This window comes from Chroicocephalus ridibundus, chromosome 12, assembly GCF_963924245.1.
Source record: "Chroicocephalus ridibundus chromosome 12, bChrRid1.1, whole genome shotgun sequence".
Lineage (NCBI taxonomy): Eukaryota > Metazoa > Chordata > Aves > Charadriiformes > Laridae > Chroicocephalus > Chroicocephalus ridibundus.
In genome coordinates, this window is record NC_086295.1 from 17,574,071 (window position 1) to 17,711,781 (window position 137,711).

The 137,711-nt window shown below is 58.1% G+C and overlaps 2 protein-coding genes across 18 annotated transcripts; both read left to right on the forward strand.

The window, feature by feature from the left end:
* Positions 1-16,117: 16,117 nt before the first annotated feature.
* EPB41L1 (erythrocyte membrane protein band 4.1 like 1) lies at positions 16,118-87,060 on the forward strand. Of its 17 annotated transcripts, XM_063350392.1 has the most exons (27): positions 16,118-16,266; positions 25,343-25,392; positions 43,399-43,474; positions 54,523-54,700; positions 55,344-55,508; positions 58,089-58,193; positions 58,275-58,317; positions 59,004-59,079; positions 59,335-59,553; positions 59,659-59,746; positions 60,059-60,211; positions 60,997-61,094; positions 61,233-61,408; positions 61,825-61,973; positions 62,548-62,583; positions 64,451-64,642; positions 65,994-66,092; positions 71,011-73,695; positions 74,274-74,381; positions 75,692-76,090; positions 77,491-77,601; positions 78,012-78,089; positions 78,281-78,343; positions 79,373-79,468; positions 80,399-80,479; positions 82,598-82,714; positions 83,912-87,060. In XM_063350392.1, exons 4-27 carry the CDS (start codon positions 54,542-54,544, stop codon positions 83,918-83,920), a joined length of 5,505 nt encoding a protein of 1,834 aa, XP_063206462.1. In that variant the 5' UTR covers positions 16,118-16,266; positions 25,343-25,392; positions 43,399-43,474; positions 54,523-54,541; the 3' UTR covers positions 83,921-87,060. The 17 variants fall into 17 exon arrangements, with proteins under 17 accessions (XP_063206462.1, XP_063206460.1, XP_063206467.1 ...); XM_063350390.1 differs by lacking the exon at positions 43,399-43,474; XM_063350397.1 differs by lacking the exon at positions 43,399-43,474 and having other exon boundaries at positions 77,491-77,577.
* A 1,141-nt stretch (positions 87,061-88,201) lies between these two features.
* AAR2 (AAR2 splicing factor) lies at positions 88,202-95,558 on the forward strand. The gene is made up of 3 exons (XM_063349704.1): positions 88,202-89,025; positions 90,997-91,226; positions 94,363-95,558. The coding sequence occupies exons 1-3, from the start codon at positions 88,275-88,277 to the stop codon at positions 94,528-94,530; spliced, it is 1,149 nt and encodes a 382-aa protein (XP_063205774.1). The 5' UTR covers positions 88,202-88,274; the 3' UTR covers positions 94,531-95,558.
* The last annotated feature ends 42,153 nt before the right edge of the window (positions 95,559-137,711 follow it).

Here is a 137,711-nt window from a genome sequence, read left to right on the forward strand (position 1 = left end):
GGGTCACCGTGCGGGCACTGCTCCCCTCGGTGTGCGGAGAGGCAGCGGCCGTGAGTCTCGCCTGGAGACAGCCTGAGCACTCCCCATTGGCATCCCCCGAGGAGGAAAAGGGGACTCGGCAGCCACCCATTTTCCGGGGATCTGCTGGGTCTGCAGGCTGCTGTTCTGAGGGTACGAGGCACGCACGTCTGCGCCATCTCTAGGGGCAGGGGAGGTCCATGGTGAGGGTGGTGATGGGCTGCAGCGATGTGCTCCTGTGAACCAGAGGTGTCTCTGGCCCTCAACGGGGCTGCTCCTTACTTTTTATGAGCTTCAGTGGTGCTACAAGAAGCGCTGTCTTTGTCCCCCTGTATGCAGCACTGGTGAGGCCCCTCACTACAGGAAAGACATCGAGGTGCTGGAGCGTGTCCAGAGAAGGGCAACGGAGCTGGTGAGGGGTCTGGAGCGCAAGTCTCATGAGGAGCGGCTGAGGGAGCTGGGGGTGTTCAGCCTGGAGAAGAGGAGGCTGAGGGGAGACCTTCTCGCTCCCCACAACTCCCTGAAAGGAGGGTGTAAAGACGTGGAGTCAGCCTCTTGTCCCAGGTAACAGGCGATAGGACAAGAGGAAATGGCCTCAAGTTGCGCCAGGGGAGGTTTAGATTGAATATTAGGAAAAAATTTTACACTGACAGGGTTATTAAGCATTGGAACAGGCTGCCCGGGGAAGTGGTTGAGTCGCCATCCCTGGAAGTATTTAAAAGATGGGTAGACATAGTGCTGCGGGACATGGTTTAGTGGTGGTTTTTGTCAGAGTTGGGTTGATGGTTGGACTCGATGATCTGAAAGGTCCCTTCCAACCTAAGCAATTCTGTGATTCTATGATCTCTGCCCATCAGTCCTTGTGGCCAGCCTGGGAATCCCCCTGCTAATCAGGCACCTCAATGGCAAAGGCAAGAGCTGAGTGTGGTGAGAAGGGTCATCTGGAAGAGGGTGGATGTCTGTAAGATCTGCTGGCTGGGCAGAGCCATCAGACGGCCTTTCTAGCAGGCAGCAGGTTTGCTAGGAGCGAAGGTTGGGGTGGGGGCACATGGCTGCCCACCCTCCACACCTCCTCCTCTCTTCTTTTGAGGGTCATTTGGGTGCTCAACCTTGCAGAGCTCTACCTCTCTCCCTTGTAATCTTGCAGTCCACCCAGGCTAAATAAGATTTATTATCTCCCCGGTACCAGGTGGACACACAGGCAAATAGCTTCCAGCCTCACAGGGTGTTTCTTTCCTTCTCTACCAGCTGCTGGTTAATGGTTAACTTTCAGGAGTTTTCCTCCTGGCAAACAGGGAGCCCTTCAACATTTTCTTTAACCTCTTGGTTAAAGAAAAACCAAGAGCTGGTTGGAATCTGGTGAACTTCTCTCCATGCCAGGTGGAACCGGTGCCCACCTTGCAGATGCCTCCGTGCGGGTGCAATGGCAGAAGGACAGGACAACACTTCCAGGCCAGTGCAGGCTGGGGTGGCCGGCCACAGCTGCTAGCGGTGTGAAGCAGGGGAACGTCCAGGGAGGGTTCACTTTCACCTGGAGGGTGTAGAAGCTCGGGCTGATGGAGTGCTGCAGATGCAGCTGAGGGTGTGGGGGGCATGCAGTGACTGGCGGTTTGCCGTCGGGAAAAGGGCTACAGTCCCCATTGGGCTGTAAATCAAAATTCCGCCCATCTCCTCCAGGGGAAGTGGGTGGGAAGGGGGATGTACGCAGGGGAGCCTCAAGCCCTTTACCAGTAAGCGCACAAGACACCCTCCGGGTGCAGGCGGTTGGTGCCAAGGCATCAGGTGCTGGCAGCTCCCTGAGAGCTGTGGCCCTCGGCTCCCTCATCGCGGCATTAGAACGGGTGCACGGGCTTCTGCTCACTGTCTCTAAAAGCAGAGCTGCGTCGTGGTTTTGGCCAAATTGGCCAACTGCCGGCGACAGATGCTCCCCCCCAGACTCTCGTACATGGAGGGGAGGAGGAGAGATAAAGGGATTTTTACGAGTTTAGAAGAAACTAAACTACTTTAATGAAATATTAATAATAAAATAAAAAGGAAAATAATGAAATAGATACAGTATATACAAAACCATATTAAGCTCCCGGGATGACGTCACCGGCAGGCACTGGGGAAGTCCCAGGCTGGACTGAGCGACGGGTGGGAACTGGGTTCCAGGGCTGGAGTCAGGAACACACGGATGGGGATCAAAGGCAGATGAACAGGCAGGGTCCTCCTTGGACGCCGGCCATGAAGGAAGAGGGCTGAGCCTTTGATCCCTCAGCTTTCGTACTGAGCACGGGGCAGACGGGATGGAATACCCTGTTGGTCAGGTTTGGGTCACCTGTCCTGTCCGCTCCTCCCTGCAGCTGAGACCCCTCTACGCCTTTCCGCTTCCAACCCTCCAACGGGGCAAATAACAAAATTAGCTGACCGTGGTTGTTACAGCAATAAGTATAAGCAAGAGCCTCTCCACATACCATTCCTTGGCATGAATTATAAACATCGGGTCTCATCACTCTGAGAACGAACCGTTTTCGACACCACATGCTGTTAATTTCAGAGAGTTAGAAGAGGCCTAGCAAAGAAGTAAAATTACTGAACAGAAAGTTGGTTCTGTTTTGCCTCAAACCAGGACAAGCTGTCACCCCAGAACTTCATATGTTTGAAAGAGGGTCAGATTCTGCCGGTAACACTGCAGAGGGGCAGAATATTTTGCAGTCTTGTTTGTGCTCCGCTGATGGCCGTTCACAAACCGTCGCCACGCGGTGACCCTCGGACCGTACGAGCAGAGCGACCGGGGCTGCCCTTGGGTGGCAGCAGCGTGGCATGGTGCCGCGTCCCTTCGGTCTTGACCGGTGCGTTAAAATATCACTTGATTTCCATTCTCTCTGCCGCGGTGGAAAAAACAAACAGGCAAAGAGGCTTTGCGCTTGGGTTGTTAAATTTTCATGGCAATTTAGCAAGGCTGGTTGAGAGCCATTTTCCAGCTAATTTCAGTTCCTTCGCGCCGCTCCTGGGCTGGAGGGCCTGGGCTGCAAGTGTGACAGCGGGGAGCTGCTCGTTTGCTGCTCAGAGCCTTGTCACGGAATAAAGCTGACCCGGGAAATGTTGTTATCGGCATTTGATAAGAGATGATAATGTTAATTTTTGCTCCTAAAATCTTTTCCTTAATAGAAATGAGCAGCTCATATTTATGCCAGCAATTACAGCTGCAAAGAGCTCACACAGTTAGAGAATATCCATCTTCTGCAGCTGAGAGAGAGGAGAGGTTTACATGGATCACGAGGACTAATGCTAACATGGCTTTTTGAAGGAAATTCTCCATTTGGAGGATAAATCGGCACCTGGCTGTTAGAAATCGGGCCCCGTTCTCCCATGGGACGTGCTGTCCCACAGCTGCGTGAGGGACGGGCGTCTGCCAGTCCCTTGGATGCCTCTGGCTTTGGTTCTTTGCAGGATGCAGGAGGCAGGACCCGGCTCAGCTCCAGCGCCCAGCGTGGGCTTGGGCTCAAGGTCTGGCATTGGGAGTGCTATTTTTGAGGACGCCTGCAAGGGGCTTTTGCCAGAAAATGTCTCTTCCAGGGCATCGGGTCTAGGTGGGCAAATGCATCCCAGCCTCCGCTGGACCCCTGAATCCTGCTGAAGTATGGAGCTGCGTGACCTGCTGAGGCGCCACCGCGCGTGTCCCAGGGTGCCGTCAGTGCTTGCAGATATCAGCCCACATTTCTCATCGAGCACGTGTGGCCTGGAGGCTCAGCGGGACCCAAGGCAGAGCACGTATGGCTCCACAGTGGGATGCTGGGGCTGCTGCCAGGGAGCTTGTGTTCCAGGGGCACGGGCAGACCTGCAGAGCTTTTGCAGGGCCTATTCTTATTTTCGCAGCAATGAGGAAAGAGTTTTCCAGCCTGCTCCGGCCCTTGCAGCACTGCAAAGCGCAGTCCTTGACTGCACGCAGCTCGCTGACTGCTTTCCGTAGCGCCAGCCATTAACCTTTCTCCTCTGCCCAAATAAATTGATGTGTCCGCAGGGCCTTTGGAGCTGGCGAGCGATGCCAGCGCCGGCGGGGGGACGGGGGAAGCGAGGAGCCAGGTGATGCTGGGGAAGACCGTGCCAGCCTGGTTTGTCTGGGTCCCATCTGGCCGCCGGGTGACCTGTCAGCCAGGAGGATCGGTGCCCGCCATGGTGGTGCCCCGACAGCCGGCCCCATGGTGCACCGGCAGCGCCAGCACTGGTGCTTCTGCCAAAGGGCAAGGGCTGAAAAATACGTCTTATGTTCAAAGCACCGATGCCGAGGACAGAGGTGAATCCCCCAGTGCTCCCACAAGCCAGCCCAACTGGTTTATGCAAAGGGGAAATCGCTGGCATTTCTGCGTCGGTGCTTACGTCTGGTCCAGGTCTCACGTAGAACAGCCTCAATTTTAGCATGCCAGGACTTTCAGAAATTAGACTCTGACTGACTCCAGTGATTGGGCTTGTCCACGTGAGCACCTTCAGGGCAAAGCCTGCCAGCGCTGCCCGCTCTCCAGGGCCGTTGACCATCATCTTCCTGTGCCCAGTCCTGAAGGGAGGAATCTGGCACCCTCCCTGGTCCCCTCCAGGACAGGGAAAGTGCAGCACACGTGTCGAGGATCACAAGGAGATATGCAAGGGGTGGAGTAGGTCCTCCTGGACCCAGATGACCATTGACCCAGCCCTTCTTCTTGTGAAAGACAAGAGTGTGTCCCCAAAAGCACCCAGCTGTCAGCGTCGGCTGGTGGCCCCTGTGCCACCCAGTTGCAGCAGGAGCTCTGCCACCCGTCTGGTCTCCTCCCCAGGCTCCAGCATCTCACAACAACGATCAGCGAGGGCTTGATCCAGCCGAGTGCCAACTACCCACATCTGTCCCTCAAACTGGCTAACTGGAGCGTGTCACTGAGCCCAGGGCCTCTGTAGCCACCACCAGAACTGGGGTCCCCAGCCCCTCACCCAGGGCATTTCAGGCAGGACCAGGGATCAGGAGAGGTTCCTCCTGCACCTTCTCGCCCTGACCAGCGTACCTGCCACCACGGCCACGTGGACTCTGCTCCTGCCAGCAGTGAGCTTTGGAGGGGGACCAGCCAGGGGTGTAGACCCTCCATGGCTGTGGTCCCTCCTCTGCACCCCCCTGCTTTCCTCCCTGAGCCCATGCTCAGCCCCCAGCCCATGGAGCCGGAGCTGGGGGAGCCTCGGGCAAGCCCTGCACTGTCTGCGAGGGGTTGAGCAAGACCACGGCAATCACGAGAGCCCTGGCCAGGCAGCAGAGCTGGCCGCTGGGCAAGCTGGCCCCACAGGCCCCTTCCCTTCTTCTCGCTGATGGTTCAGCATCAGCTGAACACGGCAGAGTGCTGGAAGCCTCGGCAACGCAAATAAATACCCTAAAACGAGGACCACACCTTCAAGCCTGATCCTGCGCTGCTGGAAGAGGCTCCAGCCGGGTGCTGGACACCCCTGGCAGGGACTGCCTGTGCGCGGATCTTTATTTTCCAAATATTATGCGTGACCCTGAATGTGATGAGGAATAATAAGGCTGGGATCTCACTCTGTGCTGCTGCCAGGGTGCCTGGGCCAGGGAAATTGGCCGTGGAGGCGTTTGAAGTGCTTTCGCAGCAGGTGTCGGGGGGAGGGGGCTGAGCCCTGGCAGCCCCGCGGCTGCTCGCTGCTCTCCGTGCCCTCGGCCATGGGGTCGGGGGCAGCTCGTGCCAGAAGCTGCGGTGGAAGTTGCTCGGAGTCCAGGGAGGCAGGAATCTGGGACAAAACAGGGTTTGTTTCCCCAGCCGTGACTTCTCTCATCAGCTCAGCTGCGGGCTTGTGTTCCCACATCTCAGTGGGGCGGCATCCCCCAGGAGGATGCTCCTCTCATCCCGTGGCATTTCTGGGGTGGAGGCCAAAGCTCCTGTGTCCTCGCTGGAGCCTCGCTGGGGACATGACGACCCCCTTCTCGTGCAGCTTGTGGGACTGGGTCCCGCGGGGAGGGCTACCGCTGGCCAGGGCTGCAGAGGAGGAGAGCCCAGCGAGACCCTGGGGCACTGGTCGCGTCCTGCAAGGGGCTGGGGTGGACGGACGTGGGGAGAGGGTGAGCCAGTGCCTTTCTGCTGAGGGGCCACCCCCAGGCCAGGCTCGGGGACGCCCAGGGGAGGTACAACAGTGGGGAGGCGATGGCGTGGGGTCTGGGTCTCCCCCAGGGAGTGCACAGCTCCCCGCATCATCCTGCCCACGCGCCATTCCCAGGAGTTCTGATGCTCCCAGCCGGGGGCTTGTTGGTCTGAGGCTGTGGGGAGGGAGCGAGGCACGGCCAGTCTCCCTTGTGGCACGGGAAGGAGAGGAGAGCTGGTCCCCGGGGTTTGGCAGCCGTTTGGCCCCAGCTGGGGCTGGGCTCTTCTCCGGTCCCTGCGCTGCCCTCCCGGCCATGGGCACGGCCAGCGCTGGGGGTACAGCCACAAGCCTATCACTGGGGATTTGGCCACTAATCCGCTCTGGAAGAGATGGCTGTAATCTAGCAATATTGGCTCAGGCTTTTCTTATTAACTTCTCCCAGGCTGCCAGATGCTTCTGGCCAGTACACCCAGTGGCGAGGGACTGCCTTCTCTCCGCACCTTCCCGGGCGTTTGGAGTGAAGAAATGGGGTGAACTGCGCAGCACCGTGTAGGTGTCAGGTTAGTGGGGCGATGCTGGGGCTCGGTTCACAGGACACCCCCCCGCCGCCATCAGGGGCATTAAACCATTTGGGAGCAAGCCCTGCGCTCCAGGCCAAGTATGAGACAGAGCCACGTGGAGAGGGCAGCGGGGAGGCAGGTCCGTCCCCGGTTTGGGAGGCTGGAGAGGGCCACCATGGCGTCTGACCCTGCGTCACCACCTAAAACAGCGACGCTGGCCCAGCTTTCGCCCTGGGTCTCCATGGAAATTTGCCGGCTGGCTGGGGGGGCCTGATTAGGGGCAGGACACTTGCCACGCTGCAACGGGCCAGGGCTGTCGGGCAGGCAGGAGAGCGGGCATGGGGCCCCCCCTCGCCTTTGGGGCAGCCGCCCGTGTGGGTCCAGCAGCCATCAAGGGCCGCCCTGCTGTGGCTGGCGTGTGGACGGAGGGAACAGGCAAAGCTCCTGCTTCCAGCACCAGCAGTGCCAGTCAAACCTGTGATCCAACCAGGCTTGGATCCGGCTGCTCGCGGGCTCCCTGGTGTCCCTGACTCTCTCTCCTGCTGGCCTGGGAGAGGCTCTCCTGTCCCAGGAGCTGCAGAGCTCCAGTTTCCGTCAGAGATGGACCAAAGGCTGATATTCCTGAGGGATGGGACAAAGCTGTAGGAACTCAGAATCTTGGAGACCGCCTGGGATGCAGTGGGGGGTGAGTTAGGTGCCTGCCAAGGGGAGAGCCTGCCCTGCCTGCCTGCTACCGACCCCCTGCCCTGACAAGACCTGGGTCACATACGCCACCTGGGCAAAGCCTAGCTCCATCCAAACTCTTGCTTGCGGAGCAAACTAAACCCTTTTCTTGCTCTGACGGATCCCCTGTCAGAACGGTAAACAGCAGAGGCTGGGCACTAACAAGCAAAGGATGCTCCAGCTGCAGCAGCCACCCCTCCATCACAGGTGGGAGAGCAGGCTCTGGTCTGGGCAGGACCACCTCTCCTGCCTGGTGGAAACTTCTCCAAGCACTCATTTTGCAATTGGTGCTGCCTAGGGCTAGGCAATCGAGTCCATCCTAGTTGCTCCCTGCCTGCAAGATGTGCTGTGGACTAGTGGCCCTGCTCTCCTAGAGGTGGTCCCCAGGGGTGGTCACGCAGGGTCTCTCCTCACCAAGCCCCGGAGACGCTGGTTCTTCCCCATTCCCCAAGCACGTCTGGTCTCGCCCAGCTTCCCACTGGCCATGCCAGGACCCGGCAGCGTCCATCCTGCCCACTCTGTGCTCCAGGTTCAGGACGAGGAAGTTTGCAAGATACCGCTGGAGCAGTCAGGACAGGGGTAGATCAATTGGAAATAAATCCCCTCCTTCCCAAAAGAAACTTGGGCTGTAGCTGATCCAATCCCACCTAAGTTATCTCGCCATGCTTTGCCAGCCTCCGCAGCAGGGAGGCTGTAAGCAGTTTAGTGCCTCTCCTGGAAAAGAAGATGAGTCTCAGGGCTTCTCCATAGGGTCAAAGTAAGTCGAAAGGCCAAGAGCCCCAGTAGAGTGCGTGCTGGTGAGGAGTCTCCTACTCCAACAGGCTGCCAATGCCAACCACATCACTGTTCTGCCCAGAGAACTCCTCCCAGGTGCCCTGCAGGGGCTTCCCCGGTGCCTGCTGCCCCGCTGATGACTACCAGCATGATTGCGGCTGTTGGGAAAATGTGGGGGACCGGTCTCTTTTTATTCAGGGAAGGTTGGAGCACCCTCCAGCGCTGGGATCTGCTTCTCATCAGTGCAATGTCTCCAAGTAAACTTCTGGCACGTACTCTGGGATCTTTGGCGGGAGATGGGAACCATGTGTATCCTGCATCCAAACCCATGAGCACCTTGCCAACATCCAGACCTCAGTCTGGCCAACATCCAGACCTCAGTCCAGAGTGCTTAGGACCAAACGTGGCTTTAGCAGAGGTTTTGCAAGCTGTTCAGCCCTCCCTACATGCTGATCCCAGGACTAGAGTCCTTTTTCATTGTCCCTGGCAAGTCCGTGCAGCACAGCCCTCACAATAACGTCCCTCAGCCCAGGTGGTTTCGTGTCGTTGTATCCAGGGGAAAGGTTTTCATGGATTCCCTCCATTCAGAGACATCCCAGGAAGACGCTGACAGTAACCATGGGGTGCACTAATTGCTTTGAAGATACTGGAGGGAAGCCTCTGCTCCTTGTCACCCACGTCCCTACAACAACTTCTTCGCCTCTCTTCATCGGCAGGGAAGGGGGTTGTGCCCACCTCTTCCTTAGCTTCAGCCCAGGTACGGAGCACAGTCTCCTGGGGACCCTTGGCAGACAAAGTGTTGTTCTTCCTGCACCCGTCCCAAATCCTTCCTGTACGAAACTGAGTCTCAAATGTGTCTTAAACCCACAGACATTCACTGGCATCACGTATGAAGCTGAAAGAGATCCAAAGAGGGTTGCAAGCCCAGCTAGGGTCAGAAGAACCTGCCTGGCAGCAGCAGACCGAAGAACTTCAGCTTGTTGGGTTTTCTCCAGGAGAATGCCCAGAGGTGCATGTGGGAGCCGCAGGCACCAGAGTGGGGACAGGCTTGCGTGTGACAGAGCACTCTGTAACCAACGCCACATGCAGCAAGACCTAGTGGCTGGGAACCGGAGATCCTTAAATTGCGGCTGAGATGCTGCTCATGCAGCAGAGGTCATGAACTTCCTTAGGACTGTGGTCAGTTCACCATCACTCTTCAGCTGCTTGTCCTTCCCACGGACACGTGCCTGACCAGCCACCAGTCCTGGACCTCCAGTCCATGGCTTGGTGCCTTTTCCACCTAAACAGATCTTTAGATGGTTCTTGACCCTCTCTGGATTTGTTTTCTGCCATCCCAGCCTTTAGGTTTCACATTTATTATAATTCACTGTAATTAATGTTGCACCCTCCACTGGGTGGTGAGCAGAGCGATTTAGGACAGTCAGTGTTAAGGAGCATCCTTCTGACAAGGGATGAGGGATACAGGAGCCACGTGAGAGGACGAGACACTTCATTGCGGGGTTGGGGGGGGGCTGCAACATCAACCTCATCTTTCCCGCCTCGGAGCGGCGACGTGAGCAGAGGGGTTAGCAGAACGCTCCCCACTTTGCACCTTGTTCTTCGTCTTTCCCCCTTTTCTCTCTCTTTGGTGCCACGAGTTTCCGCTGGGGGTCTCAGCTGTTCTCCGTGGGGCAGGCGGGGGTCAGACTCACCTTTGTTCAATCCCTGCCGTCATCAAGCTGGTGGTTGATTGAGCTGTCAGAGCCTTCCCTTTAATCAGAGCACGTCAGACCTGTGCCAGGGGCTCCCCTCAGGAGAACCGCACTTCCCTGGCAGTGCCGGGATGGAAAGGCACGGGATATCCCATTGCTCTGCCTGTCGCGCAGAGCCTCAGCCTCTCTACGTTCCTAAACAGGATGGGACCGATGCTCTCCAGGGACCCGCAGCCCAGGATTGCGTCCAGCCGGTCCCTGCAGAAAGCCCAGCTGAGGAAGGAGAGGCTCCCGTGGGGCTCTCTCCTGTGTGGGGCAGGACATGCCCTTCCTCCTTCCCCTGGCCGCTCACGGGACAGGAGTCACCTGTGGACAGTATCATCGCTCTCTTTGCTGGTGGCTCCTCACCCCACTTGCGGACTCGCTGGGGACCCCATCTGCCCCCCAGGCCTGCTGAGGTGGCCGTACCACAAGTGCTTTCTGTGGTTACTGTGCTCCTTGTCACAGCTCTGTTGGGTGGCATCAGGCAACCCACATCCCGCCCCGGGTCTCGGGCTCCCTGCCTGTAAATTGGGCAAAAAAAATCCTTCCTCCCCGTCTCCCGGGGCTACCGCAATTCTGTCCCCCGCAATCCTCCTACCTCTGCAAGGTGTCAAGGTGGGAGGTGTCATAACTGTTACTGGGGTCATTAATCTCTTTGAGTTAAATTAAAAAAACCAAAACAAAACCCATTTCCTGCCTCTTTTGTTCCTAGTTCTCCATCACATGCAAAACTATCCAAAGTCATGCCCGACTGTCTGAAGGCCCGTGGGCATTGACAGCCTTTGAGCGCTAGGTCCTGCTCCTTGGGAAGCAGAGGATGAAGGCAGTGGGAAGCCCGCTCGTCCCCCAAGACTTCAGTCCTCCAGACACCCAGGGATAGTAAGGGCTTGATGTGACGTCTCTGATGACATCTCAGTCCCAGGGACTTCTTTGAGCTTTGGATCCCGCTCAAACAGCCTGGAGGAAGATGGCACCAAGAGCTGGAAATGTTTTCTTTGGATGGAAACCTTTACCTGGAGATGCTGGAAGGGAAGCAGCCTGAGCTCACCATTGTGTTCCCATCATCCAAAACGCGTGAAGGGCAGAAGGTGCCCAGGAGCTCTGCGCCAGCAGCTGTGGTCCCTCTCCTGGGGGGTGGCCATTTCCATGAGCCCTCCTCAGCCCGCGGGCACCCCCAGGCCTCCCTGCGGGCACAACTTTGCCGAGGGGGATGGAGCCGAGGAGCACACAGGGAGCGTCTCACTAATCCCAGCTGGCAGCCAGCTCCCCGAGCTGCACAAAGGGCCTTTTCATGCCCTGCATAAACAAGCGAGAGGCATGAAAGGTTGTTATCGCAGAGCATCAGCACTAGCAGTAGCTCAGGCGGGGATTCCCAAAATAGCCTCCTCCCAAAAGCGCATAGACATGTACACCCCTTTTTCCCTGCTGCTGGGCTTTATGGAATAAAGGTTTCGGGTGCACCCAGCTCCTGGGCTGAACGCTGTAGCCCGAGAGCTGGCTCAGCCCTGGGCCACCAGTGCCTCCTGCCAGGGAAGGCAGAGCTGGCGGGGCACCAGCACACACGTGTGTCTGCGTGTGCCCGCGCACACGTGCACGGCCGCGAGCGTTGGAACTGAGGAAGAACACTTCAACCACGCTTCAACTTCTGCTGGGTCCTTGCGCTTTTAAGTCTGATGAAGAATACTCTGCGAGGATTACTGATAACTGGCGGTGTCCTTCCCTAACACTGGTGTTGCGAGGGCTAATTGCCAGTTTGCTCCGTGCTCGGAAGGTGGAGCTCCAAGGTGTTCTTTCTTGGAGGAGGTTTCATCTTCATAGCTGCACCTGTGAAGCCGGATCCCTAGCTGCACCCCTATCTCACCTGTCTTCTCCAAAGAAGAGCAGGTTTCCATGTAGAAATACACCCAAGGGTCACTACTGGAGGATGTGCTGATCCTCTTTGCTTTCCGTCCCGTAAAGCCAGGCCAGAGTCGCTACAGGGTTAAATTGTAAGGGGAAAACTCGCTGGAATAAAAGAGCTTGGACGCTCTCAAGGATATCATAGAATCTACAGAGTGGCTGGAGTTGGAAGGGACCTTAAAGGCCATCTCATTCCACCCCCCTGCCCTGGGCAGGGACACCTCCCACCAGCCCAGGTTGCTCCAAGCCCCGGCCAACCTGGCCTTGAACCCCTCCAGGGATGGGGCAGCCACAGCTTCTCTGGGCAACCTGGGCCAGGGGCTCACCACCCTCATAGCAAAGAGTTTCTTCCTGATATCTCGTCTAAATCTCCCCTCTTTCAGTTTAAAACCGTTCCCCCTTGTCCTATCCCTCCACTCCCTCATAAAGAGTCCCCTGGTAGAGATATGACAAGACCCCGGTGACCGAACCCGTCCTAACATTGAACCATGAAACACCTGCAATGCCTTGCAATTTATGCCAGTATTTATTTGTGTGGCATTTGTCTCCCCTGAGGTCGTTGTTTCAAGTAGATTCTGCCGGACAACGGGAATCTGGCCAGGAGATCCTCACTTGAGTCGCAAGAACGACCCGACTCCCGAGAGAGTGATTCCATGGAGCTGCTGCCCGGCAGCGAGGAGGGCTCGCAGGCTCCTCCAGCCACGTCGCCGTTGTGGGAGGCTCAAAGGTTTCCCTCGTGCGCCGCTGGGCAGCAAAGGTCTCCAGGGTCCAAGGGGCAAGCGGAGAGGCACTTCCACCCAGCGGCGCAATGGCTGGCTTTGGCGTTTGAACGTCTCGCTTTTCTGGAAATGGATTCGGTTTATCCGAAAAAAATAACCGGACAAACGTCAGCTCCCTTAAATTTCTTTAAATTCTTTCAATTTCCAGTTCAGCTCCTGAAAACCTCGTAAAGTTTACGGTTCCTCAACGTTTTCTAGGGGAAAACAAAAAGTCTTGCCGTCCCCTCCCCGCCACCCCGTCTGCAATGTGTGGCCGGAGCAGGTATCTCCATCGCTCCCGTCGCTGCAGCAGGAATCTGGGAGAGATGCGGGAAAGCTCGTTTGTCTGTTTTTGAATAACCAGGAGAGGGTCCAGCACACGGTGGGGTGATGAATAGCTCACAGGTGATTATTTTGCAAATTAAGCTATTTTCCTCATTTCAGCGGGGAGGGCTGTCCGGGCATAAATTGCATTTTCTATCACTTCAGGACTGTTGAAGAGTTTCCAGTTTTAGCTCGGCGGTAAGGGGAAGGCAGTTCAGGCTGGGCTGTTGGCACCAGCGTGAGAAGGGGAATGGAGGATTCGCTGGAGGAATTTCTTCCACGCGTTCTTCTCCTGGCTCCTCGGCTTTGCAAGGGGAACGCTCCCTGCGGTGGGTACTGGGGAACTAGACCGAGGGTATCTGCGCCCCTACCTCTGCCAGTGCCGTCACCCACTGACTTATTTGACCCAAATTCACTCAAAAAGGAATTTAACCTTTACATTTCCGAGATTTTCCTAGATTTTAGAACATGAGCCGTTGAGCAAAATTTGCTATTTTTCCTTCGAACGACCTCAAAGATGAAAACAGGCAGTAACGGTCCTCAAGGCGCCGCACACAGCTACAATCGCCATTATTTTTTGCAACAGGACGGCGCAGGTTTTTCTCCTGTTCCCTACAAATGCGGCTCCGTGTGGCACATGAATGACGTCACTTGCAGCGCAGCCACCCTGGCAGCGAGGTGAAGGAGCCATTCAGCATCGTCCCCTCGCGAGGCGCAGTGGTGGAGGGCCAGAGGTGAAAACCATGGCTGCAAGGGGAATCTGAGCAGCCAGTTGAAATGTCTTTTATTTGTAAATGAATGCCCTCCCTCAAGCTTGGCTCTGCTGCGGTGGGTCGTTTTTTTTTCCAAGAGGTTCCTGCTATTTACCCAACTTTCCAGCTGGGCTTCTCCGAGGCACAAAGAGGCAGGACCTGCCTGAGTTTGTACAGTGAGTCAACAGCTCGGCAGGGGATTAGAGCCCACAATCCTGCTGGCATCGCTGCCTTGGCTCCAACCACTGGACCATGCAGCCCCATTTTGTTCCTGGTACTCTCTACGGGTATGTGGTTTGTCGGGAAAAAAGCCTCAGTGGGGCTAATAAAGGAGGCGCTTTAGAAAGCGGTAGAAAAAAGCCTGCCTCCTCCCAGCGCTGCGTCCCCGTCCCGCTGGCGCAGGGGGTCGGGCTCCCTGTGGGATTGGGAACGGCAGGTTCCTGAAGGTTGGTGGAGCGGGAAGCTGGGGAGCAGCACCCGGAGGCAGGTGGCGCAGGGCGCTGGCACCCACCGCTGCCAGGCGGGCGACCGTGTGCCGACACACGGAGAGGAGCCGCCCCGGGCCAGCCCTGGCTTGCAGAAGACAAGCAGAAGCAGCCCGGTCAGAGTCCCCCAGGCTTCCCCCTCGCCGCTGGAGACCTGCCTTTGCCGGCGTCCCGCGCAGAGCTGCACCCTTCTCCCTTCGGAGGACCACTACAGGAGCTAATGGCAGGTGAAGGGCAAAATGAAGGCCCCGCAGGGAAGTCCAGGGGCATGACATGCTGCTTGGAGCCCTACGGGATGCGGCAAGTGGTAGTGGGTGCTGGGTGCCGAGTCAGGGCTAGCCACAGGCTCTGGGAACGAGGAAAGCTGACCCAGCGCTAAAACCTGTGCCTGACATATCCCCTCCGTCCCCGGCTCCTCAGCATCAGCAAGGCAGAGGGCTGCGTGTGCAGCGCGCCTCTAATCTCCTTCCTCCAGTTTATGAGCGCCACTCTGACTTCTCCAAAGTCCTCAGTGGCCATTGCAGCCATGCTGTCCGTCCAGTTCATCCCTGCATCCAGGGCATCCACGCTGTCCATCCAGTGCATCCCTGCACCCAGGATATCCATGCACCCATGGCATCCATGCTGTGCATCCAGTGCATCCCTGCACCCAGGATGTCCATGCACCCATGGCATCCATGCTGTGCATCCCTGCATCCTGAGCATCCATGCACCCAGTGCATCCCTGCATCTTGGGCATCCATGCTGCACATCCATGGCATCCATGCACCCAGTGCATCCCTGCATCTTGGGCATCCATGCTGCACATCCATGGCATCCACGCACCCAGGGTGTCCCTGCACCCATGGCATCCATGCTGTGCATCCAGGGCATCCCTGCACCCAGGGCATCCATGCTGAGGATGGACACGTGTGTGGTGGAGCAACTGCGTTCCCCCCCCACCCCCCACCCCCGCGGTCCCTTTTCATCTGCATCTCCTGGAGGGGGCTGCTTGCCCTGACACACTCAAGACATGCAAGTCAGATCAGTTGATGATGTGGAGATCTCCTGGGAGTGGCTTACAGATGTCCCACACAAACACCCCGTGCTCTGGGGCTGTGGGCAGCGGGTGGGCAGCCCCGGCCGCTCCAGGAAGGGCCAGCCACCCCTTGGGAGCTGCAAAACCTGCCGAGATGTCCCACCCAGCTCCTTCCTCGAGGAAGGGAACCTCAGTCTGGGGCTGCGGCTCTCCACGGGGATGTGGCAGGAGGAGGCTCTGCAGGGATGGGAGGTCTGGCAGGGAGAGTGACTGATGCACCAGTCTCACCAGCGGTCTCCCCGGAGCGGAGCAGAGGGGCAGAATCCCCCCGCCCCGGCCCTGTTGGCCACACTGCTGCGGATGCAGCCCAGGCTTCGGGGGGGCTTTCTGGGCTACGAGCAAACATTGCCAGGTCATGTTGAGCTTCTCATCAACCAACACCCCCAAATCCTTCTGAGGGCTCTCTCAGGTGGTCGTCTGCATGGCTAAACCATGAAGGTGAGCATCCTGTGCTTGCTGGCTGGGTTGGTGGGCAGTCCTGCCCAGAGCTGGGCTGGCAGGATGGTCGACGGTCCTGGCGCGGGAGCCAAGACACTCGCTCCCGGTCCCCTCTGGAGAGTCCCCCTGCGGTTCCTGCCGCATGCGTGTCCCCCGCGTGAAGAAGCAGAGCCCCGAGCAGGCCGGGCTGCTCCCCGCGGCGGGGCAGGACTCGGGCTGCGGGGTCTTTGCGTGGGAGCGGGGCTGGGCTGGGCCGGGCTGGCAGCGGGGGCGCAGGGACTGAGCTCCGCGACGCCTCTGCGGGACCCTCCCCGCGGCGCGGGGCGAGATACGCGGGACGAGCGTGGAAAAAGCCCCGTATCCCGCCCCCCCCCCGCATCATCCGAGGGCCGCAGCGGAGCCGAACCGCCGCTTGCCCCGCCCTGGGCGGCGGCGCGGAGCCCCCGCACCCCCCGGCTCGGCCCGGGGGCGGCTCCCGCGGGGGCGGGGCGGCGGCGCTGCGGAGGGGGAGCGGCCCGGCCCGGCCCGCCCCGCACGGCGGGCAGGCGGCAGGCAGGGCAGGCGGCGGCCGCTGCGGCGTGGGGCCGCGCCCGGGAGGCGGCGGCGGCGGAACGGAGCGGGCTGAGCCGAGGTGAGCGGCCGGGAGGTGGGTCGGGCGGCGGCGGCAGACCCAGGTGCGCTGCCTGCAAGGGAGGAGGAGGAGGAGGAGGAGGAGGAGGCGGCAGGCAGGGCTGCAGGCAGCCGCTGGGAAAGCTGTTCCAAGGCGGGCCTCCCCTCCTCGGCAGCGCGGGAGGGAGGGAGGGAGGCAGCGCATCCCGCACCGCGGCCCGCCGGGATGCTGAGCTCGGGGCGCGGCTCCCCGCGGGGGTCCAGCCGGGCACGATGTTGGGGGTGGGGGGTGGGACACACGGCGCTTCCCAGCCGCCAAAGAGCAAAGCGGAGTGCGGGGAAAGATCAGCGCGGGTGGGATCCCGGCCTTGCGGCGGGATGAGCCAGCCCCGGGGATCCGTAGCCCCGGGCTGCGGGTTGCCGTAATAGCGTTGAACTGCCGGGCTGTGATTTCAGGGAGACGATTTACATTAGAGGGAGAATGCGGAGAGAGCCAGGAACAACTTGGAATGGGTCCTCGCATATTTCTGTGGTTATTTTTGGAGTATCGTCATATGGCAGGAGGTGGGCTCTGGAGGTATCCTTGAGCTCAGCATTTTCCCCATAGGCTGGTTACCCGGGAGATTGTGTACTAGAGGACCTGCGTGGCCCTTTTCTCTATGTAAAACACTATTCCTCTGCCTGTTTCTGCGGTGGTATTGTTTTCCTCTGGCATCCCCAGCCCTCGGCGTGTTATGGTGGGGACCCTTCTGTGGACAAACAATGGTCCGGGTATGCGTGGCGGAGTATTCGCGCTGTGTTGCGGGAGCAGGCGATGGAAAAGCTGCGTTTGATTCAGCTGTAGATGGTGTGTGAGGTGACTCCTGATCAGCCCCCTCTCCGATGCCGTGGATGAGGTGTGGCTTCTTCAGCATCCCCAGAGAGACCAGCCCATGCATCAGTCTCCTTCCTGCACTTAACTCTCACTTTCCCTCCAGCTTTCTCATGCCAGACTTGTCCAAAGGGATTTTTTGCTTCCAGACGGCTTGAGATGGGGGAAGCACGTTGTCGCCAAGGTCTGCTCCTTGGGTCCGCCTTGCAGATCTCTGCATCCTTTGCGACCCGCTGGAGGACTCGGCATGTGCCACGTCCCTTTGACCACGGCTGCGGCAGCCTGGAGAGCTGTTCTGGTGGCCTTCAGTTGCATGCCCTTGTTGCCATCAAGCAAGTTTGGAGCTGAAGGAAGGCTGGGTTTGGGCGACGATTCTTGCAAGAAGGGAATTACTCTTTGATTATGGTGTGGTGGTTTTGTTTTTTGTTGGTTTTTTTTTTTTTTAGAGTCTGGATTGGTAGGCATGGAGCCTGTCTGTGGAGGTCCCCCCAGGGTGCTCAGTGCTGAGGTCCCCCCAGGGTGCTCAGAGCCGTGCTCTCGATGAGGACCCCTCTCTCTGCTGAGCGCGGAGGTGCAGGGCATGTTCTGGAAGCTGTGCCAGACCCTGGCTGTTACAGCGTCTGGTCCACAACCACCCTCTTTCTCCCAAAGCGTTCCCTCCTTACGCAGGGGTGACCTCTCTGTTTGGTGTCAAAGGACCATGACGAACCCACCCTTCGGGGGCTGCGAGCCGCCTCCCCGCCTGCGGCCCCACCTGGGAGCGGGGTTTTCACCTCTCCCCTCTCTGCGCCACCCTTGTGCCGTGTTGATTGCTTTAGCCTCAACTCCGGCCGATAACGCAGTCGTTAAACCAGGCGCCACCGCGCACGGGGAGCCCTGGCTTGGGCTGCGGGGGCTCTCGGCGGGTGTGATGCAGCTCCGGGTGCCCGTGTTTAGGCTGCAGGTGATGTGTTCTTCCCCCGCTGTTTTGGTTGCTCGTTGGTGTTGTAGCTAGAACTTGTCCAGAATTTTTATTTTTACCGATTTTTTGAGAAATCGGCATCTTTCCAAAACTCTCAGGGGAGGTGTTTTGGTTCGGAGGAAGCTTCTAAAAAAGGGTTTTGAAGGCCAGAGTTGTATTTCTGGTCAAAAAGCAGGAGTGTAGAAGACAGCCTGTGCTCCTGGTGTGTGGAACGGGAAGGTTTTGGTACCTTTCCTGCCCAGTGCAGGCACGGAGCTTGCTGGGCCCCCTTTCCTGGGCAGCTGCCGTGGTTGCCACCACCACAACAACCTTCCAGGGTAAGTGTCTTCTGGCACGAGGCTTATGGGCAGCCAGGAGGGGTGGCGGGGTCAGCCGAAGGAGTCACCGCAGTGCAGAATGGGGAAAAATCTTAAAAATCAATTGTCTTCCCCCAGGCAGTTGAGCTCCCGGTTAAGCTGTGGGTGATGACCTTGGTCATGGCGAGGAGCTGGATCTCTCATCGATTTACGGAATAACCTTTCACGCTGGCAGCACCGAGCCCTCGTCCCGTGTAGAACTCCAGCGTCGCTCTGCGTTGCCCGCGCTCCTCCCTGCTCTAGCGCTGCTCATGACTTCTGCGTTACTAGAGGAGGTTTTCGGAGACAGACAGACCTTTCATATTGTCCCTAAAAAAAAAAAAAAAAACAAAACGAACCTGACACCTTTCCCGTAGCTAATTAGGATTTCTAAATGAGGAAGTCGCAGAGAACGGCCTGTGGGTTAAAGGGCGGGGGTGGGCTCAGCTGTTCCCGGGCTTGGTCCAGGTTTCCTGCTCAGTCCCGCAGTCATCGCTTGAGTGTCCTTTGCCTTAATTTTATTTGGCTATGGACCGGGGACATTTCCCTGCCGCCTCGGGCACAGCGCTACGGCGCCTGAGTGACAGCTGGGATAGCGATGGGGAAGCAAGCGTGTGCGAGGAGATGGGCTGAGTACGGGCTTAAGCTTTGCGGCAGATCAGCGTGGGCGTCTGTAAGGCCTGTGTTTAGCTCTATAGTAGACTTTCATGCGGTGCCTGTCACTTGGAGGTCTGAGCCGAGTCTGTAGCTCTGTTTTAAGCGTAGATGCAAAAGAAGAAACGTGAAACGGCGGAGGTTCCCGAGTCCCCAGTTGCTGGAAGCTCCCATGCAGGAAGAGTTGTGCAGCTACGAATACGTGACTCTCATATGGCATCTAAAAAAGTGCTTGCGCTGAGGCTGTGACAGTGATGGCTGCGTGGCTTATTGTTCTCATTAGAGCAGTCGGGTGGCTCTGAGTCAGCAGGTTTGGATTTGTCACAGCCGGGGCGATTGCGGCGGGGAGGCCTGTGAGGTTCCGTGGTGATGGGTGGAGGGGTGGCCCCGGCTGTCCCCTCCTGCCTGGGGACGCTGGCGTTTGAGCCTGGACTTGTGCTCGCTGTTGGCTTGTGTTGTCACTCGTGCCGTGAAGGAGTTGTATGTATTTGTTGGAGCTGGAGGACAGTCTCCCTTGGGAGCTCCTTTCCAGCACCTGCCCTGTGCAATTTGGGTCTATAGCGTTGAGCATCGCTACTCCCAGGGGTGCAGCTTGCCGAGCGGACCGGTTGTTCTCATGCACGTCACCTTGTCTGGATTACAGGAGAATGGGAAGCGTGGTGGGAGGAGACCGTCTTTGATGGGGACGTATTTCCTTGCGGCTGCCGATCCATCTTTCTTATCCTCCCAGCCCTTGGGTGGAAGCTTATGGGTCATCCAGGACCTAAGTGTGCCTTAAAGGGAAGAGGAGGAGATCTGGGCAACCACGTCTTCCACTGTGGAAGTGGTGGATGTCCCTTGTCTGGGATGAGAGCTGCTCCTTCCGCCCTGCCTTGCTGCAAGGAGGTGAACCGTTTTGGGGCCGCACGGAGGCATCTGTACCATGGGCTGAGGTTTTTTTGTACGGCTGGGCCGGGAGCCAGGGTTTGCTCTCCCGGCACCGGACAAGGAGCTGTGGGACTGGGTGGAAAGGGGCTGTCACCCCAGAGCCCTGGGTGGGTGATTGGGTACAAACGCGTCCTGTCTGCTTGTCCCAGTCAGTGCCCAGTTTATAACGTGTGCGTGCCCGTGTGCACGCTGGTGCACCCCCCGCCAGGGTTGCTGTCTGCGAGGCTGGGAGTAGCAGACAGAGCCTTAAAATCGGGATGATAAGGCTCGGGAAGAGAAAATTCTTTCCATCTTCTGCTGATGATCAGATTTTGCCCCCCCCCTTCCCCGCCCCCCGGAGGGCAATACTAGCTCCCCCCGGGGCTCAGCAGCGTCCGAGAGCAGCACCCCGGGTCCGGCGTGACCACAGCGCGGAGAGGGGACCGGGCTGACCCTATTGTGCTCAAAACACGAGACAAATGAGGCTGAAACTGCAGATCCGCGGTTGCCAGCAGGTCAGCAGTTTTGCTCGGGCACTTGGGCTCTTTGTGGAGACGAAACGTGGTGGCAGTTTAGGATCTGCTCCATCCCCCTTTCGGAACCAGCCCTCTGCCCGCCAGCTGTAACTGGACCATCTCGCTGGGCTTTTGCTGCCCCCGAGTCTCGGTCCCGAAGGCTGATGCTCCTTCGCGAGGTATCGGGCGATGAGGCGGAAACCAGGACCAGGTGCCGCGCTGGTGTAAAATGCATCCCGCGTTTGAGGCGCCGCTGAATGAGGATTCACAGCGCAGCCCCGCTGCCAGGTTCCACCCACCGGCTCCTTCCTCCCTCTGCTCCTACTAACCCACTGCCGGGGCCCCGCTCGCCGCCTGGCAGCGGGGATGTGTGCTGGTATCCTTCCCCAAGCATCAGATGGAGAGGAAAACACAGGGTGGAGTCATCTCTCGCACAAAGGAAACGTTGAGGTATCGTTTCTGCCTTCGGTGGATTTTTTTTTTAGGGGGCTGGGGAGAGATTAAACGGGATTTTAACACATCCGCAGCCCCCTTCCCACCTCGTTTTCCTGCGAATCTGTTGCTGTCACGGTATCTTTCAGAAGATATTTTTAGCTTTGTCTTTTCTGTTTTCCCACCCTCCCCGCCCCCCCCTTCCTCGTATCAGGCTTTTGAAGGGAAACATGTTTCTATGGGAGAACAGAATGAGCCATTTCACGAGACATTTTGTTATGGGCAGAAGGGCCGGGAAATCTGATTGTGCGTTTTTTTTTTAAATGACAGCGTTCCCCTTTGTAATCAGCTAATGGTGCTCGCTGGGGTGAGCGCCAGCAGAAAGCCACGCGCGCCGGCCCGGCCGAGGCGAAGGGGATGGACCAGGCCTCCTGCGCATCCTCCTCCTCCTCCCGCCCGTCCACGTGGGACCGTCGCCCAGGTGGCCACGCACGAAGGGCTCCGGGCTGGGAGGGGTCCTCCAGGCTTTTCTCCTTAATGATCCTATTGGGGAAGCAGTGCCCCTGCGTATGAGAGGAGCAATTAAACGTTCTAATTAGGTGCGCTATCGATCTGGCAGTGTTTCTGCCGGCAGGAGCTCCTGCTGAGCGTGGGATGGTGTGGCATCTGACACGGCTTTGGGTCTCCCGCTTTGCCGGTGACGGGAGGGACGTGACGAAGGTCTCGAAGTGGGAGGGCGGTGCTGAGTTGAGGGGTAAGGGCGCTGCGGCTCGCGATGGGAGGGCGCAATTTTTGACAAGGCGGCAAAGCCAGCATCGATGGCGAACTTTGGGGTGGGGAAACTTCCCGCCTGAATTCGCAGCAGTGTCGCCCTTTAGGAGATTTGCTACAAGTCCCGGTAGGTGAAGGTCCTGCCGAGTGAAGTGGCCAGAACAAGAGAAACTTGCTTCGCGGTCCGATCTGGCTTTGGGTGTACACATGCCTACGTGAGGCGGGGGCTATTTGCCTCTGCGAATTCACTGGGGCTCTTCTCCAGGGAATCAAAAAACGCTTTCTGGTAGTATGGCATGAGTAAATCCCTGCTGGTCACCTTGTTCTCGTGCGTGATACGGAATAAGGGTAAGGAATGCAGCTGACTTCAGGGTGACTGTTGGGAGTGCTCCAGGATGGTAGAGAAAACGCAGCTGGCCACGTTGTATTTTGGCGGCAAGTTCCGCTGTTGCTGTAAGCCCACCCGGTCGCTTCTGGGCTGCTGCAAGAGCTTTGGAGCCCAGTCCCACCCCGGCGCGGTGCCGCGCGTGGAAGCAGGGCAACCTGCAAGGCCCGTGGTGCTGTGGTCCGTGGTCATCTCCTGCTGAGCGCGGGTTGGGCTGTTCCTTCTCAGCTCGGCAGGGCTGATGTGATCCCAGCCCAGGGCGGACCTGTGCACGGCTGGACCTCTCCCCGTCGTGGTCAGCGGAGCTGCCCCGGGGCTGCTGCCCTGTTTCCGTTCCTGCTCTGGGGGACAGGGAAGGGAACGGCAGAAATCCTTGTCCCCTTCCTTGCCCTTTGTTGGATGCGTGAGCGTTTTTGCAATGTGCTGGCCCAGATTTGAGTGAGCTGGGCTCAGCGTGTGGCTCCCTCCTAACCCCATCGAGAGACCGAGCCAGCCAGCGGTGCCGGCCAGGATCTGCCCCTTGCACGGACCGAAGCCTTCGCCTGGCCGCCCTCAGTGTCCCAGCACCTGCTTCCCCAGCCAGCATCCGCTCTCGCCCCGTCAGGGTCAGGCCGGATGATGGTGTTGACGATGTTGTGACAATGTGGGTCACTCTGGGATGTTTTCAAGCCCGGGGCACTGTCTGTGGCTGAGATGGTTTATGCGCCGGCCTGGCGCTGGGGAGAGCTGCGTGGCAGGAGGCGGCGATGCAATCTAGCATGGATTTTTGCGAGCAGGAGCGTTATGGGGAGCCGCTTGTTTGCGGGCAGAAGCGAGCAGGGTTGGGGGAGGGTCTCGCTCCTTCTGCCTGTATTCTCAGAACGCTTCATTAATACGATACTAATTGATGCAGTAGCTCAGATCCCAAAATGTCTATAGCTCAGAGCCCGCCGCGGTGCAGCCAGCCCTGGTGAATGCTGCTTCACGCAGCAGTGAGGAGGGACCGTCGGTGTGCGACGGAGAGCGCAGGGGCTTTGTTTGGCAGCGTTGACAGAGGCAGGTTGGGGAGCGTCGAGTGCCGCTGCCCTGCCTTTGGTGACAGCATCCCCCATCCTCCCTCGCAGCAGGAACACGGTGCAGCCCTGGATGCTGGGGCTGCTGGTGTGATACCCCTTCTTGGGGGTCTATCGGGAGCTGGCTGCTCCCGCGCCGGGCTGTGTGTCCGCCCGCCCGTCTCCGCTGCGCGTCCCTTGTCTCGCCCTCGAGCTGGGATGGGAGACAGCAGAGCATCTGAACCTGGGAGCGGCGCAGGGCCCCCACAAAAGGCACTGGGCTCGGCAGAGTAGGAGCAGGGCCACGGAGGCTGCGCCGGAGAGGGGAGCAAGCCCCACAGATCCCCTCAGCTTTGCACGACCGTCTGCGGGTGGGAGCAGGAGCTGCTGGTATCGGAGAACGTTCCCCACATTGGCCTGTTGAGCACCCGTGTGCCCTGCCATGGGAGAGGGCAGAGCCATCTCCTCCGGATGGGGCTCCTTCTCTCCTGTGGCTCGTTTGCCCCTGGGCAGCGGCATCTGCAGGAGAAGAGGAGGCAGGCGAAGGAGAGGGAAGGCTGTCCCGGGCTCTGGGATGGAGGGGTTTGGGAACGTAGGTAATGGCACGGGACAGTAGCCTCCACACACCAGCGGCATCCCTGGGTCCGTGGGCAGCGTGGGCTCTGCGTAAGTGGGTGGTGAAAATGCCGTTTCCAGGTCTGGGAGACCGGGCCACCCATTCAGCTCCTGTACTGGGCAGTGACGTGGAGGTGTTCGGGCCCTGTGACACCCCGCGGTGCCTGCGGGTGCAGCCGGCGCTGGTGCCAGCCAGCCGGGTACAGGGATGCCCCCCGTTGCATCCCAGCCCCACTCGGTGAGACAGCGGAGCCAGTAAAACCAGTCTACATGGTGGCTGCGAAGGAGTCCGTCCCTGGTGGGCAGGGGTGTACAAGAGCATGCCCCACGCCCGCGCCCGATGGCATCCCGCTGGTGCTTCCCCTTGGGTGACAGCGGCGGAGAGCTGGGCCGGGACCACGCACGCGGTGGCGTAACTCCCTCCTCTTTCCCCATCTCTCATGCAGATCATTTTGGGGGTGCAATTTCTCCCCGCTCAAAGGTGATTTTGTTCCCTTGGAGGTGACGAAGCTCCCGGCCTTATTGCGTCAGGTTTTCTGCCTGGGGGACAGCAGCGGGTCCTGTCCTTGCCCGGGAGGGAATGGCCGCAGCCCCACGCAGCCACGGATCAATCGCCGCCTGTCACCGTGTTGCCTGGGGACTGTGTCCGAATGGAAAGCGGAGCAGCTTTTGTGCCCCGAGCGAGCTGTTGGGAAAGCGGCTGCGGATCGGTGTCGCTCAGGGCAGGCTGTGCCGGGCCACGCGCAGCTGGCGTTTGCCCCGCGGGGAGCGCAAGGTTTTTTGCTGAATCCGTGGCTGCGCTTGTGGGAGGATGATCCTTGCCTGTTGAAGGGACGATGGAAAATTAACCCTTGGAAAAGCAGGAGGTATCCTTGCCGTGCTGTGTGGGACTGTGCTTCCTCCTTCACGGAACTGTAGCACCTGCTGGGCAGTTTTCCCTCCCCCATCAGGTGCCGTTGTCGTCTAAAAAGCGGCCGTGAAAATGCTGTTGCAGGATTTGGGCTGTTCCTGTTAAAACTCTGGGTGCGCCGGAGCTGCTGGTCACTCCATGGACGGGCGAGCGGGGCTCCTGGGGGGTCCTGCATCACTGACCTGCGTCGTTACCCGGGGGGAAACGTCCTGCTGACCAGATGTTGCCCTCGGCATTGCCGCAGGGACCGCGCCGGGGAGCCGGAGGGACGGGTGACAATGGGGTGGCACAGATGGCCCTGAAAGGAGAACTTGGGTAGCGCCCGGCGGCGCGAGCCAGGAGGGGTATCTGTTTCACTTCTCGGAGGTGTGTTGGTTCTGCGGCACTGCCCGTAGTAAATATTTGCTTTTTATCGCTCAACCGAGCAGCGCTGGCACGCAGCGCAGGCAGCGGGCGGGCGGGCTGACTGCGCGAGAAGGTGCTGGTTTCACGCCGGTCTTTTTGAGAGTCAAGCGGCATCTCACGTAATCCGGAGCTTACGTTCCCCAGCAAAGCAGTTTCGTACGGAGTCCGAAAGCGGCGCTCAAGCCGTGTGGGCACCATCTTGTGATGGGGAGCCCGGCTAACGTCCCTCCCTCCACTTGCCATCATCTCTGGGAAGGGTTTTTTTTTTTTTCCTTCTTTTTAACCGAATCTGATTTCTTCTTTGCAGGTTCTGAATTGTGCCCGAGCAGAGCGCTGAGAACAGCCCCTGGAAGCAGCGTGAGTTTATCCTGAACGCTTTTCTTCTCCTTTCTAGATCCCACGGCAGGCTGAGTGGGTTTTGTAGCGCAGAAGGGGTTGCTCAGCCCGGAGCTCCTCCGCCAGAAACCCCTGGCGGGACTGGAAATTTGGCCGGCTACCACCGAACCACGAAACTGCTGGCCTTGTTCTGGCGTTCTTTATGTGTTGGGATTTTTTTTTTCGTGGTTTAGTTAGGAGTCGGGCAACAGAAAGGCTCCTACCGGCTGCCCAAGCCTTTGCCCGCTGACGGAGCGGGACGTCACGCTTATGGCTGACTTTCCGTGCTCTCTCTTGTGCAGCGGAGTTGAGGGAGGTGGTGTGTTTGCAAACCAGCGTCGGATTTTGTCGGGTGTGGGTCCGAGTCCAGGGCGCAGGTCCCCGGGCTCGCGGAGTCCGGGCACGACTGGGCAGTTGGGAGCGGAGGCCGGGAGGGGACAGCGGTGGGTCTGAGCTGCAGCATTAAATTGTTGGGATGCCTGGAAGAGCGGAGGGCTCGTGGTCCAGGCCTTCTGGGAGACCCCTGGGGTCCCTCCGGCGGGGCGGGCTGCTCCGCTCCACGGCCCCGGTGCGCAGCGGGTTTGTACGGTGCCGTCCCTGCGAAACCGGTCGGGAGCTGCTCCCGCGTGTCCCGCAGATGGTGTGTGGCCGGGGAGGACGAGGAATCGCTTCTGCTTTCGCTCCCTGAGCCGCGGGGTGAGCCTGGGCAGAGCAACGTGGCCACGCTCCCTCGCTCTGCGTCCAAAGTGGGAGGAAGGTGTCACCATCTGAAAACTGGGGACAAGAAGCTCCGTGCCTGCACCCCTCTGTTTTGGCTCTTTCCCAGGAGACAGGAGCTCACTGCGTCCGCGGATCCTTGCTTCCCGGTGGGGTTCGGCTCCTGCCCGCAGGGAGGCAAAGGGTGCAGAGGCAGGCAGTGCCCGGGATGCGGGCAGGAGATCCCCGTCCGGGCCGAGGGCGGTGATGGGCTGCAGTGATGTGCCCCTCGGGGCTAGACGTGTCTCTGGCCCTCAACGGGGCAGCTCCTCGCTTTTCATGAACGGTTTCTCACCAGCGGTGCTCCAAGACCATCCCTCCGGCGGGGGGTGTGTGTCTTTGTGGGTCCAGCAAGATGCCAGCTCTACCCACGTCCAGGGCATTTCTCTAGGGAAAGCAAAGGAGAATGACAAGGTTTCGTGTCCTGTCTGTGTATGCTGAAGAGTTTGGGTGCTGGAAGACCAGTTTGGGAATTGGTGGGGGCAGAGGTGGGTTGTGCGATGAAGATGCTGGGAGGGCTGGAGCCCCTCTGCTGTGAGGACAGGCTGAGAGAGCTGGGGGGGTTCAGCCTGGAGAAGAGAAGGCTCCGGGGAGACCTTAGAGCCCCTTCCAGTCCCTAAAGGGGCTCCAGGAGAGATGGGGAGGGACTCCTGATCAGGGGGATAGCCACAGGACGAGGGGCCATGCCTTTAAACTGAAAGAGAGGAGATTTAGACTAGATCTGAGGAAGAAATTCTTTGCTGTGAGGGTGGTGAGCCCCTGGCCCAGGTTGCCCAGAGAAGCTGTGGCTGCCCCATCCCTGCAGGGGTTCAAGGCCAGGTTGGACGGGGCTTGGAGCAACCTGGTCTAGTGGGAGGTGTCCCTGCCCAGGGCAGGGGGGTGGAACGAGATGGCCTTTAAGGTCCCTTCCATCTCTGCCCATTCCATGATTCGATGTGATCCCGCATCACCGCGTGCCTCGGTTTCCCTCTGGCACGGAGCAGGGTGTCTGTGAGCTTCTGCTCCGGGGCTGTGCGAGAGGAAGGCTACTGGAGACGCTGGGCGCTGGCCACCGCTGACATGGGAACATTTGTCTCCTGGTGGGAAGCTCTGCCTCTGCACTGGGGGGTGAGTCCCTGTTGGGGTTCCCTGCTCTGGGGTGGCTTGGGGAGCAGGAGGACACACACCGCCTCCACGGGACCCTGGCACCCAGACAACCCCTTGCTTTCGCTGGTGGCCTCAGCGTCTCAGGTCCAGCTGGTGGTCAGCGGCCCAGATCTGGGTGTCTTTGGGTTCATGTTTCCCTCTTTCGGTTGCGTCTCATGAGCCAGCACCGGGGACTTGGGGAAGCACTTGCCCGGCAGAACTGCTTATGGCTTTGTGCTCTGAGCAGCCTCACGAGCCCTGTGCCAGTCCCCTGCGGGTCCCAGCTCCCTGGCAAGTCTGGGCAAGAGAGGCCTTGCCAGCACAGCCCGGGCCGGCTGCCGCTTTGTGCTTGAGGGAGTTGTCCCTCCGCTTCTGGAAGGGTTGGTGACGCTCCCGTCACGGCACAGTAATCGTGGTGATAAACTTCTCATTACTCTATATTCCTACAGCTCCCTCTCAGCTCACGAGACATCCTACCTCCTGCACGCCATGAAGGGCTTGCTGCTGGGATGTGGTAGGCAGGCACGAAGGGAAAGGACTGTCTCCTTGGGAGCTTGCTCGAAGGAGGTGGTCAGCCATCAGTTGGACTAGGTGATTGCTGTAGGTCCCTTCCAACTGAACTACACCCATCCTCCTTCCACCGCGGAAGAGGTGTGCAAGACGTGACCGTTGCCTTGGGGGAAATGGCAATTTGTAGCCACTTCTTTAGAGCCCAAACAAGGCTCTTCTGGGGCGGTAGATCAGAGGACGATGACCGTAGGCAGAGAGCTTGGCCTTCCGTTGGAAGGAAAGAGAAGATGGGAGAAAGCAGGGCCGAGCATGTGCCTGAGCTGGGCTCCCTTCGGTGGCTCCCCTTGCTCTAGGGGCTCTTCACCTACTCAAGCTCCTCTCCTTCCAGCGCGCTGCTTACAGGCTGGCCTTGTGGTTTCCAGGGTGTCTGGCCCTCTGTTCTTCTTCCACATAAGGCATCTGCTGTCCCCTGGCTGCTCCATTCCGTCGCGAGACGGCTGAACCTGCGGTCTCTACCTTCCTCCGCTTGCTTTTGTCCCCGCGTGGTGATTGCCGCAGAGGCAGGGGGTGACCTGGAGCAGGGGGCAGGGGGTGCTCTCCGCCATCACCCCCATGATGGGTGGTCCACGTGGTTTGCAACGCCCCTGCCTGCTTCTGGCGTGCATCTGAGGTGCCTTGCAGGTGCTCTGCAGTGGCCAGCCACAGGGCGTCCCTGCAGCCGGGTGGACTGGGTTCAGAGAGCACTGGTTGGTGCCATCACAGCCTTCGGTTCCGTCGCCATCCCTCTGCGGCACCAGAAGAGCCCTGGGCTCCACTCGGCTGCCGCCCCTGCCTGAGGCTCGGAGTAGGAGGGGAGGGACGGCTGCAGCGCGGGTGGTCCTGGGGTCTCCCTGGAGAGCCCGCTCCCTGCCTGGGCTGACTGCTCCGTTTGGCCGCGGCCCCTCTTGGACAACCCCTTCCCCATCCAAAAAAGCGCAGAGGGGCTGGTGGCACGGCCATCCCTGCAGCAGGACAGCCCTGTCCCCCCCCAGCAGAGCCCCCAGCTCTGGATAAGGCTCTGGGATGGTTTAGCCCCGTAACTCTGGTTTGTGGTGGCTGCAAAGCGCAGATGAGCACAGAGGTGTGTTGTCCCCCCCCCGCTGCCAGCACCCTGGGCAGGATTAGCCCCTTATTATAAGAATTGGCCCAGGATGGTGCACGGACCGCCTTTTGCTGGAGAAACGGCCTCGGTCTATGTTCCGGAGCAGTTAGGAGGATGAAGCTGGTCTCTCCCCGCTGCCCTTCACCCCGTGCAGCGGCGGGAGCCTGGCGGGAGCTGGCAGCGGGTGTTTGCAGTGCTGGGGAGGCTGCGCCTGCTCCGGCTCGGGGCTGCTCGTGCACTTTCCTCTTGATTTGGGGCCCGTCCTCGCTGCGAGACGTGCCTTGGTCAATGGAGCTTGCTCTGTGCCATCCCAGCTGCTCTGGCCCGGGCTGAGCAAACAGGTTTGCGGTATGTGGCAATGCGTGCCCCGGAGGCTGGCGAGAGCTGCCAGCTCCCTCAAACTCCGCTTGGGAAAGGCTGGCTTCGGGCCAAACCCCCCGCTCGCTTTGGCTGGTACTTTTAACCTCTTCTGCATCACGTCGGTTAGGAGCTGGGCTTCCCCCGTGCTGGGGGGGGGGCAGGGGGGGTGTGTTGGGATGCCCACCCACCTCTGCCCCCCTCTGCCTGGTTGTTGAAGGCTTCTCTGCCTGCGAGCCGTGCTGGGGCTGGCATCTTGCCCCACCTTTGACACGCGGCAGGAGATGGGGCTTTCCTCAGAAGATGCAGCTTCGCTGCTCCGATGGCGCTCGCCCAAGTCCTTGGCAGGTCTCGGCGCGGCGGAGAGCTCTGTTCCCGGGTGACGTACCACCCTCTCCGCTGGTGTTGGGCAAGGGTGTGAAGGGCTGGGACTGCTGCTGCCTTGCTAAACTGGTGATCCCACTGGGGCTGGGTGGAAAGGAAGGGCTTGTCCATTCTCAGATCCCTGCGGAGGAGGACTTGACCACCCGGGACTGGTGTTTCAGCAGCTTTTTTGGCACAGCAGGACCCAAGGGATGCAAAGCTGTAGGCAGTGCCTGAGCAGGCGCAGTGCGGGCTGGGGACCTGCAGGCCTTGCTCCCAAGGGTGGATGTGGAGGCTGGACCACGTGCAGGAGAGCACCCAGCCCCGGCGTGGGTATGCTCCGGGGCATCATCTTCCAACAGACGGGTGCTGGTGGTGGCACCTCTCTGGGCTTCTTCCAGCCTGGCTCCCCCACAGCCCTTGCTTCTCTCTCCTTTATTCTGGGACGGAGGCTTTTGAGTTTCCTTTCTTGGCTTTTCCTCCCTTTGCTGAGGGGTTAAACAGGGTTTGGGTCGCTTCCCATCCTCAGCAGCTACAAAAGCATGGGCTGAGAGCTGCTGGGTGGGAGGCCAACAGGTTCTGTGGGGCATGATCTGCTCCCCTCATTGCAGCCCGCGGGGCTCAGCCCCATCCCGAGCGTGGGTCCGGGTGCTGGGGCTCGCCTGCCTCCCCAGGGGATGCTCCTTCCGTGGGGGCTGGGGGCTTGTCACGCCTCTGCGTACAGCATCTCGGCCTGCTGAGAGGGTCCCCAGCGTGGTGTTTTCTCTGCGGTGGCATTGCTCAGGGACCTCTGGGAAGGGCCAGTTCTTCCCGGAGCCGTATGCTGCCCTGGGACTCAGGTCTTGGTTTGCGTCCTTCCCCACCTGCAAAGAAGGCAGGACACTTGGTAGGGTGATGGAGAAGCTGGTGGGGCACCAGAGGGAGCTTTGTGCTGTGGTGAGGAGCTTCCGGAGCCCCTGAGGCCACCAAACGTGCCGGATGGAGGGTGAGGTTGGGTCTCCTCCACTGGTGTCACCTGGGGGATGCTTGTCCTGCCCCTATGTGCGCGTAATGGCTCAGGCCGTTTGAGGCAGCCGGCATTGAGACAGCGCCTGTCACTCCGCATGCGGCTGCTGCACAGGTCCCGCTTTCCCCCAGCTGTGACAGCCCAGAGGTACCCAGTAAACCCCACGGTGGTGGTGGTGGTGCTTGGCGGGGTGAGTGGGAGCGCTGCCGCTCTCCATTACCCTGGCACGGTGCTTCGTGTTCCTCCCTGCAAGGTTGTGCTTTAATGATGAATTTTGAACGGAAAGGGCAGGAGGGCGAGGGAAGGAGAGGGCTGCTGTAATCCCGCTATGGATTCGGCGTGGCTTTTGCTGCACAAGACCGCTGGGCTGCAAGTAAGAAGGCGCCGGTACCCAGGTTGCCGGGGAGACGGAGACGTTCAGCCGCTGGGGAGATTGTGGTGGATGCTGCGGCCGTGCCGGGCGGATCGCTGTGCCACCCCTCGCTGCCACCAGGGACAGTCCCAGTGGCTGTCCCTGATGCTGTCGCAGGGGACGCAGTGCTGAGCGGTGTGGGTGCTGCCTTGTCCCGAGAGGCATTGGTCATGGAGTCCCCACACCAGTGCCTCCTGGTGGCTAGTGGCCACACCAGTGCCCTGGATGGATGTCCCGAAGCTGGGGCAGGCTGGGAGAGCTGGGAGAACGTGGGTGCTAATGGCATTGATCAGGGGCCTGCACTCCAGAGCAAGTGGGTCCCTTGTGCTGACCCTGGTGGGGTGATGCTGCGGGGGGGTGAGAGGCTGTCTGGGGTGGCGGTGGCCTTGCCGCCGCTGGGCTTGTCCACCTGGTGACTGAGACGGGCAGCCCCGTCTCTTGGGAAGTCCAGACCTCTTGTAGAAGGGCCTTGATCCCATAGAATGGCATCATGGGCCACCTTCAGGTCCCTGAGGGGTGACCAGGGACCGCTGAGCAGAGGCACGTGGTGCCGTGCCAGCCCGGGGGTGGGTGCAGCGTGTTGGTGCTCTGCCAGGGCTACAGCCCTGCCTGCGTCCCCTCATGGCTGTCACCCATCCAACACCTCTTCCACCACCACCCTTTCTGCCCTGGGCAACCTCCGGCAGCTCCCCTGTACTGGTCCCCCACGCACCTTCCTGCCGGCTGTGGGACAGCTGTCCTGCCCACCCTCCGGAGGCCACGGTGGGAAGCGGCGAACCCATCGGGGACGGCTGCTGGGTAGAAGAGGCATCTCTGTCTTGTTCCCCTCGTGCTGTAGTGACAGCGCTGGAGCCTCATGCTCCTGGCAGACGTGGCGACACTGCTCCGTGCCCAGTAGCCCCAACTGCCAGGCTGGGCTGTGTGGGACAGTGGTCAGGCTGGGATGGACCTGGCTGAGCCCAGAGCCACCACTGGCTTTGTGTCCCCAGTCCTGGCTGAGGCTGCCCCAGTTTAGCTGGGAGGGCAGGAGCCGTGCCAGCCCGTGCCCAGGTCTGCTTGGCACAAGCCGTGTGCCGGGGAGCGCCGCCGCCTCTGCCAGCCGGGTCCTCGGGACAAATTTCTCCCTTGGGCTGTGCCATGGTGGGGCTCGGCTGCGGCGGTGGGGGTCCCTGCTCCCCAGGTTTAGGCTGGCCGCAGCACCCTCCTGTGCCGGGAGCAGGATTTTGTGCCCAGGGTGCCTGCGCCATGGATTGGGACCTTCCTCTCCGGGCATGAGAGGAGGAGGCACTGGTGGCCACCATGGGCTCTGCCCTCCTTGGGGCTCTGCCCTTGGGTGCGGTGGGGAGGAGAGGCTTCATTCAGGTTTGCTTTCTTTCCTCCTTTATTCATTTATTTTTATTTTTTTTTTATTATTTAAAAACTTCTCCTCCAGCCCTTCCTTCTGTTGTCATTTAATTGTGCAAGTTCCCTGAATACCCGTCACCTGCCTGGGGGTAGAATTTGAGACACATCAAAGCTGGCTGAGCTTCTGCAGGCGCTAAGCGTACATCCTCTGGGAGCTGGAGAGAGATTAAACAGCCGAGAAAAACAACTGCTCAGGATTGTCCAAGAGGTAAAATGGAAGGATTGGGGGAGAGCTAGGGAAAACCGGCAATATTGACTTAGCAGAAAATGTCTGCCTCGTCCTTGGGCATGGTGGGTGTCCCCCCCCCCCCGGGGTGAGGCCTGGAGGGTGCTGGCTGGGGGAACACGGGGCTGGAGCGGTTGTGCAGTGGGAGCTGGGGGTCTCTGGGCATCTCTGCCAATGTGGACCCTGGCATGGGTTTGTCCAGCTGTTGTTCAGGTTTCTATCTGTGCATCACCTAAATGACTCTTGATTCCCGTCACCCCTCTGGCAGGGTTGGCGTCTGGTCGCGTGGAAGCGGAGGAGCGGTGCCAGGGACGGGAAGGGTTACGATGAAGCGGCAAACTCGGCGTCCTACCTGGGCTGGATTCCCTGCGGGGGGTCTGCGGGCACAGCGCGGGCAGCCGTGAGCCCGGGCGGCGGGAGCGGAGCTGCATCCACCCGGCTGCCTGCGACCGGTGGGGACCCGCCTGCGCCTGGGGGTGAATCAGACTTCAACTGCCAGTTGGAAAGAAAAAAAAAAAAAAAAAAAAAAGAATTTGAGCTTTGTGTTTGAGAATAATACAACACAAATGGAGTAAACCGCCATTGTAGTGTCAGGACCAGACCTTTCCACTCCCCTGAAAAACCTTTGTGTTTGAGGATGCTGGTGAGTGGGTTGGCTGTGGGACACTGGGCAAGGCCGGCTGGTCACCTCTCCTGTGCCACCCATCGTGACCCTGGGCAGGGGTGCGAGGGAAGACGGGGACCATTGGGAGGGCGGCCTCTGGAGACCCAACTCCAAGTATCTCAGGCTTTTGGCTCCTGCGGTGCTGGCACCCAGTGCCAAGCTGCAAGGAGGCTGTTACTGCAGGGCTGAAAGCTCGTGGAAGCCCCTCAGCTTTTTGGTTTTTTAAGGAGACTTTGGGGCAACGTGCTTGCGGTCACATCGATTCCTTGCGGCATCGACGATTAATCGGATTTTCAGGCGCCAAGCCGAAGGAAAAGCTTGGTTTGCTTCTCTAGCTCTGACCCAGGAGAGGTCGGACCTCTGCTAGAGACACCGGTGCTGGGGACAGTTTCAGGAAGCCCCAGAAGGTCTATTTTCCAGTCTCGATTTTCCATGGTTAACATACCGATTTCCCACTCCTCTTTCCAGCTAATCTGTCTTCACTCCGAAGTGAGATGAACAGCAGCATGAAGTGCAGGTGGTGTCCAAAAAGACATTTGCATGAGCAATTCTCTTCCTTGACCTCTAGCTCCTTCTGTTTCACTTGCTAATCTGCTGCTTTTCTTCCTTATAAACTTGTGGCATTTTCTGCCCTGCGAAGGAATTTTCAGATGTTGGGAGGGATTTTCCCAAGTAGGTTGGCCTCTATCACTTGGGAAGCAACAGCGATGCCGAGGCTTGTGATTCACAGAATCATAGGGTCAGAAGGGACCTCTGGAGATCACCCAGTCCAACCCCCTGCCAGAGCAGGGTCACCCAGAGCAGGTGGCACAGGAAGGTGTCCAGGTTGGGTCATGGAGCCACCTCTCAGCAAAGATTTGCCCTTTGCAGCTTGGGGACTTGCTAGGAGGGAGCCAAGCTGTGAAGGATGATGCTGACCAGGGCACAGGGTGAGGGCTCAGATGCATCGGTGTCCTCAGGAGAACGGGTTGTGTGATGCTGTGTGATGCTCGTTCCAGGTCAGCTGGGCTGGCAGCTTGAGATGGGCTCAGATGACGTAAAGTGGTTTCCGTTTGTCCTTTTCCTTTCCCTGTCTAGCATTTATCAGCTTCTGGAGGCAGCAGCTGGGCTTGGGGTGGGATGTCTGTCTCATCTAAAAGCTTTGCTGCCTTTCCTGTAGGCCTTGGCTCTGCGGCAAGGCTGGGGGCTGAGACGTGGGGACCGACGGGGCGCAGGGACAGATCGCAGCAGAGCGTGTCCCCGGCACAGCCAGGCCCCCGGTGCTTCAGCGGGAAGGGAGAAGCTGGCGGATTCCAGGTGAAGGTTTCTGGGCTCACCTCCGCTGCCAGAGCCGTTGCGGCAGAGCTGGCGCTGCTGGCAGGGACGTGCGGGCGAGGTGGATCCTGCGGGATGCCGGTCGCTAAGCAACCGGCAGAGGTGGAGCTTTCTGGGTACCATCCCCAGCACCGCTGCCTGTCTGCTCCGGCATCGCCCGCATCTTCCCCAGGCAGCACATGGAGGTCCTGCCACCACGCTGTCCGCCCCACGCTGTCCCCAGCCACAGGGGCACCCCAGGGCGTCTCTGGGCATGGCTGAACCCTGCTTTGGGGTTCCTCTGCCCGAGATGGCTGACATCCTCGCCCTGGGGAAGGAAGTTGTCTTGAAGCTCTGTTGACCCTTTTGGTTGGGGCTTTCGCCTCGGTGCTGCTTCCCTGCCTGGTTCTGCCATTTTGCCACGAAACAGGGCAAAAAGCTGGGAGCCCCAAGGCTCCGGCACCCTGTGGCTCGCGTTCAGCCGGGGGCTGTGGGTGCAGGGGGGGCTGTGGGTGCAGGGTGGGCTGGCTGTGAAACGCTGGGGGAGCCTGTTTCCCCTCTGGGACGGTTGTGCCAATGGCGCCTGGGCCTCCTTAGGTGGTGGCTGTGTCGGGAGAGGCGGGGGGTCAGGGTGGTACGGGAAAGCTGGGTGATGCAGAAGGGTTTGGGGAGGTGTCGGTGCTGCGCTGCTCAGGTGTCCCTCCTCAGGGCTGTCCCTCAGGGTGACTGCAACCCTGCCCTGGGTCGGTCCCTTTTCTTTACGACCTTCCCGAGGCCGGGTGTTGGTAAGGTAGTTGGAAAGTCTTTGGATGAAGTGCCATCCTGCAGCGTGGGAAGGAGCCGTGTCGCTGACTGCTCGGGGGCTGGACGGTGGGGAGGGTGCTCTGGGTGGTGGCTTAAACCCTTCAGTGCATCCACAGGGCTGGTTCACCACGTGCCGTCGCATCGGAGGATGTTGTGTGCCGAATGTTAAGCAACCTGCTGTCTCCCCTGCCCTCTCCTGCGATATTCCTGCCTGCAGCCGGTGCTTCTTGCTGGACCTTTACTGGAAGAGCTGAATGCCCCGGGAGCACCGTTGTATCATAAATCTCTCTCCCCGCTCCTAGCGTGCTCCGAACTCTGCTGACAGCGCAAGCATGCCTTTTAAAAAGGTATGCGTTTGCCTGGAAGAGGCACATTCCTGGTTTTCCAGGGCCGCCTGACGTGAGGGAGGAGGCAAGCTGGGCAGCCTTTGGTTTTGCAAGAAGCCTTAATGAACTCCCACACCTCCCACCTCCCCGGGCTCTTTCCCGGAGCCGCAGGATGTGGGGAGCAGCGGAGGGTGATGCCGGCGGGGGGGATGCTGGCGGCTGTATGGTTTCTGGCAGAGAGGCTGCCTGGTTTCCCACTGCATCCTGGTGCCCGGGCCTGTCCTGGCTGCGCCCTTCGCTCCCGAGCGGCCACGCTGATGGTGGGAGCCGGTGCTCGGGGCTGAGGGGGGTCCCCGTAAGCCTGCGGGCTGGTGTGACTGTACTGTCACCAAGGTGCTGCATGGTGGTGTGCCCGCCCGGTCTGAGGAGCCGTTCCCTGCTGAGACGTGCCCCTGTCCCTGGGAGCTGGCGACGCGCTGGCATGGGGCAGCCTTGCCACCGGCGCTCTTCCCGAGGAGGCGGCGAGGTGGCCATCGCCGCCTGCCTGCTGAGCCGCTTTGGAGATGCTCTGGGGTGGGTGGGCAGCGGGGATGGCTCTCGGGGAGCAGCAGCAGTGACGCTGCCTGGGAGCAGGGCATGGTTTTCAGCCGGTTGGTGGCGGGTGGGCATTTCTGCTTGTGCTCCCGGGCGGCTCTCGTCAGGAGGAGGGAGATGAAGTGTGAGGGGGTCAAACCGAAACTGGGGAAGCTCTGGAATAGCTCCTTGCCACCTCCAAAGGCTGCGGGACTGCAGAGCTGTTGCCCTGGGCAGGCACAGGCAGGGCCCTGCATGGCCAAGGGCATCACAGAATCACAGACTGGTAGGGGTCGGAAGGGACCTCTGGAGATCACCCAGTCCAACCCCCTGCCAGAGCAGGGTCACCCAGAGCAGGTGGCACAGGAATGCGTCCAGGCGGGTTTGGAATGTCTCCAGAGACGGAGACTCCCCCACCTCTCTGGGCAGCCTGTGCCAGGGCTCTGCCACCCTCAAAGTCAAGAAGTTCCTCCTCATGTTTAGGTGGAACTTCCTATGGTCAAGTTTGTGCCCGTTGTGCCTCTTGTCCTGTCGCTGGGCACCACTGAGAAGAGCCTGGCCCCATCCTCCTGACACCCCCCCTTTCAGTATTTATAAGCGTTGATAAGGTCCCCCCTCAGCCGTCTTTTTTCCAGACTGAAGAGACCCAAATCCCTCAGCCTTTCTTCACAAGAGAGGTGTTCCAGTCACCTCAGCATCTTGGTAGCCCTTTGCTGTCCCCTCTCCAGCAGTTCCCTGTCCCTCTTGACCCGGGGAGCCCAGAACTGGACCCAGCACTCCAGAGGCGGCCTCCCCAGGGCAGAGCAGAGGGGGAGGATGACCTCCCCCCACCTGCTGGCCACACATCGATCGCCCTTGGCTTGTGGAGGGAAAAATGGGTGAGACTGGAGGGACCCGTGGGTGCCAAGGAAAGCAAAGAGATCCCCAGAGTGCCGAGCAGGTGGGGCATGGTCTGCTGAGAAGACAATGCCGGGGTGTCTGGGCTCAGCGATGGCACATGGCACGCCGCGGCTGATGCTGCCGGTGCCATCCCACGTGGGCCTTGGGGAGAGCAAACCGGGGGGGACGAGGGGTGGCTGGGGGTTGCGGTCTGCCCCCGCGCCTTCATCTGGCTGGGGGGTGGTGTCTGGGTGGCACTTTCGTCTGGAGAAGCGCAGGGTGTTTTTGCAAGGGCTGAATCACCGCCCTCCTGACCCACCGGTTGAGAGATCTTCGTTTGCACCTTAATGAGGTTGTGTGGAAGGGGCTTCTTGGCTTCCCAAGGTGTCTGCTACGAGGGGTTGCAGCAATTTATTCCTGAACCGGTTTATTCACCTGGGATGTGTCACTTGAAAAGGGTAGGAGTGAAACCTTCTGTAAAATGGCCCGAAATTGCCCGGGTCTTGCAAAACGACTGTGTGCCGCTGTGCGTGGTGGGAGCGGGGCAGCGGGGAGGAGGACGTGCTGCTTTCGCATCCTGGCAGGCTTGGAGGAGGAGGAGGCGCCTCAGCCCCGTCCCCCTCCCCAGGGACACAGCAGGGGTCACGCTCCTCTTCCCTGGTTTTTGCTGGGGCCAAAGGAGGGAGCGAGCTGGAAGGAGGGAGCGAGCTGGTCCCTCGGGACGGACTCTGCCCCGGCTGCTCTCGGCGCTGGCAGCTGAGCCGGGGAGGGGGCGAGTTGCCATCGCTGACTTGGGGGACAGCCCTGCCCTTTCCCTGTGAACTCGGTGGCTTCTTAACTTTGTGCTTTTTTTTTTGCCCTAACTTTCTCATGATTCATTTTTGACCCATGACACCGTGCCTCTGAGCCGCCGGGGGAGCCTGAGCCCGGCTCCCGCAGCGTAGTTTGGTGAAATAGGTTCAGGCTGCTTCGTTAACCCTGGAGCAGGGCGATGCCACCCTGGGCAGCGGGTCGTTGCCCATCTCCCGCAGGCGATGCCCGCGGAGGACGGGGTGGTTTGTGGCGGGGGAGGCACTTTTCTGCCCGTCAGCTGTGTTTGCAAAAGCCCAGCATCCTGCTCTGGGGTCAGATGTCTCCGCGCTGCCTGGCTCGCACATGATGAGCGAGCAGATGTCTGGGCTCTTGGCAACTGCTGACATAATGTAAATACATAATTGCCCCCAAACAGATTCAACACGTGTCAATTAAGTCTGAGCTAGCTGCAGGAGAGCAGCTTTGCCAGCCCTGTTCAGAGAGGTGGGGGAACTCCACGCCATGGACTTCTCCCATGTGGTGGGTCCCAAAGCTTGTGGAGGCGTTACGCAGGACACCCGCTCTCACGTGAGCGTATTGCCGTGGGATCATCTCAGCCTTGCTGCCTTTACTCTCATATTTTTCCCCACTTGACCCAATTCATCGCTTGGCAGCTCCAGCCTGGCCGTGGTGCCCCCTGTCGATGAAGAGCCACCGTCTGCTTCTCGTCGTGGTGCTCGGCGGCTGCTTCAGCCTGGAGCCTGGCTCCTTTTCCCCGGCTCAGCATCCCTCGGGAGCCTCCAGGTCAGGTCAGCGGCTGCAGAGCACGCCAACCCAACAGCCCAAGCTTGCCAGGCTTGCTTGGGGCTGGAAAGCAACCACCTCCCCTGACAAAGGTGTCTGGAGTAGCCATCAAAGCCTACGTTGATTTAAGACCTGCTGGTGAGGCAGGCTGGGGCCTGCCTTCAGGAAGGGACTGATCCAGACAGCCTTGATGAGACCTTCCTGCCCTCCATCGCCAGCCGGGCTGTGAGCTAGGCCTGTCATCTCTGCTGGAGGGACAGGAGCTGACGTGTCCTTGCAGTTTCACTGGGAGCAGCCTCTTGTGGTTAGTTGGTGGCGATCTCCTGCACCGGCAGGTTCAAACCTCGTTGCTCTTCCCTACCTGAAGGCAGGAGCTGTGGCAGGGCCGGTCCTGCCGACGCTGGGCTGGTGTGTGGTGGGCCAGCCTTGGTCTGGTTAGCAGGACAAGGCAGCGGAGCTTGGTGGGGGCGGCGCGAGGTCTGCTTGCAGGCTGGCGAGAGAGGCATCCAAGGTGAAGAGGGAACGCTCACGCTGTCCTTTGCCTTCCTAGTGTGACCTACTTGAGCTCCCACCATCCTGCTGGGCAGGAGAACATCCTGCGGTGTTGGTCTGACGTCTCCTTTCCAAACGCTTCTGGCAAGGGGGTGGGAGGGAGCAGGCTTGGAGGTGGGGGGAAAAGGGTGAGTTATGGGCAACGTGGCCGTGAGGCTACACGTGTCTGCAGTGGCGTGGCTGGACGCGGCGTGCGAGGCTCGGGGGTGGACGGAGCGACGATGTCTGCAAGCAGCCCGTGGTGGCAGGGAAGGCCAGCTGGCTGAGCTGGGTGGTGGTGGTGGAGGATGGGAGGGCAATGAAGCTTCTCCCAGCACCCCAGTGCCCTGCTGCTTCTGCGGTAGTCGAGTCCTGCCGCGCAGGGCGCTCGCGGGGTGCGGTGCCCATGCTCTTGTGCTTTAGTCCTGCCCGTTGGGTGCACGTTCAGGTGTTCGCTGGGCGGAGGAGCCGGGTCACCGGGAATTGGAGGATGCCTTTGGTGTGAGGCGAAGGGGGAACTGCTTTACTGTAAATGGAGAACATCAGAAGAGACTGCGATTGTCTGGAAAAAGACTCGGGTGCTAAAACACCCATCTGTGTGACTGATTTGAGGAGCAGAGAGAAAATAGCAGGATATGAGGAGGGAATGTAGAGAAAGGGCTTGAGACAAGCGTGTGGGCATGAGGGGTCTTAGAAAGCTGTGGTTACGCACCAGACGGCAAGTCTCAGTGCTGCGATCGCAAAGCCTTGCTGTCCTGGCTAACAGGGATCTTCAGGAGCCAGGCGGAGACGGGAGGTGAACACCCAGGTCCATCTGGCTACCAGGCAGCACAAGGGGCACGTGGACCTCACGGCACGGCCAAGGCCCTGATGGCAGGAGGAGGAGCCCAATGCTTTCCGTTTGGACCCAGCAGCGCTCAGTGCCCAGCAGCCCGTGCCTCTGTTAGCTGTTTGCTGCTCTTTGAGGGTTGAGCAGAGAGGACCTCCTGGGCCTGGTCCTGCAGGGACCTCCCTGGGCAGCTGCCTTTGCCTTGCTTCAGTGGCTCTGTAGACCTGCTGCTCTCTGAGGGCCTCCAGGTCATCGCTGGGAAGGCCCAAGGCTGGAATCTGATGGACCTGAAAAGGCACCGTCCCGTCAGGGTGGCCACCAGGTCCTTCTGGCTGAACGGTGGCCACAGGGGTTTGCTGTCCCTGGGCTGAGGGAGCTACCGCAGGTGTTGCCTTCTCCTCCCTGCGGGGCCGAGCTGCTGCTGGCACCGGCTCTCTGTGGGGCTGCTCCCGCGGAGGGGTCACGGTGGCCTGGGGACAGCAGGGAGCTGCGGAGCTTGGAGCAGCGGAAGGGCAGGAGCTCTGCCCTGGCTCCTCGGGACGGGGACAGCCACAGCCCAAAACAACAGGGCAGGAGGTTTGGTGAGACGCTGGAGAATACCCCTCGGATGCGACGAGGATAAAGCCCTGGCGCAGGCAGTGGTGCAGGGAGAGGAGTTTCCACCGCAGGAGACTATGAAAGGCGTGTTGAGCCAGTCGGGATGGAGCTGCTCCCCGCGTTGGGCCGAGTGGGATGAAATGACCTCTCGAAGCATCGCCTGCCCGCCGCAGCGGAGGGCTGCCGCCGCCTCCCCGGGCGCAGGGGCGGCGTGGGGACCTGAAGGAGGGCTGTCGGGAGCCAGCTCGCGGGGGGCCGTGGGGACCAGGGCTCCTGCGTCAGCCGCCTCTGGAGCCTCACCTCTGTGAGTCAGCGTTTCGCTGCCGATGATTCACAGCGGCGCTGCAAGACAGCCACGGGCTGGTGCAGGGCTGAAATTAATTGTCTGGAAGGAGGGCAGCGCGAGAGGAGGAGGGAGAGAAGATGTTTTCCCTCATCTTATCAGCGTTTCCCAAGCCTGGCTGCGAGGTACGCCAGCTCCGAGCTGGAGAGAGACGCGCTCTGCCTGCAAAGGGACCTCCACCTTCTGGTCCCTTCCCTGGCAGTGCCCGGGGTGCAGCGTTTGGCGCCCTGGCACCTTGAGGAGCCGGTGGCTGCATCCAGCCATCGTTGGCCCAACCCGAGAGCACAGTCCCCTGCTTGGCTCGACCTCCTGGTGTGCCACGTCCCCCCCCGGGACCCGACGGGGAGGTGGCGATGCCCTGCCGTCTCCCCGTGTGTGCATGGGCAGGCACCTCTGGTCCCGGCAACCCGCGCTGCGGGGCTCCTTGCCGAGCAGGTGTTTCTCTGAATTTCTGTAATTCAGATTAAAAGTGTGTGTGTGTGTGGGGGGGTCACCTCCCTTTTCCCGGGGGGAGGCGGGTTACTCCCCGCACATCTGGCCCAACTGTAAATCCGTTGAGCTATTCTGAACCAACTCGAGGACAAGGGACAAGTCCTCAAGTTATGCTTCCAGAATATTATTTGGGCATCTTTCCACGTCTTTTTCTGGGCTTGGATGCCCTCAACCCGAGACGTAAATTGTCGGTCCTGCTCACAGGTGTAATCCTCTCGGGAGGCTTGGCCCTGACTTCCATGCTGTAGCTCACAGCTGGGTCGGGGGCATCCTCAGCGCACACGTGTCCAGGGCGGCGCTTTCCAGCCTCTGATTTCCTTCTCCTGAAGGATTTTTGCAGACCAGGTGCCCTGCAGCAAGCCGAAGCCTGACGGCACTGGATATTTTTGGTTGCATTTTGCAAGTCATCGAGAGGTTTTCCATTTGTACTCAGTTCGGGTGTCCGTAGTGTCCGGACAGTCGGATGCCAAAGGACGGATTCTCCCCAGCTCTGCGGGGAGACAAATGCTGTTGCTTGCAAATATGTATTGGAGTGAGACTAGTGAAGTATTTTCTTCTTAGCAAAGCGGAGTGGAACCCGGTGAGAAAGGTTTTTCAAGGCCGTGAACGTCTTGCCATCCGTCTCCACCAAGGTAACCACGTGAAGGTTGTTTTCTGCTGCCGATGGGGAAGCGTCTGGCTGCCCACGCCGTGGTCCTTCTCAGCACGTGTAACCCAGGCTCCTGGTTGCTATTTCTGGCTCCTGCTCCAGCCCTGTGACTTCCTTAAGCTCCTTTGATACCTTGTCGGTCCTTCCGTGCGTCTGTGAAATGCTTCAGAGCGTGGAAATTTCCGAGTTCCCCGTTTTCCCCGCAGCAGCTGGAATCCAGCTATGCCGCGCGTATATTTTAGGACTCGGGCGTAGGAGCGGGCACTGCAGCGCCGGTCGCTGCGGTCACGGATGGGGACTGGCGTCATGGTGGCTTTGGGACCCGGACCTTCTGAAGTGACGGTGCGCGGCGCGTTTGACTGCACGGTGATGACGCTGCGTTAGTGTATGTAATACATACGTTATACATACATCCTGAATATAAAAGAGGCAGGGAATGCAGCCCGGGCAGAGCTCGTTGCTGCTGAAAGACAAACAGGGGACAGATAAGGAGTATTAAGCAGGAGGGAATGGGAGTAAATCCCTTCCCGAGAACTGGTTGTCTGGTGTGCGGGCGCTTCTCGCCTTGTGCCGCGGCGAAGCTGGGGCAGGGCCGAGGGGAGATGGCGCCCCAGGTCCTGGGGGTGCGACCTGGGGGGGAGCTGATGGGAGAGGAGATGGGGTCCGGGAGCACGTGGGGCTGGCGAAGGTGGCTGTGGGACAGCCCCGCTCCTGCTCCTCCAGCCTTGCTGACGTGGCCTGTCCCCTCCCTGCCTCCTCTGGGATGGGTGGGGGCCCCTCTCCTCCTTGGGTTCCCTTGGCTCCTGGAGGGTTCCCGACAAGGGGGACCCGGGGGACACGGCGTGTCCTGCGCTCTGGGGTGGCGGGAGGTGGCAGGACCCTGGTGTGGGCAGCGCGAGTCGGGGGGGTCTGGGCTGGGGCGCACCCCACAGTGCAGTGCAGTCCTGGGGCAGGACTGAGGTACCTTCTCCTTGGCCCCGCTTGAGCAGCCGGGACTAGTGGGAAGTGTCCCTGCCCAGGGCAGGGGGGTTGGAACTAGGGGATCATTACGGTCCCTTTCAACCCGAACCACTCTATGATTCTATGTATTTTTTTATTTTTTTTCTCCACAGTAGCCCCAGATCTGCCCTCATGGCCCGAGTTCCCCGCAGTGTTCCACGGTGTCCCACGGTGCCCTCTGTGTGGAAGGTCAGAGCTGATGATGGAAGCCCATGTGCTGCCCCCACCCCACGGCGGCTCCAAGCCGACTTGCTTTTCCTTCTCCCCACCCTCCGTCATCCCTCTTCCGTCCCTTCCGGCTTTTAAAACATTTATCTCTTATCTTTGATAATTGCCTGCAAGGCATGAACGTCACCAAGGCCTCAGAGCCTTGGAAAAAACTAAAAACCTCTTTTCTCTCCTGCCTGGGCACCTGCAGAGGGTGCGTGTCCTTCTCTGTGGCAGCCTGCGAAGCCGCCGCATCCTGGGCATCGGGGGTGCTGGGGGAGGGAGGAGGGGGGGGATATTTTGGTGCGTAGGACAGGGTTCCTCCTCCTCTGCCCGCTCCTGGTTGGAGCTGCGGGTCTTCACCAGTGGACAGGCTGCTCCCCACTTCGCTCCTGCCTCCTCCGGTGGGTCGGTGCCCCCCGACCCGGCTCGTTAGCGGGAGATTGAACCCCGGGATGCGTCGGGGTGGGGCGTGCTGCGCGTGCTCTTGTGGTTTAGTCTTAATTGGCGACGCTCTGGGGTTTCTTAGGGTCCCGATCCTGCTTCAGTCTGCTGTCACCGGCGGGGACGTGGTGCGGGGCTGCGCAGCCGCCAGGGTGCCGTGGGTCCCCTCTGCCGGCCACGCGTTCCTCGTGGCTGGGAGAGCGTGGGATGGGGAGAAACCAGAGCGAAGCCTGTGCTGGTGTTCTTCAAGGTATTCAGAAAGCGTGAGCCAGGCACCCCGGAAGCGCGGGAATTGGGTTAAAACCCACCAATATTCTTGCAACAGCCCTTCCAGCGCTTGCTTCAGCCTGTGCGAACCTCCGAGGGAGGTGCCGAGCTCTTTTGTTGCTACTGTGAGGACAGAGCTGAACAGGCAGTGACAGGGACAAGTGGTTCCAGTGGGGTGTCTCGGGAGAAGACCGTGTGGGGCATGGCCCAGGTGTGCCGCGCCACAGCCCCTGGCCCCCCGAATCCTCCCTCCTGCTCGGGCTGTGGGGGGCAGCAGGGGGTGGGCACGGTGTCCCCCACCCAGGGCGACCGGCCGCGGGGTGCCTGCGGATGCCTCTGGTGGCTGGAGGTTACAAGTAATGATTGGTTCTTGGATTTAAAGCCCCCTGAGGATTTATGTTGTGTTTTGTCCTATGCCCGTCCCTCTCCGGGGGCGGCAGCTGGGTGCAGGGGGGTGGTTGCAGGGTGAGGCCCGTCCCAAACACCTACAGCCCCCTCGGGGTGGGAGTCAGGCAGAGAGCATTGCTGTGGCGGCTGTGTGACCAAGCCCTGTGTGCCTCAGTTTCCCCTGCTAGGAGCCGGGCAAGCTCCCAGCTGTGGAGGAGGCCACCCCCGCTCCCCGCCTGAGCCTCCTGGTGTGATGGGCGCCGTGTCCCCCTGCTCCCGGTGTGCGGGCTCAGGGCTGGGGTGGGGACAGACCCCACGGTGGGGCAGCCCTGGGGGACACAGCCCAGGGAGGAAGGTGCTTTCAGCCCTGGCACGGAGCAAAGGGCTGGTGCTGCAGAAGCGCTTGGCGAGTCCCGACCCCTGCAGCCCCACAGGCCCCTTCCCCAGCAGGGAAAGCCATCGTGGCCACCCCGGCTGCACCCCCCCAGCGCTCCCCTCCATCCCTGCGGGCAGGCGCAGCAAAGGTGGTCCTCCGCGAGCCTTCCTTACGTGAGGTGCTTCTTAGGTTTCTAAATGCGAGTTTGGGTGAAATGGAATTTTTCCAGTATTTCCAGGGCAGGGTTTGGCTTTGTCAGCCCTGGTTTGGGTGTCCCACCCCCGCAAGGTTAATTCCTACCAAATCAATCAGAAACATTTTGATGCTCGAAATCATCAGAGGCGATCTCTGGGACTGAAGGAAACCTTGAACCAGCTTGTGGATAGAGCTGCTCCATGCAGGAAGACCTCCCTGTCTTCCTCCGGGTTTGCAAACGCCTCCGAGAGGCAGCCGGCTTTGCCAGGCTGGTGGGGGGAGGATAAGACCGGTGCCCCTCTGCCCCCACAGCATTCTCCGCTGGGATCTAAGGACTGTGACGCTGAACTGAAACCTAAGCCCAGCTTTGCCCTGACCCCTTCTAAGAGTTGAGCTGTGCCCCACCGTGGTCAGAGGGAGCTGGCTCCGCTTCGGTGCCCGAGTCACCAAATCGCGCTTCGGGTGGCAGTGGGGAATGCAAACGGTCGCCTCCTGTGCCGGGTGGGATCGCCAGGACACGAGGGAACCGTGCCAGGGGGTCAGCAGGGGTGGTGGGGGCAAGGAGGGACTCGCCAGCAACCACCGCCTTTGCAGGAGCTTGGCTCAGTGGCATGGCTCAGTGCGTGCTTTGGGGGGACACTTCTGGGGTGAGCGGGTCCCCAAGCTGCTCGCTCCCCCGGGAGGGTCTTGATGTGGTGGTTTTGGTGGGTGAGGAGGTGCAGGATCAGGCCCAGCCCATGGGTCACATCTCCGAGGGATGACCCAGGCGTGGGTTGCCCGGTGGCACCGTGGCTCTTCTCTGGGGTGGTACCGCGTGGCCGACGTCTTTCTGCTGGCCCCAACCCTGTGCTGAAACGCACATGGAGGTCTCGGGCGCTGCCGGGACTCTGCCATCACCTCCCTTTTAAAGGGAAAAATGTGCCATGGCGAGTTGGCCTGTGCCACCCTGTGGAGCTCGTCCATGGGGCAGCTTCCCCCTGCTCCCAGCAGCACGTGCCATCCTTGGCCGCTGCCAGGGCTTCCTGCCAAGAGGACGGAGCCAGGCTCTTCTCAGCCTTGGGACAGGACCAGAGGCCATGGGCACAAACGGAGGGTCCCTCTGAACATCAAGAAATGTTTTTCCGCTGTCAGGGTGACGGAGCACTGGCACAGGGTGCACAGGGAGGTGGTGGAGGCTCCATCCGTGGAGATACTCAAAAGGCTCCTGGACACGGTGCTGGGCAGCTGGCTCTGGGCGGCCCTGATGGAGCAAGGGGCTGGACAAGGTGAACTCTGGAGGTGCCTCCAACCTCAACCACCCTGTGATTCAGTCCTCAGGCACAGCGTGGTGGCCTCTAGCGTGGGCAGCGTGAAGGGGTTCAGCAGAGCGCAGTGGGGTCCTCGATGGGGTGCAAGTGCAGGCACTGATGCCACAGGGACCAAGGCACCAGCAGGACCCTCTTGGAAACCCATTGCTGTTCAGTGCGTCCCGTGGGTCTCACCAGCGGCAGATTTTGGAGCCAGGGACAAGGGCGTTTGCAGAGGCACCTCCATCCCCGCTAGGGTGTAGCGGGCGCAGAAGGTCCCTTCCAGCCCGGCCCCCTGGGGCCCGAGCGCCTCCGGCTGGGTGCATCACTGCTTCTTGCCAGGCATGGAGGGAAGATCCTTTCTGCTCTTGTTTTCCCTAGGCTGCCTTCTGGAGGTGGCACAGGGATGTTTCATGGGGCTCAGCGCTGATCAGAGAGGGAGGACATCCCATGGACATCGCCTGCCCCCCACCCAGGCTGGCTCGCTCACTGCCCAGGGGTGAGCAGGCGTGGGACAGTGGCAGCTCCTGCTGCCTTCCTCCTGCTTCGGGCAGCGCTCCCCAGGCCCGGGGTGTTTGGCTGAGCCGGGGGGTTGCGCGTGACATGATAAATTAGGTCTTTCCCATCACGTGTCAGGTCCGATCTGAGGCATGGCTCGGGTCTCGGGGTCTTTGTCTGCCGCCGTCTCTCCCTTTCCCCTCCTTTTCCTGTCTGTGTTTCGTCTCCTCTCGCAGCTCTGGGCTGACGTTTCCCCCCGCTTTCTGTGTCTCCTCCTCCTTGTTCCTGTGGCGGCTCCGCACAAGGAGGTTGTGCAGCTGTGGGCGCTCAGAGATGGGTGACGCCAGCCCTGGCGACCGTGGGAGGGGTGCAGAGCAGCCGAGAGCTGGTGGCCCCTGGCCCCACACCTCCACGACCGCAATCCCCAGCAACGCTCGTGGGCACTGCGCTGCCCGGGCTGGGGTGTCGGGTGAGGGTGCAAACGGACTGGGCGAGGATTTTGGAAGTGGGGGGGGGCTTGCTGGGAACTGGGGGATGACTGGTCCTCCCTCGCCGCAGGCTTCTGCATTTTGCTCGACAGAGACCCCCTGCCCCGCCATGGCTGCCCCGCTCCCACGGCTCAGGAGTCCCTGTGCGCGGAATTCCCATGGCGTGCGCCAGCCTGGCCGAGCGGTGCCTGGCTCCGCTGGGGGCTCGTGGCAGGGGGAATGTCAAGGGTGCAGCCAGGTCCCTGCCCTGCCGGTTCCCCCAGGGCTGATGTTCATGTTTGGGGGGGTGACCCGTGAGCATCCCAACCCACGGGTACCATTTGGGGAACTCATCCTGGTGGGCAGTTGGGGCTGAGCGCGGGGTTTTGTTCCTCTGCATCCAGCGTGGTCAGGCTCTGCGTGGCCTTTGGGCTCCTGGTGGCTTGGCACGCTCTGGAGTTTTCATCCATTATGTGTCCAAACTGGTGGGGGCTACCTGAGCACTGCTCCCCCCGGCAGCCCGCCCAGCCGTAGCCAGCCCTGCCTGCCCGGGAATGGGGTGCTGGGCACCCGCTGCCATCCTGCAGCCGCTCTGCCGCTGCCCCCCGCCTCTTCTCTGGGGTTTCCCACCGCGCACCGAAGGCAGGATCCGTCCCTCCGCTGGTGGTGCGGGTGCTCTGCTTTATGGGCGCTTCGGGCTGTTGCGTTTCCGGGGGTACGAGGCACCTTTGTGGTGCCCCAGCCCCGATGTTTGCTCCTTGGTATTGTCCCTTCCGGGGGACAAGGGGGGGACAAGGAGGGGACAAGGACCCACGTGCCCTTGTAGGCAGGGATGTGCTGGGTGTCACGCTCCGCACTTCGCTGCGGACAGAGGCCATGAAAGAGCTTCTGTTCAGCTCTCGCTGCTGGTACGTCTCCAGGCTGAGTGGTGCAAGTGGGGCGCTTGGGTGCCTGCTTTGGAGGCAGCGCGGTGTTTGCTGCCCTAGGACCCACTGACGAGATGGGATGGGGGGGCGGGGGGTGATGCAGGAAAGTGCCGGCTTGACTCGGGATGAAGGTCTAGAGTGGGTCCAGCTCCTTGCTGAGCAGCCAGCTCAGGAGCCGAGTTCTCCTTCCCTGCCAGTGCGTGTATGGGGAAGGATCCTGGCAGATCGGCAGCCTGCGCCGGCTCTCCGGTGCCTGGCCCGGGATGAGTCAAGTGTTTGCAGGCAAGGAGAGGCTGGGGGGCGGACGGGGCTGGCACCAGCACCCACGTGGCACCCTCCCACCAAGCCAAGAGGCTGCGGTGAGGGCACAGAGCTGCTGGCGAGGGCGGGGGGAGCCCAGCGGTGGGATGGGAAGGCAGCCCAGTTCCCAGCTCGGCTGCGGCTGCGGTACGCATCAATCACTGCGCGGGGGTGTTGGGGTTGGGGAAGAGACGGCTCTGCAGAAAGCGCTGCCTTGGCCGCGGCGGCAGCCTGGCAGCGACGAGCTGCGCTGGAGGCATGGGGACCTGGCACCAAGGTAGGACTGGCCCCGCCGTGGAGGAGACAACTACACGGGATGCCCTGCGGCGCTGCTGGCTGCCCGAGGGATGCCCTGGGCTTTAGCCAGCAGCGGGTGCCCCGAGCAGGGAGCACGAGCCTGGGTGAGATGCGGGTCCTGGAGCCTGGGGAGGGGGGCGGGGGGGTGTGGGGGGGAAAGACAGAGAGGGCACTTTTCCAGCTGGGGAACGGTTTGGGGCAGTGCAGATCTCTGCCCCTGCCAGCCCCGTGTGAGGAGGAGCGATGTGCTGTCTCCAGGAGCCGGGGACACCCTGTGTTTCTGATCCGCATCCCCCCCCCACCCCCCCCCCAGCCTTCACCATAAACAGGGGGCGGCTCGTATGGTGTTTTGGCCTTGCTGCAGAGCAGCACCGGGGAGCTCTCTGGGCTGCCCGCTGCGCTGCGGAGGGATTTGGGGATTTGCTTGTCCCCCGGTGCCAGAGGGTGGGTGGCAGGGGAGGCTCAGGGGTGCTGCGTGCTGCCGGGGCTTCGGGCACCGCTTTCCTTGTTCGCTTCTTATGTGTCCCGTGAGGATTCCCAGGACTCCCCGCTGGGGCTGCTCTCGTGGTTCCAGGATGGCTGCAAGGCACTGGCCTGTGCCGTCCTGCCCGTCCCCGGCCCGCTCAACCCCCATGGCAGGGCTGCTGGGTGCCACAGCCCTGGGGAGCTCCTCCGTTGTTCCTTGGGGGCTGGCGAGTACCTGGACCTCCCCCCCAACCCCGGGCCTGGTGTCTCGCAGCCGTGGCCACCCCCGCAGGGTTGCTCCCTGTGCCCGGCTTGCTCCCCGTCTCTCTCCGGCCATCTGTCCCGCAGCACGGTGGTGGGTTTGGCTGCCAGGATCAGCCCCACGGAACCCTTGGCAGCTGCCGGAATGCAGTGGCGAGGGAGGAGGGCACTTGGTTGTCACCCAGCTCTGTGCACCCCGGGGAGATGTGTTTGGTCACTCGGCACGGGGCTTTGCACAGAGCCTTGGGCCTGTTCATGTCCGTGATGCTTCAGAAGAGAAGCATCGTGGACGGGGCAGTGTCCTCAGCAGGGAGCGAGGAGGGAAAAGCAGAGCCCAGGAGCAAAGGGGGATGCTCGGCCGCGAAGAAACCAGCCCAGCAGCAGGGAGTGAATGGGCAGGGGCAAGGGGAAAGCAGGCTCGGGCGAAACTCCGTTTGGAGGTGGCAGGGAGGGAAGGAAAGGCTCTGGGAGGGGAGCACTGCGGAAGCTGGAGCTGGGATGCGCTGGGGAAGTGCGGGGGCAGAGCGTCTGGGAAAGCCGTGAAGCCACACTCCAGCTTGGAGGGGGAAGAGGAAAACACCAAGGGAAGGAGGAGCAGGCAGGGAGATGATGGGAGGAGATTATAAGCATGACAAGCAGGTCTCCCTCGGATCCCGCTGAGGCTTTCTCTGCAGTCACCGTTCCCACGTGCCTGTTTGGGTAGCCTGGAGCTCCGACTGGCTCCAGCCGTTTCACCTGCTCTTTGCCCTGAGGAGAATATCCCCCAGCCCATTTTGGGTCCAGCCGCAGCAGAAGTGAGCCAGCCCTTGCTGAAAACCGGGGTTGTGCTTGGCACGTGGCAGTGGGGACCGTGGGTGCGGAGGAACCCTTCAGCCAGCGCCCGGCACGGAGGAGGGGGCCGGAGATGGTGCCCGCTGCCCGGGCAGCTGCCGGCGTCGGCACGGAGCTGCTCTGGCCCTGGGTTCGCTCCCGAGGGGACATCCGTGAGCAAGGCTGGGTGCCGGGAAGGGCTGGGACAGCCCCCATAGGCTGCCTGCCCTGCAGGATGGGGTCCTGCTCCTGCTGTGGGTAATAATTAGAAACAAACTAAATGATTTTGGGAGAGCGTTTCCACTAGTCTCGATGGAGCTCGCTGCAGTTGTGGTCTAAACCTGCTGTAAAAGTTTTGTGATGGCAAATACATCCGTCAGATTGTCCCTTTGGCAGCATGCTGGGACCCACCTTCTTTCTCGACCCGTTGCCCCCCACATCGGGGTCTCCTGGGGCAGCAGGAGCTGAGTTTTGTGTCTGGAAGATGCTGGGTGAGGGCAAGCGCTCCGCACCACCAGCTTCTCGCTGGCTGAAAGTGGGCTTTCTGCCTTTAAATCGGGGGTAGGTCCTGTGTAAGGCACAGAAACGCTTCCATAATCAACATCTTTTGAAGCTCTTGGGTGCTGTAGGAAAAGTCCACGGGGAAAAAAGTCGAGCTCCCACAGGGGGGGCAGAAGGGGCTGGGACAGGTCGCACCGGCTGCCTCCCCGTGAGTGCTGCTCCGGTCCCTACGGAGGTCCTGCAGGTGTCCCCAGGGCGCTGAGCACCCCGAGCCGGGCAGAGGGAACGGTTGGGGTGCTGGTGGCCGTGCCAGCCTTGGTGGCCTTCTCCCATGGCTGGGCCTGCAGCAGCCCTGGGTGCAGGTGGCCGGGCTGCGGTGAAGGGTGGCAGCGTCCCACTGCTGGCCCGAGCCCTGGGGCTGGGTGCCGCCGGGCAGAGGCTGACCCTGGGTGCCCAGCCAAGGTCTGAGCCCCCCCGGCCCCACTGCCACAGGAGAAGCAGCGTCGGGGCGAGGGGCAGTGCTGCGGGTGCTCCCCACCTCTCTGCTGGGCTCCACCACGGGCAGAGGAGCCCAGGAAACAGCACTGCCCACATGGATGGGCTGAGAGAGTTGGGGGGGGTTCAGCCTGGAGAAGAGAAGGCTCCGAGGAGACCTTAGAGCCCCTTCCATTAGGGGGGATTAGGGGACCCGAACACCTCTCTGATGAAGAAAGGCTGAGGGATTTGGGTCTCTTCCGTCTGGAAAAAAGACGGCTGAGGGGGGACCTTATCAACACTTATAAATACTGAAAGGGGGGGTGTCAGGAGGATGGGGCCAGGCTCTTCTCAGTGGTGCCCAGCGACAGGACAAGAGGTAATGGGCACAAACTTGACCATAGGAAGTTCCACCTAAACATGAGGAGGAACTTCTTGACTTTGAGGGTGGCAGAGCCCTGGCACAGGCTGCCCAGAGAGGTGGGGTCTCTGGGGTCTCTGTCTCTGGAGACATTCCAAACCCGCCTGGAGGCGTTCCTGTGCCACCTGCTCTGGGTGACCCTGCTCTGGCAGGGGGGGTGGGCTGGGTGATCTCCAGAGATCCCTTCCAACCCTATGACTCTATGATTCCAGTCCCTAAAGGGGCTCCAGGAGAGATGGGGAGGGACTCTGGATCAGGGAGGGGAGCCATGGGATGAGGGGGAACGGTTTTAAACTAAGAGGGTAGATTTAGATGAGGTATCAGGAGGAAATTCTTTGCTGTGAGGGTGGTGAGCCCCTGGCCCAGGCTGCCCAGAGAAGCTGTGGGTGCCCCATCCCTGGACGGGTTCAAGGCCAGGTTGGACGGGGCTGGGAGCAGCCTGGGCTGGTGGGAGGTGTCCCTGCCCAGGGCAGGGGGTGGCACTGGATGGTCTTTAAGGTCCCTTCCAACTCTGATTCTATGACGTGGCACCAACACCCCACCGGCTCCTGAATGCGGCCGTTGTGGCTGTGCTCGGGAGTGTGGTGGTGCCAAGCATGGCCCGCCCCTCGCCTGCACAGCCTGTGCCAGGGCCGTGCGCATCTGCAGGGCTGGGCTGCAGCCGTGCTGCGTCTAGGTGTTGCTGGCTTCCCTGCCGGCCCCGTGTCCCTCGGGACATCTCCCGGACCCTTTTATCCCGGCAGTGAGTTTGCCCTGGGGGTTTGCAGACCCCTTTGCCGGGGCTTCGCCACCCCGGTGCTCCCGCGTGGTGCTCTCATCTCCTTCAGGCTCCCTGGGTCAGGCTCCTTGTCCATCATCACAAGGTTTGAACTGGAGCTTAATATGCAAAAGTAGGTCTGGCTGAGAGAGATGGGATGAATTCCCAGCCTGCCGTCCTTAAAGAGCCCTCATCAGTTCCTCAGGGATTGGTGCTTCCCCGTGCAGGGGAAGAAGTAGTTTGGAAGAAAATTTAGAAACCTGGAGTGAAAAACTCAGCGCGTTTTTGGCCCAAAGTGCCGGTTGTCATTTTTAGAGGTTTCACATCAATTAAAAAATTCGCACGCTGAGATCCAAACGGAAGCGCTTGGGAACGGTCACATAGGGACCGGAGCTAGAAGCGTGCCACCGCTTGAATCTGCAGTGGAAAAACAGCAGATCTGTTTCCTCTGCAGAAAAAATAAACCACTGGTGACCTTTGAAATCTTCTCGTGCCCTCGGCCGAGCCCTGGGGTCTGTTAGGAGAAGCTGAGCTGATGTTTCTCAGGGGCTGGTGGCAGGTTGTCCTGCCTGTTCCGGCCAGGAGAGCGTGGCCCTGGGGCAGGGGGGTGAAATCCTGGCTCTTTTGGTGTCACCCAGGTCCCCCCCGCGGTGACCACACAGCGCTTGCACAGCCGGGAGAGGGCTGCTCTCCCGGGCAGGCTGACTCGCTCCGTCTCCTCCGTCCGTCTCTTGTCCCTTCCTTTGCCTCCCGTCTGTCCCCTCCCACCCGTGGGAGCCAGTTGTAGCAGTTTTTCTGGGTAAGGTTTCACGTCTCCCCATTGTGCTGAGGACACCTGAAAGGCAGAGGGAGGACACGAGCTGTGGTGTAACGTGTTTTCCGCGTAAAAGAAAGTCAGCAAGTTTGCGGGGGACACCGAGCTGGGTGGTGCGGTGACAGGCCAGGGGGACGGCATGCCACCCAGAGGGACCTTGGCAGGCTGGAGAAGTGGGACCGTGTGAACCTCATGAAGTTTAACAAGGGCAAGTGCAGGGTCCTGCAGCTGGGGTTGGGGCAAGCGCAGACCAGGGGGAGAAGGATGACCCGAGGGGCGGGCGGGTGACGGTCACAAAGGGTGCTCGGTGGCCGGTGAGTGCATGGACTGTCCCAGGAACCCTTGCCAGCCCCGCACTGTATTTGCGTAAAGGCTGCAAAAACACATTACTGAGCATCCCGGCCCGGAAAGTGCCTTCCCCTCCCCTGTTCTTGGCCCCGGCTTTGTTTTTGCATCTCGCGCAGGATGGGCAGCTGGAGCCGGAGGCAGGTTTTGTCCCGCCGCCGCCGGGGGGTCCGGCCACACCGGCCGTGGGAACCCAGCGTGCTGCTGCTGCTGCTGGGAAGCCCAGAGAGGAAAAAACCAGCCATCCCGGATGCAATATGTGGAGTTGTCCGTGTTTGCAATTTCCTGTGTCAGTGCAGCCTTTAACCTGACTCACAGCCTGGTTTTTCCTCCCAGAATAAACCCTTCCAGTCATAAAAAATACTAGTGGAGGTACCAAAGGGCCCAGGGCTGGGGGGAGCAGGGGGTTACGGCCAACCCCGCTGTGAGTGAGGGGATGGGGCGGGAGCCCTGTGCCCTGACTGTGGTGGGTCCCTGCCACCGGTGTCCCTCCCCACACCGCTGGCTCTTCTCCTCCGCCTCAGCTGGGTATGAAGCGCGGACCTCCTGTGCCGCTGCCCTTTGCAAAGCCACCTCCTGGCAGCGGATCCGCGCGTGCAGGCAGCGGGCGGAGATGGGCAGGTCCCACACCTGCCCGTGCAGCCAGGGCATCCCGGGCTGCTGGCTGCCCGGCCGGCATCCGCCATCCCCGTGCGCCCGGGTGACACCTCCTATCTCTCCTTGTGGGTGGCGGTGGCAGAGCAGGGTGACCAGCGGCCATGACGACGGAGACGGGCCCCGGTTCGGAGGTGAAGAACGCGCAGGAGGAGGCTCCGCAGCAGCAGCTGGAGGCAGCCGCAGCCACCAACCCCGCCGGCCGGGACGCTGAGGCTAATGAGAAGCCCGGGGCGCAGTCCGATGCCCGAAATACGGAGCCGGTGAGTGGGTGACAACTGGGTGCCATGAGACGCGTCAGAGAAGGAGGCGCAGCAGGGGAAGGGGACGTGCCACCTCTCTCTGGCTGCCCATCACCGTGTCCTTGCTGCAGTGCTGGGGCTGCAGGGAGCCCGGTGAGGTGGGCACGTCCCCCGTGCTGTCGGCCCCGGGGGCGCATCCCAGAGGGGACCCCCTACAAGCAGGGCAGGACGGGCAGAGGAGCAGTACGGCAGCCCCGAGCGCTGACCGTTCTGGAAATGGCACTGCCGGCCAGGGCGGGGGGACAAGGGGGTGGCCCTGTCTGCCAGGACTGAGCCGCCTCTGGCAGGGCTGGAAGCAGCGGCTGCACCCCGATGTCAGCCCCGGAGCGGGCACGGTGCTGCCCCGGCCCTGCCTGCGGCACCAGACAGTTGGGCAGCGAGGTGTTGGGTGCTCAACTCATGGATATCCATTTTCCAGGGACCAAAGTCGTGCCGGTGGCGTGGGGTGGGGGATCTGGGCTTGACTGTGGACTCCGAAGAGGCCACCAGCCTCCCCACCATCAGCTGCCCTCTTCCGCCTGCTGTTGGAGGGCTTGTCTCGTCTGTCTGTCCATCTCTCCGGGCAGTGGCGCTGGGTTAACCCCGTGCCGTCTCCCTGCTCCAGGGCACAGACATGGAGGAGAAGGACTACAGCGAGACGGACGGGCTCTCTGACAAAACGACCCCCAGCAAGACCCAAAAGTCGCCCCAGAAAACCACCAAGAAAGTGAAGAGTGCCCTCTGCAGAGTGACCCTGCTCGATGCCTCCGAGTACGAGTGCGAGGTGGAGGTGAGTCCCAGCGTCAGGGGGCTGCGCTGGCACCAAGGAAGGGGACACGTCTCAGCCCGGGGACCCTGCCCAGCCCACCCAGTCCCTGACGTCAGGGTTCTTCTAAGGACAGCTTTGTAGTACCTCTCTCCTACGGAAAACAATCCACAGAAAAGTTCTAAAGTTGGAATTTCAAAATAAGGAAAGAAATCCGGAAAGACAGGCCCTAGCAGGGAAATTTCAGCCCAGTGAATCCAAATTTGGCAGCCTGGCGAATCCAAATTTCTATTCGCAATAGGAAAGAGTGTCTAAAAAGCAGACATTTAATAGACAGGGGATAGAGCTCTGCCTGACAATACGTGCACGGCGCATCCGTGTGCCAGCCTGTCTGCCGCCACCTCCGGGGCGCAGCGTGTTGGCTGTCCCCTGAGGCGAAGGACATGTGTGCACGTGTTGGCGCAAAGAGGTTGACGCGCGTGGACCCTCACGGCTGCCCCAGGCGGGTTTGCCTCCAACCTCTGCGTGTTCGTCTTCTCGTCCCTCCCCATAAAGCCGGGGTCCTCATGGGGAGCGCGTTTCCCTGGTAGTGGCTGTCACTGCTTCCCTGGTAGTGGCTGTCACCGCAGGGAGGGACAGAGGGGGCTGGCGCCTGCGTTGGGAGATGCTTCAGGGCTGCTGCAGCCGCTGTCAGCACGGCGACCTCCCCTCCTAGGGCAGGCTGGGGGACCCCCAGGATTAAATTGGGGGTGGAGGCTGGGTTCTGTGGCAGGGTCCTGCGGCCCTGCCGCGGGGGCGAAGGCAGCTGGAGGAGAAGCGCTTGCCGGGAGCGCCTGTTTCTATCCCCAGCGCCCGCCGCTGTCTCCTGCCTGCCGCATCGCCCCGGTGGGAGGGACATTTGTAAGGAAGGACTGGCAACTCGGCTTAAAACTGCAAAAAGCTGAGGTTGTTCGGGAGCAGAAATCCCGGAGCTTTTGCCAGGGAGCGCTTTGCGCTTGCTGCTGGCGAGCGGGCAGACGGGTTTTTGTTGGCAGCCGCTCGGAGCTGGCTGCGCAGAGCGGACCCGCATCTGTACGCAGGACCTGCCTCCCCCGGCTCGGGGCCGCGCAGGATCCGCGGCCATCAGGAGGGTGGCTCCTGCTCGCTGTGGCTGCCTGGCGCGGGCAGCGGGGCCTTGGATCTCGGCTCTCCGGCAGCCCTGGCTGTCGCTTTCGCGGTGAAATTTGTCACAAAGCTGTGGGAAGGTGGGTTGACAAGAAGATGAAAGCCCCCCTGAAGAAGAAAAGGAGGGGATGGCGGCGGGGCTCACGGGGCGCAGGAGCAGCTTGTGCGAGCCCCCGGCGGGGTCGTCCTTCTCCCAGCTCTCCCGGTAGCACTGGCCGAGCCAAGCCGGCGTGCAGGCAGAAGCCGGGCTGCCAACACCTTTGTGAGCAGAGCGATGCCCCTCGCCGGGCCTGGGTAGGGACGATCTCTCCGCTGTTGCGGTGCAGAGGATGGGGTTGACTTTTAAAGAGCTGCTGCTCTCTAAAAAAAGCCACCTGGGGCACAGGGGGAGAGGGTTTAGCGTAGAAAGGCTGGTGCTGCGTTTCTTTCTTACCCGCAGGCCCCGTGGCAATAGTTGTGCCTTGCCCTTATGCTCAATTAAGGCTTAATTCAGTAAAAAATCAAAAAGGGGAGTCAAGCCGGCACGTGTGACACCCCGGCACGTGCCACGGGTGAGCCCCTGCCTTCAAAACCCGGGACAACGGGAGGGAGGAGACCCAGGAAGCAACGGCTGGGAAAGCTTTGCAGAGCAGCGGGAGCCCAGGGTTGCCGTCGGGGGCAGCGGGCTACCGGGGCAGTGCCGCTTGGTGCCCTGGGCATGCCATCCCTGAGGCACATCGTGAAGGTGCTCCGGTAAACGGATGCCTTGGAGAGGGCAGATGGGAGCCGCCAGGCTGTAAAGAGGGGAGAAACGCGCATGGGAGGGGTTGTTCTGCCACCTCCAGGAGCGAGCCTGGGCCTCGCTGCCACTGGTAACGAAGGGAAATGCAGGGGACCTCAAAGGACCAGGTGACGAGGGTGCCCTCCATCCCTGCATGTGGCTTGGGCTCTTTGTGGCTCTCGTTTGCCGTGCCCGTGCTTCAGGACCCAGCCGCCGCCGCCGCCACCAGTGGGGAGGGTGTGGGGAAGGAGCTTGTCCCACAGTCAGTGCCGGCCACCAGAAGCTCTGGGGCGCATTTGTCCCAGCAGGGACATTTGTCCCAGGGTCTGGAGCAGAGGTGCCTGGGCCGGCTGGACCCCTCTCCGGTTTGCCATCACTGTCTCCTGGTGTGAGGTGGGCACCGGGTCCCCCTGGCCCATGGGACCTGCTGCCCTGCACCGCACTGGCTGGGCTCGACCGTGCCCCGTCCCTGCAGCCCCGGGACTGCCTTGATGTCCCCAGAGCGGTGCTGCCGGGTGAGAGGGCTGCCAGCACCTTGTGGTGGTCGCCTGGGGGGCCAGGGCTGCCCTGAGCATCCCCAGCGCTCCCTGCCCGCCCCCAGCGGGTGCTGCCCGTGCCTGCCGGCTCTCCAGGGGAACAAGAGAGCTGGCTCACCATCAGCCTCTCCGTGTCTCCGACAGAAGCACGCCCGAGGCCAGGTCCTCTTTGACATGGTGTGCGAGCACCTCAACCTCCTGGAGAAGGACTACTTCGGCCTCACCTTCTGCGACTCGGACAGCCAGAAGGTGAGCATGGGGGGGGTCCCTCTGTGGCTTGCCCCCTCCGTGCTGGGGAACCCCGCCTGACCTGCTGTCTCCTCGTTGCAGAACTGGCTGGATCCTTCCAAGGAGATCAAGAAGCAGATCCGCAGTAAGTGCCTGGGGAAGGGTCCATCCTGCCCAGCCCTGGGGCGTCCCACGGGGCTCCTGGATGGCTCAGCCATGGCTGTCCTGCAGCAGGTCCCCTCCCCACCTGCCCTGGCGGGGACCTTTGGCAGCTGGCCTGGGGACAAGGACGGTGTTGCTCGTTCAGCTGCGGGTTACCCACCTCTCCTCTTACTCATGGCAGGCGCTGGCGGGGCAAAAACCCTGTCTATGCCACTGGAGAGCCGGCTGAGACCTGGTCCCTCTCTGGGCACCATCCCCACCTGCCCTGAGCAGGAAGGACAGGGAAGGGGGGAGTAGCGGGGTGCTTGCTGGGAGAGGTCCCGGAGTGACTTTGCCCATGGTGTTGCCTTGCTGGGGTGGCAGAACGGCTGTTGCCAAAGTGTCACCTTCTGGGACGCGTGAGGCTTTTGCTGTGACGTTGGTGGTCACGCTGAGCTGATGGCTCCTGAAGTTGTGAGGCTTTTCTCTCCCCAGCTGTTTAGGGCGGGTTAACCGAGCCGTGCTGGTGTCCTGGTGGCTTTTCTCCCGACAGCTTCTGGAACCCCCTCGTCCCTGTCCTGTGCCAGGCTTGGGGGGACTTGTGGGACCCTTAGTGGATGCCCGAATGCTCCTGCACGCCTGTGTGTAGCCAGCATGGGTCCTGCCCTTACTGCTCTCTCCCTTCCCTAGGTGGGCCCTGGAACTTCGCCTTCACCGTGAAGTTCTACCCTCCAGACCCTGCCCAGCTCACGGAGGACATCACACGGTGAGGACCAGCCCTCTGTGGGCACAGCTGCCAGGGGATGGGCTGGGAGCTTGTGGAGGGGCAGGATGAGGGGGAATGTCTGGGGTCTCGCTGCCTGTGACATGTCTAAACCATGCCGAGCAGGGCCGGGAAGGTGGCCGTGGGAGGTGGCAGTCCCCACGGAGAGCAGCGCAAGGTGGGGTGCCCGCTGCCGCTTCCCGGGGAGCCCCAGCCTGCTCCAGAGGGCACACTCTTACCCTCTGCCCCCTCCTGCAGATACTACCTGTGCCTGCAGCTCCGTGCGGACATCATCACGGGGCGCCTGCCCTGCTCCTTCGTCACACATGCTCTGCTGGGTTCCTACGCCGTGCAGGCCGAGCTGGGCGACTATGATGCCGAGGAGCACGTGGGCAACTATGTCAGCGAGCTCCGCTTTGCCCCCAACCAGACACGGGAGCTGGAGGAGCGCATCATGGAGTTGCACAAGACCTACCGGTGAGCCCCAGGAGAAGATGGGCTGGTGGCGAGGAAGGCACCAGACAGCTGGCCCACGCCCGGTGGGGCACCTGGCCATGTGTCCCCCTCTCTGTCTCCTTGCAGGGGAATGACCCCTGGGGAAGCAGAGATCCATTTCCTGGAGAACGCCAAGAAGCTCTCCATGTACGGAGTGGATCTGCATCACGCCAAGGTATGGGGCCATGGGGCTGCCAGAGCGATGGCCAATGCCACCCCGTCCTGCCCTGCTGCCTGCACACCCCTCCCTGCCCAGCCCCTTCCTCCCACGATGAAGGTTCAACAAGGACGTGGTCCTGGGCAGCCGCTCTGGGTGGCCCTGCGTTGGACCAGAGGACCTCCAACCTCAACCGGTCTGTGATTCAGTGACCCGTCAGCTGGTCCCCCATAGCAGAGCACCGAGCAGGAGGGAGCGTGGTACTGTCGGCCAAACCGGTTCTTACCAGGCATCCGAGCAGTCCCCTCCTGTCCCTCTTACCTCCTCCAGGACTCCGAGGGCATTGACATCATGCTGGGCGTCTGCGCCAACGGCCTCCTCATCTACAGGGACCGGCTGAGGATCAACCGCTTCGCCTGGCCCAAGATCCTCAAAATTTCCTATAAGAGGAGCAACTTCTACATCAAGATCCGCCCGGGTGAGGTGGGTGCCGTGCACCAGTGCGGCCCCAGGGTACGGCACAACGCCTCCTCTGCTGGGCTGGGGCTGCCTGGCGGGGACGTCCTCGCCTGGCTCCAGCCTCTGCCCCAAAGGTCCCAAGTTAATGACTGCATTGGCCAAGGGAGCACATCTCCTGTGGTATATGGAGGCTTTCAGCAAGTGCTTTCTTGTTCGTGCTCTCATTTTCTCACTGGCAAAGCGACTTCAGCAGGCTGAGGGCACCCAAGGGTCCCTTCCCCACCAGCCAGATGCTGGAACCCTGCTGGGATAGGGAGGTCTCCCAGGAAGGGGGGGGTTGAGGGCCATTTTTGATGTGTCTTCTGTGCTTCACAAAAAACCATCAGGAAGCTTTTTCGTTCGTTTCCTGACTTCATTTTCACTCTTGTCACTTTTATGTGTACTGATGGGAGAATGCATTTCCACCCACGTTTTCCAGCGGGCAGGAGGGCACGGGCAGCGCATCTAAAAGGGAGAGTGAGGCACTCTCACCAAAACGAGCTGTAAAAGGTTTTTGTTTCTTGAGGGAATTTATCTCGCACTGAAAAGCCATTTACAGTTGAGGAAAGTGCTTAGGCCAAAAGTGTGGGGGCGTGATCCCACCACCCAGTGGGACTGGGCACGGACCTTTCCAGCACTGCTTTGAAGACTTTTTTTGGCGTAGTCATGGCTCCTGCCAGGGGAACATGAGGGCCTTGGCGAGGTCCCATCCCATCATGTCCTCTAGGGCAGGATCTGCCTGTTAACGGTGTGTCTCTGTCTCCCCCAAGTACGAACAGTTTGAGAGCACCATTGGCTTCAAGCTGCCCAACCACCGCTCCGCCAAGCGTCTCTGGAAGGTCTGCATAGAGCATCACACCTTCTTCAGGTGAGGAGACCTTCTCCAGCCCTCTCTTCTTGGAGGCAGACATACTTCTGCTTCTGCCACAGTGGGTAAATGTTGGGGGGCAGTGCCTGGGGACATGGCTGGGGCTCACCGATGGCGCTCCACCTCTCTCACCCCTAGGCTGGTGTCCCCAGAGCCACCCCCAAAGGGCTTCCTGGTGATGGGCTCCAAGTTTCGCTACAGCGGGCGGACGCAGGCGCAGACGCGGCAGGCCAGCGCCCTCATCGACCGCCCGGCTCCCTTCTTTGAGCGCTCCTCCAGCAAACGGTACACCATGTCTCGCAGCCTTGACGGAGGTATGCCCCAAATTGGGGAGGGGGAGGGAGATTGGTCGGCTGGCGGGAGCGAGGGGCATGCTGCGAGCTGCTCGGCTCTGCCAGCTGCTCGGGCCCGTTTGGCAGGGTTACGGCAGCCCTCAGGCTTCCTTCTGGAGGCCGTCCCCAGCCGCATCCCCACGGCAGAGGGTCTGTCCCCACCCTGAGTGGTAGCCCAGACTGCACATGAGCAGGGGGACGTGGCAGGGCTGGGGTTGGGCAGCTTGGGGATGGGGCTCGCCCCGGCTGCCTGCGCCCCGAGACCCCTGGGACCAGCCGTCCCTGCTGCGGGGCATTCGGGGCTCCTGGGCACCCAGGTCTGCGGGTGGGGGGCAGGGGCTGGGGTCAGGGTTGGGGTTGGCAGGGCTGGGGTGACCTGGGCTCCCCACCACGGGCAGAGTTCTCGCGCCCAGCCTCCGTCAGCGAGAACCACGATGCCGGGGCGGAGGGCGAGAAGCAGGATGAGGATGGTGAGTTTGGCAGCAGGAGACGGTCCGAGACGGAGGATGAGGAGGTGACCACCCCAACGAAAATCAAGGAGCTGAAGGTACAGAGGAGGCGGGCAGAGGAGGGTGGAGGCAGAGGGGTCGGCTGGCTCACGCCTGGAGAGGGCAGGCAGGGGACCGGGCACAGGCAGCAGGGCTGGGCTGCAGGCAGGAAGGGTCACCCCGGGGCACCTTGCAGTCCTTTCTGCCAGCCGTGCCCCAGGCTGGTGGGACCCTTGGGACACAGCTCTTGGCCTCACTGGTGGAAATGGGGCTGTTGCAGGGGCTCGGCTCATCTCTGATTCCCCAGCGCCCTCCTGAAGTCTCAAGGCTCGTCCCCAGGCAGGGCTGGACCTGGGAGCAGCCCTGCTCTGGGACAGGGATGGGGACGGGGACAGGCCAGGCACACCGGTGCCCACTTGTGCCCGCCACTGCCCAGGCACAGCCCACCCACTCCCGTCCCAGGCACCTGGGCTGGCCCAGGGACACCCCAGACCATTTCAGCCCCACGCTGCGAGGGGAGGGGGGGGTCCCGTCCTTCTGCGCCCTACCAGCCCATCAACTTAACTGTGATGTTTGTGACAAGTTCCCTCGACTGACCCTGCTGGTTACTTTTAACCCTCTCTTTGCTGCCAGCCGGAGCACGAAACAACCCCCAGGCACAAGCAGGAGGTATTCTCTCTCTGGAGTATCTTAGTCCTCATCGGTGCATCATATTGTCCATCCTTTCCAAAGCAACACTGTGTGTCACCCTATTTACTGGAATACAAGATGCACCGGGGCGGGGGGTTGGATGCTAGAGAAGCCCGAGGAGCAGACAGCTGGGGATGTGCCCCAGCGCGCACACGGCATCTTCTATCCCACTAAGTAAGGTGGTCCTAATCGTACGTGTGAGCAAGAGCCCTCCCAAGGCGCAACGGCCAGGCCCCCGCGCCGAGTCCTTGGCCCGTTGGGAAGACCTGGCTTCTGCTCGTGTTACTGACTCCGCCATGTCCTCGCCTCGTGTCTCCTCTCCGTCCGGCCCTGTGGCCCTAGCTCTCCTGCGGAGCCTGGTCCCATCGCTCCCGCTGCCGCCCCGATCCGCACTCTGCTTTTGCCTGACCCGAGCCCCTCCATCACCCGCCCTGCCGAGCCGGGCTCAGCTCCTCGCAGCGCTGCCGCTGCCATCCCACCCCGCCGGGGCAAACGAGACTCTGAGCTGCCTGCGGGGACACCGGCACCCAGCCCCTGGGCCAGAGGGCGGCTGCCTGTCGCAGAGAAGCGGGAGGCTCTGCCCTCCCCTGCACAGACTCCCGTGTCCGCAGTGGCCCCCCGTCAGGAACGAGTCATCCTGGCCTAAAATCCACAGCTGCTCCCCGGGGGTTTCCCCTCCGCTCGCAGGGGGATGTGGATCCTCGCCGGAGCTGTCGATGGGGGCAAACACAGCCGGGCGATGGGGTTTGCCGCGCTGGCACCACGCAGCCCTCACCGTCCCGCTGGGCACCGCAGGGCAGACCCCGCCGGGGCGGTGGGCACCGGTCCCGGTCCTCCCCTGCCCGCCTCATCGCTTACCCCGCTGCATGTGCATGTGCTGCTCCCCTGGCGCACCCCCAGCCCAGAGGTGGGCAAACCGTGAAGCGCTTCTCCACGGCTCAGGCACGCGGGTCCACGGGGGGAAGTTTTTTTTTTATGAGTTGCGCTGAGCCTTCAGGGCCTGGGTAATTCGCTCGGGCTTTTCGTGGGACTCTCTTGGGTCTCTGGGCTGTTGCTGAGGAGAAATACCGGGGAGGTATTTTAGGTGACGCCTTTCGAACCTCAAAAGAGGTTTGAGTGTGAAGCAGAAGCCAGGGTTCTTGCTCTTGCTGGTTCTGGCTCTGAGCCAGTTTGCCCACCTCTGCGGCGGGATGAGGGGAGCCACCCTGGTGCCTGTACCGTCACAAAACGATGCTCGAACGCCTAAACCCCACCTTGCACTTGAGCGCTCTGAGCTGTCTTCTCTCCACAGCAGGCCAGGCTGCCGATGGGCCAAGGCTGGTCCATGGTGGTCCAGGCTTAGATCCGGGCTGGACATCTCTGACCAGCCCTTGACCTCCTGCCCTTTAGCAGAAGCTCACTTTGAAGGAGCTCCGTTGGAAATGCCGGTTCCCTGCCCTGCTGGGGCAGAGGCTCGGGCTCCCTTTGTGCCTGGCACGAGAGAGCAGCAGAGGAGGCGGCTGGTATTTCCAATCCCTTGCTGAGCCCAAGGGAGAGCCCACTCTTTTCCTCCAGGTGGCTTAGCTTGTCCTCAGCAGGCCGCGCTGGACATGCTGAAGGAGCATGCTGTGCCCTTCACGGAGGGAAGCCCTGCCACGCACGCTCGGCCACGTGCTGCTTTTTTGCTGCTCCCTGCGACGGTCTTAGTGAGAACTTGAGACCAGGGTGCTCTGACGCGCTGTTCGTTTGGCCCTTGAGACCCTAAATTCAAGCCCAGTGTGAAGCAAACCCTCCCAGTGCCCCTGCTCGTCTCTTTTGCCTTGGCTGGTGCTTTAATCATCGTCATCTTCCTCTCTCCTTCCCCAAGTTTTTAGACAAGCCGGAAGATGTTTTGCTGAAGCATCAGGCCAGCATTAATGAGCTGAAACGGACCCTGAAGGAGCCCAACAGCAAGCTGGTTCACAGGGACCGGGACAGGAGGCTGCCTTCCTCACCAGCCTCTTCCTCCCCCAAGCATGAGGATGAAACACCAAAGGGAACCCCAGAAAAGGCCGGCGAGGTTCGTTTTGCTGCTTCTCTTATGGAGGGGATCAGGTTGTTCGCGGGGAGGAGTTCCTCAGCTCTTGGGCTCTGGGTCTCTGCCTCCTGTGCTACCCTGGGGGAGCATGGTGGAAATTAAGTAGGCGGTGGGGGAAATTAGGCGGCGGGGGGTGGAGGGAGGGGGCCTTTGGTCCTTGTCTCTAAGTTTTGTAACGTGCTAACGATTTTCGCACTGCTGGTAGTGTTCTCCCCTTGTGCCCAGGCACTGCATGGGGTTGAATTTCTCATCCTTCTCCGGAGAGCTGTGTTTTGGGGGTACCTGAGAGTTGGGCTGTGGCTTTTGTTGGCCCGTGAAATGGGGTTCTTCTCACCCCTCGTACCAGCAGGGCTGGTGCACGGCGGTGCCCGGTGCAGCTCTTGCCCGAGGGCTGTCCTCGGCAGAGCAGGAGGTGCCTCATGGTGCTCTCACCGGCGCCAGGACCCGGGTGGTGGGAGTAGGCGGAGGGGTGAGCGGTGCCACGCTGGCATCCTGCACCCACGTCCTCCCCTCCTGGCGCTTTGCCGGCTGGCTTTGTGGTGGGACCACAACTGTGAAACGATGGCGCCTGGGGAGCTGGAATTGGGGGCGCCAGGACATGCGGAGCCCCCTGTGCTGCCTGAGGGGCGCGGATGGCGCAGCTGAGTGCTCTGTGGCACCGGGTTCCTGGTTGGCTCGGTACAGGCAGCGCGTGGCAAGGACATCCGCCAGCCTGGATGCCCTCTCGCTGCCATGGAGCCTCCCTGCTTGCTCACCCCTCCGTGGGGTTCTCTCCTCGACAGGGGCTCTGGAGCCAGTCCTGTGTCCCCAGCAGTGGGCATGGCTCCAGGCAGGGTGGACACCACACGCGGGCCCACTTTGCCCTGGCTCCCTCCCGGGACGGTCCCAGTGGGGCTGGGCTGCCAGGAGGGTGCGGGGTGGCTGGGCCAGGGGCTGTCTGCAGGGGGATTCGTGATGTGCACGTGTGCCTGCCAGTCCCCAGCACCGGCCGGAGAGCCGGGGCTGCAGGGGGACTCGGGCAGAGTTGGGCTCACAGCCCCTCATCAAAGCACCGCACTGGCAAGAAGGGGGACTTCGCCCCACATCTCTTTTACAAGCAAATAGATAAAGCGCAGAGGTGTAAACGGAGCATCTAGAGCTGGCATAGCTGTGACTTCTGTTCATCCATCTATCCACCCGGCCTTCCTTCCATCCATCCATCCACCCACCCAACATTTGTTTCTTCATTCCTCTCATATGCTCTCTCTCTCTCTCTCTCTGTGTCTCTCTGTCTGTCTCTCTCTCTCTCTCTCTCTCTTTCCCCGTGGGTGCTGGGGTTTCCGTGCTGGCACAGACGATGGAAGAGGACACCCTAGACGATTTTGCATCTGAGCACGGAGCTTCCCTAAGCATGGAGTCTTTCACGCAGAAAAGCCTTGTCTCCTCTCCTGAGGTTGTCACCATCCTCCTTCTCTCCCCACCCCTCGCTCTCACAGTTTGTCGTCCCCCCCCACCGTGGGGCTTTCTGTCCTGCCGAGGTGCCTCCTGCCCTCTAAGCAGAGCTCGAGCCATTTGCTGGCCCCCCTGGGTGGGTCTCCTCTCCAGCGGTGGGCAGGATCCTTCGCCAGGACAGGGCTGTCGGTGAAATTTGCTCCCCGGACTGTTTCTTCTGGGCTGTGAGACAGGGGCCTGGGAGAGAACTCCTGGTGGAGCCCTGCTGTGCACCCCCGGGGCTGGTGGGGTGAGGGGCCCGTGCTGGAGGCTGGTGCTGGGGGTCCTGAGGCAGCGCTGACCCCATGGCACAGGCACTCTGGGGGTCTCCACTCCGGGTGCAAGCAGGCAGGCAGCTACAAGCTGTCTTTAGCAATCCCTTGTGCTTTCTTTTCACTTTGGCTACACTTAGAGTTCCCCGGGCCCAGGCACCCTGAAATAGGGCATCTCAGGAGGCTTCCGAAATGTTGGTCTTACGCCTGTGCAAAGCAGGGTCATGCTGCCTTCAATGTCCTCGCGCGGTGCCCACGGGTGAGGACTGCGGGCTCTCGGCATTGCGTGCATGCAGGGTCTATCTCACGTGATGGTGGTTGTTTCCCAGGACAGCCAAGAGAAGACTTGAGAAGGTCTTTGAGGCTTGGTTCTGCTGTGGTGGGATGCGGCCCTGCCGTGGTGTGGTGCCCAGTGGCGCTGGGGTGCGTGTCCTGCCTGAGTGCCCCCACAGAAGACAGTGTCGGGCAGGGACAGGCTTGAGGCTGGTCCCGCTCTTGCTCCCTGTCGTCTCCCTTAGTGCAGAAGTTGCCAGCGGCGGCGGGCTGTGTCCCACCAACACAGCTGGAGCCCGAACCTGGGCTGGCTGGAGCCTGTGTCCCCAGGAGGCAGTATGGGCGTGCGTGAGGGCTTGGGCACAGCCTCGGGCTTCAACAAGGATACAGGCATCTTCAGTGAAGCTTGGGCGCTGCAGCAGCATCTCCTGGTCCGCAGGTGGACCCTCTACGTGCCAGTGTTTAGGAGCTGGTGGACAGAAACAGCGGAAGTGAGGTGCGCTCACATCTCTCGATTCAGAGTCTTCCCCTCCATCCCCTGGGGTGCCAGGGCTGTGCTGTGGTGCAGGTGCCAAGGTGGCCTCACTGGTGATTTCTCCACAGGCATTAGTGGCTGAGACTCAGTCGTCGATATGTGGGAACTTGTCCTCTCCTGGCCTGTGGTCACTATGAGGAATTTGTGACCCCGAGAGGGTGATGACATGAGCACAGCACATCCGCAGAGCTTGGAGCTCTCATCACGCTCAGCCTGAAAGTCCCTTGATGCCCGTGGGCTTCAGACGTGCTGAGGTTGGGTTATCTGTCACCCCCAGCTACTCACGTCTCCCCCCTCCCTTCCATCCCTCAGTCCTCACTCCTGCTGGAAGACCAGAATGCTGTGAGGTGCCAGGAGTCTCTTCAGCTTTGGGTGACAAAATGACCCAATGTGTTGTCTCAACACCTTGGATTCACTCATTCTTCCCTCCTTGTTGTGAGGCTTGTGCTTTCCTCTCAAGTGAGCCGGGTCTCCCTGAGGAGCAAAGAAAGATGGCAGGGACATTGAAGGACACCGAAGGGAGAGGACTCCTGCCTGCCTTGGGCTCTGCCGAGGTTATGGGCCTTGTTGGCAGGGGCAGAAGGCTTTTTTCTTTTTTCTTTTCTCTCTTGTGACGTGTAGGTCACGGTGAGAATGGCCTTCCCAAATGCTCCTCCTCTTAGAGCAGATCTGGGGCATGGGGGAAGTGTGAAAGTAAATTATCCCTTGGGAAGTCGAGGTTGCTCCACAGACAGCGTCATTCCTTCTTAGACTCAGCTCCTGCCTTGGCACACAGTGTCCTGCCAGCCCATTGACCTCCAAAGCTCCAGAAGTTCTCTTCCTTCCTGGAGAACATACCCAGGTATCTGGATATTTGTTCCGAACATCCCCCAGAGTCCTCAAGCTCTAGAGACACAAGGGCTGTCATGAGCTGTGGAACCAGAGCTGTGGCTGGAGCTGGCACTGAGCCCTCCGGAGCGGCGTGCGGATCATACCACAGAGTAGTTGTCTGTTCCCTTGGAGTGGGCTGTTCTCATCCCAACAAAGTTTGAGGAAAAGGAAGCTGGTTTGGAAATAAATCGGGAACTTTTGGGTTTTCCCTTGTGGTTAAGAGGTGCTGCCATGGATGAACGCACTGTTCCAGCTTCAGAAGACTTGTCTTAAGGCTTTTTGATCTGCACTGAATATCTCAAGCCATAACTCAGAGAAGGAGCCTGAAGAGACTCGTCTTCTTTGTCCAGGGAAGGTCTCTTCCGAAGGACTCTGGTTTGCAGCCAGAGAAGGGGCGAGAGGGCTTCAATGAAGAGCGTGCTCACGTGCTTACAACCTGCCCATCCTTGCCTTGGCTGCAGAAGGCAATGAGACGGCAGTGCAGGAGCAGAAGAGAAGCTGTACACCCAGGAAAGTACGCAGTCTTCTGGTTGAATCGGCCATGAGCATCGCTACTGAACGGGAAGGCTGGTGTTGAGGGAATGCCAGAGACCGGCCTGGGCTTCCCGGCAGGCCCAACGCAGCCGCTGAGTTAGCGATAATATTGCTTCCATGGGTCAGACCCAACTGTGAAAGACCTGGGTGTAACCTGGTGCTCCTGGCGGTCACTGGCTGCCTCTGTTGCAATTTCCGTGGACTAAGGAGAAATAAAACCTGTGTTGGAGGGGGCTGTGGAGGAAGAGACCAGGAGAGCAGACGGTGCTTGGGAGCGCGGGGTAAAGGGATGTCGGAGAGGTTTGTGCAAGCGATGCTGGAGGGAGCTGGCATGGGACAGGTCTCCTTGAAGATCTGGCTCCTCCAGCATGGGTGCGCAGGGACCTGGCTGCGGCAGGGTGCAGGCGCCATGGCAGAGTCCTGGGCACGGATCCATCTTCCACCTGTGGAGGAGGATGCCCTTACTGCCGCGTGCGTGGCATGGCTTGCGGCGCACGTGTGCCATCCCAGGGGCTGTCCTGGCAGCACGAAGAGCCTGCACCCGCCTCTGCCCTGGGGTGGCTCGGCATTCTCGCAGGGGGCTAGCGTCGGGCCGTGCCCAGGCGCGGCCCCCACGGTGTCTCCTACCCAGGCACAGCCCTGCTGGCACTCGGAGAGGATTTTCAGGGGGCAGCCCTGCTCTTGCCAGAGCCCGGAGCAGGGGGACAGGCGTAGAGGTCTGCGGCTTGCCCGGGTGGTGCCAGGGCAAGGCCTGGGGCACCGTGCCCAGGGAGCTTCGCTTGCTTTGGCACCTGGTACAGAAGGCAGGAGCTGGGAGGTGGCATTTTTCTGCTGGGGGGCTTTCAGCGATTTCTGATTCCCCTCCTTTTGGAAGCCCTTCCACTGGTAACTGGTTTTCCTCCTTTCTCTCCCTATCTTCTAATCCTATCTTCTTTTCCCTTCCCTCTTGCTGTGCTTCTTCCCTCTGACCCCCCTGTTTCCCCTTACTCAATATCAGTTACTCGGTTTCCGTTGCAGGTGCAGCTGCTCCAAACATTCAGCCTGACACCCCTGCGTGGGGCATGGCTCGCGTTTTTATGGATTATTTTTCCTAGTTGGAGGGGGGGAGCGGGCAGCCAGCCCCCCAACTCCCTGGGGCTGGAGTGTGTCCTGGTGCCACGGAGGGTCGGTCCTGCCCAGCCTGCAGGAGTGATGCCGGCTCTGCCCGCGGGCTGGTGTCAGGGGCAGAGCCAGCCCCATGGTGAACTCGCAGGACCGTGCCCGCAGCGTTTGCCCTTCACGTGTAGGAGGGTGGCTGGGGAGGCTGCTGGGCTTCCTCACCGGTGCAAATGTTTTCCTGCTGCTGTCTTCTCATGGGTTATTTTCTACCGTCTCTTCCGGAAGTGGTTGAATTTTAGCAGTGCTTTGTTCTTGGCACTTGTGAGGTCTTTAGCTGTCTTGCAGGACAAACACGTGAATGTACAAAGTGTGCGTGTTAACAGCAACCTGGCATCCTCCCCTGTGCAGCAGCAGAGATAGACGGCGTGGTATATCGCATACCCACCGTGTCCTTGCTGCAGGATGCTCCGCAACCTTTGCGTGGTCCTCGCTGCAGTACGCATAGCTGTCTCAGCTGCCGAGCCTGTGGTCTTCTTTTACATTTCACAGGTAACCTTTTGCAGGTTACATTTTCTGAACCGCTTGGTTTCAGCGTTGCTGGAAACCTCTGCTAAATAATTGCTTCTGATGGGATTTGCCTGGAGAGCTGGAAAGGAAGGATGGACTTTGGAGTAAATCTGAGCTGCTGCATCTGGTAGGAAGGGGAAAGGGCCAAAAAGTAGTTTCTTTTCTTGCTCGCGCTCCTGGAAGTCTGACATAGTCTTAGGGCCTGTGGATGAAGCTGAGAGTGAAGCTGCTCAAAACACAGACCATAGCCTACCATGAAACCTCAGCCTTTGCTCATGGAGATTGCTAGAGCCAGCTGAAAGCAGGCGTCAGATCAGGGGGTCCCAGTTGGGTTGAACCAGCTGTGTTCCCCTGCCTCATGAGAGACGCCCCGACGGCTGTTAACGTGTCTGCTGGGAGCGTTGCTCCCGCTTCCGTACTTCCAACAAAGCTGCGGATATTGCAGGTATGTCAGTGAGCCACCGCCCGGAGCAAAACACGGTCCCTGCAGAGGATAGAGGGGCTTAGTCCCCGTCATGGCATCAGCCCCCTTATTTTCAGTCCCTTCCCTCCGTCAGCAAGTTGCCAGGCTCTTTGCATAGACCCTGCCTCAACTCTTGCATGAATAATAATAATGAATTTAGTCCTCCCTGTTGGAGGCAGCTCAGCTTTCTGTTACTCATGCCAGCAGTCATCAGCAGTTAGGTAAAGTATGTTTGATGCTAACTCTTCTTGCTCCAATTGCAATGCAGGGCTCGGAGCATTGGGTATTTATAGAGAGAGAAACTCCTAGGCTGGAATCCATAGCTCTAAAGAAAGCTCTGGGAGTCAAGAAAGAAGAAGCCCATGCAGGTACCTCAGAGGTGAAAGCGAGTGCGAGCATATCAAAAGTGGAGATGGCAGTAGGGAAAGCCAAGGAAGCGGCAGGCCAGGAAGAGCCAGCAGATGCAGCCCTGGATACCCGGAGGAGAGCAAAAATGATCGCTAGTCCCGAGGATTTTGAGTCTGTCTGGGACGATGAGATCTATGAGAAGGAAAGCAGGGGGGAGCCCAGCCAGGAGGCAGAGCGCCCGCCAGCTCACAGTGCAGAGGAGCCCCAAGAGCAGGGCGAGGAAGCAACTACCCGTGAGCCGGGTCTGCCCAAGCCATGTCAGCAGCCTGAAGAGAGGCAAAGGTCCAAGATTTTGGGAGAAAGCGAAGTGGCCTCCAAGGAGCATGCTCCTGCAGCCTCCAGGAAGCAGGAGGCGAGAGTGCTGGCCACGGCCACAGAGCTCATTAAAATTAAAGTGAAGGCTAGTGACGACAGCTCGGAGACTTCTGCCACCCAGAGGATCATCTACTTAGGAGATCCAGAGGAAGAGGAGAAGGACAGTAAAACACGCCAGCTCTCGGAGACTGATGGGCGGCTTGGCTTGGAGGAGAGCCCAGAAGCCACTGTGAACACATCCGGGGAGGGATCTGGGCATGTGGCACCTGTGACAGAAGGGTTCCAACCCCCTCCCTCAGCAAGGCAGCAACACAGCGCAGTGTCTGGAAAACCTGCTGAAGCATCGGAGCGGCCCCAGACAGGCTGTGATGGGACCAGCCTGGTGGGACGTCCCACCTCGGGGCAGGAGGAAGGGCTGCTCCCGCAGCAAGAGAAGACCTCTGCGGGGCTGACAAGCTGCGAAGTGCCCGAGGGAGGTGAAGCTCTACTGTGTTCCCGAGAGGTGGGACCGGAGGAGATGGATCTGCAAAGCCCAGTGGGAGGCTTGAAACCCTGTGGCCTGGCAGAGGACGGCCGTGGGGCTGAGGAGCACAGAGGGGGCCCAGTACAGAGCCCGGACACCTGCACGGCAGTGGAGGGTCTCTCGGAAAGGATTGGAGCAGATGGCGACAAGGAGGAAAGCGCCAGAGTGGTTCTTCAGATGGAAGAGATAGAGACCAAGTCGCTTCCATCAGCCGTGCCTTGGCAGGGCCACCCTCACACCGCCGCGGGGTCGGAGGGGGATGAACCCAGCACTCCTGTCCCTACACCCTTTGCCCAGCAATCCAGGCCTGTCCCCGCAGAGCCAGCCCCGGGCACCGAGCCCGAGGGCAGAGACCCGTCCCAGGGCACCAGCCCTGTAAGAGGTGTGGGCATACCCAAGGATGTGAACCCCCCGGCGGAGGTGGCATGCGAGGAGGCAAGTCCTGGAGTAGGCAAAGGAGCACCCAAGGACATGAGCCCTGCAGCAGAGGTGGCAATCCACAGAGGTGCCAAACCTGAATCTGAAGAACAACCCCAAGACATGGGCTTTGCTAGATGGAAGCCACACCAAGGTGCAATTCCTGTTGCAGGAGGACCACCCCAAAACACAGATGCTGCAGCAGAGCCGATCCATGTCAGAGACCCAGCCACAGGGAAGGTGTCCCAGGACATGGACCCTGTCGCAGCGAGAGCAACCCAGAGTAAAGTCCCTGGCACAGAAGAGGCGCTCCAGGAGGAGAAGCCCGTGATAAAAGAGCTCTTCCAGGGCATAGGGCCCACATCAGGGAAGATGACCAGAGATGAAGTCTCTGGGATGGAAGAATTATCCCAGGACAAAAGCCCTCGCATGGAAGAGCTGCCTCCCAAGGCAGAAGAACCAGAACAACAGACCGAGGCCATAATAAGGGACCTGCCCCAAGAGGGTCCCGTGGCTGGAGGGCTCCTTCCCACTGCAGATCCCAAAGCACAAGAGCCACCCCGAGACTTGGAGTTTAATGCGGGACAAGATCTACAGGGCAGGAGCCCTACGGCAGGAGAAAATATCAGGGACAGTGACCTTGCTCCAGGACAGCCATTGCAGGATAAGTCTCCTTCCAAAGAAGCTGCTGATGTCCCGCAGTCCCGCTCCCCTGTAGCAGGATTGTGTCAAGGAAGCAAGACGTCCCCGCTCTCTACCTTGATCTATGAAGGCGGGGGAGAGCTGCAAGCAAGCAGTGGGACACATCCAGTAGAGTCTGGGTCGTTGATGTGCGTGACTGGGAGGACAGGAGCTGTGTCCCAGGAGCATGGAGATGTCCCCGTGGCCCCAGGTAGCTGGCAGGACAGTGAGAGCTACAGGAAAACCTCAGTGGCCTCTAAGATTAAGATGTTCGAGCAAAGCGAAGCAGAGCAAAGCGCAGCCCAGGAGGACCAAGAGCGTGTGCCTGAAGCTGAGACATCAGCAAAAGCAAAGGGGAAGATGGGTCTGGGACAGGACATGCTTTTGAACACAGGCCTCACCTCACCACCGGCAATGCCAGTCACTCCGGTGGGACCTGCGTCTCGTGTGGGCTCCTTGGCCCTCAGGCAAGGGGCTAGCTCAGGAGACACCTCCCAGCCTCTCTCTTTGAAGGAAGATGTTTCTGTTGACCTGGAGCACGAAGGAGAAGACAGTGCTGACCTGGCCTCCCCCGACTCTGGCTGCGAACTCACACTGGCAGAAGCCGTGGTAACTCTTCCGATGAACTGTCCGGACGGAAAGTTCATGCGCATGTTGTGTGGCTCTTTATTATCATGTTCAGTGGCTCCTCACACATCCATTGACTGACGGCAGTCGCTTTGCATCCCCTGTCCTTTTATGTATGTGCGTGTGGTCAGGCTTATTTGCTGAATGCAGACCCGCTGGCCCGTTGGTTCATCAGCTTTTGTTTTGTGACTGCCCCCACCCCCACCCCCCCACCCCCGACATTTTGGCTCCCTGGAGAATGCCGGCTCGCTAAACCTGAGAGCGAGCACCCAAGCTTTATGTCCAGGAGCAAGGGAGAAGACGGGGGGTGGCTGAAGGAGCTGCGACTCTGCCACGGACACGCACACACTCCTAGCAGCAGCGTGCCCACGCTTCCAGCTTCACCCTTGCATTTCTTACGTTGATATCCCTTCTTGCTTAGCTCGCCGGCCTCACCCACCCTCCCCTGTCTTGGGCAAGCTGGTGGCTGGATGATGAAATAGCTTTCTTTGCTCTCGTAAGCACTAGATCAGCTCCTGTAGAGTTCATTTCCTTACAACTAACCATTTTCTCTAATCCAGAGCAAATCTCAGGAACCAAGTGGGGAAGAAAAGGATTTATCTGACCCGTCAGTAAAATCCAGCCTGAAAGAAGAGAATTTAAAGACTGCTGTTCCAGTGGTCTTCCAGGTCTCAGTGCTGTTTTACTAACTGCTTCTTACCGTAGTATGAAAGCTCACCTTAACCAGCTGAGGGCTGTGTGCTTCCAGCTCCTCTCCCCATGGCAGAGCTGTTATGTCGATGTTTACACACACACACACACACACGAAAACACGTGTGCAGGTGTGTTCCTCTGGAGTTTGCTTGACACCCTGTTTCTCATACCTCTCAACATCCCAGCAGTGCCAAGGGAAGGTTGGGCTGGCACAGCCGGGCCCGTTGCGGGGCTGGCTCTGGGCTGCAAACGCTTGGAGCAGAGTCCAGGAGGTGGGATTCCTCTGGCATCAGTGGGCTTAGACCTCTTCCTGAGGGAGAACTGCCTCAAGCGAAATGCAAAGGCCAGCACTGGGTCTAGGTTTCCCAAAGTCCAGCACGGCTCTAGATTTCCCATGGCTTCATGGCAAGGTGTGGGGAGGGGGGATGTGCCCTCTGATGGTGGAGTTGAGAGGTATGTCCACGTCTGGAGAAGAGCTATGGAGGGAGGTCATCCCTTGGCTCTGACCGTGCTGTCAATTGCACTGACCAAACACTCAACCAGGTCATCCCTAAGACTCACCCCCCGCTGCGTCAGGCCTCTGGAGGGGGGGTGCTGTGTTGGTGGCGCAGATTCTTCCCCCCGCCCTGCCCCGGCACAGGCAGCCGCCCCGGTGCGCAGGGCCAGTGGGCAGTCCCGGTGGGGATGGTCCTCCTGCCCTGGGGCGATGCTCCGCAGGGCCCACGCAGATGCTCAGTGGAATTGGCACATTCCTTCGCTTCTCCTTCGCTGTGCGTGGCTGATGGGGCCCTTTTCTTTCAAACTCTTCTCTCTTTCTTTCCCTTTGGTTGGTTGGTTGGTTGGTTGGTGTTTTTTGGGAGCCCAACCCCACTGACATCCGATGGCACTGGCGCCCGAGCCGTTTCTGAATGTCTCTTAACAGCCCTGTTGTTTTGCATACATCTGCTTCCACCGGGTGCGCTGACGTGCCTCCAAGCTGGCCAAGCTTTTCTGTGTGACTGACCCTTTTTTGAGATGATTAATTACCACTAGACTTTTGCCAAAACCAGATTGAAGAACCCTTCTCCCCCCACCCCGCCCCTGCAAAGTCGCTACTGTCAGAAAGGTTTCAGTCTCCATGCTTGAGTTGTGTTTGACTCTACTCTGTGATGTTTGCTGCAGCCTTCCTCCTCCTCCTCCTCCTTCTCCTCCTCCTCCTCCCTTCTCCCCTGTCGGCACTGCCAGCGTTGCCGCCCCACGCGGTGCTCACTGTCTCCGTCTCTCTCCGCCATTGTGTCTCATTCAGAGAGCGGGCTTGAGGGAGGGCGCCGAGGAGAAAGCTAAGCCACCTCGGCACAGGGCTCCCGAGAGTGACACCGGCGATGAGGAGCAGGACCAGGAGAAGGACTCGGTCTTTCTGAAGGACAACCACCTGGCCATCGAGCGCAAGTGCTCCAGCATCACGGTCAGTTCAACCTCCAGCCTGGAAGCAGAGGTGGACTTCACAGTGATTGGTGACTTCCACGGCACAGCCTTTGAGGACATCTCCCGGAGCCTGCCTGAGCTGGACAAGGACAAGAGTGAAACGGAAGATGAAGGTCTGGTTTCCTTCCAGCACACTGACAAAGTAGTTGCCGGACTGGAAGAGGATATCAAAGGCGGGGAGAAGGTCTCCCAGCCCAGCTCAGATGTCTCCCAGCTAGAGGTACACAGGGACACCATTCCATTGAGACTGTCTCAGTGCCATCACGCCTCCATGTTCCTTGTCTGGGTGCCCAGTACTGCCTTGCTGGGGTGCACTCCCACATTGGTTTGGAAGAGCATGCCAGCTTTCAAACATCCCCAGGTTCCTGTCCGGTGTAGCTGTTTCCCCCCGATGCACGCTGTCGTCTGTGTTGCATGGCTCTGTTGTGTGTTTTGTGCATCTGCTAACCGGGAGAAGTCACCGCCATCTCTTCATCCCCTGCCTTCGGCTGCCTACCCCGTCCCTCGCACCACTACAGCATGTCAGCAGCCGGGAAGGGCACGTGTCACTAACCAGCGGCTCTGTCCTTGTGTTTTGCATGAAGTCAGTGACCAGTTTGTGTAGTGAAGAGAAATGTGCTGCCAACTAACCTCTCTGGTCGTGCCGGGGCTGGGAGGGGTTTCCAGAGGAGCCTGGGGGAGCCTCTCCAGAGCTCGTGGAGGGTCGCTCCTATGCCGGGAGCGATTGTAACGGGGTTGAGAAAAATGCATGCGGCATGCGTGTGGGATTTGAATGTACGCCACAGGGAGAGGACGGTAGAGCCGGTCCCAGCTTGGACGAAATGCAGCCTTGCCTCTGCTCTGGGCCAGGGCCATCTCCTGCCCGGTCAGTGCTGGGGCAGCCCTCCAGCTCTGGCAGGTAAGTCCCCAACGCTGGCTGGAGCTGCCAGGGTGAGTCTGGAGATGGAGTCAGGAAAAAGCTGCAGAATTAAAGACAGCTTTCTCTGACCCAGCCTGGAAACCCTTGTGTGGAGCATCCGACGCTGTGGGGTCACAGGGGGGCCATGGGCAGGGGTGATCAGCCCCGCCGTGGCCGGTGCTTGGCAAGGGAGGCTGTTGGCCAAGCACGCCCTGTGCAGGAGCCCTTGGCAGCTCCAGTTTCCTGTAACAGGGGAGCGCTGGAAACCTAAACGTATCCCCATTCCACTGAGGTTCTGACGCCCTGGGTGTGACCACAGCCGCCGGGAGCTGGTGCAGATCATAAACGCGCTGCGGGGTGTGAGTGAAATGGATTTGGTGGGTCTCACCCACCTTTTAAAGACCAGTTTGACCTAACCCATGGTGTCTATAAATCTATCCAAAAAACCTCTGAAAACCCCAGGGGCAGAGCATCAGGTGTGGTTTGGGGTACGTCAGTCACACTGGGCACTTTGCATGGTGGCCGTCCGCCCAGGGCGGCAGCCCGGCCTCCGCTCCTCGCCCAGGTGGGGCTCGGCACGACACTTGCAGGTCATCATACATGTGGGGCACTCGTGGAGGAGTGGGGCAGGGATGCTCTGCTCGTGGGGGCTGGTGCACAAGGAGCGCTCAGAGCTGGTGGCGTCGTGCCCCAGCGCCTGACTCGCTGTGTTTCTTCTGCAGTCGTCAGCCCCAAAAACGGATGCTGTGACCGTCGGCCTGGGGCCGGGCGTGAAGAAGCCTGAAGCAGACGGCTCTGCTCCCCACCAGGTCGGCACCACGGACGCAGCCCAGGTGACGCGGTGGCTCTGTCCTCCTGGCCTTGCTCCCTGATGGCTCTGCCAAGCCTCAGTCCAGCAAAACTTGTCCTCAGACAGCAGCACGGGGGGGGCAGGTGGCTGAGTGGGGCGGCTGGGGGCCTCTGCTCCCCCTCGCCTTGCTGGAGTCCCCAAAACATCACAGCAAAGCCCACCCAGAGATATTCTGTGTGAGTCCCCGGCCCCATCTGCCATGCCACTGGGCAGCGCTGGCACATGGGGATGTCTCCAGAGGGTAACGGCCACCATACGTGCTCTACCGCACGTGTCCATGGCGTCGTCACCCTCCCCGGCTTCCTCTGGCAGCAAGGACGGCCACACCGTCCCTGAAAGTGTCACCCCCTCCCTGGCATCTCCAGGCTCACCAGGTTTCCTTTGCCCCGGCAGGTGGAAGGAGGCACCCCGGGCAGGGACGCCACCGCCACTGCTCACGCTGGCACCACAGAGACAGCACTGGCGACCTCAGTAAGCAGGGCTGGCCCCTCGAGAGGTGGGGGAGACCCTGTCCCCTGCGGTCCCTCTGCTCCAGCGAGGGCGACTGGGGCCAGCGGTGCTGGGGGGGACCCTGCCCCACCGGGGACGTCTGCGGAGGGCGACCTGCCGTGTTTGCCTCCGCGTTGCATCCGAGCCAACGCGCCCGTCTGCTCTTCTTTCAGGATCACAGCACCAAGGCTGGGAAAGGAGCTGCTCCCGTGACAGACCTTCGCTCCCTCTCACCGGTGAGGGGGGGATGTGGTGCCAGCAGCAAGGCCATATGGGAGGTCCCTGCGGGGCTGGGGGTGGGCTGGGGTTGGTCCCACAGGGACCTCTTCCGTGTTCCCAGCAGTGGCACCCTTGGCTGGTGTGTTGGTACTGGGAAGAAAAGGAGGATGCTGTGCTGGTTTAACCCTCGCCAGCAACTAAGACCACGCAGCCACTCGCTCACTCCCCCCATGGCAGGATGGGGGACAGAATCGTAAAAGTGAGGAAAAACTCACAGGTTGAGACGAAGGCAGTTTAATAGGTGGAGCAAAAGCCGTTCGCGCAAGCAAAGCAAACCAAGGAATCCATTCACCGCTTCCCACGGGCAGGCGGGTGTTCAGCCATCCCCAGGACAGCAGGGCTCCATCGCGCATAATGGTGACTTGGGAATAAAAACGCCATCACTCCAAACATCCCTCCCTTCCGTCTTCTTCCCCCAGCTTTATATACTGAGCGTGACGCCACATGGCATGGAACATCCCTTTGGGCGGTTGGGGTCAGCTGTCCCGGCCGTGTCCCCTCCCAACGTCTTGTGCCCCCCCACCCCAGCCCATCACTGGTGGGGTGGGATGAGGAGCAGAATGGCCTTGAGAGCTCAGCAACAACCAAAAACATCGGTGCGCTATCGCCCTATGCCCATCCCAAATCCAAAACATGGCATTACACCAGCTGCTAGCAAGAAAGTTAACTCCATCCCAGCTGGAACCGTGTCAGTGGGGAAGAGCGAAACACAGCCATGAAACCATCTCCCGGCTGCAGAAACCCTTTCCTGCAGCTTTGTGTTTGGCATAGCTCTGGAAACCTCTCCCTGGCCCCCTCGAAAAATCTGTGTCCAGTTGGAAGCGTGGTGCAGTGTCTTTTTTTTCCCTTGACGCTCTCTCCCTTCCCGGGCTTGGCCGAGTAGGTGCATCCCGGTGGGAAGGTCCCAGCTCCCTGGGAGCCAGCACTGGGGACTCCCCTGTGGTGGCCCTGCTGATGCTGCTGCTCTCTGTCCCTCTGTCCTGCAGATCACCAGCGGCTCCGCTGGGAAGGAAGTGCTCACCAGCATATTCAGTGCCACTGCGGAAACCCTCTCCACTTCCACCACTACCCATGTTACCAAGGTAAGAGCAGCTCCAAAGGCGGGAGCCAGGGGGTTCCTGCTGCAGGCCACTGGAATTTGTGGAGGGGTGGGTTTATATCGTGGTTGGTACGGCAGAAAATGCCCCTCTCCTCCTTACGAGCCAAAAAAGTGTATGCTATCCCGTGGGGGATGGTGAGCCAGCACAGCGCCTGGCTCAGCCCTGCTGGCCTCTCCCAGCCAGCCCATGACCCTGGGCAAGGACAGCCAGGCATCAGGTGGCCATCACCCGCGTCCCACCCACGGGGACTGCGAAAACGTGCTGTGCCCACCTCTGCTCGGTAGGTTGGGAGGGCAGGGAGACGTTGGGGCGAGAAGGAGGAGCAGCGCGGTGTCACTGACCTCCTGATGCCGACTGCCGGGGTGGAAGGGACTCGGAATTAGGCTGCCAGCAGCGTGCGTGCGAGTCCCTGCCCGCGCAGCTGGGGTGAGTGTTCCCAGGTGTACCTACAGCCAGACCCCAGCTCCCCCTGGCCCAAGAAGCCCACAGCACCAATGCTGGAGCATCTCACCTTGGGTCGGGTTTATTAGAGCTGGAGCAGCACAGGCAAGGGGGAGTGACGGTAGGAAATGGAGGAGATGATGCTGCATCAGAGAAACCTCACCCGTGGCCGTTTAGTTCCAAATTAAGTGCACATAAATGAAAGCAGAAGCTCAGGGAGGGACCGGAGCAGGAAGGAGGGGTGCTTGGTACCCTCCACCTGGCATTTTCCTTTCCTCCTCGCCTGTGGCCAGTTGTGTCTTGCTGGTTCTAACCATGCACCGAGTCGAGGGTAGTGGGAGATGCGCTAACTTGCGGGGGATTTCCTAAGGTGATGCTGGCATTGTCCCTCCTCCCGCGGGCCGAGCTGCATCCACCAGGAGCTGGCCTGTGGGACAGCTGTGGGTGAGTGCTTTCCTTCTTGTTGTGCAGACTGTGAAAGGAGGGTTTTCCGAGACCCGAATAGAGAAGCGCATCATTATCACAGGAGATGAAGACGTGGACCAGGACCAGGTAGGAGCAGGACACCCTGGCTTTGCCCGGCTCTGGCTGCCCCCAGCTGCAGCACCACATGCTTCTGGTTCTGGCTCATACCTGTTTACTCCTTCTTTCCAAAAACTGTCCCTGAGACCCCAAACCCACCGGCTCTGTCTGGCACCCACGTGAAGCCCCAGCCCAGCTCCCATCAGCGCCCATTGCAGCGGTGGAGCGGCAGTAGAGATTACATGCCAGCACAGAGCCCAGTGATGGGAATCACCTTTTCATTTTCTTAAAACAAGTTTCCAGTTGCCCTTTCGCTGCTGAAACACTCCAAAGTGACCCAGGTTCTTCCTCCCTTTCCAGCACACTCTCACCACAGGTTGACTCTCTCCAAGTGATGGTGTTTTGCATCTGCCTCTGTGATACAGGAACAAAAAGTGACAAACAGTTATGATGAAATAACAGAGATTGACACGAATCTCTAGGGCCGCAGGGTAGTTTTCCTGTGGCCTAACCCTTTGGGATTTGTTGCTTAAGAAGAAAAATTAAAGAGCTAAAGTATTGAAAATGCTTTGAAGTAATGTTTAGATGTTGTTAGAATTAGGATAATAAATTTAATTACATTATGATTGTAGATTTTTATAGAATCATAGAATGGCTAGAGTTGGAAGGGACCTTAAAGATCATCTAGTTCCCACCAGGAACTGCTGCAGAGAGAATTGCTGCTCTTCCTTTGCTTGGGTTTCAGTTGGGAGCCTGGGACATGGCGCATCTCTACAGAAAATAAACCAGCAAGAGAAAGGCAGTGCATGAGGCATCCCAGTGGCATCCCAATCCCCGATCAGTGGTGGGCTCCAGCCTCTTCTGCCAGGCTACTGTGGGTTCAGCTTTGAACCTCTGCATCCATGTCCTCCTGGAATCCCACTCGGCTCCAGCTGCTTTCTGTCCACTGGTTCTGTCTGGCTGAGGGCGATGTGCCAGGTTGCAGGGAATCATAGAATCATAGAATCGTAGGGCTGGAAGAGACCTCTGGAGATCACCCAGTCCAACCCCCTGCCAGAGCAGGGTCACCCAGAGCAGGTGGCACAGGAACGCGTCCAGGCGGGGTTGGAATGTCTCCAGAGACGGAGACTCCCCCACCTCTCTGGGCAGCCTGTGCCAGGGCTCTGCCACCCTCACAGCAAAGAAGTTCCTCCTCATGTTTAGGTGGAACTTCCTATGGTCAAGTTTGTGCCCGTTACCTCTTGTCCTGTCCCCGGGCACCACTGAGAAGAGCCTGGCCCCATCCTCCTGACACCCCCCCTTTCAGTATTTATAAGCGTTGATAAGGTCCCCCCTCAGCCGTCTTTTTTCCAGACTGAAGAGACCCAAATCCCTCAGCCTTTCCTCACAAGAGAGGTGTTCCAGTCCCCTCAGCATCTTGGTAGCCCTTTGCTGTCCCCTCTCCAGCAGTTCCCTGTCCCTCTTGAACCAGGGAGCCCAGAACTGGACCCAGCACTCCAGAGGCGGCCTCCCCAGGGCAGAGCAGAGGGGGAGGATGACCTCCCTCCACCTGCTGGCCACACTCTTCTCGATGCACCCCCAGGATGCCATTGGCCTTCTTGGCCACAAGGGCACATTGCTGGCTCATGGGCATCCTGTTGTTCCCCAGGACTCCCAGGTCTCTTTGCACCGAGCTGCTCTCCAGCAGGTCACCCCCAACTTGTCCTGGTGCAGGGGGTTATTCCTCCCCAGGTGCAGCACCCTGCACTTGCCCTTGTTGAATTTCATAAGGTTTCTCTCTGCCCAACTCTCCAGCCTGTCCAGGTCTCTCTGGATGGCGACACAGCCTGCCGGTGTGTCAGCCACCCCCCCCCAGCTTTGTGTCATCGGCAAACTTGCTGAGGGCGCACTCCATCCCCTCGTCCAGGTCATTGATGTATATTGATATACTCTTCAGTCTATTTACTGAAGAGGACTGGACCCAGTACTGACCCCTGGGGAACACCACTCCTCACTGACCTCCAACTAGACCCTGTGCCCCTAATCACGACCCTCTGAGCTCTGTCTTTCAACCAGTTCTCTATCCACCTTACTGTCCATTCATCAAGCCCACTCTTCCTAAGCTTCCCTATGAGTGACGAGAAATGCTTTCATCCTTCTGGTTTCTAGGCGTTGGCTTTAGCAATCAAAGAGGCAAAACTACAGCATCCCGACATGCTGGTAACCAAAGCTGTGGTATACAGAGAAACAGAACCTTCTCCAGAGGAAAGGGACAAGAAACCTCAGGTAGGTGGAGAAGTTGCCAGGTGTGATCTGTAGCTGCTGTGAAGGGGTGGCTGTAACTGGGCAAGTGTCTCTGATCCCCACCAGCTCCAGGTTGCTGCTCCTCAGCACTAAGAGTGGCAGCTCTCGGCCAGTGTGATGGCCACCTGGTTGTGGTTAGAAAGCCAGCACCATGCCACCCAAAGCAATTCTGCAGATGTCACCTTGCTGTCCTGCTCAGCAGAGGGCTCAGAGTCATTTGCATGTTAAGAAGGAAGGACCCGCTTGTCCCCCTGGGTCGGCGAGGGAAAGAGGTGATACCAGTTTTGTGGATGGGCTGAGAAACGTGGCTACAGGTTCTGCAAAGCCAGTCCAAAGGATCAGAGCAGTGTTTGCAAAAGAAAAAAGAGGTTTCTTTAGTCCCCTTCAGATGCCCAGGTTGTCCTTTCATACACACGCAGGTGCGGGCAGCGGCACAACAAGGTTTGCACCTCCCCACAGATGCCCCAAAGACATTTTTCCTGAGGGCAAAGCTGGCTTGAGGAGCCCTGCCCCGCTCTTAGCCCCCCACTCCGACCCCGGTGCTGCCCCCTCAGCCGGGTCGCTGCGGGGCTCGGGCGGTGGCACAGCCCAGCAGAGCCATGTGTAGGGTAGAGGATCATGGTGGAATGGAGAGGGGTAGCTTCCGAAGGCAGCTTCGCTGCTGGAAAATGCAGGAGGCGCTGCGTCAGCAGCCAGGCTGCCCGCGCATTTCGAGAGGCCTCTTTGGCAACGGGAGGTTTGTGTTTCTTTATGGTGTGAAGATTTTGATTTGTCGGCTTTTACGCTTGGAAAAGCGACCGGCTCCGTTGCAGTTTGGAAGGTCAGAAGAGGCTCTTGCATCTGCCTAACCTTACCTCCTACGGCAGGGTACAAACAAGCGAGCCCAGACTCTTCTGCGGTCACTTAGGGAGCCACCCGGCTTGAACCGAATGGCTTAAAGTAAGGGAGCAGTGACCCACCGTTGTCGCCCCCGTACACCAACATACAGCAGGAACTGAGAATTCCTGCTAGTCACCAGAAGTCCTGGTAATTAAGTGCCAACTGCGGCCCCAAGCGTTTGCAAATTTACTCTCCAGTGCCCTCGTACAAAGAGGAGCCCTTTTATAGCCAAAGAGATCAGCCCCCCCTCCTCCCGCCCCCGCGCCGCCATGACCGGTCGTTTCCATCTGCCTTATACAGGAATCTTGACCAACATGTTCATGGAAGTCGGCATCTGTATTCAAACCCGGAGAACAGCGGAGAAGGAGCCTTCATGCTGGGTTTGTCAGCAAGACATAGACATCCCGGCTGCAATGTTCATGGCGAGAGACAAAAATTTTTAAAAAAGGAATAGCAAATATATTATATATATATATACATACATACATATATATATATATATATAAAAAAAAAAAAAACAAAACAGGAAACAAAATGCATCCTTGCACTGCTGCTATATGCTGGAAATGAATGGCAAACAACACCACCAACAAACAAAGCCAACCCTCTGCAGATAAATTGAAGAATTTACTGGATTGGTGATAAGATAAGATTTAAAACATCGTAATAATAACAATAATATTGTTAACAATACAATAAGCCACCATCTTGCATGTTACATTAAAGGATACACAATCATGAGTTCATTTGTTGCACACTGAATGGAAAGGAAAACTGCTTTGCAACAAAGCAAGAAATAAGCAAACTGAGATAAAAAAAACCCACAAGCAGAAGCAAAACCATTCCCCACCTCTGGAAAGAAGAGAGAAAAACATTGAATTTGTTACCTTAGAGTTATTTTCTGATTTGCAAGTGTCGTTTCGCCCTTCTCCTCATTTCATGCTGGTTCTTTTGCATCTTTTGGGGTTATGTTAACTCTTCCCCTTCCGTTCCTTGCCTTCTTCTCTGTGCACTTGTCCAACCTCTTGTTCTCTGAAGGTATTTAAGAATGGGTTTCATTTCAGACAAAGCAAATGATATGTATATGGTTTCTCATTTATAAAAAAGCAGCCTGTAGGGGTTTCACATGGATGTGCATTTAAGTTATGTATATTATTATCTATAACGAGGGGGGAGGGAGGGAACAATACTGAAATAATTCAACAGTGCTGGTAAATATGATGGCGACATTTTTAAATTATTAACTCTTTGATTGACTGTGGTTGGTGTATTTGGAGACTCTTAGATCATTCGTGGGACTCTCGGTCCTGCAAGAAGAGAACGGGGAAGGTTTCAGCCGCTGCTGTTCCGCGGAGGGGGGGGGAAGGGGAGAGGGCGAGAGACGGGAGATGTCCCCGCAGGCTGATCTGCAGGGGATGGTGGTTGGATTTGGAGGGGCAGTGGTGACTTGGAGGGGCAGGGAAGGAGTTTGAGGCTGTGGCTCTGGCAGCTGTAGGCAGGATGGTCTCCCCGGCCCCCACCCAGAGCCACGGGAGCCAGCTGGGAGCAAGGTGGCAGCCGCAGGACTGCGTTCATTGCTCCTCTCCGGCCCACTGAGCCGTGCCGGTGGTTGGGGTGGTTTTGCTTTGTTTCTGGATCCCAGTAATGAAGTTACTTGAGCTTTTGTAGTAGGGTCGAAGGCGGAGGGGTTGTTTCTGCCCTGCCTCCCCCGCTGCCTGGGGTGTGATGGCAAGGGCTGCCCGAGGCGCTGCGGGCTGGTGACAGCGGTGGCAAGGTGATGGCAGTCCTTCCCCTGACCTTCCTTGGGGGCGGGCAGCGGAGAGGCTGTGCTGTCTCCACCACTGCAGAGCGTCCCCAGCATCCCAGGCTGGATGAGAGCCCAGGTCCTCTGCGTAAGAAGGCGCGTGTCGAGGAGATGTCAGTGGAGCTGCCTTCCCCCAGCTCATCCCAGCTCGGCCTTTAGCCACAGGCTTCTTCTCCGGCTGCCTTTGGAAGGGGATCATGGGCCAAGCCCAGGGCCTCGTACACTGTGAACCAGGCAGTTAGGGTAGACTTGGAACCAAAATCAGAAAGGAAAGGAAATAAACGGGTTTCCTTCTCGGAATCGTCTCTAGCTCCTGCGGAAACAGAAGGGCCCACGATTCTGCACCATTTTGCCTTTAGTCTCCCACCCCTCACACAGACCGTGCCCAGCAATAGGTGCGTTTTGCCAGGTCCTGCAGTGGCTCGGAGGAGGACAGGGAGCAGGAGAGCCTGCACCGCGGGGATGTTGTGGCCAGACCCCGCTTGCCGCCTCTTCTGTCCCAGGAGAGACCCTGATCCCTGGCAGCCGCGGTTCACCAGATGCTTGCTAGTATGTCCCCGTGAAGTCTGTTCTCCTTCTGGCAGAGAGGTTTCTGCTCCAGGCAGGAGCACAGGCTGCTTGGGAAGCGGACGGAGCTGCTGGCTGGCCCCAGGGCTGCCAGGTCCCAAGGGTCTCCCCAGCTTCCACCCGAGCGCCTTCAGCTACCTTTAGAGACCAGATTCCCAACCAAAAAAGAGTTAAGGCGGTTGCAAAGAGGCTCCTTTTCTCTCTTTTCTTTTTTCAATACACCCAAACCAGCTGTGATCAGCAGTGGCACTTTCGGAGGGAGAGGCGGGCTGGCGGGGGGACTTGTGGTGCTGGTGTTCATCGGCACACTGCGCGTTCCGTACCCAGAGGAGCCCACCTGGCTCCGGCACCTTTACAACCCACCAGAGGCTACTGTGAAACTAGCTACTTGCTTTTGACATTGTGTACAGGTAGGAAATCGAAGGTTACCGTTAAAATTAGTGGCCTTACACAGTTAGACTTGATGTGCGCTTGGACTGAAACGAGTTACGTTTGGAGTGAGCAGATCCAGTCCCTGGCTTCCGCAGCGTGTTTAATGGGTGGCAGTGTTTTAGAAACTTAAAATAAATTTTAAAAAAAAAAAGAAAAGAAAAGAAAAGAAAAAAGAAAAAAAGGAAAGAAAAAAGCTCACTGCTTCTTCGCCTGGCAGGGTGTGGGCTTCTGCTGCTCAGCAACAACCGATGCCGCCGCGGGCTCAGCTCCCCCAGCCTGCCCATCACCGTGCTGCGTTTCAGATAGCTGATCACTGCGTGGTTCCTTCCAGGGGCCTTTCTGTTGAAAGGGGTGGGAGACACGAGTGCCTGTTTTTACCTGATCCCACAAATTCATTCCAAACCTGGCCTGCGATTGCATGAGTAATAACAGTAACAATAATAATAATAATAATATTTATTTTTATTTTAGAAGCACCTTACCAACCAACTGCAACGCTCTGTTGTTCCTTCACTAACTCTCCTTCCCTTGTTCTCCCTCTCCCCCCTTCGGTCATACTCCTTTTCAGTGCTCGGTGGTGTATGCGTGTGTGCTCACTGTTCTTGTATTCAATAAAAGTGAAATAAATGTGTTTGATGCTAAATCAGCCTGGGGCCTCAGTGGACTCTTTCCTGCCAAGAGGGTGGAGAAGTGAAGGGGGGACCTTGCAACCGGGGTCTCGCACGCGGAAATACTTCACAACCCACAACGAAACTTGGCCCTGTCTAAAGCGAAGATGCCACCAGGTTGGGTACTGCGGTGGTGGAGCTGGGAGCAGCGGTGTGTGGCAGCTGCTGACCATCGTACACAGGCGTGGGGTGGCGAAGGAGGTTGTGAGGATGCTCAAAAGGCAGAGAGAGGAGGCATCAGCTGCCCCTGAGGAGCCCGACTCTGTCATCCGGGGAGGGAGGACGTGGTGCTGTGAGGGCATTGAGAAGGACATGGACCTGTTGGAGCGGGGCCAGAGGAGGCCCCGGAGATGCTGGGAGGGCTGGAGCCCCTCTGCTGTGAGGACAGGCTGAGAGAGCTGGGGGGGTTCAGCCTGGAGAAGAGAAGGCTCCGGGGAGACCTTAGAGCCCCTTCCAGTCCCTAAAGGGGCTCCAGGAGAGATGGGGAGGGACTCTGGATCAGGGAGGGGAGCCATGGGACGAGGGGGAACAGTTTTAAACTGAAAGAGGGAGATTTAGATGAGATATCAGGAAGAAATCCTTTGCTGTGAGGGCGGTGAGCCCCTGGCCCAGGTTGCCCAGAGAAGCTGTGGCTGCCCCATCCCTGGAGGGGTTCAAGGCCAGGTTGGACGGTGCTTGGAGCAACCTGGTCTGGGGGGAGGTGTCCCGGCCCAGGGCAGGGGGGTGGCACTGGATGGTCTTTAAGGTCCCTTCCAACCCAAACCATTCTGTCAGTCTATGATCCGTCCCGCTGTGGGGTCTCCATGTCTCTGTCCCGCCGTGGGGCTCTGGGTCCATCTGTCCCATCGCAGGGCTCTTCTCCCTCTGTCCTGCTGCAGGGCCCTCAGTGCCGGCCTGGGAGGACTGGGGTGCCCGGGGGAATGGCTGCCAGCTGGGGGGCTGGGGGAGCGAGACCGCCTTTGGGGGACGTTGGGACAGAGCGGAGCAGCCATGGATGGTCCTGGGAAAGCAAAGGGGAATAACGTCCGCCTCTGGAGTCCCGGGAGCAGCGGGAGGATGGGGGGGGCGGAACGACTGTGCCCGGAACCGCGGTGCCGCCCGGGCGCTTTTCGGGAAGGACCGGGAGGGCGCAGCGGTTCCGGGCGCTGAGGAGCGGGCCCGGGGCGCCGGCCGCGGCCTGCCCTGCCCCGCCATGGCGGCCCCGCGGCTGGAGCCCGAGCTGGCCCGGCAGCTCTTCTTCGAGGGCGCCGCCGTGGTGGTGCTGGGCGTCCCCGAGGGCACCGAGTTCGGCATCGACTACAGCACCTGGGCCGTGGGGCCCCGGTTCCGCGGCGTCAAGATGATCCCGCCGGGCCTCCACTTCCTACACTGCAGCGCGGGGCGGGCGGGCGGCGGCCGGGAGACTGGCCCCCGCACCGGCTGCTTCCTCAGCCTGCAGCGGCGGGAGGTGCGGGTGCTGCGGTGGGACCCCGCCGGCGAGGCGGTGGGGCTGGCGGCCGCGGGGGAGGCCGAGGCCTTCCGGGAGAACCTGCAGGAGATGGACCCCTTCCTCGGGCCCTACCCCTACGAGACGCTGAAGAAGTGGGTCTCCCTCACCAGCTTCATCAGCGAAGCTGCTGTGAAGCAGCTGCAGCCGGAGAGCGGGTGGATCTGCGCCTTCTCGGAGGTGCTGCCGGTGGTGGCCGGGCGGCACACCCAGGACCGGGCAGAGCAGCACCTGCCCCGCTTCGACGCCGAGTGCCGGAGCTACGCCGAAGGCATGGCGCGGCTGCCCCAGATGAAGCCGAGAGCCGGCACTGAGATCCGGTTCACGGAGCTGCCGAAGCAGATGTACCCCGACGGTGCTACGCCGGAGGAGATCACCAGGCACAGCATGGACCTCAGCTACGCGCTGGAGAAGGTGATTAGCCAGCGGTACGCCAGCCAGCCTCTGGATCTGCTCGGTGAGTACCACCTATCACTGGGTAGAGTCTTGGAGTGCTTTCATAGAGTCATAGAATAGTTTGCGTTGGAAGGGACCTTTAAAAGCCATCTAGGCCAACCCCCTGCCGTGAGCGGGAACAACTTCAACTAGAGCAGGTTGCTCAGAGCCCCATCCGACCTGACCTGGAATCTTCCCAGGGATGGGGTATCCCTCACCTCTCCGGGCCACCTGGGCCAGTGTCTCACTGCTCTCATTGTAAAGAATTTTTTCCTTCCGTCTAGTCTGAATGTCCCCTCTTTCAGTTTAAAACCGTTCCCCCTCGTCCTATCACTCCACTCCCTGATCAAGAGTCCCTCCCCAGCTCTCCTGGAACCCCTTTAGGGACTGGAGGGGGCTCTGAGGTCTCCCCCAGAGCCTTCTCTTCTCCATGCTGAACAACCCCAACTCTCTCAGCCTGTCCCCATAGGAGAGGGGCTCCAGCCCTCTGATTATTTTTGTTGCCCTCCTCTGGACCCGCTTCTGCTTTGGAAGAGTAAAGTAATTTCTCTGTAAAGTGAGAGCCCTGGGATGAAACCTGCACCTGTTGTGTGGGCCCTGTTCCCTGGCGCCCTGAGGCATCTCTCGTAATGACAAGACAGAAGTTTGTGGGGTTTTTAGCAGTTACAGGGCCTGTTCCAGTTGCGCTGGCGCGAGGACATTGTGCTCAGTGTCCAGAGCTGCCAGCCTGCCACGTTTGCCCCTTTCACTCCTGGGTGCTGTGTTTGGTGCCCAGGTTGCCTCAAATTAAGGCAAAAGCAGCAATTGCCGGTGGCCATGAGCTGCACCACATGCAAAGGGGGCCTGTCATCTGGCACCAGCCTGGCACTCTGCCTGTGAAGTGAACCTCCGAGGACGGAGCTGACGGAATCCTGGAAGAATTGAATGGGGCTGAGCAGACAATTTTCAGGTTCTTGTTCCCATGTCAGTGGTATGGGGTCTCCCAGCAGGCAGTTTCCGAGGTAGTAGCCGGTCCCCTCCCTCGCTGGAGCAGCAGCAGCTCTGTTGCGTGCTGCTGGCGACTCTCCGTGGCAGCGTTCGGGGTTTGCCAGCCCTCCTGCAGGAGACACCCACAGCGAGGACTGCGGCTCCCGCTCACAGCGCCTTAATTACTTGCCAACCTTTTTTGGCAACTTGCGATATGAATAAGTATCAAATCTGTAGAGGTCCTGAAGTGTGGTTTTGTTCCATGGTAGGATGGAGGGCGGGCTCGGGAATCCAGCTGAGCTGGAGCCTCAAGGCTGCTGAGGTTTGGAATAAGACTTTGTTTTTACCATCTTCCATTTTTCTCTATATTAACATTATACAAGTTAATCTTTGTCGAAGACAACTCTAGGATATACAATGAATGAATTACCTTAGGAAATGGTGATGCCATTGTTCTGATGCTGATTGTAGCTGATGCTAAGCATCCAGTGAGATGAACCCTGGCTCTTAATTCAACGAGATAAAAACATCCGTTAATGTACTGCTCACTTCTCCCAGTGTTCCCACAGCCCTCGCGTTCAAGGGCAGTAGCATTTGCACTCCTGTGTGGCTCTGGAAACCCGGGCACAGGCGGAGTGAATGCTTGCAGAATAACAGCAATGTGTGACTTCTTATTTGAGTGTCATTTTGAGAACACAGATGACCCTGGAAGTCCTTAGGTGGCTGTGTACTCCGATTGCCCGTAAAGTCACTCTCCAAAGATGGTAATTGCAGTTACAGGTGGACCTGCCCAATTGTGCTTTGCCTTTTCTCCAGCTGAAGAGCAGAACATTAGGAAATAGTCAGTGTTTGGAGTATTGATTGCTATTAGCGGAATCTCTGGAAGGGCAGAATGCGTGTGCAAAAGGCAAACCCAGAGTTTTACGCAATCATATACGGGGCTTTTGAAAGGACATGTACCTTGGATGTGTTTTTAGTCTTATGTGTGTTTTGTTTTGTTTTGTTTTCCTTTGCTGAATATGCACAGCTGAGTTGCAGTTTGCTTTCGTCTGCTTCCTGATCGGGAATGTATATGATGCATTTGAGCACTGGAAAAGACTCTTGAACATCCTGTGCCGATCTGAAGATGCCATAGGGAAGTATCAAGACCTTTACATCAATCTCATTTCTGTGCTGTATCACCAGCTTGGTGAAATCCCAGCTGATTTTTTTGTGGACATTATTTCTCAGGACAACTTTTTAACCAGCACCTTACAGGTACGTTTGCGGCTCTCTCTTGAAAAATGAGAGTGAGGAGAGGGCACGCGGGGCATCAGAGCAAATTCAGGGCGAAGCTACAAAAGCAATTAAGCTGCTGTTGAGCTGCGTGGGAGATACTGAGCCTATCTAAGCCCACGCGTATTTTCTTTTCCTTTTTCCCTGTGTTATTTACAAAGAAATGCCATTTCCTTGTTATCTCAGAGTTTGACCATCTCAAGCTATGCCTAGAAGCGTCTAATGCAGTATAAAATTGAGTTAATCTGCATGCAGAGAGGCCAGCAAAGGAAAGGCTAATGAAGATGGCTGCAACAGAGGCTGGGGACTGTGGTTTTTTTATGGTGTTTTCCTTGGAAATAGTGCTTAAAGTAGCCTGCTACGTTGCCATGCTCACGTCTGATGTGAGTGGACTGTGCTAGCATACTTTTTCTAAAAAATTTTTAAGGCCTTTGGTTACATGAAGCTGATGAGCTGTTAGAGAGGCTGAGCAAATGCAAGATGATGTTTGTTTGTTTATTTTTTTCCCAAATGCCATTCATTCTTTTTCTTTTTTTTTTTTTTTTTTTTAATAAAAACCCCAAAACTTTGGCATAAAAGGCTGCTGATGCTGATTTTTGGTCATCTTGAATGCTATGCTTAGTATGCAGAGAAGTTGCCGTGAAACCTTATCGAGCTTCGGGCATCGATAGTCTTTAAGAAGCTTTTCCATTCCTGTTAGCCTTAAGCAAAGCTGAAGATTTTCTGTAGTCAAGTCCTTATCCAGAGGGGATTTATGGTTAGTCCCAAATGCGGAAACCACTGCTTCTGCTGAGACGGGCATCGGTAAATCTGCAATTCGGGCCTAGTAAAACCAGTTACTCCCACTGCTTGTAACCACGCTAACAGCTCAGCAAACAGGCTAATGAAAACTTGGTTTGGAAAAAAAAAGAAAAAAGAAAAGCCAAAACCAGATACACTGTTGAAGCTCAGCAATGGCAACTTAATCCCAGCAGAAACAGTCGTAAGTTATGTTGCAGGTGCTTGATGCAAAGCCGTAACGCCTTCGCCTTTCTCCGGGAGTGGCTGCATTTCTCTATTTGTGACTCCAAGTTCATGCTCTAGATGTGGGGAGAGGGGAGGTGTTTGTTTTTAATTTGCTGGGTAAAATGTTACAGGAGGCATTTGCTTTAATCGAGTGACTTTCTTCGCTTTTTTGGAATTTGGATTCGTAGAAGTCTCAATTTTTTAAAATGGTTATTTTATTTTCATTGGTGGGTTTTTTCCATCCCATTACGGGACTGGAAAACCCAGCTCTATTTGCAGCAAACTCACGGATCGACATTTTGCACTTGTCCGTTTACAACAGTACAAAGAATGTGTCAGCCAGCCATTCTCTCCATCCGGTGGGAGTTTTGGAAGCACCCTCTCTTGCTGGCTGTCTTTCCTTTTTGGATACCTGGGTCTTGTCCGCCCTTGGATTTCATCAGTCTGTGTTTTCTACTGAAGCGGTGGAAGCTGATGCCTTTAGGTGGCTGCGCGGGCTGCGGGATCACTGCTGAGCCCTAGCAGGAGTCCCTGCATTCCTAGGAACAAAGAAGAAATTTGCCTTATTGCTGAGCTGAGCCTCTCCTTGCTGAAAGTTCTCTGTTTCTCTGTTCCCGTGGGATTTCCATGCTGAAATAATGCCAGGGAACCTCTGGGACTTGCCTCACCCAGTCGCTTTATGTACACAGCCATCAGAATTAACAACCTTAACTGGGTGTAGGCAGGTGGATCGGAAAAAGTGCAAAACGGTGTGCGTGTGGGGGTGTATTATCTGTGCGTTAGCTTTTGCTCAGCTTTTGAATACAGCAACTTTATTTTTGGAGTTTGATCTAAAGCAAGAAGAGTACACCATAACCTCCACCCCATATGCAGCCGTAACAATGTTTAAAGAAAAAAAAAATATTGATGAAATAACTAATTTCACGTGCAATTCATTGAGGAGAAGTGGGAAGTATAATCTTTTATTATTTTTTTTTTAATAGCAGCCTCGCTGGGTAAGGGAGTTCTGTTATGAAGAGGCAGTTTCCTGGTAGAATGAACAAGGAAAAGGCAAATTTTCCTAAGCAAAGCAGCAAACTTTGCTGCCCGTTGTCAGTGTTTTATCCAGCTGTCAGTAGATCTCTCCCAAATAAGAGCCTGCTTTTTTCCCAGGGGGCTTTGCCTTCACTGCCATTAAGCAATGATTTATTTTTTTTTTTTTCTGTTTGGCTTTGAAATACAAGTTTCTTCCTATGGAGATGAGTTCCGGATCATGAGTTGAGACGAGGAGCAGAAGCAGGCTGGTGAGAGTTGGGCTCTGAGGCTAAATGCCCTGTTTAATCGCACACAGGTGCTTTAACTCTCAAAGTGCTAACAGAAGCTGTGAATTTGTGAAAACTTAATAGATTTGTGTTTGTCTGGATGACGGAGGGGAGCCAGCCTTAGAGGTTAGTCCAGATTCCAGTGCCCTGTAGCCAAGGGAATGGTTGTGCTGGGGATAACTGGACTTTTTCCGGAGAGCTCCTATTCTTCTCTTACCTTCATGGTCACTTTATTAAAATAGTTTTCGCTGCGTCCCAAGGTGTTGGTGATACCGTATTACAAAAGTACTTTGGGGGTTCTCCTGGTCCATCCAACCATGAAAAAGACGGGTGTAATTACCTGTTGGCCTTTTTGAAACATGCTGTGAAGTTGGCTATGTGGCAAATGAAAACAGATAGTCCTCTCTTTTTTTTTTTTTTTTTTTTTTTCTTATTTTTTTCTTTTTTCCCCCCCCTTTCTGCTCAGACATTTTTCTTTGCTCACACTTCGGAGTATTTCAGAATTCCATAGCAGGTCTTTAATTACATGTGCACTCCTTGAAACAAAGTTGTTACCTTAATACAAATACTTCTAAGGCTGAGTCAGTGGAGCGGAGGCGGGATGTCTGTCCTGGCGGGGGGATGAGAGGAGACGTGGAGGCTTTGTTTAGGTAGCCCCAAAGCTGGAGTGGTTTCCAGGGTGGCAGGTCCCTTACCAATGGCCTACCCTGAACCTTTTCCTCCTACGCCCTGTTAGTGACATCTTTGTAGGAAAGGGAGGCACAGCTTGTGCCGTGGCTCAGTTCTTACTGACCTCTACTCTGTTCTTTTAGGTGTTTTTTTCCTGCACGTGCAGCGCTGCTGTTGACGGGACCCTAAGGAAAAAAGCTGAAAAATTCAAGGCTCACCTAACGAAGAAATTTAAATGGGACTTTGAGGCGGAGCCTGACGACTGCGCTCCTGTAGTGGTAGAACTTCCTGAGGGCGTGCAGATGGGCTAAGCAAAATGGCCGCTTCGGAACAAACAGCTTTTTAAAATAACTCTTTCTCCACATTTTCTCCAGCCTTGCAAGCTTCCTAGAAGCTGACTCCAGTTTCTGCTCTAGAAGCAGATGTGGAAAACCCAGGAGGATTCCTAACTTCGCGAGGAGACCAGAATTAATGGAAGAGTTTGAGTATTGTCACACAGCTACTTCGGACACCTTGGTTTTTACCCTCGCTCTTTGGCAACATCTCCTCATTCTGTACTCAGCTGACCTCTAGATCCCTGGTGCCTTCTGTCCTCCTGGGCTAGAGGTGACACGCTGTTTGGAGAGCATCTGTGGTTCACACTTGAAGCCTTTGCTGCTCCGATTTGGTACCTCCTGAGCGAGGAGCGTAAGCTCACACGGCTGGTCGTTGCAGCTTTTGACGGCCTGAACTCGGGCTGCGAACTGAATTCTGCTCTTCCCAGGCTTGTGTTACAGGGACGTAACCACAACTCTTTCGAACCTGTGGTGGACGTTTGTGCTGCTTACCGTGATTTATTGCCATGGTCTGTTGTGGAGAAGGACACGCAGCAAAACTCCTCCCATTTCATACCCCCCGTACTGAGGTATCTTATTCCTCCCACTCTGTTAAAGCCTTTTGTATTTACTCTCTGTTTAGCCTGATGTAAAATAAAGTTAACAGTTTGCTAACAAGAAATAGAGTTACGGGACAGTAGTTATCCAGGTCTTGAAGAAGACAGCCAGCACGAGACTTCCACGTGAACTGGGTGCTCTGTTTTGTTATAATTGGAAATCCTACGTATTTTCACTGGTGACAGCCTCTTCCCATGGCCCAGCCCCCATTTCCCACAGGTGGGCTGTGAGAAAGCTGGTGGTGCTCGTTCCGAGCTGCACAGGTTCTTGGTCCTACCACGTATTTGTTCCTTTCTCGGCCGTAAGACTCCTTCAGAAATTTGTCTGTCTGCATGTCTAACACGGTAACGCTCTTTTGTTGGTCTTTTATGGTTCAAAATAAAACTCGGGAGCGCCTTGCCTGTGAATAGTCTTTTAGCTATTTAGCCACAGCTTGTGGTCCAGTGACGCTGCCCTCTATTTCTCATCGGGGATGTCCGGTGTCCCCGAGAAGTAACGTCACAGTGGTATCCGTGACATCCAAGGACGGCTCCCAGTAGAATGGTACGTGGCGTGGCACAAAGCACAGCGTGTTCTGGGAGGAAGGTGTGTGAGGAGGGGTTTCCAGGTAATCGGGAGCTTACCACGGGAATCGGCTGTCAGAAGCCCTCGCCTGCTGCTCGGTGCTGTTTCCTCAAGGGCTCTGCACTTCATTACTCTGGTGTCTTGGTCTGTTCGTTTTAAACGCTCTCTCTATTGACCACAGGCCCTCAGGGGAGCTTACTCCGATTTGGCAAGTTGTTCTTAAATCTTTCTTTCCGGGCTTTCTCGTCCTTAACGCCCTTGAGCTGGTTTTGTGCCGTGCTTTGACTGTGCTCTCCTCTTGTTTTCTCGCTCTTTGTTTCTACCCGCAGGCAGGGCGCTGTCTTTGCAGTTGCCAACTGGACAAATCATTTGTAATGGCTGGTCCCGGCTTCGATGAAAAGATGCCGTTGCCGTTTGTTGGCTCGTTGCCCCAACCCCCCGCCCGGTTCTGTTGCGTTGGAGCAGAACGCCGGTCGCTGATGTAAGTAGTGAGTAGCAAAGGCAACGTGGAGCCTGGGGACCTGCCCGTCTGGAAGGGAGAGGGGACCAGCGCTCCGTGGCCGCAGAGCAGGCGGCATCGGTGCGCCGTGGGCCGTCCTGGCAGCGTTCCCGCTTGTTTGATGGATAGGTTAATTTGAGCGCGTCTTTGTTAAACCTCCAAAACAACTGAAAATTAACTTCCAAAGTGTGGAAGAGTCAGGTTCCCAGAATGAACTACGCTTCTAGCAGCTGAGAAAAGAGAATGTCGTTGTACTTCCATTGTGCTTTTTTTTTTGTTTGTTGTTTGTTTCTTGTTGCGAGGTTGTAACAGGGAGCGGTAATATCTCTTATTAGACCCACAAAATAGGGGGGGAAGAAACAGGCCTTTGGGGACGCAGTCCCTTTGTTAGACGTGGAACAGAAGCAGCCAACTTTCAGCTAAATACTGGCCGAGGTGTTCAGAATTCAGCTCCGTTATGAGACTCAGTTGCACGCTTTGAGGCTAAAGGGAAGCTGGCACGTATGAAGCAACATGTTAGATGTTTGCAAGGCGGGGCTTATCAATTTTGGGGGGGAAAAGAGCGTTGTTATTTCCATCGAAGGCAGCAGGAAGGACGGTATAGAAGGAGAGTGGTAACGTAACAGAAAGAATATTTTCTTGCCCTTATATAGCCTGAGGCCCGCTATGGCCGTGATAACACTCCCCCTTCTTCCAGCTAAGACGAATACAGTGATCTGAAAGCAGAAGAGAGATGGCGTGCGCGTAAATATGCGTTACTGCAAGCGAACGAAGTGTAACGTGTGACGTGTTTGCAACACTGATTCAGCCATGAATTCGGGTCGGGAGAAGCAGCTTTGGGTGCGTTGTGAAGTGGCACTGAAGCATGAGGTACGTTGGCCTCCTGCTCACGTGGAGAGTTGTCCGGCTGCCAGAGTTGTGCGAGTGAGGCACGCTGGCGCCGCTCCTGTCCTGTGACGCGCTTTCGCTGCAGGTTGTGTTGGAGCACGAGCCCTGGGTGAGGCTGATGGCTTGGGGATCGGCGCTGGCATGAGCTGACCAGTGGCTACCCCCAAAAATGCGCAGCACGCTGCATTTACAATGCGTAGCCCGGTGTGAGTGTATCCAATCCTGAGAGCTGCTATTCCTTTTTTTTTTCTTTTCCCCCGCTTTCCCCGTAGGCTCAGTAACATCAGCCAAACCAGAGCTTTGGGACTCAGTGATATTTATCCCGTATGGAGCCTCCACGTTGTCCTGCACCACACCAAAAGAGAGTTGCTTCTTGTTTCATCGACCCTGCGGATTCAAAGATGCGGCATGTGGTGCCTGAGGCTGCAGAGAGCTGCCTGCCTGTGCCAGTGTTGCAGTACTTTCCTTTTTTTTTTTAATTGGGAAGAGAAACGGCCCGTCTCGTTCGTGCAGCTTCCTCGGCGATTTCCACCACCCCCTCCCCAGCTGCCACACAAGCAGACAGACCACTGTGGGCTTTGTTCAGGTGGATTGCTGCCGCTGACTTCTCCGTGTCACTGATGAACATCCACCGTGTAGATTTGCCGTTCAAATCGGCTTTGTGTAGCAGCTGTCTCGGCAATCCTTTACCTCCTGTGACAGCAAAGCCGGAACAGCACCGAGTTCGTATGGTGTTAGGTGCTACCCAGACACGTGGAGGTCCTTGTCCCCCAGCTCTTGGCCTCCGAGTGCAAACTAAAGATGAAAGGCGGTAGGTGGGGAAGGTGGAGAAAGTGATCAGCGACTGTGTCAGGCCTTATCTCTCTGAGAGCAAACCGTTTCTGCGCAATATGCTGTCAATTTTCAGAGAGTTCGGTTAGTTAGAAGAGGCTTAGCTAAAAAGTAAAATTACTGAACGGAAAATTGGTCCTGTTTTACCTCAAACCAGGACACTGTGGTTTGTTAATGCTGTGGTCTTCAATCTGCAGTGAGCTCAGGGTTAGTCACTATTTCAACCAGCAACTCTTGGTGCCTTCACTTTTACTGCTTCACGGTAAGTTGAATTTTTGGTTATTTGTTCAACTTTCTTACGGTAACCCTAGCCTTTCTGTGGGCGTCTTGTTTCAGTTCAGGTCTTTTTCTATTTTTATTAGGCTTTTTTAGCGTGTCTTCGTATTGCACACTTCTTTTTCTAATCCAGAAATAACAAGTGATGGACATTCATTTGCCATTTGTGCCTCTGACAACTAACGGGAGTGAGAGGTTTTCCAGGGTCTCTGAGACATACACCACCTTTGTTTGGAGCAGTGTTTATTTCTGCTACTGCTTTGGCGGCTGGACGTAGACTGTGGCAGCTGCCGCACGTGGAGTGGCTGGCGCTGAGCTCCTGGAACACGGAAAAAGATGAAGTGGAACATCTTGATCCCTTTCTCTGAAAAAGGAAACAATCTTCCCCTGACATTGCTGTTCGTTGTCCAACGGAGCTACGACAGTGGCTTGTTCTGCAGCCCCGTTACTATAAAAGGCATGTGCTGTGAAGGGTCATCCCTCCCGGTTGTGCTCAGCTATTTCCCAGCTGTTTCTGACCCCCCCTCCCAGCCTCTGCCCCTCCTGGGGGGTGCTGGGCAGCCCAGGGCTGGGGATGGAGCCCGTCCCAGGGAGGCAAGTGGTGCACAAACCACAGAGCGGAGCCGGGGAGGATGCTCCGTTAAAGCATGGGCTGTGCTGGAGCCTGTAATTAATGCGCGGGAGGCATCGACTCTGCAGGGGCCTCATTAAGAGAGAGTAAATGAGCTGCAAGGCGGCCTTACTACAAATAAACAAACTCCAAATGGGTTAATCAATAGGAGGAAAAATCCATATACAGCGACCGTCGGATGCGTTGGTGCGACTCGCTGCTCCGCCTGCCTCGCTGGGGCTGTGTCAGCGCGTTCGGGGGGCTGCGGGTTGTCATGGGGGGCTGCGGGTTGTCCCGGGGAAGGAGCCGCTCTCAGGGTGCAGCAGAAATGGGTCGCGCAGCCGCAGGCGGGCCAGCGAGGTGCCAGCTCCGCGCCATGCCCACTTCCAGCAGAGCTGAGCTCCTGCTCCAGCGGCTCTTGTCCGCCTCAGCTTGAGGGGCTCCGTGGATTTGAAACAAAAAGGCTGCGCCAGGTCTCAGCTTTGGGCAGGCAAGAAGTGAGAGGGAGGAGGAAGCGGCGAGGGGATTGACTTATCCCGTGCAGCCATGGCAAGGGCTGTGTCCGTGGCCCGGCTGGTGGGAACCCCCACGTCTCGCCCGGGATCACACGGGACGCTCAGCTGAAGTGCAGAGGAGTTTCCCAGACTTCGCATCCCTGAAGACGGAACACTTGAATGTTTTTTTCCCCCCCCCCACGGCCTCTGCAAGGGAGTCTGCAGCTCAGTCGCTCCCTTCAGATGCCGTGCGAGGCGGGTAAGAGAGAGGTGCCAGCACCCGGCAGCGCTCCTGCACTGTCCCTTTGCGATTTACTTAACCGTCTCTTTGCCTGTAAAAAATCCCATCTCCTCCCGCCATCGTCATTAACAGGTTCAGGTAATCAGCTGGTATTTGTAAAGGAAGAGTGGTGCAAAAGGCAGGCGTTGAGCGGTGGGGGGGAGCCGAGGGACAGGGAGCAGCGGCGACAGGGGCTCTGGGCTGCGCTGGCCCCTGGAGCTGCTCAAAGCCCCCGGGCTGGGCTGGAGCTCAGGGGCCAGTGTTTGCCTGGGGCACGTGCACGACTTGCCAGAAGGGGAGTGAGCTTTATCCTGTGCTGCAGGTTTTAGCACCGGTTTGGGTTGTTATTTATTTTTTTTTTTTTCCCCCAAAGGCAGGTTTAGCCGCATTTGATATATTTCTGAAGAAGTTGATTTTATTTTTTTTTTTAAAAGCAAAAATCCCTTCTCCTCCCCGGCTCTGGTCACTGTGTCTGAATTCCTTGGGATAAGAGGGCAACGTAAAGGTGATTACTGTGCTTTTTATACATTACAGTAAATTTAAACCCTAATAGAGATGGCAAGTTTCAAGTTTAAAAGTATTTATAGAAAAAAACTAAAAAGAAGGAGGAAAAGGTCATTGTTTTATATTCAAAAAATCCCTGATTTCTGCCTCAGCTGGGGAGCAGCTGTGAGGAAGAGCAGGTGGCATCCAGGAAGGCTTAACCCGGGCTCTGTGGTTTGGAAACGAGGGACATCGAGGATGTTGTTCTTGGAAAAAGCTGGGTTTGGAAAAGACATTCCCTCTGCGGGCTGAAGTAGGCGCGGGTTTGTGCTTGCTTGGGAGGTATCGGCTGTTGCATGAAACAAGAGCGGTTGCTTTTGATTAGACAGAATTTGGGGTTCTTCTTGCGCTTGAGCAAGCAAAGAGGTGGCCTTGTCTGTTAGGAAAGGATCTCTTATTTTTTTTTTCTCCTTTTCTTTTTTTTTTTTTAAATATATGAAGCATGTTTGTTTAAACAATGGCAGTTGCTGTTGATTGTTTTTCAGGAGCCTGTGTTGAGTACCCCAAGCCAACTCCATGGCTGGAAGGTCAGCAGTGGCACGAGTTACCCGTGGGACTCTTCCCTTACTGTGAAAGTTGCTCGTAACTTCACCGAGCTGGGAAGAAGCTTGTGAGCTAATGTTCCAGGAGCAGTCCTGTTAATGCTGTGAGTTTTTACGGCTTTCCCCCCCCCGCCCAAAAAAAAGTCTTTACTTGTGTTCTGGGAGGGAGGGCCTGCTTGCTCTGCCTTTTCTGTGAAGGTTTCCGAGAGGAGAGCATGGCTGGCAGGAGCGCGGAATTTGTCGTGTGTTTGAAGGCAAACTTTACCATTAAAATCCGTTTGGCTCGAGAAAGCTGCTCCTTTGCAGAGAAGGGCTTTTCAGTGAAGGAGAAGGACCTCTGGGTGGCTCCATCTTCACAGGTTTGGCATTGGATGCTGTAATTTCTGCCTGCGTGCTACATGACCAACTTTATTTTCCTGATCCATCCTCATGTTTTAAGTACTCGGCAGCAGTGAATGTTCACGCCAGGCTCACGCTGGAGACCCTCTTACTCCAAGTCAGTCCAAGGAATTGTTTGTAGCAGGTGGTTATCCCTGGAAGCGCTGCCTCGTCGCTGGGCACTGGTGGGGTATCTCCAAGTCTGTCCTGGGCGTCCCGGCTGGGAAAGGGATGCTTCCAGCCCGTGCTGAGGGAAAGGGGCTGCCTGCTCCCGCACCCAGCATTGCCTCCTCCACGGAGCCACGAAACAGGCTGCGCACCATCTAGTTCTGCAATAACCTGCATTTCAGGGATGGTTGTTCCCTGCAAGCAGAGAGGGGATTCTGCCCCTCTGCTCCGCTCTGGGGAGACTGTAGTCTCTGCGTCCAGCTCTGGAGCCCTCAGCTCAAGAGGGACATGGAGCTGTTGGAGCAGGCCCAGAGGAGGGCCACGAAGATGATCCGAGGGCTGGAGCCCCTCTGCTGTGAGGACAGGCTGAGAGAGCTGGGGGGGTTCAGCCTGGAGAAGAGAAGGCTCCGGGGAGACCTTATGGCGGCCTTCCAGTACCTGAAGGGGGCTACAAGAAAGCTGGGGAGGGGCTGTTTGCAAGGGCATGTAGTGACAGGATGAGGGACAATGGTTTAAACTTGAGCAGGGCAGGGTTAGATCAGACATTAGGAAGAAGTTCTTTACACTGAGGGTGGTGAGAGACTGGCCCAGGTTGCCCAGAGAGGGGGTGGAGGCCCCATCCCTGGAGGCATTCAAGGCCAGGCTGGATGAGGCTCTGAGCAACCTGATGGAGTTGAAGATGTCCCTGCTGAGTGCAGGGGGGTTGGACTAGATGGCCTTTAGAGGTCCCTTCCTGTCCGCACCGTGCGCATCTCTCGAGTCCCACTCTCAGGTGGGGCGGGGGGGGGGGGGCAAGTGACTCAGATTCGTAAATCCCCAATGGCATGGGCCTAAGGTGAGAGAATTCTCAAGGTCTGTATACAAACATTTATTAGTTTCCCAAAATGGTTAGTGTAGGTCTTAACAAGTCCACAATAATTGGTTAGGTGTATGACAAATGATGGCAAGCGGTGAGGTGTGCGTCGTGTTACTTAACAACGGGTCTACAGCAACTTATGGCAAGCGGTACTTAGGGTCGTACTTAAGGTCGTTACTTAACAGCTGTAAGAGTAAAGAGAAACTGAGGGATAGAGAAAGGAAAAGACGGAGAAAAAGACAGAGATAAAGAGATCACCGGTCCTGGCTACAGCATCTTTTTCAGGGAATCTTCCCAGGCATAATCTCCTTCTTTCTTGGGAAAAATCTTCCCAGGCACGATCTTCTTTTGTTTCTGCTTTGTTTCCCTCTCTTGGGGCACTTATTTTCCTCTTTTATGATCCTTTTATGAGCCTCGTCTCAGGCTTCTCCCTTCTCCCAGGTGACGTGTAGCATGATTTGGGTGGAGAGACGAGCACCATAGTCATACATGTGTAGCATGATCTCTATAATCTTCATTAGCGTATGCAGGGGGTGCGCTTTCATATGCGTGTCACGGCTAATGAAGCAAAGGTCAATTATTGGACACGATGGCCTGGAGAACTGAGAACTAGTGAGCTCACCACACGAGTGGCAGAGCTATCCTGTCTTCACAAAACAGTCCTCCCACGTTTTCAGGCGCTCGAAGTGTTAGCCTCATCGGTTCTTTGAAGGCCAGGCCTGCACGATTTGTTTTGTTATGAGTGTTTGAGGCGTTCCGTTGAAGGCTTGGAGGGCCTCCTGCCCCTCCTCAGGGTATTTTCAGTCCGTCTCTTACAACACCTGACCGTGTCTGTGTGCTTCCCAAATCTTGCTGGAGCGAGTTCCTGGCGTCTGGGCAGGAGGTGATGGAGCAGGGTTGAGCTGTGGGACCTGGCGGCAGCTGGGGAGAGGGGATGATTGGGGCAGGAGAAGTGCTGGGTGGCCCCGTGGGCTCAATTCTTCCGTTTGTGCTAAGCGCGGCCTCTTGTCTGGTGGTATTTTTGGTTTGTTTTTCAAACAGCCACTTCAGGATTTAAAAAGCATCACTTGAGAGTCTGCTGATCGTTGCTGTGAGCTTCACAGGCTTCTGAGAGACCTTCCATCCGCAATCCAGCGGGGACCTGTTAAACACATCACCCAGCTGTGGTGTGTGGTCACTCGGGGCCTCTAACGGCTTTATTTCATTAGCAAGAGTTCACTGGGGAGGGCTGTGCGTGTTCAGTGTTGCTAGAAGTTCACACCGCCCAAGTGTGTTCATTTAATGGACTTATTTTCTTACCACGACCAATAACCAGTGTGATCTAATGTTCCTTCTGGGACTCTCATTCACTTTATTCCTCAGCAGAAGCAGGCAGGTCAAGAGCTCTCCTGCATTAGCCAGGAGATGTTCCACCTTCCTTATTATGCACCGTTCCCTGCAAAGATTCTTTTAAACTCCCAAAGAAAATGCTACCTTTGATTTACTTCCCCCCTCCCCCTCCATCTTCTTTTGCTTCTTCAGTGACAAAACATTTATCGCTGCCTCAAAAGACCAGACAACTTCTCTTGTCATGTCAGGGGTCCTAGTCCAATTCTGATGTGATTTAACTGCATCAGCCTTGCCCGTGCTTCAGTACCGAAAGGAAACGGCAGGTTTTGTCTTGTGCCAGCAGTAAACCAGGTTTTTCAACATGTTTCTTTCAGGTCACCGCTCAATAAAAGCGTCTTCTGGCTGGCTTTACCAGTGCCACCAGGTAGGGTCTCTCAGAACTGGCTCGTGTACGTGAAGTCGTAGGTGTGTGGGTGCTGCCAGGGTGTGCACCACGCAGCTGGGTGGGTTTGGGCCCTGGAGTAACAGCTCTGCTTCTTCCCCTGCTCCCTGCCGAGGCCTCTCAAAACCTTCTCTCTCCCCCTTGTCACACGGCGGGGGACGGCAGGGCTCCAGCCTGCGCCGGTTCTGCTCTTGCCGTGCAGGACGGGAGGTGCTGGTGCCTCGGAAAGGGCTCGCACCCGTCCTCTGAATCCACACAAAGATCCAAAGGGTGCACCGGTGCAAAGCAGGGGTGAAATGCTCCATGGAGTACGGAGCAAGGGAGACTGAGGCCTGGGATGTCATAGAATCATAGAATTTATTGGGTTGGAAGGGACCTCTAAAGGCCATCTAGTCCAACCCCCCTGCAGTGAGCAGGGACGTCTTCAACTCGATCAGGTCGCTCAGAGCCTCATCCAGCCTGGCCTTGAATGTCTGCAGGGATGGGGCCTCCACCCCCTCTCTGGGCAACCTGGGCCAGTGTCTCACCACCCTCATTGCAAAGAACTTCTTCCTAATATCCAATCTAAATCTACCCTTCTTCAGTTTGAAACCATTCCCTCTTGTCCTATCACTACACTCCCTGATCCAGAGTCCCTCCCCATCTCTCCTGGAGCCCCCTTCAGGTACTGGAAGGCCGCTATAAGGTCTCCCCGGAGCCTTCTCTTCTCCAGGCTGAACAACGCCAGCTCTCCCAGCCTGTCCTCACAGCAGAGGGGCTCCAGCCCTCGGAGCATCTTCATGGCCCTCCTCTGGCCTGGCTCCAACAGGTCCATGTCCTCCTTGTGCTGAGGGCTCCAGACCTGGACACTCCAAGATATCCTGATGTTGACACATCTGATGTGTCATTGATCTCCTGATGATGGACACAGTACTCCAGGATGTCCCAAGGATGTCTTGGGAGTCAAAGCGCTGTTGCAAGGCAGTGAAATTGGTTCGTGTGGTGTGTGTGAGCGGGGGGTTGCTGCATTCAAGTTGGCTGGTGGAAAAGGACCCGTACAGCCTTGGCTGCGGTGCCCATCTCAGAGCCTTGTGTCCCTGAAATTAAGCCACAGCGTCTGGGCTTGTTCTGCAGTTTGTGGAGGTGAGGGAAGAGTTGAGGAACGGGATCTCCTGCCTGACAGCTGCTGTTCAACAATAGTCCTGTGCCTGTGCCCTGGCTTTCAAAGCTGTTTCTCCTGCTCCCCACCACACTGATTTGCTCCTTTGCTACTTAACCTGGCCTCTCCCGATTCTGCTGTGAGTTGATGGGAAAATGCAGTGGGGGAGAGCTCTGGATGCCTTTCCTGCCCTGGTTGCTTCCCGAAGGGAATGGGGACGAGCGGGTGGATGAGTGCCCACTTGACCACCGCCTGCCTGCGCCAGCAGCCGGGCAGCCCTTCCGCTGGCTGTGAGCTGGCCCCTGCTTGCCGTGGTGGCCGTCCAGAGCCGTAACGCGAGCTTTGACAGGAACCTGTCCTGGATGACTGGACATCAGATGTATAAGTGAAGTGCCCAGGATGGTGGGGCTGGTCCTACGCTGACACAGCGTACAGTGGAAGAGCTCTTTACCCCGAAGAACCTGCAGGGTCAAAGGCAGGACTGGAGGATGTGCCTGAGATGGTTTGCACCAATTAAATCTAGCAAGAAGTGGCTCGTTGGAGGTGTGAAGAAGGTGTGGAGATGCTGGTCAGGTGAGCTGCGTGGCGCTGAGGCCTGGAGGGACCATGGGCTGGGCTGAGACAGTGCTGGAAGTATCCCGCTCCCTTCCAGCTTTGGAGTGCCTGTGTGGCACCAGCAGCCCTGCTGGGTCCAAGAAAACACAGGGTGGCGTCTCCGTGAGAGCACTGTGTTGGTTGAATCCCTGCGGATGTAGGGAGGAGAGGAGTGGTTTGCTCTGAAGACCTTCCCCTGCGCGGCTGATGGCCTGTGTCGTTGGGAGATGAGTCAGAGGTTGGTTTTAGGAGATAGAAATGTGAATGCTTGGATTTGGCAGGAAGACGTGGGGAGCACAGTTCTGGGAGGCGTTTGAAGAAGATGAGGGGTGCTGCAGGTAGGATGGATAGCTGACCGTGTGACTTGAGGTACGCGAGATGGGTTGTGTCTGCGATGGTGAGGAAGGACAGCGAAATCTGGCAGAGCTGGAGGGCTGGGGAGACGGCCGGGAGGAAGAAGACCTCTGCCTGTTCCCCCTCCCTGCAGCTCCTCTTCCTTTTGATGTGCTGGGCCGGGGGTCCAAGCAGTGAAGAGCTCGACCCCAGGGCTGCGAGTGCTCCTTGGCTGCTGGCCCCCAGCGCAGGCAGATGGCAGCCCACCCATCCGGTGCGCACCGTCCCCAGGAGCTGGGGGCTGCCGGCAGTGCTGGCACCCGTGCCTCTGGCAGCAGGAATTCCCTGGGGGGGACCTCGGTGGGGGACAGCCCCAGGGGATGGCTCACAGCAGGGACGGAGACGCGTGGGTGCCTTGTGGCAGGTCCCAGTTCTACAGCGAGTGACCCAACCAGCATCTGTCAGTCACTACTTGACGTGGGTTGGAAATGTGCTGGTAGGACGACGACTTTGAGGAGCAGGATTTCCCCCCGAAGGACGGCAGGCCGAGGGGTGGCTGGGAACCCGCGCTGCTGTGTGTGCAGCCCTGCCCAGAGCCGGGGCAGAGCTGCAGGGACATCTCTCTTCCAGCCCCTGCAGCTTGACATGGTCCCGAGCTGCCTGGCTGGAGAGTAACACCCGTGTAAGGAGGGACCTGCCCGAGGGGCAGCACCGGGCACCTCGCGATTGTCCTGAACTCCGCTATATACCCGGAGGAGGTGGGTGCAAGAGCAAGAACGCCCCATCTGACCTGCAGGCTGATGGCTCTGCTGGGTCTGAGGCATGGGGTTGGCACCTCCTGTTGGTATTTGGGGGGCATCGATGCTTCCCGCTGCCCTTCTGTCGGTTGAATCACCCTTTTGCTGAGTAGCAAAGTCCCCCGGGCTGCGCTCTGCCCGTCAGTTCCCCACGCTGTGGGGAACGTGTGCTGTGAAGGCTTCAGGAAATAATCCTTCTCCCTGTGTCCTTGCAAGCAAGGAGAGCTAGCGTGGAGGACAACGGGAGGAGCTTTTCCTTGAGGTCACCTTTCCTGGAATGGTTCTGCTTTCCTTCTGATCCTGCCTGGGCAACATCTGTCAGGCTTTCTGTTCTCTCGCGGCAGAGACAGGGCCGGAAGATGCTCACGGGAGGAGAGCTTGCGCTCCCTCGTCGTGACGCCGATCGAAGCCAGCTCTAATATCGTAGTGCGGTGTAAGGCGCAGCAGCGTGAGTCTGGGTGCTGTCCTTGGCCTGGTCCCCTTCCCAAAGGGAAGCAGCTTCCGACAGCCCTGACAGCAAGTGCCTTCACACCGTGTTCATTTGTTCATCTGTCCCCGAACCCTGGCACCACCCAGGGCAGGCGTGAAGGGCAGCACGCAGCGCGCTGAGGCCTGGCAGAGCTGGAAGGAGATGGTGGCCACCTCTGCATGGGCAGGACTGAAGTCCTGCAGAGCCTGGTGAGGGCTGCTCCCCCTTACGGGCCACAGGTAGATCTGGTGAGCAGGCACCGGCTGTGGTGGGCTCCGTTAGGTGAATGGAGTTTTCAGCTGTCCCTGGAAAGCATTTTGAGGTGGCCCAAGCACTAGACGTACTATTTGGCTGTAGCTGGCAGAGGTATGCTTGCGTTTCACCTGGAGAAACTGGGTGGTGTCATCTCAGCTCATCGCACAGGGAGAGTGTGATGGAGCCGGGAGGAGACCTAAGGCTTCTCCAAACATCTTCTTGGCTTCTCCCGCTTCTCCGCCACCATACTCCCCAACCAAGGCTGCACTCGACTGCTGGGGCGACACTGGTACCTGGCTGTCTGCCCCAGCCGTGTGGTGGTTGATAGTGCCGAGCCACACAGCACAGGCATGGTGAGAGCACCCACCTGCGCTCAGGACTGCGCTGGCCTTGGGGAGGCGGATGGGAGCAGCTTGCGGCCAAGCGGTGAGGCTGGGTGGTCGAGCCCTGACGCCCCAGTGTCACATCGGTCCCAGGAGGAGCTCCCGACCCTGCCTGCCTGGCACAGCAGGAGGAACGGCGAGTGTCCCCTTCCCACACGTGGCAGCCCCAGGCGCAGAGGAGTTGAGGAGCAGCTAATTGCTGTGCTCCAGAAGAAGAAATAAATAAAAAGGACTTCTGCGAAGAGTATAATCTCCTGGGGAAGAAATCACTGCTCTGCTCCACCCACACCATGCATGAGTGGCCTTCATGCACTGACTCATCCCTTCCTTTCCAGTGGCCGTGGGCAGGGCTGTCTGAGCCCGCTGCTGGGGGTGCTCCGCTGGCCTTCCCACCGTGGGGCAGGACCAGGGCTCCCTGCCCCTCTTATCCCTCTGCTGGGCAGCTGGGAAAGCTGTCCTCCATGGGGCCTTCAAGGGACATCAGTGCTTGGAGGGTTTTGGCTCTGAGTGACTGTGGTCCTCCAGGAGCTCTTGTGACCCGGCCTGGCCCTGCCAATGCTTCCCCCTCACTCTGCGCTGTCAGTCCGTCTGTCTCCTGCTCAGCCGGCACGTCCTTGTGCTCCGAGGGGACCCAACGGGTGTCAGTGCCCAGGCACCCGCTCTGCAGTGACGGGGCTGTGGGTGGTGATGGGACGATGTTTGGGGATGGTGGGGGTGTGCCTGTGTCAGCACCCACCGCTGAACACCCTCTCTGAGAAACCAGAGAGGTGGGACTGGGGACAGCTTCCATGGAGCTGCTGGGAAGCGCCCGATGACCTTGGGAGCATCCGTGCACCCAGCACCCGATTTGCTCGTGAGGCGGTTTCTCACAGGGCGTTGTAAAGACCGGAACTATGAAAAGATATTTGAAGGAGAATTGGGCAAATACCTGCAACCTCTGGCTGAGGAAACACCCCAAATGTGGCTGGCCAGGAAGAGTGTAACGTCTGTCCCGTTCCCATGCTGTGGGCCCTGGTGGAGAGGAGTCTGGGGGGTTTGCAGGTCACGGTGATGAGTCCTCGTCCCTCCCTCCTAGGTGCGCTCATGGGAGCTGGTGGAACAGGAGGGCTGTTTCTCGAAGGTGGCTTGTCCACGGGTTCTTCTGGATGCCCCAGTCCCACACAAGTGTCTTGGCTTTCCTCTTTAACCATTTCCTGATGCCCTTTGCCGTAGACACCTGCGTGAAGCATCTGCAAACATGGCGCCGAGGCCGGAGGCTGACTCGTGGCTGAAGGGCTTGTGCTCAAAGCGTGGCGCTTGGCGCTGGCTCGGGGATTTGGGGTGAGGGGTGGAGGGACAAGCTGTGACTCTCGGCGCGGTCCCTCCCCACTCAGTGCTGACACAGCCCATGAGAGGCTGCTCCTCCCCAACCGTGAAGCCCGTCCTGTCGGTGCCTCCATCCTTGTTGCAGGGGAAGCAAGGAGGGACGTGGTCAGGGGCCCAATGGGGTGCCCCAGCAGTGTTTTGCTCTCCGTATGGCACGTCCTGGTTCTGGTCCCTCGTAGGTGCCCCTCGGGGACACGATCCCGTGCCCGTCGGGGACACGTTTGCCCGGGGGACAAACCTTATGAAGAACGACTGAGGGAGCTGGGGTTGTTTAGCCTGGAGAAGAGGAGGCTGAGGGGAGACCTTATCACCCTCTACAACTACCTGAAAGGAGGTTGTAGAGAGATGGGGGCTGACCTCTTCTCCCTGGTGACAAGTGATAGGACGAGGGGAAACGGGTTCAAGTTACGTCAGGGGAGGTTTAGATTAGATATTAGGAGACATTTTTTCACTGAAAGGGTTATTAAACATTGGAATAGGCTGCCCAGGGAGGTGGTGGGTTCACCATCCCTGGAGGTGTTTAAAAAAAGGGTAGATGGGGCACTGAGGGACATGGTTTAGAAGTGGCTCTTGTCAGGGTAGGCTAAAGGTTGGACTCGATGATCTTAAAGGTCCCTTCCAACCTCAACAATTCTATGATTCTATTCTATGATCACAGCGGTGACGGGAAGGGGAATGAGCGGAGTTGCTCGGCCCCCCAGCCCTGGTAGCTCGGGATGAGGGACGCAGCCTGGCAGCTCGCCTGGACCTGTCGACCGCAGGAGATCTGGGTTTGTGGCTTGAGAGTGAAGGCTCAAAGTGCAGCCCCCCCTGGGTGTGCACGCGTGCGCGGTGCTGCGCGGGGTGTTGGAAGGCACATGGCAGATGACGGATGAGAGTTAGTGTTGCTCTGCTCGTTGCAACGCAATTTGTCTGGCTCGTACCGAAGGAAGCGCTGAGCTGCAAGGAGCTGCCTCCTGATGAGGACACAGTGTACCAGAAAATCAGGTGCGTGGCTTGGTAATGATACGATGATACAATTTGGGCTCCTACAAGCAGTAACAAGAGACAGGAGCAGAATTCACGGAGCCAAGCATCTCGTGAGAAAAGAACCAGAGAGAGAGATGCGGGGAGGAGACAGGGAAGACTAGACCTAGGCTGCGATAGGGCTGTTGCCTCCGGCTTAAGGCTTCGGGTCCATCCATCCTGGGGAGAGGATGGGTGGGCAGAAGATGGCCCTTTCCTTTACTGTCTGCCTGGTAGAGGGATCCTACCTTTGGCTACTGTCACGCGTGCGGGAGGGTGACAGTGTTGGTTTCCCTCTCTCGTCTGAAGTCTGCTCTCTGTTGGCAGGAAGGGGTCGGCTCCCCACGCCAGGCTGTTTTCCTTTATTTTTTTTTTTGTTTCGTTTTGAATTTTGTTTTCTTAATAGAAGAAAACATTTGGCCACGCAGCCACCGACTCCACGAGCGGGCTGCTGGTGCTCAGGGGGATGCTGGCTAACAAGGCAGGAAGCATCACTGGGGAATGCTTCACGCAAATACATAATGTGCATAATTTACGGAGACATTAATATTAATGACCAACCTAGCCTAACCCCTTGTAAAAACAATCGGCAACAAAACTGCTCCTGCAGCTGTGTGGAGGTCTCATTTCTCCACCGGCAGCAGCAGGGCTTTCCTTCCCGCTTCCCCCTCGCGCCCGCTTGGGTTCCCAGCTCCTCCCGCAGTGCCAGCCCGGGGGACAAAAGCAGCTTTTAACAGCTCCGTGCCCCTCTCCAGGGCCACGCCGGAGTCCGTCCTGCACCTCCGAAGCTCAGCACAGCCTCAGGACTCCTTGCCCTATCTCTCCTTCCAGGCGCAGGGTAGATTTGCGCCCAAGTGGCTTTGTGACTTAAGTTTATTGTTATTATTTTTTGTCTTTCTCCATCTTGGGCCCAGTTTATCCCGATGCCTCTTTCCCACCCTGCTGCTGGGTAGCAGCTGCTTATTACTTTATAGTCACCGATCAAATTGTCTCCGCTGGCACAATATGATGTATGAGTCAATGCAATAAGAGTAGATTGATGTCTCCTGTAATGAACCTCCGTTCCCGTGTCCAGCTCCATTCAGACCTTCATGGATTGCAGCCCTGAGTCCATCCCAAAGGAGCTGGTTACCATGGAGTGGAGCCCAGGTCTGACCCCAGAGACGGTGGCTGTGCCACCAAGGGGACAATACCCTTTTGGAAATTGCTTCAAATGGTGGCCACTTTTGGAGGCAAAAGCTTCTGAGAACTTCTCTGAGAGCATCTCCAGCGAGCCTGGTCCACTGAATACCCACAGCCTTATGGGCTGATCTCCCTGCCTATGCCTGTTGACAGCGCCCTGGTGTTTTGGAAACACCCCCCCAGTTCTGGCTCCCGAGCCCCCAGTGATGGGGGTTCCCAGCAGCCGGGGAGAAGAAGTCTCAATTTGTGGCACCAGCGAAGCTTAGAAGTTGGCAGCGTGGAAGGTGGTGGATGGGAGGGAGGGATTGAGGGAAGGATAATGCACCGGCTTCTTTCCAGCCTGCCCTCACACCAAGGAGGCAGGAGGCCAGCCCAGGCTGGTGCTCGGGTGCCTCTTCCAAGGCGTTGACGTACCTGTGTGTAAACTGGTGGGAAGGCACGGAGAGGGCTCTGCAGCGCATGAGGTTGGCCATTAGCAGGTCCCCGTGCACAGAGCAATGGTTACCCTCTGCCAGGAACATCAAAGGTGAAGCAGTCGCGTCCCCTCCCTCCTGCTCTGACCTTCCCTGGCCTTTCCTCTCCGCAGACACCCTGGCCTTTTTTTCTAGAAACTCTCGAATTGTTTGAACCTGAGTAAGCCTTCCAGTTTGGGGGTTGGAATGCAGGAACTGCCGCCTTCCGTAGTGGCTGCGCTTGAGCAATCTTTCCTCCCAGAAAATGGGAGACTGAATGGAGACCATCAACCCATAATGCAGCCTTCCTTTCTTCTGCTAATGCTCACCGCCAGCGAGGAGGGAAGCTCTCAGCTCCTGCCAACCAAGTGATGCACTGTCATTAAAGCTCTGAAGCAGCAAAATGCTTAAGGATATCCTTGAAGTGCTTTCCAGAGCCTGGAGTGAAATCGCACAGCTGCAGGGCAAGGCTGAGCCCCACCAGATGTTCGCCCAGGTCTGTGCCAGCAGATGGGACAGCCGGGACATCTCGGATGGACACGGCCAAAATCCAGCCCCTTCCCTGGGGCTTGTGGGGACAGGAGACGTCCCCCGTGAAGTGAGCGGGGAGGTGACTGTGTGCGTTGCAGTCAGGTTTGCGTTTCCCTGGCGAAGCTGACCACGCGCTTGGCTTTCTCCGTTTATCTCCTGCTGTTTTGAACCAGGGTGGGGGTTGCGCTTGGACTGTGGTGGTCCAACTTGGTGATCCTGCAGAGAATCATAGAATCATAGGGTTGGAAGGGACCTCTGGAGATCATCTAGTCCAACCCCCCTGCCAGAGCAGGGTCACCTAGAGCAGGTTACACAGGAACACGTCCAGGTGGGTTTTGAATGTCTCCAGAGTTGGAGACTCCACCACCTCTCTGGGCAGCCTGTGCCAGGGCTCTGCCACCCTCAGGGTAAAGAAGTTCCTCCTCATGTTTAGGTGGAACTTCCTATGTTCCAGTTTGTGCCCATTAATCCTTACCTTTCATTGAGAAAGTAAGGACTGCCACATGCAGGACGTGTGTGGGATGTCCTGGGGTCCTGGTTCTCGCTTCTCGTGGCGTCTGAAGCTCCCCGGGTGTCCACGACACGGCGTGGGGCTGGCAGAGCGGTACAGGACCCGGGGCGGGGGGGCGGTTGGGGCTGCTGGCAGCCTGGCAGGGGGTGCTGGGGGGACGATCCTTGGCTGAAGCAACTCAGAACCGCGGGTCTGCCCTCCAACACCCCTCCTCTGCCCCTTTGGCACAGCCCCACTGCCCTTCTCCCTGCGCCCCACAGCTCCCGTTCCCCACACGTGCCCTTGCTTTCACGAAGCAGGGAGGGGGGAGCAGAGGGGGGCACAGGAGAGGAGCGGGGAGCAGAGATGGGGTCAGCAGGGCACCCCCTTTGTCACCTCCCTGCGCCGGGGAGGAGGAGAGCGCTGCTGGGCGCGGAGGCATCGCCTCTGCCTCGCGGCCGCGTTGCATTGCTCATCTCTCCTCCCTGCTGCTGCCCTCATTTGGCTGCTTTTTGTAGATGAAAAGTGGCCTTTAAAATATAGGACAAGGTCACCCTTCCCTCCCCACGCAGCAATCGCGGCCCCGCGCGCGGCTGTGCCGCGGTGATCGGTGACAGCCGCTTTGCAGAGGCACTGCCTGCGCGGGTGCCGAGGACCGTCCCACGGGGACGCAGCACCGCGGTGACGTGTGTGTCCCTCGGGTGGGCTGGGCAGTTGGTGCCCTGCTCTGGTGCCACCTCAGTGGCCAGTCAGGGTGTCACCGGGCTGGTGGCCAGAGGGCTGGAGCTGGCGTGCAGCTGTGCCACCGCTGCCCTGTAGCAGGCTTCTTGGCATTGCATGTCTCCTACGCCTCCCCCCGCTTCGGCCATCCTGCTGTCTGTCCCTTCGTGCCCTGGCCAAAGTCCCGCTGCTCACCCTGCAGGAGGGATGCCCAGTCCTGCCTGCGTGTCTCCGGAGCAGCGGGACTCGGGTGGTTGCGTTTGCAAGTCACTCCTGGCCCAGCGTGAGCCACTGCGGGTGGAAGTTTGTTTCCATGTGAGCGGGAACTGTTCCTCCTGCTCGCCACTGGGCTGGCTTGCTACTCCCGGCGCTTCCAGGGCTACCGGCAGCTTTATCCCTCTGTGATGTGAGCTGATGCGGGGGGGGAGAAGGCACGCCAGCAGCACAGCCAGTGTTTGTAGAGTCGATGCCCTGCAGACTGGTGGCAGGTGGGCACGCTCGGTGTTCTCGCGAGGTGCCACAGTGGGGCCCCAAGGGCTGTCTGGAAGGGGTCATCCGCATCAGGATGGCCCGAGTCTATTTTATTGCACCTTTCTGCTCCTTTCGTTGCTGCTAGACATCGTCCTCTGAGTGCCTGGGCCCTCTGTGGTCCGGACTGTCACCATTCCGGCCCGACCGAGCCACGGCGAGGTGTGCAAACGAACTTCCTTGGGAGCACTCCAAGCCTAAAAGTCCTCTGCCCTCCTTCCGAGCGTAGAGATATTGAGTATAAACAGGCTCGTTATCTCAAGGGGAAACGGGGGTCTAAGGCAAAGCCTCCCAGAAGAAAATGCTGAGCAGCAGCAGCAGCCGCCCTTCTTGATGAGAAGTTTCCTCCTGCCCGTCCCTGATGGCTTTCCAGGTGGATGCCAGCACTCCCATAGTGCTTTTAGTTAATGGAGAAAGATAATCCTGATGTCCTGGCCAGGGCTGTGTCTGTGCAGTGCCCAGGGCTGTCCAAGCTGCTGACGACTGTTCTGTTTCTTTGCGCTGCTGTGTGCTGCCAGGACCTAACGCTCTGGCTGGAGTTCCTGGTGCCCCCAGGAGAGGACAAGCTGCTGCCCCAGGCCTGGGGACCATCCTGTTCTCGGGGGTGCCGCAGCATGCAGGTGGGGCTGAGCCAGAGGTGGGGGGCAGGAAGCCGAGGGCAGCGCTGGCCTGGGCACCGAGGACACTTCTCCACCGAGGTGTTGGCTGGGTGCCTTCTACCTGCAGCCCTTCCATTGCAGTCTCTTGGCGAGGAGATGCTGTTGCTGAAGAGAGGAGGCAGGTGGTCAACCCAAAATAAGCAGATGGTGCTGTGCCTCTGAATGTAGGACAGGTTGGACCTGTAGCTCCCAGTGGTCTTGAACAGTGTCTGAAGGCCACCTTTCAGATCTCTGAATACAGGCGCGCGGCTGGGATTGATGCTGCCGCCTCCTGCCCCAGGAGAGGACCCAAAGGACCGCGAGAGCCGTGGGGGTCCTCAGTCACACCCGTGGGCGCTGTGCTGGAGACAACGCTGGTGCTGCCGCAGGGGTGAACTTGGCCCCCCGGAGCCGAGGAGCTATTCCTCTCCCAGCGGCGCAGCAGACGGCGGTTTTGCTGTTTGGGCTGAGATTATTTCCGACCCGATGTCTGAGAGACAGAGCTGCCGGCGCAGCAGACCCCGGTGCGGTGCCTGCACAGCCCGGAGCTCGGGGAGGAGGTGGGCTCCAGCCCTGCCGCTGCTGGAGGAGCAGCGGAGCAGCCGGCGTGTGCTGATGGCAGCGCGCTCCTCTGGGCAGCGTCCTTCCTTGCACCTGCACGTCAGATGGTGTAACAAAAGCGCCGGCTCCGTACACCCGCTGTGGATGGCCCTATCGGGGGTCTGGGCCCCCGAGCGGTACCAGGTGAAGCATCTGAAAGGTTCCACGTTCTTCAGCAGCGACCTCCTAGGTCTGTGTCTGCCTGAGACTGGGCGATAAGCTCTTCTCAAAGGGTGTATCTGGGAGGTCCCAGGGGTGACTGCCCGTGACAAAGAGGTGTCTGGCTGGGTCTTTGCCTCGTGCGTTTCTCAGGGATGGCTTTTGGTCCTGCAGCCCAGACGCATCTTTCAAAGCCAAGAACTCTGGCTTCGAGATTTATAACTCCATTAGGATATTTTGTTTATTCACTTACTATATTGTACCGTGGCGTGACCGGCATCCTTCCGCCTTTCCTCTAAGGAGATAATCCCACTAGAAAACGTGCCCATGATGAACTGCCAGTCTGTTCGCTCCCTTGACAGTGCGCACAGCTGACTCCTGTACATTTGCATCCTGATGGGTGCTCCTGGGTTCGTCCCCCAGCTTGGGCTGCGATTCCAGATGTGGAAGGGAAATGATTGACCCTTGACCCTTCCCCACCCTCCTGCTACCTGGCTTGTTCCAGCTGAATTTGAAAATAAGAAGCCTGGTGTCATACCAGAGCCCTGGGTGGTGTTTGCTGAGCCCGGTTTCTTCCAGTCTCCTGAACACGCAAGGCCTGAGATCCCATTTCGCTCTCAGGTCTCAGACTGGTGGCTCTCAGTTCTCAAACCTGTGGTGCCCGGAAAGGCTTGTCTCCTTAGATCCTGGCAAACTGGGAGTCTTCCACGCATTAGTCAAAAGAGCAGTCCGGCCCTTCAGACTGGGTTTGGGGTAGTCTCCAAAAGCATTATGGATACGCTAGGAACACCCTTCGGTGCCTGTGGAGCGTTATATGTGCCTAGCCTGGTACTTGACACGGAGCTGATGTGAACTGGCTCTCTCAAAGGCTTAAGCCTCTCTTGAAGATTTAAGCAGCTTGTTGATGTCTTTGGCTCCAGGCTGGGCTGGATGGGCTTCCAGCACCGAACCGCAGGCAAGGGCCAGGCCGGGGTCCTGCCCTCGCTGTGCTGGAAGCTCTACTCAGGCAGTCCCACGGGTGCCGAACACATCTCTAACGGAGGGGCAATCATTTGGTCTTTCAGGCGTGTTGCAAAATCACACTGGATCTGTGTCCTGTCCATTACCCACATCTGCTTGGACCAGCCCCCTCCAGACGTCTTCTCTGAGTGACAGTAAGAGCATTTTGCTGGCTGAACTCTTTAGCCCAGCCTATCTTGGTTCAGAATAAAACCTGATGGTATCTGGTTTTAATACCTAGAAAGTATATTTTGACCGTGCTGACTCATGTACACAAAATATCCACATCTGCATGATGTTTTCTCTGCTGTCTCATAAGCACAAATGCCACGTGGCCCACATGAGCTTGTTCTTCTTGCTGACAAGTCAAGTGAAGAAGACACAGTGGGGACGAGCTCTTCCACGCTCCCTCCACCAGGGAGTCTGTGAAAGAACTCCGCTGTGAGGTTGAGGCACCATCAGCCTTTATTAAACATCGTTAAACTTGTCCCAGCAGACTGGCGACATGAAAATTTCATGTGGCTCTCAGTAAGGCTGGGCGGAGCTTTTTAAACATCTGCATCTTGAGAAAGACGCAGGAAAAAAAAAATCTGTGCCAGGCGAGGCGATCAGGAAGTACATTGAAACTAGCCCAGCGTGATTTCAGGACGGGAGGTGACCTGTAGTGAAGCCCCGATGACTCCGTCAAAATCACGCTTATTTTTTAAGTATCTACCTGATTTGGGGGCATAGGTTATAGGAAGGAGCTGCTTGTTGCAGAAGATTTTAGAAGCTCTGACCTGAGATGACCCTTTTATTCCTGTACCAGTGAGAGTAGGGAGTGAATGAAAAGAGTTTAAAGGCGGCTTGATGTCCTGGTCCCGCTGCTGCTCCCAGCGACAGTTGGAAATAGGAACGAGCCCATGGCAGGCGTTGGCTGCAGCCTGCTGCAATTCGGTGGTGGCAGAAGAATTCCAGAGCTGCCTGGCAGAAAAGGACCTGGGGGTTCTAATTGACCAGCGGCAGAACACGAGCCAGCAGTGTGCCCAGGTGGCCAAGAGGGCCAATGGCATCCTGGCTTGTATTAGAAATAGTGTGACCAGCAGGAGGAGGGAGGTGATTGTCCCCCTGTACTCAGCACTGGTGAGGCCACACCTTGAGTATCGTGTCCAGTTCTGGGCACCTCAATACGAGAGAGATCTCGAGGTGCTGGAGCGAGCGCAGAGGAGGGCAACGAAGCCGGTGAAGGGCCTGGAGAATAAATCTGATGAGGAGCGATGGAAGGAGCTGGGACTGTTTAGTTTGAGGAAGAGGAGGCTGAGGGGAGACCTCATCGCTCTCTACAACTCCTTGAAAGGCCATTGTAGAGAGGTTGGTGCTGGTCTCTTCTCCCAGGTGATTAGTGATAGAACAAGAGAGAATGGGTTCAAGCTGCAGCAGGGTAGGTTTAGGCTGGACATTAGGAAAAAATTCTTCACAGAAAGAGTGGTGAGACACTGGAATAGGCTGTCCAGGGAGGTGGTGGAGTCGCCATCCCTGGATGTGTTTAAGATGTGTTTAGATGTGGTGTTAAGGGATGTGGTGTAAGGGAGAACTTTGTAGAGTGGAGATGATGGTTGGACTCGATGATCCCAAGGGTCTTTTCCAACCTAAATGATTCTATGATTCTATGGTTACTACGGGCAGCATCAAAGAAACGGGTCCCTCCGCATCAGTCTGTCAATAACTGTCAGTTCGGTGAAAGTGGAAAGACCAAAACTTGCAGCAGAACAGAGTTTTTGGTACACAGACCAACCATGGTCTGTAAGACTTGCTTCTGTGAGGTCAAGAGCTGAGAGGGTGCGGGATTTGTCCAAACTCTACTTCTGGTTTCACTGTAGGGCACTGCCAGCCCTACGCTTTTTTTGGAGAAAGAGACAAAAGCTGCCATTCCTCAAAACCATTAGCCTCCTGCAAAGTGCCTGAATGCGGGCATGTTCTCAGTACTCCTCGGGTAGGAAGGGTTTACACCCCGAAAGCCTGGCCTACAGGCGGGGACGCGATGCTGTACGGCAACAGGACCATGACGGCACGAGTGGGAGCGCAGTGAACTAAACCCAATGGAGTCATGGGGGAGCTGGACAGGCTGGGAGGAGGGTGGACCGCCACGGTGTGGACACAGGTAGGGAAACCTGGCACAGGCCGTGTCCAGGACCACCTTGGTCCTGGCAGCCTGGATGAAGGCGGTTCTGCAGCTGCTCCATCTCGCTACCACCTCCTGCTCTCCAAGGCGTGGGAGGGCATGCCGGGTTGGCATTTGCCATGGTCGTGCTGGTCCTGAGCCCCCTGGTAGGTCTGCGAGGTTAGTTCCCCCGCACTGTTTGCACCGTGCTTTTTGGCCGTGTGTTCTATCGGAGCTGTGGACTTGGCGGGGCTGGGACAGAAGCGTCTGGAGAAGAGAAGCAGTCTGTCCCCCAGTGGCCTGCGGCAAATGGCCCAAGTGGCAGGTACCCCCAGACTGGGGGGGATGGGGGAGAGGGGGGGGCTGCTTTTCATCCTCCTCCAGGGGCTGCTTCGCACTCGCAGACCCCAGCAAGGAGGAGCGAGCCCGGCTGGGGACAGTGCCCACGCTGCCCGCGCGTTCCCAGCTGAACAAAAAGGCTTGGGAACTTCCCAGAAGCGGGAGCCTACTCAAGTGTGGGTTTTGCCAAGTGACAGACCTCGAGGTTGAGCTTGCAACCCAGCGATAATTAATGTAGCACTTATTCTAATGACTGCCACTAATTGCGAAAGCAGACAACTCGGCACCCGCGTGTCACTGCAACCCTGCAGGTGATCCATGACTCCGCGCTGGAGGAAGAGAGGAGGGGGAGCCTGGGTTTTCCTGCTCCCACAGCGACACTGGGTCCTGCTCCCCTGTATAATCCCTTGCAAGGGGTTGTACAAAGGACCACTCCCCCCTGTGGGTTGCACTCCCCCCACAACGGAGGAGCAGCAGGACTTCGTAGTCCTGTAGACTCTCCCGTCCAGCCCTCGGATGCCCCGGGAACGCCTGCAAAATGCCTGAATGCGGGCACGTTCTCAGTACTCCTCGGGTAGGAAGGGTTTACACCCCGAAAGCCTGGCCCACAGGCGGGGACGCGATGCTGTACGGCAACAGGACCATGGCGGCACGAGCGGGAACGCAGTGAACTAAACCCAATGGAGTCCCACCCAATGGAGTCCCACCCAGTGGGGTGCCACCCCACAGTCCACACTGTGGGGCAGTTGCTCTCGTGGAAGGCAATCTCTCCAAGCACAGCTGACCTCTGGACCCTATGAACTCGCACTGTCCCTTGCCCATGGCCAGTCTCTGGCCCTGACGCCATTTGAAGTCTCCCACCTCACTGAGCTGCTCCCCGCTGGGGCGAAATCCCAGGCCGTGAAAGAAATGCTCTCAGGTGGGGGGGGACCGTGAGAGAGATTTAGCATTTCAAGCGCAGAGATGAGCTCTCCTTTAGAGTGTACGAAGCAGAGGGTGAGACCTGCGGAGCACGGCGTGATCACCGAGGGCTGAGGCAGGAGCCTTCAAGCTGGAGAAACAGGGAAGAGCCCAGGAAGCAGGGAGGAGGGTCTCCTGCGGCTGGTCCTTCCTTTCTGAGCTTTCCCTCTGACCTCTGTCTCTCTCCTTGCCTGTGGAAAGCTCCCTAAAAGGCAAAAATCCCCATTATTTTGTTTTCCCAGCTTTAAGTTAAAAAATATCTGAATAAATATTCCTGATGCAACAGGGCTTTTCAGCAAAGGCAGCAACACGATGCTCTAGGTCTTGCCATGGGGTGGGATGGGGATGCTGGAGGGCAAGAAGCCATCCTGGAGACCTTCCAGGGTGTTTGTGACGAGCCCGGGCCGCCAGCCTTGCCACCCAAACGGGGCATGCAAAACCGGTCACGCTTAGGGCATCAGCCTGTGTGTGCCGAGCGGTGGGTCCCTGTGTGTTTGGAAAACTGTCTGGCTCTGTTGCTGCTGGGGAGGGGGAGAGGGCTTGTATTTGTTGGTGATCTTGGCTGTTGCTTCGTGTAAATCCTGCCAATACTCGCCGAGGCTCGTGGGCTTGGCTGGGACGCCAGTGCAGCGAGTGTGGTACAGCGGTGCCTCCTGCCAGACCCTGCTGCTTGCTCTTGCTCTCGGGGACTGAAGCCAGCGTCTTACGGCAGGACGAAGCAGGCTGGCTTGCCCGAGCTCCTGCAGTCCTGGGAGTTCATAGAATCATAGAATCATAGAATGGTTCGGGTTAGAAGGGACCTTAAAGATCGTCTATCTCCAACCCCCTGCCCTGGGCAGGGACACCTCTCACTAGACCACGCTGCTCAAAGCCTCATCCAGCCTGGCCTTGAACCCCTCCAGGGATGGGGCAGCCACAGCTTCTCTGGGCAACCTGGGCCAGGGGCTCACCACCCTCACAGCAAAGAATTCCTTCCTAATATCCAATCTAAATCTACCCTCCTTCAGTTTGAAACCGTTTCCCCTTGTCCTATCACTACACTCCCTGATCCAGAGTCCCTCCCCATCTCTCCTGGAGCCCCTTCAGGTACTGGAGGGGGCTGTAAGGTCTCCCCGGAGCCTTCTCTTCTCCAGGCTGAACCCCCCCAACTCTCTCAGCCTGTCCTCACAGCAGAGGGGCTCCAGCCCTCGGAGCATCTTTGTGGCCTCCTCTGGCCCCATTCCAACAGCTCCATGTCCCTCTTGAGCTGAGGGCTCCAGAGCTGGACACAGCACTGCAGGTGGGGTCTCCCCAGAGTGGAGCTGAGGGGCAGAATCCCCTCCCTCGCCCTGCTGGCCACGCTTCTTTTGATGCAGCCCAGGATGCAATTGGCTTTCTGGGCTGTCAGCGCACATTGCCGGCTCACGTTGAGCTTCTCATCCACCAGCACCCCCAAGTCCTTCTCCTCAGGGCTGCTCTCAAGCCATTATCAGTTCCAGTCACTGTTTCTTCTAGGGCTAAATCTGGACATTGCTGTAAGCTGTTGTTGGCCTGACCAAGACCTCGGTCTGCTTTGCATGACCCATCCTGCAGCGATCCTTCAGCAAACCCGCTCCTCTCTCGCTGGCACTGGTGTGATGGGCGGTGTTGTCTCAGGGAGGCTGGTGGAGGTCCCCTGGGGTGACCTGGTGTTGGGGACAGTAGCTCTGACTGAATCGCAGGCTGGCAATTTGGTTTGTTGGGTGAGGGGTAAAGCAGGGATGCTCCAAGGAAGGCGAGGAGGGGGGTGAGGGCTGCGCTCCCCCACCTCTCTGCTGTAGCACCCCTTGCTGCAGGCTCAGGATGGCAGGAGAGGCTGCGCATTCCTTCCTGCCCGTGTCGGAGCGGCACCTGCCTTTCCACAGCCCACAGCCGTTACTCCAGTTGGCATGCACATGGCCACCTCCTTTTGCAAGTCCCTTTCTCAAAATGCTGGCTGGAATGTGGGGGCCTTTGCCTGCGCCCACTGCTGCCTGCTCCCCTGGTGTCACCACCTCACGCTGGCTCCGGCACTGGTGGCGCTTTCACCTCATAGGGCAGAGATGCTGCAATAAACACCCTCTTGGGCGGATGCAGGAAGAAGACAAAGAGGGAATCGCGTTGCCCCTAATCATCAAGCTCCTCAGCCAAGGACAGAAAGGGTGGGAGAGGAAAGCCGTTCCTCCAGTCCTTCTGCCGCGGCTGGTCCCAGTCTGAGCCCTGGCGCCACGGATGGGGCTCCTGTTCCGCTCCATAGCCAGGATTGCTGCCTCCTCTGCTGCTGGTGCCGCAGCGGTGGCCGGAGACGGCTCCTCGGCAAGGCACTCCGCTCCCCGGCCACCGGCCACCCCCAGCGGGATCCCACCGCCCTCCCCACCCCAGGGACGAGCACCAGGTTTCTGAGCCCATTCAAGACTTTGCAGAAGTACGGCTGGGGGTGTGCGCAGGGGATTTATTTATAACCTCCCCGGTTTCACCTGTCTCCTCAGTCATAACAGTCCCAGACACGCTGCCTTTCCTCCCCCGTTTTCCATATGCTAATGCTTTCCTCTCACCTGCCAGGGGCTGCTAATAGACTTGTTCGTGTCAGCCTGATAGACAGCCCTTTAATTTTCTCCTCCTGCAAACCGCGTGGCTGCAGGAGGAGGAGGTCACCTGCCAGGCAAGGGATGGCGGTCCAGAGGGTTCCTGAACCCCTGGGGTCCCGGGGAGGTGGGTGTCTGGATACAAGCTTTGGGCACTTTGGGATGAGTGGCATGTGCCCCGTGCTACTGTGCCCAGCGAGAGGTGGGGATCTCTCATCAGCTGGTGGTGGGGAAGGGCAGGTACACACCACAGCAAGCTCGGCCAGGTCCTTCAGCTCCCCAGCGCCCTGCTCCCCGCAGAGCCTTTTCCCCTCCTGTTCCCAGCCTGGCGGAAGGGCTGAACCCATCCCAACGGGCTGCTGCTGGCCCAGGAGCTGAGAGCCACTCGCCCAGCACACACACGGCGAGACATGAGGACAGAGGGAATAGGACCCTCGGGACAGGGATGCTGCAGGGACCCTCGGAGGTGACAGCAGTGGTGGAATCCCTGCCCGTGCCCGAGAGCTGGGTGCTTTGTATGACCCATTGTGCAGCGATCCTTCGGCAAAGCTGCTCCTCTCTCGCTGGCATTGATGTGATGGGCGGCGTTGTCTCAGGGGGCTAGTGGCAGTCCCCTGGGGCGCTGGCCTTTGGGCAGGTTGCTCTGCCAGCTCCCCACCTCAGTTTCCCCAGGGCAGGGCCACAGCCCTGTTTTGCCCCAGTGCTTTTGTTTCCGCTTGTCATAGAATCATGGAATCCCAGGATCAGAGAATGGTTTGGGTGGGAAAGGACCTTAAATATCATCTAGTTCCAACCCCCCTGCCCTGGGCAGGGACACCTCCCACTAGACCAGGCTGCTCAAAGCTCCATCCAACCTGGCCTTGAATACTTGGGGCATCCACAACCTCCCCGGGCAACCTGTTCCACTGCCTCACCACCCTCACCGGAAAGAATTTCTTCCTGATATCCAATCTAAATCTCCCCTCTTTCAGTTTGAAACCGTTACCCCTTGTCCTGATCCAGAGTCCCTCCCCATCTCTCCTGTAGCCCCCTTCAGGTACTGGAAGGGGCTCTAAGGTCTCCCCGGAGCCTTCTCTTCTCCAGGCTGAACCCCCCCAGCTCTCTCAGCCTGTCCCCATAGCAGAGGTCCTCCAGCCAATTGGTCATCTTCATGGCCCTCGCTGGGCCCGTTTCAACAGGTCCACGTCCTCTAAGCTAAGGCATGTGCTGGCCCTGGCTTTGCTTTAGGGGCCCCCAATCATCTGGAACTTTCCAAAACCAGGAGCAGATGTGGCACGAACCTCCATTCCTCACCTCAGCCTCCCGCATGCTCTCCAGTTCTGTGCTCCTGTGGCAAACCCGGATGCTTCCCCCTCCTCACCCTTCTCCCAGCTGCCAGAAGAGCCCAGAGCCCTCGCCCAGGACCTGCAGCCAGCTGGAGGCATGTCGGACATCAGCATCCCACAACACGCGGCAGCCTCCCCATGCCCGCCTGCCCTCCCTGCGCCTCCCCTGACGTAGGGTTATTTTTCTCACTAGATATTACTTGTGTTGAGCACCTCCCTCTATTCTTGGACGTCTTGAGCATCGTTCGTTTCCCAGGCATTCTCACCCCCCCCCTCTTTTATTTTTAAATTAAAAAGAAAAAAAAGAGATGTTTCCATAGGAACTTGGTGAGAGGCTGATCCCGACCTCATTATTTGCTCAGTGAAAGGAACTTTATTTTCGTCTGTTTGTGTACATTGTCAGATTTTGGCTAAACCTACTTTCCTGACTTTGTACAGTGCGTTCTTTTAATCTTCATTTCAAATGCATTCATCCCGTGGCTTAATTTATCCCGTATTGTGATCAAATTTAGCTGAAAGCGATCTGCTTTGCCAATTCTGAATATTCATCAGCTGCTTCATTCATTCACCGGAGCAAACCCTGCTCGGGGCGGGCGGCTGTGGCCCTCGCCGGGTGCTGCCGAGCGGGCGCTCGCTCAGGGCGCTGCCATCCCCCTCGCCCTCCCCTGCTGCAGCGATGGTGCCCGGAGCCCGCACCCGCTGCCAGGGAGCTCTGCCTGCTGGGCCGCCGGCAGCCCCGCACCGCGACGGCTGACTCACCAGCGACAGCCGCCCTGGCAGCCGGCGGGGACGCGCTCCCCACAACCGTTGCCTTTGGACCTGTCTGAAGAGAGAAAGGAAAGGAGGCTGCCGTGTCCACGGGGAACCACAGGGAATTCGGGGATGGATGGCTTTGCCAGGTTCACCCGGTGGACCTGGATGTGGTTGATGACGTCTCCTCTGGGGACGGGCTGAGAGAGCTGGGGGTGTTCAGCCTGGAGAAGAGAAGGCTCCGGGGAGACCTTAGAGCCCCTTCCAGTCCCTCAAGGGGCTCCAGGAGAGATGGGGAGGGACTCTGGAGCAGGGAGGGGAGCCATAGGACGAGGGGGAACGGTTTGAAACTGAAAGAGGGAGATTTAGATGAGGTATCAGGAAGAAATTCTTTGCTGTGAGGGTGGTGAGCCCCTGGCCCAGGTTGCCCAGAGAAGCTGTGGCTGCCCCATCCCTGGAGGGGTTCAAGGCCAGGTTGGACGGGGCTTGGAGCAACCTGGTCTGGTGGGAGGTGTCCCTGCCCAGGGCAGGGGGGTGGACATAAGGAGAGAAACCTTATGAAATTCAACAAGGGCAAGTGCAGGGTGCTGCACCTGGGGAGGAACAACCCCCTGCACCAGGACAGGTTGGGGGTGACCTGCTGGAGAGCAGCTCGGTGGAAAGAGACCTGGGAGTGCTGGGGAACAACAGGATGCCCATGAGCCAGCAATGTGCCCTTGTGGCCAAGAAGGCCAATGACCATCAAGAAGAGCGTGGCCAGCAGGTGGGGGGAGGTCATCCTCCCCCTCTGCTCTGCCCTGGGGAGGCCGCCTCTGGAGTGCTGGATCCAGTTCTGGGCTCCCCGGTTCAAGAGGGACAGGGAACTGCTGGAGAGGGGACAGCAAAGGGCTACCAAGATGCTGAGGGGACTGGAACACCTCTCTGATGAAGAAAGGCTGAGGGATTTGGGTCTCTTCAGTCTGGAAAAAAGATGGCTGAGGGGGGACCTTATCAACGCTTATAAATACTGAAAGGGGGGGTGTCAGGAGGATGGGGCCAGGCTCTTCTCAGTGGTGCCCAGGGACAGGACAAGAGGTAACGGGCACAAACTTGACCATGGGAAGTTCCATCCCAACATGAGGAGGGTGGCAGAGCCCTGGCACAGGCTGCCCAGAGAGGTGGGGGAGTCTCCGTCTCTGGAGACATTCCAAACCCGCCTGGACGCGTTCCTGTGCCACCTGCTCTGGGTGACCCTGCCCTGGCAGGGGGTTGGACTGGGTGATCTCCAGAGGTCATTCCAACCCCTATCATTCTGTGTGATTCTGTGACTAAATGGTCTTGAAGATCCCTTCCAACTCTAACCATTCCATGATTCTACGATCTCCACCTCCCCACCCTCCATCCCTGTTAAAGGCCTTGTGCACACACAGGTGGAAAATTTTGTTTGAAAACTGGGATGAAACAGCACCATTCACTAAACACTTGCGAGAAAAAAAAATAAAAAGAAATTTGAGAGGTGGATTATTTTGCTGAGGGAGTGCGTCATCCCTCTGCCCCAGCTGAGGCTGGCAGGTCCCAGGGGTAGGACTCCCTGCGCCTGACAGAGCCACTGCACCCTGTCCCCAGTGCAGTGACCCCGCTGCCGATTTGCGGCTCAAGGGGTGCACGTGTGTTCACCCCTTGCGATGCATCACTTTTCAGTGGTGCCCAGCGACAGGACAAGAGATAATGGGCACAAACTTGACCATGGGAAGTTCCATCCCAACATGAGGAGGAACTTCCTTGCGATGCACCAACAGCCCCACAGCAAAGCAGCGTTAGATTCAGGGTCTGCTGGATGTTACGTGATGCTATTCCACCAGACCATGGCACGTCGTGGATAAAATATGCCCTCAGCCGCTGTTTCTTCATCCATAAGAGGCAAAGGCTAACACGGTTCGGATAATGGATCGAACTGGTCCTCAGCTGGAAAATGGGGTTACCTGAGGTGACCATGAGGTCTTCATAGGTCTGGGACCAGTCTGAGAGCTGGATGGTGGACAGTGCTCAGTGCCTTCAGTCGGACAGTGCAGTGCTTGCTCTGTCCTGTTCTCCTCCTGGGAGAAACGAAATTAGTTAATTCATAAATAAATGAGGTTTGAGAAGTGCTTCATGAGACAGATCGGAAGCTGTGGGAGTCCTGTGGCTGAAGAGCCAGCTGGGTGAAGGATGTAGCAGTTGAGCTTGCTTTTTAGCGTGACGGAAAATTTGGGCTGAGCTTGCTCTGTCGGCTTGGGAAGGGGGAGAGAGGATATGGGTGCAAGCTCCCAGGGACCTGCCTCAGGGCTCTCACTGATTCCCCTTATCCCCGGGCACAGAGCGAGAGCCCCTCAGCTGCAGAGCTGCATCCCGGTGTGGGCAGCGTGGGGACGCGAACAGCCCCAGGCATCCTGGCCAAAGGGACTCAGCAAAGCCAGAGGCAGCGCTTGTAAAAGGGATGGAGCGCTTTGTGCATCAACCGTGCCCTGCAGAAGGGCTGGGGTGAGATGCCCGGGGTGAGACAAAGCAGAAATTCATGCATAGCGCTACCTCTAAATCTCCCATTTAATCCATCCCTCTGTATTAATGTCACTTTGCAGCTCCTGCGCTAGCATTGCGCTGCCCCTGGAGACCAGAGAGATTACTGGGAAGGAAACAGGCTGGTGCTTTGTCAGGGGCTCCCCCAGCACTGTGCCACCTTACACCCGCTGAGCATCTGCCCCTAATCTGGTTTAGCCGCACACAGCTCAACAAAACCACTAAGTGGATTGTCTTATCTCTCCTCCACTAACCCAATCTGCAAATTAGATCTGGCTGGTTTTCGCATGGTGTACGAGTCTGTCCCCGAATCATTGAGGAAATCTGTACAGACGGGCTGCCGCGGAGGCTCGGTGCCATCCCCCAGCCGGCTGGCTCCAGCCACCTGATGCCAGGCTATTGGGATCACGCTGTGGTGTGCCACGGCCCCGCCAGTCCCGGGCTGCCGGGTAGGGTAAAACACGCCTTCCCCCATCTCCTCTGTGTCCTTGGCACAGCCACGTCACCTCCCTTTGCTTGCTGCGGCAAGGGGAGCAGCAGGATGAGTCCCCGGACTGATTCATTCCCTTCTCCACAGCCTTGTCCAGATGGACAAGACTTGAAAGGCAGGAGCTGGGAGTGCTGCGGGACAACCATTGCTGTGCCCTGGCACACGCAGGGGGACAGGGAAGAGGAAGGGACGGGCAGGGTCATGGCCATTGGAAGGTGGCTGGAGACACTGGTATGTGTAGCACAGCTCATGTATCTGTCCTCCGTTTGACGTCGGTGGGATGGCTCCTGCCTCTGCAACCCTTCAGGCCACCAGGCTGGAGGTGTAGCACAACCACTAACGCTCACAGCTGCTGTGCACCAGGAACGGCAGCTCCCGGCCCCGGAGCACAAACACCCAGCCCTGCTGGGACCTCACGTTGCCTCTCCCAGGTGAAGAAGGCTGTGATGAAGGGCAGATGGGCAAGGGCTCAATTTGGGCCAGAGATCTCAGGGTGAGTCCCCTCCCGAGGCATCAGCTGAGCCTAGGATGCCGCAACGTCCCCGCAAGGCACCAGCTCACAGCTGCAGGGCTCTGGCGAAGAGCGGCAGCGTGACCACAGAGCAGCCCTGCCACCGCAGCTCCAGGTACGGGGCAGGAGCAGCACTGTCCCAAAGCCAGGACTGCGACAAAATAGCCCGGACAGAAACCCCCTATTTATGTAAAAAAGTGCAACTCAAAGCATCCTCCCTCCCAAGGAAAATGGGGACGGAGGGCAGCCTTGCCCCTGAAGTCCCATCTTACCCCATCATCGTTTGGTCAGAGGGTGCCTTAGCAGAAACGAGCAGGTGAATTTTCTGCCTGCTGCTTGCCAAGGACAGGCTGGGTCTGTCGCCGGCAGCGCTGCAAGAGGCGCAGTCCCTGCTGGAACCGCGTTACACCGGAGACACACTTGGCCTCCTGCAACCAGCTTTATGGCTCCCCGGCCTTTCTGATTACTGGCCTTGTTCCTATCAATTCTTGTCTGCGGCTGATGCCGGCTTTTTAATTTCCCAAGCTGCTTGCTAGGCAAGAGCAAATGGCCTGCTGGAATCAAGTGAGATTGGATACGTGTTCTACTGGGACAGCCACTTTCTTGGGCTTTTTTTTTAAAAGAAAAAGAAAACCCCCAAAGCTTTCAGAGGCAGGTTAAAGGTTGCTCGACTCCTCAAGGCTCCAATTTAGATCAAGATCGGCTTTTTCTCACTGTGAAGGTAAAGGTCAGAAGGTGAATAATTTCTGGCTGTGTCCTGAGAGCTCCTCTCCTCCCAGATGTGCATCTGACACAGCTGCAAGTGGAGCACCTCGTGCTCGGCTGCTCCTCAGCGTCAGTTGCAAAAAGGGACGCAGCAGAGGTGAGCGTTAGACTTGCTTTTATTTCCGGGCTTTGTGACACTAAAGCGCGCTGAGAGAGTGGCTGCTCCGAGGGTTGATGCTTTGAGCCGGGCGTTCAAGTCTAACGCCGCTCCCCCTCTGGAGACCACCACTCCCCTCTACTCCACCTGCGAAATGGTGGTGAACCTTCTGCCAGCCGTGCTCCCGTCTCTCTCCAGTGAAGCCTGAAAACGGGGCTGACAGAACTGGGACCCGCCATTCTCTTCTTTAGCAAAGAAGGGAGGGAAAAGCAGCACAGCTCCAAAACCCCAGGCCACCCGGGACCTTTCTGCCTCTCACAGGGTGCCGTGCTTTGCCTCGTCTCTCCCGTCCTTTGTGCGGACGCACATGCAGTGCCCTGTGCAGCAAGCTCCGCTCTCGCGCGTCGTCCCAGCGCGCCGGCGTTCAGCGCTAACAGCAGCTAATCACCGGCCTGACTTGATTTTTAATGGCAGAATGAGGCAAGTGCTGCGCCTTGGCAGGACCTCACCTTCCTCCCTCTGCAGTGCTGAGAGGAGGAGGAGGCGGAGGAGGAGAGGAGAAGGAGGCGCGCTCCAGGCTGCGCATCATCCCTTGCTCTTCTAGGGGCAAGGAAGAGTGGAAGGGAGCTTGTGGCGTGCTGGGGGTTAATGCTTGGGCGTTTGACGCATCGTGGGACAAACAACCACAACAATTCACAGGATTTAGTGAATGTTAGTGATTTTTGTGACCTCGCATAAGCAAAAGGTGGGGCATGCCCCTTGCTACAAATTGGGAGGATTTGGGATTTTCCATGAACAACCCATGGGCAGAGGAGGGTTGCCAGGTGTAGCCTCACCTGTGGTAGCTTGGAGTTGGTGTCGGCTCTGGCACTGTGATGCCCTCGCTATGGGTGGGACAGGGGGAGCCAGTGCTGGGCAAGGCTGTCGGTCTGCAGAGGCTTTGGCGACAGTGGCTCTGAGAGCTCCTTCGCCCGTCCGGCAATGACTGCCGGGTGCCCTGCGCCAGCCTGCTTTGGCCCCCTCTCAGTGGGGCACCGGGTGAGGATGTGAGATGGTGAAGCGTCTCCTCACAGCGGGTCTCAGACGACCTCCCCCGGTCACACGCCGTGCAATGGCTCTGTGCCACTCTCTGCCTCCGCTGGCTCGGAGGGGACAGGCATCTCTAAGTCTCCCAGCCCTGGGCTGGTGGAGGTTATGAAGGCTTTGGCACAGGTTCCGTCAATCCTGAGAGTGAGGTGGCCACCTCAGCACCTCAGCAGTTTGAGTCCTGTGTTATGGGGCATTTGTGTCATTATTCTATCTACAGTGTGGGTATCCTGGTCCTCAGAGTCCCCCGTGGCCGCACAAGCTGAGGTGAATGGCTGTTTTGAGGGAGACGGATGAGGGAGGAGGTTAGATGTGGTGCTCAGAGGAGCCCCTGACTAAGGCTGCAGGTGACGGTCCCAGCCACGCTGCCATTTACACCTGGTGACAAAGGCTTTGCTGGTCTCTGCCCCCCATCCTGTGGGGCCGGAGCCTGGCTGGCAAGAAGGGATTCAGGTATATGGCTCTGGAAAGGCATCCTTTTGGTGCACCATGCCCCAAGTTGCCTTCCCTCAGCCCATCCTGCGTGTGGTACCTGATGGTTGTGTGGCACCAGCTGGTTGTGTGGCACCGCCTCTCCTGCAGCAGGCAGACCCCCAGGGCACCGGGCCCCTAACCATGGGGCTGCCCCATATGACCAGAACAGAAGGGGATGGCACCGTCTTTAGGCGAAGAATGAAGCATTTCTTCCCCTCTGGTGAGCAAAATGAAGACTTTGGGGCTCCTCCCGGGAGACAGGCTGCTGTGTCGCGTCCGAGCGTGGTGTTAGGAGGTTGATCTCGGGTAACCACAACTGATGTGCAGACGGGAGAAAGACCCTGGAGCAAACACGGAGCTGCCGAAAGCCCCGCACAAGGCACAGCTTCTTTGGAAGGTGGCAGAGTGGGAGGGATGGCTTAAATGGTGCTTCCCCATTTCTCTGGAAGAAGTGGGTGAACTGGAGAGGGAAGACTGTGAGAAGGCAGCTTCATTTCTGCCTGCTCTGAAGCACATGATGTTTTTAATACTTTCAATTAAGTCAGGCAGAGGAAGCTAGCTATCACAGGGTATTACAGAAAATTGAGGAGTTCCGCTCTCTGCACAAAACCTGAGCAGCTGAGCGGTGCCTTTGAATGAAGTGCAGAAATCAACAGCGAGCACAGAAGAGTTTGTGGCTCTCGTCAATCTAAAGAGGCAATATTGCCAGGGCTAATGGATCCCTGATACGAGATGAGATCTTGTAGCAATTCAGAGATGGGGGAAAAAGCTCAGAAAGCCACCAGAAGGACAGAGAATTAACCCCAGACCAATTAGGACTGACTCACTAAAGGAAGACATATAAGCCAGCTCGTGGAACATGAGTTGCCCTGACACTCTTGATCTGATAGAGGATCTGGTCGTTCCAGGAGAGGACACTAGCTCAGAGTTTAGAAACAGCAGCGCACAGGTCTGCAGGCTCTTGAGTCAAAGTGATGGATGGGAAATGGCTGTGAAGGGTGACAGATGACCTCCCTCTGCAAGGAGTTGCCGAGGGTGGGGAGGAAGGAGCTGGTTCATCCTTCGCTTGCAGGAGGAGTGCTCTGGACAGGCAATGTGCACCGCAGTGGCACCAGTAGGTGAGAAGCATTTTTGCAAACAAAAGGATGAGATAAAGCCAATCTCCCTTCCCTGGTCACTGCTGAGGTCAAGGAGAGCTGAAGGAATACCATAACTTTGTCTGCAAGAAAACACATTCTGCTGCCTCCGCCAGTTCCCCCCTGGAAATTTCTGCCCTGGTTGTATCTGCAGCATCTGGGAGATGCCCTTAGGGAAAGCATTTTTGAGGATTCAGAATCTCCAACAAGAGGTGGGTTCTTCGGTGTCCACTGACATTGTCTTCATCTCTGAGGTACTTCACAGAAAATGGTCCATTCAGGAGAGCACAGCAGGGCCCAGGTTCTCCACTGATGACCTTTTCCTCTAAGAGAAGCCATCAAAGACCACGACCAGCCTGTAAGAAGTTTTGGGAAGAGTCAGTAAAGTAATGAAAAGGATGAGCTAAAGTAACGAACTAAAGTAATGAAAAGGATGTCATCGGTAAATAACATGTCTTGGATGATGGACACAGTGAGGTGCCAGACTTTGCTCTGAATGATCACTGGAAAACACCAATTTTACCAGTGCGAGGGAGATCTGGCCCCATTAGCAGCGGTGGGAAGTTGCCTAATGTCATCCAGACCACCAGGAACCCTGCGTGGTGCTGAGCAGTGGGGGCTGTGCTCTCTGCTGATGCTGATGTGGCTCTGGGGCCACAAGCGGAGTGGGGCAGGCTCACCTCGGGGCTGCGAGGCTGGGGCACCTAGAGGAGGTCTCCTTCCTGGACCTCTCCTGGGGAGCCAGAGAGGCCATGATGGAGCCAGAACCACCAACCCTGGGCTCTGCGCGTTGCCAACACATGCCACCCACCGCCTGAGGTGCTGGTTTGCGCCACGAGGCATCCTTACAGACACCCTTTTGGGGTTCCAGAGGGCTGCAATTAGTCCCCGCGGTTACCAAGGGGCTGTCAGTTTGCTGAGGCGGTTTCAGATGAAACATCTTCTTTGCTGTGAGGGCGGTGAGCCCCTGGCCCAGGTTGCCCAGGGAAGTTTTGGCTGCCCCATCCCTGGAGGGGTTCAAGGCCAGGTTGGACGGGGCTTGGAGCAGACTGGTCGGGTGGGTGGTGTCCCTGCCCAGGGCAGGGGGGTGATCTTTAAGGTCCCTTCCAACCCGAACCATTCCGTGATTCTGTGATCTGTCGGCTTCCAAGGCCGCCTGGCAGCAGCGTGGCCGTGTGCTCTGCCAGAAGCCGCTGCCATCAGAAAGGGGAGAATGAGAAATGTAACTGCCTCAAAAACGCAGCGGGCGAGAGAGGGAGGGGCCGGCAAGGCTTGGGACTAGGTGGGCAGAGGCACATTTCCATAGCTGTCTTTGCAATGCCCATCTCCACCGTCTTCAGGGCTGCTGCTGGGGCTCAGTGCTGGAGGAGCCCCTGTCCTCCCCTCCCAGCCCTGGGAGGGCTCCTGCTCGCCCCCTCCAGCTCATCCCCTGCTACCCGAGGGAGGTCCGGACCCAGCACTGCTCCTGACGCCCTCCTGCAGCATCCTACTGCCCTGCATGTGCCACCTCCACCACTTCAGTGCTGTCATCTTCAGGTATCTCAGATGAGGTTTGTGGCCTCCAGTTTATGTCATTTGGGTCTCTCTGTCCTCTATATCCGAATTTTGGTTTCCCAGGGGCCAAAATGCTACTGGCACAGCTTGACATTAAGTTTCCTGAAAACTCCAAAGGAAGACAAAGCCATCAATTTTATTGCTTCTCATGCCCTGAGGAAGGCCAAAGTCCCATCCTGGAAGAGTCAGAGAGTCTTCAGGCTCATACACGGCATAACTGTAACACAGAAAAGTGAGAATCAGTCCATGGGCGGGGGGGGGAAGTAACGGCAAGGGCACCCTACCCCAAGGGATGGTGTTGGGTGGAATTCGAGGACTTTGGTTCCTACCCCAAGCTCCATCCAGCTCTGGCATTTGGGAGATGAGCTGCAACTTGCTCTGCAGCCAACCTGGCCCAGCTGCCTCCCACTCTGCTGCGTGTGCTCCTTCCACACGTGTTCCTCCGGTATTGCTTTCATCACCAACACGCTTCCCGGGCAACAGTTATTTGGAAGCAAAATGACTATTAGCGAACAAAACATTGGGGTAATATTTGTCTTCCGTAGGAGTTAAACAAGCCCATTGCGCCTTGTCCTTAGGTTGCTGCTGGCTGCTAAGCCTGGGTGGGCTGCAGAGTCCCATCCCTGCCTGGTAAGAGTCCAAAAGAGCCTTGAACCGGCAGGATGGGGGTGAGAAGGGGGTGTCCCCCTGCTGTTAGCAGTTCCCTCGCTCCCCTGAGGGACCCTCGTTAGATGTCAGCCACTAGGGGCTACCTGTGCGGACCAGAGTGGCAGTTCTTGGTCTCTCACACAAGAACAGACAGGCTCTTTGGAGCAGTATTTCTTGATTTGTGGACCTGTGTTGACGCATGGGGGTGGGCAGCTTTGCCCCGACACGCCAAGGCTGCCAAAAGCAGTTGTCTGACCCCTAAGCAAAGGGACATTGCTTTCTGGGTGCTTGTCATGCAGGGCTGAAAGTGCCAGTGCCACCTTCTCTGCCAGGCTTGTGAGTCCTGTTTGGCCGTGCCAGCACCCACAGCTGAGAGCATCGCCCTGCAAGGAGGCTGGGCTGGTGAGACTCGAGGCCAGCTGAGGGTGGCCCTTGTCTTTTGGGGTCCTCGGATGGCACGGTCTCCTCCAGGGAGGCTCGGCGAGGGTTGAGCCCCTGCCCCATCGCAGCCAGGTCCCCCGGACCCTGACCTGAGGACTGACTTTCTGGCTCAGGCCCTGAGCTGCTGCACTGCCCTGGGTTTGCTGGGTGGTCGCTGGGCTGTGTCTGACCCCGGTTACTGTCACCATGCCTGATCTGGAACCTGGCTCACTGACTTGTCGTCCCAAGCCTGGCCTTGGACCTGTCTCTTCACCAGCGACTCGCCTGATGACCACGACTCTTGGCTGACCCTGGCTGCCGTGCCTGCCCTCCTCCCTTGCTGGGGTACCGTGGGACAGACCCCACTGACGAAGCCCCGGTTCCACCAGCCGTGTGACCCTGCCCTCGCTGCGCCCTGGCAGGCGTTGCCGTATAGCGCAACACTGAAAGGATTGGTCTCCTTTGACCCATGATGCAACGTGAATGTAGAAATGAGGCGAAACCTTGCTTTACAGAATATCCCAGGTGACTAAAACATGGCTTTGTGCATCTGGCCGGGAATTCCTGCTCTGCTTCTGGCTGTGTTCTGCAGCCAGGGGAAGGCGTGCTTGGGCAAGTGTGGCTTTCTCTCGCAGCTCGCTACAAAAGATCGGGGACAGGGAGTCACACGGTGACCTCTTGCATGCACTGCACGGTACCCAAAACCTTCCTGGAGTGTAGGCTAGGCGCTCGGCACTGCGCGTTTGCTGTGGGAAGAGCAGGTACTGCTCCGAAGAGCGGAGGTGGGGAACACCTGCGTTAGAGGCATTGAGGAAAGGAACTGAAAAGCTGAAGGCTTTGCTGCCGGAGTCGTCTGTGGCCAGCGGAGGATGCGCGGGGAGAAGCGCAAGAAAGACGACAAGCCCCAAACGCCTTCTCCAGCTGCCTCATTGAGGTGTCGCTGCTTGTTCAGAGACTTCTGAGGTTGCGTGCAGGCCATCCTCTCAGCTGTTGTACGTGTCCCGTCTTGAATCCCTTTATTCCCTTTGCCAACGCGACGCCCTGTCGCAAGGAGGTCCACAATTCCCTCGCGCAGTTGTGTGGACAGATCCTTCCTTTTGCATGTTTTAAACCTTCTGCGTGACGGCTTCTCGGCTGGCTTAGCTCCTGCCTTGTGAGACAGAGTAAAAAAAACACTGCTGACTTGTGTTCCTGTCCTCCTCGTCGCCCCGTCTGTGCCCCCAGGACGCTGCAGGAGCAGGTCCCAGCCACCCCACAGCGTTTGACTTTTCTGATGGGACGGTTCCCTTCAATTATTTTGTTTTCCCGGAACAAAGCCTTTTGTATTGCTGAATCTGTGAAGGTAAACAAGAGCACGGGATGGTCTACGGTCTGGCTAACGCTCAGCCCAGGCAAGCAGCAACTGTGGCTTTCCATGTGCCAGAGTCAATGCCAGGAGGTGCCCGGCCCTTCCCTGCCCACCGCCCTGTGCCGGCTGAGCCCTTCTGTCCTGCTCTGCTCCCGCTTTGGCTCCAGCAAGTCCAGCCCTGGATTGTACGGCAGCCGGCCAGACAAAACCCTTCTGAATTGGCTGAAATGAAGCCGGCTGCGTGTGAGACAAGGAGCCGGGACGGAGCGCGAAATGGCTCTCTCCCTCCCCAGCAGCTAATTTCTAGATCGTCAGAGCCGTTTACAGATGTCTTCCCGCTGCAGCCTTCTTGTCCTGCAATACGATAGCAGCCAAAAAAAAAAAAAAAAAAAAGATGAATAATAAAAGGGCTTTTATCCATTAGCTCTGTCTCACACGCTCACATACGGAGCACGACAATCTCATGTCACGCGGTGGGCAAGAGGCTGCAACACCAGCAGAGCTCCGGGTACGGTGACGAGAAGGTGAATCACCAGGTAGACGACGGATTCAGGCAGACAACTGCCAGGCGAGCACATGGCTGGATAACCAGAGGTACAGGAGCTGATCAGTGGGCGGAAAAGCGTTAAAGATCCTTTCATGGTTCATCTGTAGTGCAATAAATAAGACTCTCGCCAAGAGCGGAGAGCACATCTCTCCGCAGTCTGCAGGAGCGAGAGTGATGTACCTTTGGCATGATCTATATGGAGGGACGGTACGGTCCCTGATGAATAAAGCCAAAGATTCTTGTCTCCTGTGCTTCCAGGTCACACTCAACTGTGAGCTGAGATGTGCAGAAGAAAGGGAGGATCTCAGCTCTGCAGCAGCCAAAATTTCTGCTCCACTGGCCCACTGTTTTTCCACTTCTGAGATTTTTGTTCTTAAAATTGAGCTTTTTCTCTGAGATTCACAAAATGGATATTTCCAACGCTAGGAACAATCCAGATCACACTTAAAATTGTTAATTTTTTTTTTTTATATACTTTCCCTAGTGATTAGAGAAACAGGCCATTTTTAATGAAAATATTTGCAACATTTTGCAAATCTGTCGTGAAAACTGGATGATTCTTGCATTCATAATGAAGAGTGAGGAGACTGGCAGAGAGCATTTCCCTGTTCCATGGCACGTATTAGTCATTCTTTGAGTGGAGAGACATATGTAAAGGCAAACAGAGAAATAAGTCTATAGGAAAGGGCCACTTTGTGAATGGACAGGTGAGGGACAGAAAAGAGGAGGAACAGGGTGGAATTTGGGCAGAGTGTATGTAAGAACAGCGGTGAACCTGGATGGAAAATGCATGGAGGGGTGGCAAACTGAGCACAGGAGGAAGGCCTCTTGTTGGACACCTTCCTTGCGCCTGAGGGCTTCATCTTGTCCCTTCCACGACAGATCATGGCTTACCTGCGGTGCCCGACGGCATTAATGGACATCTCTAAGAGAAGCAGCAGGTTATATATTGGAGGATTTGCTCCAAAGAGAGTGAGGAGCACATGCGATCCCACATGGGGCATCGTCTGTCCCAGCACACGCGGTCCCACTTGGGGCATCGTCTGTCCCAGCACACGCGGTCCCACATGGAGCATCGTCTGTCCCAGCAGAGCTGACCCAGATCTCCAAACACGGCAGCGGCTGATCTAGAGGTGCTACAACAGCCTTGGATGTGGTGCGGGGCTGGAGGACTTGCAGGCCACCATGTCTTGCAGAGAGCAAGGAGAGCTCGGCCTCTTGTCCCGCTGCGCTGGGGCTGCACAAACACTTTGCCTAAAATGCTTTTAATCTAAGCTCAGAGGTGGGCAGGAGATGGGCAGCGTTCAAAGCCACCCACCACCCAATTCTGCTGGCTCCTGGCATTTTTCTCATGTTTCGAAATTTCACAATTACACTCAAACTGAATTTTAATTTCGAGACTCTGCTTTCCAGTTTTGCATCACTGCTAGCGTTATTTTGAGGTAGAGGTCTGGTGTACACATCATATCAAAAGACACATCACGGTGTGTACAAGCACCGCTGGTAGATCCTAAT

What these genes read in the sequence shown, in the direction of transcription:
- EPB41L1 (XM_063350392.1), top strand. Translation starts at nt 54,542, where the DNA reads ATGACGACGGAGACGGGCCCCGGTTCGGAGGTGAAGAACGCGCAGGAG. An exon ending in GCGACTCGGACAGCCAGAAG is followed by an intron (nt 58,194 to 58,274) that starts GTGAGCATGGGG and finishes TCCTCGTTGCAG; the next exon opens with AACTGGCTGGATCCTTCCAA. An exon ending in CTCACGGAGGACATCACACG is followed by an intron (nt 59,080 to 59,334) that starts GTGAGGACCAGC and finishes CCCCTCCTGCAG; the next exon opens with ATACTACCTGTGCCTGCAGC.
- AAR2 (XM_063349704.1), top strand. Translation starts at nt 88,275, where the DNA reads ATGGCGGCCCCGCGGCTGGAGCCCGAGCTGGCCCGGCAGCTCTTCTTC. An exon ending in CCAGCCTCTGGATCTGCTCG is followed by an intron (nt 89,026 to 90,996) that starts GTGAGTACCACC and finishes GAATATGCACAG; the next exon opens with CTGAGTTGCAGTTTGCTTTC. An exon ending in TTTTAACCAGCACCTTACAG is followed by an intron (nt 91,227 to 94,362) that starts GTACGTTTGCGG and finishes CTGTTCTTTTAG; the next exon opens with GTGTTTTTTTCCTGCACGTG.